The 144,179-nt window shown below is 39.5% G+C and overlaps 1 pseudogene across 1 annotated transcript; it reads left to right on the forward strand.

Annotated features, from left to right (window-relative positions):
* Positions 1 to 49,860: 49,860 nt before the first annotated feature.
* On the forward strand, positions 49,861 to 120,323 carry LOC149153926 (diaminopimelate decarboxylase 1, chloroplastic pseudogene; annotated as a pseudogene). Its single transcript, XR_016263343.1, has 3 exons — positions 49,861 to 50,587; positions 119,856 to 120,030; positions 120,135 to 120,323. The product of XR_016263343.1 is annotated as a diaminopimelate decarboxylase 1, chloroplastic pseudogene (transcript).
* The last annotated feature ends 23,856 nt before the right edge of the window (positions 120,324 to 144,179 follow it).

The raw sequence follows: 144,179 nt of genomic DNA on the forward strand, positions 1-144,179 counted from the left end.
TTCTTTTGACTACTCATAAGCCAAATCCTGACTCCTAACCACAAAGACATGCCCCTAAGAAGTTCTTCAGTTGTTCTTCAGAAGCATTGCTCTTTGTTCTTCAGTTGTTACAAAGTTGTAAAACTCAATTAAACTCCCAAATTAACTTAATTTTTTAACATTGTCCCCACTTCATCCTTATTGGGCATTAACTCATGACTTCTCGAACCTGGCCAACATGCACTGGCCGGTTCCATGCCCATCACATGGGCCTTTCCCTTCTCAATTTCCACGTGTCACACTTGTAACTACAACCCTGCGGGGTTCATTATACACTCCCGGTGTTAAAACACACACACACAAATAGAATAGATATATATATATATATTCCCGTAGTTACCAAACTATATGTAAACAAGCATATATACAAAAACAAATATATATAATACAAAAACATTATATAAATACCCTTGTGTCCACCATATGCTCTGGACACCCACAATCACATAAGAAATGTATACATTTTTTTATATATACCATATATCCCCATTAATCAATGGTCCAAAATTAGTGATTTAAACAACATTGAGGATTCAATAGCACCCCCCACCTCTGTGACATCAATGAGGGGGAGGGGAGGTATGTTATTCTAGTTCCATCACTAGGTTTTGACACACCCATCTAATGGCCCTCACTCTTCATGCTAATTGAACGACTCACATAAATAGGGGGGGTTCCGCTATTGAGGTTCCACCTATCCTGAAACTCTGTCACCTCTACTCCACATTTTAACTGTTGAAAGTGTTCCACCTCTTTTTGTCAACGCTCCACCACCTCATGGCCATCCATCATGGTTCATCCCTTCGATGTTGGTCATCCTAGCATCGTGGCCACCATTATGTACCCCAACACCATTTTTCCCGACTTTGTGGCCCAACTCCTTGTCGCAATGGTTCTCACCTCCTTCGGGGCCTATAACGTCCACTATGCACTGTATTATCATAACAAGTGGTTCCATGTCAAGTTCTACCCAAAATTCATGTGAAATCCTTCCAACGTGAACCAACCATCGAATCATAAACGAGTTCGACCCAAAACGAATTTATGAAAATGTACCATGCACTCAGAGAGGCAGGTAAGGGTTTCGCCATAGAAGCTTGCCCCCAACTCAATTCATATATATATATATATATGAATTGAGTTGGGGGCAACTATATATATATATATATATATATATATATATATATATATATATATATATATATATATATATATCGGGTGTCTTGCGCACAAATTTTAGCCGTCAGAGGATAAAACTTAGACAATCCTCCTCAATTTTTCTTCATTTGCATGAATTTAGTCCTTACTAAACCCCTCCTGATTCTCGTGCCCTTTTCCGGGGTAAATTTTAATCAATTTCCACCATTGTACTTTCGTCAAGCAGTTGGTGGGCAACCCAAAATTTTCTTATTTTGTCCCGAATGAAGCCCAATTAGGCCTAGTGTTGAAAACTGAGCTATGATACCACCTTGTAACATCCCCAGCCCCCTGTTAGGAATGCTACCACAACCAAGCCACTTAGAAATACATGATTTATCCATGGAAGCGAAAAATCCTAACCCTACCATGGTTGGTTCTACGCCTGGAAGTACTCAGTTTACATGAATGCAATTACATAATGCCCATAATGCCAACTTAACACATATAAACCATAAATACAACATTGAACAATGAAAATAGAAATTAGTTAACCACAATTATTCACATAAAATAGAAAAGGAAGCCATTTAACATCACATTAACTAGAAACTACAAATATATGTCCAGCAAACAAACACGCCCAACAAAATACAGGAGAATTATAAACATTAAAAACAAAACCGTGAAACTAGGGTTTCAACCATAAATTCATAAAGGATTATAACATTAAATATGAACAATTATCTACCTCAAAATAAGCAATTGGTTGCGAGCTCTCCATGTTCCACCCAACAATAGACCTCATGGTTCATATATCTCAACCACGGGTCACCACCGAGTTGGGGCAGCAACTCCATAGGCAACGGTAATAACCCAAAAATATCTACATATCTACAAAAAGGAACCAACTCAACAGTCACGACTCCAACCACAATGCTTTGCTTCCCCGAACTTGCACATAAGTGGCATAGCCTTCTCCGGGCCCAGCTAATCCCTCGGTGGTGCCCACCTTCCAAGGGACTTTACGACCAGCCATGAACTTCTTAGCATAGGGCTTCCAAAATCTTGTCCTACTTTCAAGGCTTCCAGGCATCCTTCCATGCCATAATCGACTCGGCCCCTAGTTAGTTCCAGGACCCAAGTACATGGCTCACCAACTGGTCACCAGAATCGAAACAACTCCCATCCAATTCAAGAACCCAAGCAGACGATTCACAAGTTGGTTGCTAAAAAACAAACTCTCTAGAACTATAATCAGACCAAGCACAAGATTCATTGACTAAATTCTTCAATCAGTTCCAAAACCCCACATAGGGTTCACCAACTGGTTCATAATCAAAAGTCACTATTCCACTTTCTACCATGTAATGAATGAGGAACATTTATGGTGGTGATGGAATGAGTGATGATGATGATTGGTTGCATGAGTGATGAATAATTTCCTTGAATTCCTTTTTAAAATTCATGGCCGCTCTTCACCATGTGGCATGCATGGCCTTTCTCTGCCATCTGGCACCTATTTTAAGCCACGTGCCCCACTAGTTGTACTTATATCCCAGCACCACACACAACAACCCTTTACCTTTCACCATGGAGTTGCACTACCCCCCATACTATTTTTCCATGGAGTGGGCTCCGTAGCCATTTGTTATTTTATTGATATAAAAATATGTATAATATTTCTAACATGTTTACAATCTTGGCCCTTTAGCTACTTATCCAAAATCGAAATACATACCTGGGCAAGCTAGCCCTAAAATTTATATACTCATATACATAGGCACGCAGACCTGCAAAGTAACTCCAACTCACCAATCTAATATCATTGTACAGTTGTTTACATCATCATAAATGGGTAAGAGCATTACAATTATGCAACAAATACAGTGAAATAGAATCGAACTCACACTCCTTCTAAGTATTTAACATAGCTTGATAGGTGTTTAGGGGTAAGGTTTTAACTTCCTTAATCCTCAAATAGAGTTATGATTTTGGACCCTATAAAATCTTCTTAAAATTCCACACGTGGCTAGCCCCATATATGTGAGTAACAATGTATGATGTGGCATCCTCTCTACTATGGTTGTTAACATGGTAGATCAACTTGCAAAAGGCGTGATTTTTGCACATGAGCTTCGATTGATGCAATTTTTTCACTATTGGAGAGGTTCCTGAGTGTAGATCAACATTAAGGGGTTTTATCTAAATATAATAGAGTTTGACCCCCAAAAATGTCATTTGATGCCTCAAATGGTTCTATAAGGTTTCAAATCCCAAATTCCAAACTAGGACCTACCATTAAAGTGACCTTGCAAATTGATTCCTCCAAGTGTTTCCACTCTGAAAGCATCAAGGTATATGACAAATAATATAATGATCCAATCCAAATCAGTGAGGTTGATTTTCATCTCTAAAATGAGTTTCTTTGTAACGTAGACAAGCTATGCATTCCTATAGGTGAAAAATGAAGCTTATAAGGGAGGTTTACACCTCCAAGATTGCATGACATTTTAGTGTTGGGAAGATAGCTACCAACTTACAAAGGTGTGTGTATTGACCCATAATTCAAGAAGATGTAGCTCAATTTATGAGAAAATTCATACTTTGATGTACCAACAAGCATAGTAACATACATCAAAGTTTATACCATCCCTTACTTATAGCCACTAAACCTTGTGATAACATCTTCATGGATTTTGTGGATTTTTTCCCAACAAATATGAAGGGACATGACTATCTGTTTGTGCTAGTTGACAAGTTTATCAATATCTATTTTTTTGTGCCTTGTAAAAAGATCATAAAAGAAGAAGAAGTGACAAATGTTTCATTTGAAAAGTTCTACATGCACTTTGGGATACCATGGAGCATCATCTCAGTTAAGGATACTATGTTTTTCAATGCCTTTTAGACGACACTCTAGGAGAAGATGGATACCAAGTTGAAGAGATATATGACTTCTCATCTGTATACAGATCAACAAACAAAAGTAATAAATAGGCCATCTATTCATCTTTTGAGGCGTTACAATTAAAAGCATCCAAAGACCTAGGGTGAAAAATTTAATGATAATCAACACTCATATAACATAGTAGTCCACACTTTTATCAGTGATTCCCTTGTTGAAACTTCCTTTAGGTATTTGTCACCATTATCGTTGGATGTTGTATATGGATAGTAAGGAGGAGTGATGGAAGCCATAATAGGAGATGCAATAAAAGAAAAAAAATATGCTGAAAATATTAGGCAAATCCATTTGAAAGTACAGGAGACATTGAATAAGTCACAAGACAAGTACAAAGTCTAACATGATCAACATAAAATTGAGAAATTAACATTCAAGATGGGAGATAGATATTGATTGCATCTTAACAAAAAAGAGCTATAAGATCTTTGTAAGGAGATCAAGACTTTGTTGAATGGTCCTTTTAAAGTATTAGAGAAGGTGGGTAATAATGCATACAATATACTCCCATATATGTGCATTTACTCAATAATGAACGTGAAAAATATGAAACTCTATGGGCCTTCCATGTTAAAGTAGGAAAATAAAGAGTGAGTCCTACCTACCATAGAGGAATTAGTACCAGTGATTTGTAAACTATCGTGAATATTCCGCTGGACAATTTGTCATAATAGATCCGATAAAAATTTACTAAAACTCAAAACCTATATTATGAAGGTTAATTTTCCTTGGATTTATTTATTAAGTTTGTGTTTTATTCTTATGCATGCAATATATAAAATGTGGAAAACAAAGAATAGATAAAACAATCACTCACAAACCATAGTAACAGCAAGATATGAACTAGGAAACCCTTTCAAGAAACAACCTAACTAGAAGGTGAGGTTGCTCTACCCTCTCCTTCTCTGATCTAACATCCTCTTGAATTGTGGAGATCAAACATGATATGTCAACGTCTAGGGGGCATAAATTATGCATCTAAACTCTATTTGACATGATTATTGCATCATTGGAAAGCTCTTTGAGTGTATAATAACATTAGGGGGTGTTTCAGTTAATCAACAAGGTTTTACTCCTGAAAAAAGTCATTTAAGGCCTCAAAAGGACCCCATAAGGTTTGTAACCTCCTTTCTAACTAGGTCTTGTCGCTAAAACTGTTCCTCTAAGCTGATTTCTCTGATTTTTCCATCGAGATGGATGACAAACATTATAATGACTCAATTTAGATCATACCTCCCCATTTTGGGAGGCTTTTGATCCCCAAAATCTTTTATTGAATGAGGTGGGTAAATTTTTCCTCTACCTTCTCCATGGAGTACCATTTAGCCTTTCTCAGAAATTGTCCTTTCAACCCAATCTGCCAAAGGTCATGCTACCCTTGTCTTGTAGTTCTCGACCTCCTCTAAAAAATTGTATCCTTTGTCAACTCTACTTGGGCATTTGGTGCTAAATCTTGTATAAAATGTAGGACTTGCTCTTCATCTTAATCCAACATGGAAGACTCATAGAGTTTGAGATTTGCCACATTCACCACTAAGTAAATGCACATTTATGGTGGTGTAGTAAGTCTATAAGCATTATCTCTCACCTTTTATAGTATCCTAAAAGGACCATATTGCATAGCCTTGATTTTATTACTAGGAACTTGTAGCTTCTCCTTGTTCAATTGCAACTATAATCTAACTCCTACCTTGAATATCTTCTTTATTTTGTGCTAATATTGCATGGCCTTGTACTTTTCTTGTGACTTTTTCGGTGTCTCCTATACATGTAGGTGGATCTTCCTAATTTTCTCAACAAATTCTCTGCCCTTAAAGCATCCCTTGTGAGATCCTCCCTCACTCCTCCTTATTGTTCATATATAATATCCAAAGTTGAAGATGGAAACAATTCAAAACAAGTTTCAAATGGGAGCTTACTAGTAGAAGTTTGGATTGCTTTGTTATAAGAGTGTTGTATATATACTAGATTTTCATCCCAAGTCTTTGAATATTTTTTATTTTAGTCCCTCAAAAGTTGCACCTAAAGTCATGATGACTACTCCTGTTTTCCTATCTATCCACAGGTGGAATGTTGTAGGCCTCTTCAACTTTGTGTCCATATTCTCCCACAATGTAGTCCAAAATGCATTGAGAAATGATGTGTCCTTGTCTAAAACAATTCTCCTTCGTATCTTGAAGTTCACCAAGATCTATCCAAATAACAATTTTGCTACTTATTATCCGTTGATGGTCATTTTATAGGGCATGAGAATGCACATATTACTAAACCTATCAACTACCATGAACAAGTGGTCATGTCCCTTCCTAGTCATTGCTAAACCTCGCACAAAGTCCATGGAAATGCTTTACCAAGGACGAGTGGGTATAGGTAAGGGATACGATAGACCCTATTTCTTGTGACTAGGTTTTCTAGTGCAACAAATCACACATCCTCTTATAAACCTAGTTAAATCTTCACATATCTTGAGCCAATACACATACCTCTGTAACTTGGCCATTATCTTCCCCACATCAAAATTCCCTCCAACCTTAGAGGTGCGAGCCCCTTTGATTAACTACAATCACTCACCTTTAGGAGCACATAACTTGTCCATCCTATAGATTAACCCATTATGGAGATGATAGTCAATTATGTTATCTCCATTTTTTACATGAATTTGGTTCCATAACTGCTAAAACACCTCCTTGAAGTCCTTATTGTCTGTATATGCTTCTATATATGCCTCATGGGTGAAAAGCTCCATGTGTATCAGAGTTCTTAGAGTTATGATCTTTAATGCGGGTGGCCTTGAAACCATGTCAGCCAAAATGTTTATGTTTCCATTTTTGTACTTGATCACTGTTTCCGGGAAAACTAGTGTCTTTTCGATCTGCTAGTCCCACTAAGATTGGCAGCTATCCTAGAAACAAACAATCAAAGCAATTTGTGATTTCCTTTATGTATGACAGATAAGAGAGGAGCAAAGGGACCAACCTGGATCTTCCACTTGACTCTTTGCTTGATTTCTCTCTCCCTTGATAGAGCTTGCAACTCTTCTCCTACTTATCTCGTTCAATGAATACCTGGAGAGACAAAGTAACAAAACACCATCAAAGCATCTCGATCTATTATATCATAAACAATGCAGAATCAGAAATACATTGATCATACAATGGCATTCACAAATAACAACATTCACAAATACACGATTGTATGGAGGAAAACTCAAAGAACTTTATTAATAATAGAAGGGAGAATTACAACCCAGCTGTCTGATCCAGCATCATCCTCCCAGCATCAAAGCCCTCTTCACCTCATGAAAAGCAAGATCACCCAACAATACAATGCTCTTTCTCAAAGACAAACTATCAACACTTCCTTACAAATTACAAAATTCCAACCCCCTAGATCTCTCAAATGAGGGATCCATTTATAGATGTCTGCAAGGGTGTGAGTCATCTATGGGTTTTTTATTAGTGTCATTCCACTTGTTGTTCTTGGTTCCACTTGGATATTTTTTGGATCTTTTACTCATCCCTAGGCGAATTCAGAGAGGCAAGTGTCATAGGAGAAGTTTCTAGAAGATTCCATGAGCATCCACTTAGAAAATTGTCTCAGACATTCGTCCATCCTCGCTCATCGCACCCTACCGAAGGCCTCTTTACTATGCATCACACCTGGCTAGTGTAGAAGTCAGTATGCATCGCACCCTGACTGTGGAGCAGTCAGTATGGTCCAGTTTTGGCCAGTTCTAAGTGGTTTTTCAGGTGGAACTTTTAGGGAATGATGTAATCAGTTGACCATGATATTTGAGGGTATGAAACAACACTTTTAGGGGTTAAAGAGCCCTTGGTTTATCGACATATAATATTGGGGTTGTAGTGCCCAAATATGTCTATAATAGTTGCCCCCTAAAGCATGAAGTCGTAAATCTTTTGATGTCGGGTGAAATGCTTTATCATAAGGATCCGAGTTATTTGAACTGGAAGGTGACCTGTATAAGATTCAATACAATACATCATCATCATATTATTTTCATGATCTAGCTAAGGCAGGCATTCCCATGCTTAGATTTATAAATTCATTTTCATGTACATAGGACAGATCATCGTCTGCAGTTGCAGACTGGTGATTCTTCATATGAAGAGTCATCTTCCCTAGCTTAGATGACTATCTGTGTAGCTTCTATGTACATTTGATGTCTCTATATTCCTGAATACATCACAGCCCGAATGGATGAAACTAGATCCGGGGTCTTCAAACTCGTTCAATCTTCACCCAATGTACAAGTCGATCCATGTGAAAAGATGTCCTGAAGTCGAACATGGAAAGACATCACCTGATTACCAGCCAATAATGTAAGCTATTAACAGGCACGAGAGGAATCACCGATAATGATAATGACCCTCAAGGTACTACAGTACAATTCATGTGGTGTGAATATATGATCTGATGTCGAACACCATGCAAAATCTTTCATTCGAAGGCCATTAATGTAAACTTGTCGCCAGAAGTGAGAAACTTGCCATTGAGGCATGCAAGCTTCAAAGTACTGAAAAGGTTGTTTCTAAGTCAACTTCTTGGATAACGAGCTGATGTCGACAAGAAGTGACCCGTCGTAGGAGGGCCTTAATGTATCCCACATCTACGACTTGAAATGGAGCAAATGATTTTCTGGAGGTGAAAACGAACTGATGATAAAAGGTTCAGGAATGGCGGTCATCAAAAATGGAGGGTGAAAGTATTACAGTGGATGAGGCATTAACTGGATGGTGAATTCTTTGAATGACTTCTCTTGAACATATCGGTGACACTGAGATGGATTGGTAGCGTTAACCCCAAAAGATGGATGGTATGGAGGACCAATGGCGATATGACCGGTGCACGGAATGACCCAACCCGACTCGATCATGGCGATGGAGTGAAAGTGTTGTGTTCAAGATCGAGCTACTACCATAAAATTCTTCAAGTTTTCTTCCCTTTTTCCCCAGTCATTGCTGACCAGTACCTCTTTATTTTTGTCAAGCTTGAGGAGGATAACATATGCTTGTTCTATAATTTGCCCTTTGGTCAAACCTGTCGCTATGTTTTAGCAAGTCTAGCGACAATGAAACTCATTCTTGTCTAGGTGGACAAGTTTGTCGCTATTATTTTAACGAGTTTAACGATAAAGACAACTCATTCCTTTTCATGTTTAGAGAGTTTGAAAAGGGACGAAAAGAGAACTCCAGTAGTTCTTTTTCGTAGCATAATCCCTTAAGTCCGAAAAAGATTAAAATAATACAAAAGGGATGACTTTTCCGATCACTTTAGTGAGCTGAAAAAGACAAGCGCTTGAACTTTTTCATGAGATAATCCCTCAGGTCTGAAAAGTTTAAAATACACAAGAGGGGTGGCGCTTCCAAACAGTTTAGCGAGCTAGAGAGGCCAATTGCTCGACAACCTTTACATATTTAGCGAGTCTAAAAAGGGTTTAAAGTGGACTCATTTTTTGAGGAACGAGTGGTATTTGGGGTAGCAACTACTTCCCGGTAATCTTGGAACTTCTCAAAACATGGTGATGTGAAGAGGGTGGCTAACAAGACCACTCATCATAACTATTCCTCAAAATGGTAAACAATCAAGTGGAAGCGTATGATCGGCCAAAAGAATGGAGGTGATGGCAAGAACACAACCAAGGTTAAAAAGCTGATATAATTGCGATCACAAGGGTTATTTATCGAAGGTGGGTTCATTTTTTAACGAGCTTGAACTCTGGGGGAACATATGCTCATTGGTAGGTTTATTTTTTAATGAGCTTGAACCATGCGGAAACATTGCTCATCTGGCAGGTTTATTTTTTAACGAGCTTGAACCTTACGATAACATTGCTCATTTGAGTGTGGGTTCATTTTTTAGCGACGAGCTTGAACCTTGCGGAAAGTATGCTCGGTAGCCTTTTTATGTAGGCTAGCAATGACCAAACTACAAAGCTAAAAAGAAACTATTAAAGCTAAAGAACTGTTGAGGTTAGGTAGGATGGTTTCATCAACTTGTTTAGACAAAACCCTTCCTTTGCTTCACCCACAGAATAGACGAAGGTGAATGGTGTTTCAAACCAATCACCTGACCTCAGAAGTTAAAACTAAAAGCTAAAAAATGAAATTGGTCGTTTTTCGCCTGCATAAAAAGGTTTGCATGCCCCTAGGCATCGAGAAAAGGAGAGTCTCTAGTGACCATATGGGAATCATTGTAGTTAAGCAGGAAAAAACATTTCCTTGGCTTTGTCCGCCAATTAGACAAAGGTGAGTGGTGTGTCAGACCAATCACTTAACTTATAGGGAAATTCATATGGTAGGATGGTTTCATCCACAGAATAGACAAAACACTTCCTTGGCTTCGTCTGCAAAATAGACAAAAGTGAATGGTATTTCGGACCAATCACATAACCTACAGGGAAACCTTATCTTTTCAGTTGGGTTCGTCCATCTGATGGACAAGGGTGCATGCCCCCTAAGCTTCATTACATTTACTGGACTACTCGCGGTAATTAGGTGGATGGAATGAAGGTTGAAGAGACACTTTTGACTCAAAAAGACCATTTAGGGATGATGATTGACTTGGCACTGTGTTTGAATCGGAAAATGAAAGCTAGTCAATACGCTGAACAATTTGGCCTTCATGCGGGAAACACATCACTCGAAAGAGTGTGGAAACAATAGCTTCCATGTTATAAACATAGTCACGTCCAAGGAGTAGATTGTAATCTAACGGCCCTTGGACTACCATCACGTTCAAGTGAACGGTTTTCCTTCTCAAAGTTATCGGCAACTTAGGAAGGATCCCTAACGGTTGACTGGTTCCTTTGTTAAAGCCTGATAAATTTTGTGTACCAGGCGTAAGCGATTGCAAACCAAGCGATTTCCAAGCAGTTGAGGAAAGGATACTCACTGAAGCCCCTTCATCTATGATATTGCCAGACACGATCATTTTGTAAACTTGTACTATGATCCGGAATGGTACATTATAAGGAAGGCGAGATCTTGCTAGTTAGTTCCAATCAAAGGAAACGATTAGACTGCTTGGAGGGGGTACCGAATAAATGGGTGAAATAACCCCTTGAGTAGTTGGAACTGAAGGATTCTCTTCCTGTTGTGAAGGAACGGGCGGATTGCCCCCAAGTTCACCGAACTCTAAAGTGACAAAAAGAATTTGAACGGTATCGTTCTCACTCTCTTTGGGAGTGGTATCATCTGAAGGTGGACCTTCTGAAGGCAAAACTAGGTCGACTACCATTTCGACCTGTTGAATTTGGTCTGATATGGACTCAGAAGATTCACTTTCAACGATAGGTGTTTCGACCAACAATTGAGTTATGTCAGTCGGATTTTCAACTAGTAAAGGACTAGGGGAAAGTTTCTTGTATCCAGGTGGAAGTTGCCGCGGTGAAGTAGGACAGTTATGCAAGACTCTTTTGGCCTCATCCAAAAAAGGACAACGAGGAAGACGATGGTCCCCTTCACATAATCCACATGGAGTTCTAACCTTTCCTTTCTATCCTGGAATTTCATTTTCACTAGTTGATGGTGTGTTGTCAACATGATCGCCAGAGGTTGATTACACCAGATGGTGCGAACGAGGAGACCATTCTCTCAAGATCCGCAGAATGCAAGGACAATCTCGATGAAAATTGTTTCCTTCACAAATTAGACAAGGATATTTTGGAGATTTAGTGTGTGGATTTTCACCAGATGATTCATGGTTGCCCCCTTGCTTAACTGACTTCTTCTTTTTCTTCTCCTTTCCTTTCTTCTTCTTCTCAGGCACTTGGTTACTAGCATCACTATTTTCACCAAGCGAAGATGAAGAAGGGGAGGGAGAAACAAACGAAGAGGAAGGTGAAGGGTCAACTTCAGTATCAACTGGATGTTGATTTGATTGCTGAGGAATCACGTTATTTTGAACCACAGAGGTTGAGAACAGCCACACTAGCAGGCCAATAGTCAGACCTGGCAGAGACAATGTGGCCATATGAGGTGCACCAATATTTCCCCAAGATGTAAAAGGGCTAGGAATCCCCTCAAGAGGGATTCCATGATTGGTAGACTCCATTTACTCAACCTAAGATCAACAAAGGAACAGGTTTGTTAGTTCGAATTTAAATAAATTTTAATGACGCTTTGACACAACTCTGCTTTTTCAATTTTTAAGAGTCAAGAAAAAGATAAATATGACTCTAGTCCCCTTCGATTTCTAATGAGCCTGAAGTGACAAGTGCTCAGATGGACCTTTTCTTTTAAGGAGTTGAAAAGGAACGAAAGTGACTACTCTGGAAATCTAGATAGAGGTATTACCAAACCAATCGCAAAACTGCAAAATACACCTTGGTGATAAATTAAAGAGAAAATACCAAGGACTTATGTACGGAAATCAATCTTCTAAAATGTTGTGTTCAATGCATTGCGATTGATGGAGTGGCAGACACGGCTTCCTATGGATAAAGGATACAAGCCTATTGTGGTCTCCCAATATATACTCGACGGTACGGGGAGCACAAATCCTCTCTAGCACTTGTTGTATCAAAGAGGAGGAATCACCCAACCTTCGATGAAAACGATAGTTACTAGATTTTACGACGCTGGAACACGTCTCTAGCCTAGACCTCTAGATGTGTTGCGTTAGGTTCCAAAGCGTTGTTAAGTTCATTGAAATTTATTTTAGAGTTGATCTTGCTTAGAATTTTGCCTTTCAAGGTTCACCGTGTGATGTATATGTAAAATTCCTAAATATGCAATCTAAAATGATAAAAAATCGTTGTTTATTTTTAGCAATGAAAATCCTAGCTACTAAGGAAAGAAGATTATGATTCTTTCAAACAGAGAGCAAAGAACACACACTAAATGCACTTTTCCTAAATCATTTTTCGCACACAGTCTAAATGCAAATGCAAATGCATGTATTTTTTTTCATTTCCTTAATGTGAGAAACGCCAAAAAGGAAAACCGAGTATAGATCTAAAACATTTTCTTTAAAGCGACATTTCGACAATTTCTTTTCAAAATGAAAGGAAGACTTAAACGACACTTTTCGATTTCGAATGCAAAATGCTTTCGACACTTCAAAATATCAACAAATCAAATCAATATACATGACAAAAAGTTCAATTGACTATCCAAGGAAGGAAGACTCAACGACACTTCACTTTTTGATACAAAATGACAGTTACGACACTCTTTTGCATCAAAACAACAGTTCGATTTTATCAACTTTTCGACAACAGATTGCAAATGATGGACAAATATATAAAAACACTTTTTAATCCTAATCAATGGAGGCTGAACTATGTAAAGCAAGGAGGTTTCAACAATGAGATATTGTTCATAAGCAGCAAAACAACTAAAGAGAGCTGAAAACAAGGATAAAAACCCAAATTTCAAGGAAAAAAATAGGATTACTCAGTCATCGCACCTATGCTTCACAGAAACAGGGATGCATCTCACCTGCTACACTTGGGAAGTGCGATGCATACTGGTTTCCAATGGTAGACAGTGCAATGGGCCAGGGAGCGCAACTGAGGTGGATTTTGGCTCAAATTTGTAGTTGAATTCAATGATTTAAGCTGAGCTATTATGGACAGTAAAGAACAAAGTATAAGGGTATGATCTTGGGAGGTTATTGAGCTACCAACAGGGCATCTAGAATGTTTGTAAGTCAGATGTTCAAATCATAAACTAAACCGAAGATAGACTGAAGCAGCATTCATCTACTTTGCAATTGTAGAGCAAGAGCAGTTCGAAGGCTATCTGGCTAACTTCAGGCTCCGTCTATAGTTTATAAAACAAAAAATCAACAGCAAACAAACAAACTATTTGATCCCCAGCGGAGTCGCCATTTTGTTTCCGGGAAAACTAGTGTCTTTTCGATCTGCTAGTCCCACTAGGATTGGCAGCTATCCTAGAAACAAACAATCAAAGTAATTTGTGATTTCCTTTATGTATGACAGATAAGAGAGGAGCAAAGGGACCAGCCTGGATCTTCCGCTTGACCCTTTGCTTGATTTCTCTCTCCCTTGATAGAGCTTGCACCTCTTCTCCTACTTATCCCGCTCAATGAATACCTGTAGAGACAAAGTAACAAAACACCATCAAAGCATCTTGATCTATTATATCATAAACAATGCAGAATCAGAAATACATTGATCATACAATGGCATTCACAAATAAAAACATTCACAAATACACGATTGTATGGAGGAAAACTCAAAGAACTTTATTAATAATAGAAGGGAGAATTACAACCCAGCTGTCTGATCCAACATCATCCTCCCAACATCAAAGCCCTCTTCACCTCATGAAAAGCAAGATCACCCAACAATACAATGCTCTTTCTCAAAGACAAACTATCAACACTTCCTTACAAATTACAAAATTCCAGCCCCCTAGATCTCTCAGATGAGGGATCCATTTATAGATGTCTGCAAGGGTGTGAGTCATCTTTGGGTTTTTGATTAGTGTCATTCCACTTGTTGTTCTTGGTTCCACTTGGATATTTTTTGGATCTCTTACTCATCCCTGGGCGAATTCAGAGAGGCAAGTGTCATAGGAGAAGTTTCTGGAAGATTCCATGAGCATCCACTTAGAAAACTGTCTCAGACATTTGTCCATCCTCACTCATCACACCCTACAGAAGGCCTCTTCAGTATGCATCGCACCTGGCTAGTGTAGAAGTCAGTATGCATCGCACCCTGACTGTGGAGCAGTCAGTATGGTCCAGTTTTGGCCAGTTCTAAGTGGTTTTTTAGGTGGAACTTTTGGGGAATGATGTAATCAGTTGACCATGATCCTTGAGGGTATGCAACAACACTTTTAGGGGTTAAAGAGCCCTTAGTTTATCGACATATAAGATTGGGGTTGCAGCGCCCAAATATGTCTATAACAATCATTAAACAAAATTTTTGTAAAAACCCCATCCACTTGTAATGTATGGTTTGTTGTTACTTATTATGGGCCTGCAGGTACTACAGAGAATGGTTATCTATGTGGATGAAAATATCCTTTCGCATCAGATAATGTCTCCACTTTTTGGTAGCTTGTACAAGGGAATACAACTCCTTGTCGTAGGTAGGGTATTTGAGAAATTCCGCATGAAATACTTCATAATGGTAGCATACAAGACTTCCTCCCTGCATCAACATCATTCCCATTGCATACCCATTCACATCTTTATCCACTTCAAATGGCTATGCAAATTTGGTAATGCAAGAGTCGATTCTTGACTGATTTTCTTCTTTAACTCCTCAAAGGCTTTCTGTTGACCTTTCCCCCCATCAAAACTCTTTCCACTCATTATGGCATGGAATGGTACTAATACCGCTGAAAATGGAGCTATGAATTTTCTTAGGTATTTTGTTTCCCCAATGAAACTCCTAATCTCAGAAACATTGTAAGCAATGACCACTTCATGATGGCCTCCATCTTGATAGGATCTCTCTTAAGCTCTCCTCCACCAATCACATACCCTAAATACACCAAATTCTATTGTGCAAGCTCACAGTTATTGATATTTTCGAGCCTTAAATGCTTCTTCAATGTCTCTAGCATCTACATCAAATGTGAGATGTACTCCTCCCAGGTAGTACTATAAACCAATATATCATCCAAATAAATAATAACAAATGAATGTAGAAAAAGGCACATTATGTCATTCATTAACCTCATGAATGTAATTGGTGCATTGCATAGACCAAATGGCATGACTAACCACTCATACAAACCTTATCTGGTTTTGAAGGAACATTTCTAGGTTTCTTCTTCTTTGACTCGAACCTGGTGATTCCATGATTTTAAATCCACTTTGGTGAAGCATTTTTCTTGTTGCAACTAGTACAATAGATCATTTATCATGGGCAGGGGTACCTATTTTTTAGCGTAATTTTTTGAACGCCCTGTAATCAATGCACATTCACCAAGTACCATCCTCCTTTCGCATAATTATGATGGGTGATCCACATGGTGAGGTGCTTGGTCGAATAAGACCCTGCTCCAATAAATATTGTAATTTCTTCTTCACCTCATTTGCTTCTATAATGAACTACTTATACAATCCGATGTTTGGCAATATACAGTCCGATAATAGTTAGATTTTGTGCTCCACTTCCCCCTTAGTTGGTAGCCCTTTAGGCTCCTAGAACACTCCTTGATATGTGTGTAACAACACCTCCAGTTGTTGTCTTTGTTCCTTAGTGAAACCCTCCAAAGATTCTTTTTCTATCATTAACTCTTCTATAGACAAATTTTCTCTTAAAAATAGTAAAACAACTTCTTGTTACAACTGATAAGTTTCTTGGCTTGGTTGGAACTTACCACCGAACTTTTAGACTTGCACTTGTGCATGTTGATGGTGAAAGGTTTTTTGTCCTTGATGAGGTGGTACTGGTTGGATATCCACATGAAAATGACATTCCACATGTACATATAGGCACTTCCAAACAACACTCCACATACATCAAGTGGAACTGTGTCCAATTCTACTTCATCAATAAAATAAACAACAATACCAAATTTTCTTTTATGTTGTTTTGTTACCTTGATTTATGCATCCTTATTTACCCACCCCAATGTATATGGGGTAGGATGTTCTCAAACCTACAATCTCAATTTGTTGATCAACTTTGTTGCAATGAAATTTTCTTTTGATCCTAAGTCGAACAAAGCATTAATGTTTGTCTTCTTGACATGTGTCTTCTACTTCTCTTCCGATTGTTGAAGGGTACTCAAATTCACCCCCTTTTGCACTAAAATATATAAAATCTTCCCATTCTCTTATGAGATGTTTTCCACTTGATTTCTCGAATATGTGGCCATGAGATTTTTCTTGTTTCCATCCTCATTCTGGTTGTTTGGGTTGGGTTCTATGTGTAATACAATGCTTCTCCTATGTGTGGCCATCAATGTTACAATTCTTATAATGATTGTTGGGATCTTTGCACTAATGTATTGTGGCTACTCTCTCCTTGTCATCCCCCCCTTTCCATTTCTTTTTCACTTCCGTGGAAGTTTCCTAGTGTTCCTTCTATTTTGAATCACTCAACCACCCTTTCTTCTTCCCTTTTTTTCTAAGTACTATGCCTATACACAAGCCTCATCCAACTTGAGAGGTTTTAGCAGTATCACTTTTTCCACAGATGGTTGTGTAGACCCCTTAGATACTTTATAAGTACACCTACCTTCTTGCCATAGATACCTAGCATTATTGCCATCTTCCTAAATTTCTATTGTACACTCTTGTATACTCAGTCATTGTCTTTGCATGAAGTAATGTCATTAGATCCATAAGTCCTCTACATCCCTGATAGGGTAGAATTAAGACTTTGTGATAGTTTAAAATCATCCCACTTTGTCATTGGAGGATCCCACTCTGATATTAGGGTTTCCATGTGGCTTTCCCACAAGGTTAGGGCATGGTTGTCTAATTTCAAACAAGCAAACAAATTTTTTTATTCCTGCTGTATGTGGTGGACAATAAATAAACCTCTAATTACTGTAACTTGTGATTTAATTTCAAAGTGTCAATCTCACCTTGATACAGCCTAATGTTTACCTTCACTTCTATTTTGAATAAGGACTATGAATGGTTCATAAGGGTTGTTTTTTTATGTTATTTCTTAGACTCGTTCTTTGGTTCTTCATGATCCAACGATTTCCATCTGATCTAACCTTTGAGTTAGAACAACTGTATTTTTTATTCCAAACTTATTCGCTAGAGCCACCATAATGAGGTTCATATTATGGTTGATATCTACAAGCTTCTCTTCTGGGCTTGCAAATATCACCTCCATTAGATATTGAGGATTATTAAAAATAGATTCATCAACCATAGCCGGGGTTTATGATTTTTTGCTTAAACCAATCTCGATCCCCTACAACTTTCCACAAAATACCTAGAAACACTTGCTCTGATACTAATATGATCTGTAAACTACCATGGATATTCCACCAGACAATTTGTCATGAATACTGAAATCCAAAATCTTTATTATGAGTGTTATTTTTCCATATATTTATAGAATTATTAATTTTATGTTTTTTTCTTATGCATGAAATAAAAAATAAAAAAAGTGGAAAATAGAATCACACACAAACCACAATAGCACTAAGATATGATTTGGGAAAATCTTTCGGGAGAGAACCCAGCTGGAAGGTGAGGTTGTTTTTCTCTATCTTTCTCTGAATGGAAATGGTGAAAATACGAAGGGGTGATACATGTGGCCTATGGGCTGCTACAGAACACAAACCCTCTCTGCTTTGTTATCTCTCTCTTTCTCTCTCCACTCTTAGCTAATATGTTCTACTATGGAATAAAATGCACTAAAATATAATAAAACCCCTTTTCCTCATAGTGGCATGGTTATATCACAACCCAATAGCCAATTAGGTGTTAAATTTGACCCATTCAACCCTCAATATGGGTTACAACTCGACCCTTCTAGAGTCTTGTTCATAGCACCCACGTGGCTAGGGAATTTTCCATGAACAATAAGGGTTGATGTGGCATCCTCTTGAATTATGGTGGTCAAACACAATAGGTCAAATTCCAAGAGGCGCAATTGTTGCATTCAAACTCTAATTAATGTGATTCTTGCACCATTTGAAAGGTCTTCAATTGTAGAATAACATTGAGGGGAACTGCACCAACATGAAAAAGTTTTACCCCCAAAAGATCTCATTTAAGGCCTCAAACTAGCTCTGGAGGGTTTTTGACCCCAATTCTCCATACTACATCACACTACTAAAACTGCTCTTGTAAGTTGATTTCTTTGATTTTCCACTGTGAAAGCATAAATATGGATGAAAAACAATATAATGATCCAATCTAGATCCACCAAAAGTTTAGGAAAGGTTGGTATAATATATAGTTTTGAAAAAGAAGTCTAGAACTACAAAATAAGGATAACATCAACTCTGGAGGTTACGATTGAAAGGGAAACTTCCAAGCCAGGCCAAATGGTACTTTAGGGAGAAGGAAGAGGAAAATTTTATCACATCATTTAGTAACATATTTTGAGACCAAAAGCCACCCTAAGGGGAGGTATGATCCAAAATGTATCATTATATGATTTATCATCTATCTTGGTCCTTTCTAGGAAAATAAATTGGATCCCATTTTAAGGACAGGGTGCAACTTAGCAATCTGAAGTCTAAAAACTTCCAAAGCTAGTTTGAGGTATCAAATGAAACTTTTTTGGGCTAAAACTTAGTGATATTAGCTCCCACCCCTTCAATGTTATTCTACACATTATAATCTTTCCAACAATGCAAAAATCACCTCAATCGAAGTTCATGTGTGAAAGTTATGCCTCCTACAAGTTGACCTACCTTGCAGACTACCATGGTACCAAGTGGATGTCATCTTAGCTCTAAATACTCACGCATGTGGGGGATAGCCATGGATGGGCTTTTAAGAAGATTCTATAGGATCTAGAACCCTAACACTAATTGAGGGTTGAAACATGTGAAAACCCTAACCCAAGATGACTATCAGGCTATGTTATATATTGGTTGCTAGGGAGAGAAAGGGTTCCATTTTTTTGGTAATGTTGGTGTACCATAGTTGAGTAGAGCATCTAGGAGTGGTATATTAAAGCATAACAAAGGAGGTAGAAGATTTTGTAGCATCCATTCATGCCACAATGTCGATGGAAACTCCACAGTGAGTGCCCCTTTCTTTGTACTTGCATTTCATAACTAAGAAAAATAGAGTAAATCATAGGCCTAATCTTCTAGCTAGGTTTCTCTTGCATTAGGTTTCTTGGGTAAAATCTTGTGCTCATTTGATTGTTTCTTTCATTTCAATGTTAGTTATCTCTATAATTTTGAACACTACAATAGTAATAATAAATTTGAGATCTAAGGGAACAAATTCCATAATAAAATATTTTGGGAAATTGTAAAATCGATTGTGACAAACTGCTGCAATGAAATATCCATCACAGTTTAGAAGTAAATGCATGTCTTGTCCCACAATGAAACCCTCCTTAATTCCAACTTCCTAAAAACGACTCTAAATTTTTTCCTTATACATAAAAAAAAAGGGACCATAGAAGGGACCATAGACATAAAAAAATAATGTAACTTGAAACTAGATCCAAGGAAAAAACTCTAGAAAATTGTCATTTTTAAAAAAGATTACACTCCAAAAGAAGAGAGTCTTATACCATCCCACCATAAAACACTAAAATTTCCTCTTTACATTAAGAGATTCAAAGCTCTAGTGAGGAAGGGTAGACATTTATAGGTATTTTACCTTATAGGCCTTCATGATTGTTTTATGAATCAACATCACCTTTGAATTATCTGTTTCAACTATTCTTTTCATGGAGTTTCTTTTCTAACTACTCCTTGGCCCTGTTATTTTATAAGAGAGAACAATCATTTTGAACCCTTGGACTAGGCTTTGTCCACTTTATGGGGCCCCTTGAAGAGTAATTTATTTACTACCTAAAACTTCTTTGTCAATGTGTTTCTTTGCTTAGAAGAGATAAGATTCCCTTCCAATACCGACATTGTGTTCATTCTAATGCATGCCTATAAGCCCTTCTACTCCCTCATCCTCCATCACGATGCCATTTTTCTTAATTTCTCTCATATAGTATTTTTTACTTCAATGTGAATAAAGTCTTCATTTGATGAGTACATGGAACTAATAATATATGTGTATTAAACTTCCTTATTCTTTGGAATGATCTTTTTCCCCTTTAGAAAAGATCCTCCAACTATTTGAGATGGAAAACATTCATGAGTTTTTGGACTCTTTACCCCCTTTCTAGAGACCAAACCTTGAAGAGGGGTATCTTTCTTTGAAAGAAAGTAATCCACCTCTTTTGACTCCTCCTCATTGTAACAACGCTAGTGAAAATTCCGTGTAATAAAAGTTAATAAAGGCAAAATAATAACCATGGTTGATGGGACACTTATTCCAAGTTGAATTTTGGCAATATATCCTAGTGTGGGTGTTCATTTAGTTATTATTGGCAAAGGCAATGGCTAAGGAAATTGGCAAAGGCAATGGCTAAGGCTTTGGAAAGGAAAATTTGCATTTTTGGCACATTTCTTTATGAAAATAATGGAAATTAGGAGAAAAGAGAGGTGAAAGGTCACAGGTTGCATGTGAGCAGGAAAATGAAGGAAAATAATGGAAAATGAAGGAAATAAAGGTCTCATTCATAAAAAGGATTCTGAGGATCAGTTGGTAACCTTTGGTTAGTTCAGTTTTGGATCTCTCTCATTATTCTCTCTCTCTCTCTCACTTAGAGTTTTCTTGGAGCACTCTTGAAGGGTGTGGCATACTTGGAGTTTTGGAGCAAGAAGGCAAAGGAAGAGCAGGAAAGCGCAAGAGGACATCAGGATCAACAACTACATCAGATTTTTCTTACAGGCACCAAGTTTCATTTATGTTTTCCTCACTAGTTTTGGCATGCATGGAATATGCATGTGGATTATTGGTCATGATCTATCACTGGCATGGAGGATTGCCTGGATTGACAATGGATTGCCTAGCCTTGCCATTTCCTAGATAACCATGGTGTTTTGGATTTATTTCCTTGTTTGTTTTGCTTGGTTATCATGCTTCCTTAGCTTGGGTTGAGTTATTAGTGTTATAGCACCATTTACCACCCTTGGTATTTGTGATGCTTGGTTTATGGCCTAGGGAAACCCCTCCTTCCAGACTTGGTCCAAATATTTTAAAAATAGTGTTTTATTCCCTGTACGCTACTTAAAAAGCATGTACACATGAGTTAGTCAATACCCAACTCGCGTATATGTGTTAAAACACTTTAAAAAAAATAAATTTCCTTAATTATGGGTAGAGTTCACGAGTTTTACCTGTTTATTACCTCCTAGTGCCCGTGGCCCAACTGTTTCCCAACTAAAAAACTAATTGGGAGAAGTATAAATAGACTTCTATTGGAAGGCCTTAAGGAGGAGAGGGATAGAGTTATTATATTGAGATTATCCCTGACTAAGTCTAAATATCCATGTGCTTCATGCACTTCCCCAAGTTTCAGGAAACCCTTGTTTCCTTGATTATAGATATTCTCCCTCTTTCTTGAGGTATCATGGTATTGGTTATGGAAGGAGGCTATTGAAGACTGGGACTGGACGGATCCGAAGGACGGTTCCACTTGGAGCCGGAAGAAGAAGAATCAAGTGAATTCTCTTCGTGTTAGTTATAGCTTTCTACAATAAAAAGAAGCATTGTCTTGTTTCCGATATTAACTGTGTTTATGCATCATATAGTGTTGTAATTCATATATGAATGTTATTTTGATGTATAACTAATCATCTGCTTATATGATACAAAGTTAGTTTCATTAAAATGATTTATCTCTATATTGCTATGTATGTTCGAATTGAGTGATTTTCAGGTCTGGAGAACATCAGGAGTTGCAGAGGGTCTGAACCCTGCAGGATCTACCCAAACGAAGGACATCCGGGTATGGTCGCTCTCACATAGTTTGTTTATATAAGCATTTTGCCTGAGTTGTATGAGTGTTTCTTATTGTAGTTTGCTCTTGCTTTGTTGGGGTTCCAACCCAAAGCCCTAGGGTACTTATTCCCGTAACAGAATTGGCGACTCCACTGGGGATAACAATCTTGTTATTCCTAGTTTGGGTTGTTCAGTGTCAATCAGGGCTCAATCTTTGGTTTGCTTGCTGTTACAGTCTTATTTGGTCTAGTAGAGTCTCAGACCTTAAGTTTGATCTTTTTGATCTGGCTTTGTTTTTTATTTTTCTTGCAAAGCTTTGTATACACACTTTACTCTGTTTACAGTAGCGTACACACGCTTGTTTCTGTGAAGTGAACCCGCGTATACGCAAGTTTCCTTTATTAGAAGCGCATGTACATGCCTCTGTGCTTGAACACAGTCGCGTATACCATTTTTTGCATTGTTTTTTCAAATCTCTCTACCCAGAAAGATTTGTTGCTTGGTCTGTTTAGTCTCTGAGTGGTCAATTTCTGTCTGAAGAATTTCATTATTCTGCGAGCTTACTGTTTTGAAGTCTCTTCTGCATTGAAAAGATTTGGCCTAGGTTTGCTTTTGAGTGAGTTTGTGATTTGTGTTTTGGCACACAAGACTTCGTACAGAGGTTCTTGATTGTTTTGGCCCTCTAGAACAGGAGATTGTTTTCAATCTCAGTGTCAAGCTCGGTTTTTGGTCTACTTGCTTTGCTTTCTGTCATTTTGTGGCCTTATAGCTTTTCTTTCTTTTTGGAAGTCTTTTTGACAAATTTGAAAGTATTTCTTTCCTGACTTCTTGGTCAGTTTGTCAAGCTCTTTGCTGTTGTTTGGGTCGTTTAGTACAAGTTGAAGCCTTTTTGTTCAAGTTTTCATTCGTTGTCGAATTTGTAACTTGCAAAGACTCCTTGTGCTCTTTTTTTGGTCTTTGAGTTTTAGTAGCATTTAGAGTGCTTTCAAAAGGTTGTTTTGATTGTTTCTTGAAAAAGAAAAGATCTCAAAAAACATTGTTTTTGTTTTCTTTTGCCAAGTTTGATTTTGGTTTCTTTTGATTTTTGAAAGTGAATTGTGATCTTTAGGGATTTGTCCTTCTTGTTTGGAGAGAATTTCGTATTCAAAATTTGTATTCTTTTCAATACTTAAGTTGGCTTATTAATAGTTATAAACAATTGCTTTCGTTCTTTTTTAGAGTAATTTAGGATCTTGCATCTTCATTACACCTTGCATTAGGATAGTTTGCATTATTAAAGCATCAATAGTCTTTTTAGTTTTTGTATGTTGGAAGTGTGTTTCAAGAAAAGAAAAGAATTTTTTTTTTGCATTATAGAAGTTTCGTAGAACCCACGTAGAGATCTCTTTTCATCGAAGAACAAACGATTGCATTCATGCAGTTAGTTTTTCATTGGTTTCTTTTGTGTCATACAAACACCATTGGTTTCACTTCCATCTATACCCTTGACTTAAAAGAACAACCATTAAAATCAAGCGCTTAATTAAAATAAACTAGAACTTTTGTATTGTCATCATAATACACCAACAAGTTTAGGTTTATTAGGGCCTTGGATTAGGCGAGAGGAGAGTTAACTCTCCAAGGCCACTCTAAATTACAAAACGTAGAAGTTTGATTAAAGAGCGAAATCCAATAGCATTAGGGAGACTGGGAAAGCTCCATGACTGGGAGTAAAGCACGAGGGTTAGTGAAGATAAGGACGAGAGATACCCCCTCTCTTACTTGTCGGATCCTACCTCACAACTATTCTACCCGGCTTCTGATACGAGTTGGTGACCATAGTTTCCTATCCTAGGAATCACACAGGTGGCTGCAGAGGGGAATCCTGTGGCACCTGAGGTTGACGTTGCATCATGTTCAGCAGTACTTCTGGAGGGCACCCTTGCGAAGCTTGGGGGCTTGCACCGACAAAGGTTGTTGTCTGGAGGTCAGCGTAACTACCTCTGACACCTTCGCTAGTAGGCCTAGGGTGTAATTACCCCAGTCTATTTTTGGGAGGCCCTTATTATTAACTTTCTTGTATTTTGGTGTCCGGTCCTAATCACCCGGAGCAGAAATACTAGAGAGTTGTTTGATTGTTGATATATTTAGGGACATTTTAGTGAGTGTTTTGTGCTCCTAGTCAGCCTAACTTTATAATTTTCTTGAGTCTTTAAGTAGATCTTTTAAATAATTCAAAGTGGCTGATCGACCATCTCGATGGTCTCGGAGACTTCGTGGGCTTTCACCTACGAGTCCGGAGCCTTCTCCTAGAAGGCATAGGAGCGATTATGCCAGTGGTTTCCAACCAGTGGCAGCAGGCGCATCGGAGATTGATCCTCCGCTTGGGGGCATTAGTTCACAAGATAGACCTGGTACCAGTACAGAGTTAGAGAGGAACACACCAGTTCTTTCTCGAGTACTCTTCCAGTCGGAAGATAGTATTGAAGTAGAAGAGCTTTCAGAGTCAGTTGCAGCTCCGAATTATCCTCTCCCTCCTAATCATCCAGACGTTTTGTTATACGTTGGAACTCCGACTCACAGGCCTTCGAGCCCAGGTTTACATACATCTATCCCTTCGATGACCACTGCTGGAAGCATGGCATCCACGACAAGTGTTGCGAGCATGCAGACTCCCATATCTGTACAAGGGGGAGGAACTATTTCCATCCCTTCTAACACTCCCAGCACGACTATATTTGGGTCTACTTCCATTCCGTCGACGAGTGGAAGTTCTCAAGCTACTGCATCCAGTTTTGGATTCTTCCCTTTTGGAATGTCGTCTCAAAGTATTCCTTCGGTTCCTTTGAGCATACCGTCAACCGCCTATACATCCATGATGAGTGGATCAACGTATTTTTAGGGTTTCCCCTTCCAATCTGACGGTAGGTTCAATGCCTTTTCCTTTTACAAGTCAAGGTAGTAACCCCTTCCAAAGTTGGACAAACCCTGCGGTTAGTGAGATAGGAGCTGGGAGTCAATTTTTTGGTCAACAAGGGAATATGCCGTATTCATCGGTTAATTCATTTCAAAGTTTTCCACCCTTTGCTAACGCATGGAACCCTTATCAAGGGCTGTCAGCTCCTTTCAATACTTCGTTGGGGGGTAACTTCACTGGTTACGGAGGATTTTCGACAGGAGTTGGTCAAACTCTGAATTTTGCTGGACCACAAGGATCACCATTTGGTTCAATAGGCTCTACGAGTTAGTTCGGGCAACCTCGTGCCTTTCAAAATCCAGGTCATTCTTTTCAGACCTTTGGGAACCCCGCCTGTTTTGGATGGAATTCCCAAGGTCCTCCATGACTTCCTTTTCTGACCATGCTTAATTTTCCAGACTTAACTAAATTGACGAATGATCCAATTAGGTACAATCTGGCTTGGCCTCTGGTCCCAACTAAACTTTCTTCAGATATTCCAAACTTTGAAGGGAAGAGTGGTGAAGACTCGAGGGACCATGTGACCACCTTTCACTTATGGTGCTCATACATCTCCCTGATAGATGATTCGATTAGGTTGAGATTATTTCAGCGCACCCTAACCGGAAATGCGGCCAAATGGTATATAGAGTTTCCAAGGAGCACCTATACTTCTTTCGTTGATTTAGCTAATATTTTCTTAAATCATTTTCAGTTGCTTGTCCGCTATGAAGCCGGAACTGAACTTCTGGCCAACTTTCAGCAAGACACGGCAACTCACATTTCGGATCATATCCAGGAATGGAGAAGGAGAAAAAGGCTTATCAAAGCCGAAATTCCACCAGAGTTCCTTCTCGAATGGTTTCTCAAATCATTACAACCTGAGATCTCAAAGGATGTTTCTCTTCCTGTGTTTATTCGGAAGAGCAGGCCATTTTTCGAGCCCAACAATTAGAACTGATATATTCTCAGTCTGGGACTCTTCAGAAAATCCTACCTGATGCTCCTAGATCTAAGGTTGATTTAGCCAAACCGAAGCCAAGCCCTCACGCCAATGGTATAGTTGGATCAATTGACGCAAATACGGTGAACCTTTTGAACCAATTACAGTAGTTGTCTCTACAAACTGCTTCTTCTAACCAGGCAACACCATCTACACCTTCGCCTTCCCAACCTACCTCTATAAATGTCGTCCAGGCCTCTAACCCCAAAGGAAATCAACAATCCAATGGGAAGAGGAAGGGACGAGGTAAGAAGAAGAACCAGGAAGGGAAGGGCAATGCGAACAAGCCCGGCAACGGTGCCAGTGAGGGTAGAAAAGAGTCCAAGAAAAAGGTTAAATTTCCATGCAAGTTATGCAATGGAGATCATTTGACTCACCTCTGCCCTAAGATTCAAGATGCTCAGTGCTTGTTAGTGTAGCAAGGGTCCTCTAGCTCCCAATTTGTCTTGACTAACCCTTTTCCCCAAGGGCAGCAATTACTTGCTGGCGCGAACTCGAACGCTGGTACCTTTGTAGGGGCAACCAAGAAGGGGAAAATTCCTCAAATGTTTATATGATGAACTCTCATGTCGACGTTGCTACACGAGCACGCGATTATGGTGAAACGGAAACATCTAAGGCTAAATTTGTTCTCAAAACCATAGACCCACTCCATATTGAGCGACCTCTACTAAGTCTATGCCTCGGATACCGAAAGGTTCCACAAAGCGCTTGACTATTAACCCTAATGCTAGGGCAACCCAGAACTACTCGATTGTAGAATATATGGCTCAAAGTCCTTGTGCTATGTCTGCATTAGAGGTACTCCAGTCGTGTCCTGCTCAGAGAAGTGCTTTGCTTTTGGCAATCGGTGTAGTGGATCCAAAGAATTCTTTAGTGCTCACTGTTGAATGTCAAAAAGAGGCTTCCTCACCATATGGCTTTCCAGATAAAGTCCACTTACCGAAAAACCAATATTTTTCGAACAGTTATAGATGAGGGAGCTTCCACATGCATAATGTCTATGTCATGTTGGAAGGCCATTGGATCACCTTCAGTTGTTCCTTCACTGACTCTCTTGACAGCATTTGATGGACATTCTCATAGGCCACATGGAATTATCTCGGCCTTTCCTATATGTGTTGGAGGAAAGGTCGTTAATATTGAGGTGGAAATCGTTGATGCCAACCTGGATTACAACCTCCTCTTAGGAAGGAATTGGATTTACGAGATGGACGCCATAGTTTCATCTTTATTTTGCATCTTTTGTTTTGCTCATGAGGGGAGAATCGTTAAAATTGATCAGTTAGATTATTCTCCAGGTGACTCCCATGCAACTTCGAATTCTACCATTCCATTGGTGGATAACCCTCGTCAACCTATTGAGAATTTAGGAGTTGGGATGTACTCTTCGTTAATGGGTATATTTGACCTTCCCCCTCCTACAACTAGAATCAATGCAATTTCATCCTCCAAGGGGCCTTCACGGAAAGAGTTCTTTCGAACTCATTATTTTTCAGACCCTTGGACCTTACCTTCATCTACGACCACATTAGATGGAGGGCAGGTTGGTGGAATGGCATTTCCCATGTCTGTAGCAAAACTTAGCTATCAATCTATCGTTAACTCTACAAACAACCATCCCACTCCTTTTTTAGAGGAGGAGTTAGATGGTGATGTGGCTCCAGCTTGGACCCTTGACTCTACTTCTACTCTAGATTGCTTAGATACAGTTTTACCATCTGAAGAAGCAATTTTAGAAGCAATGATGGGTGTAGATCAACCGTGGGAAGATTTACATCATCGTTCATATTTTCTTCCTCCATTGCATGAAGTCGAATCCAGGTTCTCCAATCTGCTTACTAGCGATGTTTGTACAGTTTCAAACCCTTTGGCTCCAGCACAATTATTTGTTGAAGGTAATATGTTAATTATCTCAAAAACTGTACCTATAAACATCTCTAGGAATCCTAATGTTATAGAAAATGTCTTCATCAGAGCCGATTGTTCCCCTAAAGAGATTCAAATTTACACTGACCTCTTTAAAGAGTTTCGAGATGTGTTTGCTTGGTCTTATGAGGAAATGCCTGGAATTGATCCATCTATAGTCCAGCATGAGATCAAGACGTATGAAAATGCCAAACCTATTCGTCAGAATCTTTGAACGGTCAATCCTCAGAAAGTAGCAGCTATTAAAACTGAAGTTGAAAAGCTGCTTAAGGTGGGTTTCATATACCCTATTCCTCTAACAGAGTGGGTTTCCAATGCAGTCCCGTAGATAAAAAGAAAGGAACAATCCGAGTCTACATCGACTTTAGGGATTTGAATAAAGCTTGTCCAAAAGACAATTACCCCACGCCTTTTATTGATCAAATTGTTGATGAATGTGCGGGTAATGAATTTTTTTCGTTCATGGACGGATTCTCTGGTTACAATCAAATTACTCTCCATCCGGAGGACCAGCATAAGACAACTTTTATTTGTCCCTAGGGCATGTTTGCATACAAGAAGATGCCTTTTTGTCTTAAAAGTGTTGGAGCTACGTTTCAACGGACCATGTCTTATGCTTTTCACGACATCAAACATGTTATCGAAGCATACTTGGATGACTTAGCTGCTCATTCTCAAAAGAGAATCGATCATCCCAGCCACCTTTGGTTATTTTTTGAGAGATGTCGTTTTTATAAAATCTGGTTGAATCAGAATAAGTGTTTTTGCGGTCACATCTGGTCGGTTGTTAGGATTCATCGTATCGATTGAAGTGATTCGAGTAGATCCTTTCAATGTTGAGGCAATAATTCAGTTGCCTCCCCTGTCTTCCATTCGTCAACTTCAAAGTCTCTAAGGTAAGGCAAATTTGTTGAGAAGATTCATAGAAAATTAGGTCAAGATTACCAAAGGATTTATGTGTTTGCTTAAGAAAGGAGTTCCATTTTTATGGGACGACTTAGCGCAACGATCTTTTGATACCTTGAAGCAGGCATTAATATCTGCTCCATTGTTGAGTCCACCATATTATGTCAGAGATTTCCTTTTGTATCTCGCTGCGGCAGAATCAACCATAGGTATGGTTCTGGTTCAGGAGGATGATGCTCTCACTGAGCATGTAATCTACTACTTGAGTCAAGGCTTAGTAGGTCCTGAACTATGCTATTCTCCTATCGAGAAATTGGCCTTGGCAGCTGTCCATGTTGTCCAGCAGCTTCATCATTATATTCTGCTACGCAAAACATTCGTCTTAGTGGCTGTAAATCCTTTTTAGTTTGTCCTCAGTAGGTAAGTGATTGGGGGAAAATACAATCGATGGATTGTTATTTTGCAAGAATTCGATCTCGAGTTCTTATCAGCCAAGTCTAAGAAGTCATTGGTTTTTGCGACATTAATTTCCGACCTGCCTTGTGAGGTAGACATTGTTTATGAGGAAAATTTCCATGACGAACATTTATTCCTCATTTCTTCACAAGATCCTTGGTATGGAGATATCATCATATATCTCCAGACTTCGAAGTTCCCGCCTACTTCCTCCAAGGATGAGCGTTGAAAGTTACGTCACCTTGCCAAAAACTATGTTATCATTGGTGATACATTATATCACAAAGGGGTTGATTCAATCCTTAGGCGTTGCTTAACTTTGGAGGAAGCAGAGTCTGTACTTAATGATTGCCACAATGGAGCTTGTGGCGGTCATCTATCAGGGCTTGCAACAGCCCAAAAAATTTTGCGTGCCGACTACTTTTGGCCTTCAATTTTCAAAGATTGTATTGAAGTGGTCAAATGTTGCCACCCTTGTCAAATCTATACTCGAAAAATGTGCACGTGTCCAGCTCCACTTTTTCCTATTATCACTGTCGGTCCATTTACGAAGTGGGGCATTGACTTCACTACTTGTAATCTGCCTTCAGCAGCAAGTCACAAGTACATCATTATGGCCGTAGACTACTTTACGAAGTGGGCTGAGGCCATGCCTACTTACAAAAACGATAGTGAAACAACAACCTTGTTCCTATTCAACCAGGTTATTTCATGATTTGGTATCCTGATCCAGGTCCGGGTGTGAAGAAGGACCCTTCCAAGACCTTTTACTTTCATGATGTGTTAAATTGCATTTTAAAAGAACATTAATGAATACATCTACATGCGGAAAAGGAGAGGAACATAACAATCATCAGCACATGAAAACATAAGCCGTTGATAACGGAGTTTGTCCAGGAGGGACTACATCTCTGGGCCCTGGTGTCAAGATGGTGTAGGCCGTTGCATTATGTGTTGTCAATAAAGATGATGTACAAAGAGATGATGTATCGATCATACAAGGAAGAAAGCCCTCACACAAGAGTGGCTCTAAGAGATGTTCCACAACTAGAACTCTCAATCAAAAGACTCTTATCAGTATGACACAAAAACAAGCATGGTGCGCATCCTGCCAACATGGAACAAAAGGGATGTCAAAGCAAAACACATGCATGACGACAACAAGAGTATCCCAACAACATACAACAAGGGACCTCAAAGCATAACATAAAGTGTTATGACATAAAGTACATCACATCGAAATATTTCGCATCAAATCAAGCAAGGAATCATGACAACATGTAATAAACAAGATCTTGCATTAATCATCAATCATGGATTTGTACAACATAATGCAGAAAGAATAAGTACATGAACACATCATATACCTCACAACCAAGGGCCATCTGAAGCAAAGGCTATCAAAGTGCTGAAGCTTGCTGAAACATCGATCTCACAGCATCGATCGCAAGAAGAACACTGTTCGCACATGAAGATGGACATCTGCACTGGCACTTAGAAAAGTGACTGAAAGAAGAAATGAGAGAAAGACAAATCTGAATACACCATCAGATTTTTGGCGTCGAGTAGTGCTGAATCGACTGTCCAAAATCCAAATTCTAAGAATTTGAAAATTCGGAGCTCAAGGAATCTTTTAGATTCCCTCGGGATTCCTCAAAGATTTTGTTTTAGGGATGGACTGAAAATCTGTTGCTCAGATGTCAAATCTGATTTCACCATTAGGATCCCTACGGAAAACCATGAAAAACAAGTATAAACTTGACCATATTCTGACAAAGTGAAATTTTACCTCCGTGGGAAAATTTCATGGCTCATGGTTCTGCGCCCTGTTTTTGTTGAAATCATGGTTCCGCGTGCATTTTGGAATTGAATGGAAGATGCAGAACTCAGATTGAAAAACGGATAGCGCCATCGTGTTTGTGGCGACGAGAGGTGTAAAATCCATATAAAATTTGTCAATTTCTGAGAAGTTGAAAATTTTGCCCTCCTACAAAATTCATGGTTCCTGCATTAAAAAATTATTAAACTGCCTCGAAATCCGTGCCCGCTCCTGTCTCGAAATTTGTGCAGTCCTTCTCCTCCTCCAGCGCTAGCAAAAACTAATTTCTTAAATAAAATTACGAGCAAAGTTACCAAGAAATTTGTTGTGGTTCATTGGTAAATTTTAAAAATAGTGTGGAGGAGGTCAGGTGGTCAAATCTTGCCCCTCCACAAATATCATTTTATGGTTTTATAAACTGCATAAAAATCCTTTTTATACACAAAATTGATTTTTAAAACAAATTTCGGGTGGCTGGGCCCGCCTTGGGCGGCCCGTCCACGTACCCTCCTCTGCAGGTTTAACGTTTGGTTGCATTTAACGTTGGCGCATAAAGTTTTGGTTTTGTTTGTTATGGTATGGGGCCGCTCGCTCAGGGGCCAGCCCACGTGGGCTGGGCAGGTTCGACCCCTGTTGGCGCTTAATTTAGTTACGTATAGTGTTTGCGGGGGGGGGGGGGCGTTGGTGGCCCCCACCCCCTTTTAATTATATATATATATATATATATATATATATATATATATATATATATATATATATATATATATATATATATATATATATATATATATATATATATATATTAAAACAAACAATGCACATTTTTAAAACTCCGAATTTTAAGCCGTGGGAGTCAAATTAATGACCCCACAATTTCACTCGGAATCCAGTGGCCGGGTTCGGTCGAAATTGTGGCCTCCTTAAGCTGCCCAGTCATCAAAAAGTCAACCCAACTTTGACTGCTTCTAACTTTCACATACAGACTCGGATTGATGAACCGTTCGCACCACCGCGATCAGGAAGACGAGATCTACGCTCTGGTTTTGGTTCGAGCATAATCCAAGCAATTTGATTTTCGAGCATTCATAAGCCCTCTTTGTCCTGTGTGTCTCTCTGGAGCCACCTGGATCATATCCCGAGAGAGATTGTCACTGACCATGGTAGTCACTTCCAGAATCAACTGATGACTGAATTGGCTCTCAAGTTGGGCTTTCGGCAGGAGCATTCGTCTCCGTATTATCCTTAGGCCAATGGGCAAGTCGAAGCCGTGAATAAGTCCCTTAAGACTATCCTGCAAAGGACAATTGACAAAAATCGCTCCAATTGGCACATCATGTTGTACCCGGCTCTCTGGGCATACCGAACCTTGGTAAAGACTGCCACCGGTTTTACTCCTTTTCAATTAGTTTACGAGTTGGAATCTATTTTTCCTATCGAATGTGAAATTCTGTCCCTTAAGCTAGCTATAGAACTTCTTCCAAAGACGTCTAGTCTCGAAGAATGCCTTGTTCATTTGGAACATCTCGATGAGCAGTGTCGAGACGCCGCCATAATAAACGAGGCCCATAAGAAAAGGGTTAAAACTCAATATGATAAAGTTGTCCGTCCTCGGGTCTTTTCTGAAGGCGACCTTGTCTTAGTCTATGACCAAGATAAAGACGCCCTGGGGGTAAGCAAATTCAAGTCTATGTGGTATGGTCACTTTATAGTAAAGCGAGTTTTAGGAAAAAGGGCTTATGAATTAGTTGATTTTGAAGGGAACAAGCTGGCGGAGCCCCGAAATGGGCTCTAACTTAAGAAGTATTTTGCTTAGGTTCCGAACAAGTAATTGCTTGTTTGTATATATTATATTTTTGTACATATTTGTCGGGCGTTTTGTGATATCGACATTTTTTGATCTTCTTTTCCAGGTGATGATGGATGATATGATATATTTCAGATTCGCCGATGGTGCTAGTCAGCACAATCAAAATCTTTCTTCCGCAGCTTGGGTGATTTATTATCCATCTGGCCAGTTGATGGTGTCGAGGGGAGTATGTATTGGTCTTGCTTCGAATAACATTGCCGAATATACTGCCATTATTAATTTACTATCTGAAGCAATTTCTTATGGAATTGATTCGTTGGTAGTTTATCTTGACTCACATCTAGTAGTGTCATAATTAAATAACATTTATCGGGTTCGTGATCCTTATTTATATTGCCAATTTTTTAGAGTGAGAGTGTTGCAACGATCATTTGTTTATATTACATATGTTCACATTCCACGATCTGAGAATTCATTAGCAGACTCTATTGCTAATCAAGCATTAGATTGGCATATTAATCATTCATCAAATTAAGCAAACATCAAAAATTTGAATCTGTATATATATCATAAAATCGCCTGTATATAGATAAAGTGTTCAAAATATACAAAATTGGGACAAAATGCCCTCAAAATTTGGGTTCATGCCCATAATCATGTCCAGTCTATCTATCGACCCGGCTCAGGATGAGCGGCTAAAAAGTTAACTACTGCATTGGCTACACGCCGAAGTATGCGAACCCAGTCTCGTGGTACCCCTACCACGTGGCGCTGCATCTCCTCAGGTAGATCCTCTATGGCTATCATAGGTACCTGGTGAGTAAGCCTCACCAAGTTTCTCTGAAATACATATAGGACTCTCTCTGTTTCAGTTGTTGCCTCTTCGGCACCTCTTCCGCGACGCCTGTGCCTCGAAAATCCATCTGGTCTCACTGGACCCACATCTAGAACATGGTCATTTTTTTCAGTATGTTGTCTCATCAAAAATATTTCTAAGTTCATTTCATATTTAACAAAAGAAGAAAAAAAAATCTTAAAAATTTACAAAAACTTAAAAAAATGTTACCTATGTCTCCCCATGTTGTGTTTGGTGGCAACACCAAGTTTGGATCTCCTCGGAAATCCATACCAGCATACGGGTAGTCGTCGACTGCGATGATCTGTTGGTCCCACCAAGTGAAAAACTCATCATCGAAAGTTGTCCTAGGCACGTCCCCGCCTCCAAGGCATTTCATCAAGTCAACCCATCTACCCATCTGAGGATCTCGAGGGCTGCTGATGGAGACAAATACTTTGGGACGTAGCCCAAGTACCTTCTCGAAGAAGAATGAGCATAAGATAGTCCCATATCCAAAGTTCTTTGTCTGACCCTTCTGAATAGAGGTCAATTGGCTCTTCATGTTGGTCAGAAGAGGCGTGCACCAGTCGAAAACCGTGGTAAGGCATTCCACTGCCAGGCTCATGGACACTCGTGAAGCTTGATGCAGTGAAGCTGATCCATTTACCCTCGCAATGGTAAATAGTAGAATCCTCAGAGTTAAACTTTCCACGTGTTTGATTGGAATCTGACTTCCAATCTTTTCCGGGTGTCCAAGACAGTATATATGTACATAGTCTTCTACTGAAAGACTACCTCTTGTCCTGCCAGTTGAATGCATGACCTCCCCTCTTCGGGAGAGACCTGTAATAAAGTAGATGTCTTCAACCTCAATCCATAAAGGCATCTGATCTATCATGAAGGCATCATCCTCTGCACTCCAGTAGTGGATCAACAGTTTGAGCAGGCGTGTGTTGGCTTTCATGTTTGGCATTTTGAAAAATTTCAATAAGCCACACCCTCTCAATGCGTCTAGTGCATGTTGGTCATTCATTACCTCATTGTCAATTGTGGTATGCTCTCTCTCTCTCTCCATGTGATGGTCATCCTGAAAAAATTTGAGTTTCAACCGTTAGTTTTTGTGTTTAAAATTTTAACTCGCGTATACGCGGGTTCCCTTTACACACAGTCGCATGTAGGGCCGTCATATACGCGGGTTGATCACATCCAACCCACGTGTACGCAGAGTTGGATTTTTTAGCATAAATTCCCACGGTCAAAACTTGATGAAAACTTCAAAAAACTATCACAAACTATTACAAGCATGATTTGAGGGTTACCTGATAACTTTGGTGCGATTTGAGCGGTCCAATTGTTCAGAGGTAAGTTTGCTCCTTTTTGATCCACAACACTTTGCTCCAAATGGAAATAAAAAAATTGTGAGTCCAAAGGTCATTATATAACTTTGAAATTGCAAAATATTTTTAAAAAAATTGATTTTTGTCTCATGAATTTTTTGACTTGTGGGCTTGGATTGTTGAGAATGGGTTATTTTTCAGGATATTTTGGAGACTTCTTCAAGATGTTATTTTGGTCCCATGACCGCTGACCTGTCATGGCAGGTATCGTTCACTCACTGGCATATAGGTTAGGGAAAACCATTTTTTCCATTGCATCTTGCATACTAGCCTTCGTTCAGCGATACATTAGCCATAGGGTCAACCCCATCATGTCTTGGTTAGCAAACCATGTTCACTCGCTGATTTTTAAATCATGATGCGATGGTAGAGCCATCCTTTACATGGGCATCTTAGTTAGAACCTCGCTAACATTGGTTGCCCATGCTGCTATACTGAGTAGGCTCGGGAGTCCTCTTTAGTCCCGCCATGACTTGTGCGTTGAAGACACATTCTCCTTTCTTCTACGCTTATTTCTAGCCTTATACCCTAGAGGCTCCTTTTTGTTGAGTTGTATTGTTGCATTGCATTTTGACTATTTGCACCTTTTGGCCTTGAGTTGGCTTCACTTGGACTCGTGTTTAAGCCACCTATTTGACCATGTCTTCTGCAAAATCAACCATGAAATCACTTAGCTTCTGCAACTTGACACGTCCTTTGACCCATGGAAGGAACATCCCTTTGAGTGTCCTTGACCAGTTTTGCCTCCCTACATTGAGCATAGGATTGTTCCCATCCCAGGAACTAGATCATCTGTTTCTATGACACTCGTTCTTTCCACTATATTATAACATTCTTTTATTCTTTTTCCAGCTTAAAGAAAAAGACAAAAAAATATATATATTCCAAAAAGAGCGGGAACGGGACAACATTTCCATATTTTGTTGGTAATTAGAGTCAGTCGTGTCACCCTTGAACAAAGCACTCAAAAGAAAGTCTCTCCTCCATTTTGGACAGGATTTAGTTTGACTTAGGTATGCCTTAACCTTGTTATTGAGTCAGTTCTCCTCCGATTGGTTACCTCTTCCAATCATATGGAGAGTTTGCTCGTGCCTCTTGCATGATGAACTTATACAAAGTTATCATATGCTGCCATATAGTCATCATTGAGTCGTGCTTTTATTCAAGGGAAGTAAGCCTGAGTCGGCCTCTCTGCGGTGTCTCTTGACCTATTTTTCAGTCAGCCATCCCTGGTTGTCAGTGTCATGTTTTTCATCACATCAGTTATATTGGTCCTTTGCTCATGCCGGTTTGAGAAGGTCTCCATTGACTTCTTGTTGGTGGGTCTTGTCCTTATCGACGACGACATATTGCTCTGAGGGCAGGCCTAGAGCCGCACCCTGGCCCTATTTTCATTATTGATAGGTCACCTTGTGCTCAACATCGATCAGTATTATGGGTCTTTGATTGAGTGGTTTCCCTTATGTTCGACATCAAATTTCATTATCACACACTAGGATTCGTGCAGTGCCTAGGTTTCCATTTGACCCTATTGGTGGATTCCTCGCCTCTATGTCAGCTTTCATTATTGGTTGGTTCAAAGGGTTTCTATTGTGCGCTAGCTACATCTTGTGTACGCCGGAAACGTGCTTCGGTTGGGTTACTACATCTTTTTCATCTGATTCCTTCCACATTATTGGCCTGCAGGTTACACTCGCGCTAGATTGATGAAGGATGCCTTAATGCCTTCCTTCTAGCGGATCTTTTCCTATCGACTACGGCTCATTTGCTTTAGGACAAAGATCTAGAGTCCATTTGGCAGTACCTTGGGGTTTGCAGTCATCAGTGGCAGATTCCTTCGCTATCGACAGTGGGAAACCATCATTGTCCCCTGATTGATAGATTCTTCCAAGTGTTCGACTTCAACTCATTTATTTGCACTTGTTAGATTGTACTGGGTACCTTGACTCTCATTTTCATTATCGGTGAGTAGTCTCGCGTTTGTTAACGGTATACATCAATGACTGGTAATCAAATGATTTCTCACGTGGTTGACCTCAGATCATTTATTCCCATTGTGTAGAAATGTACCATGGCGGTCGGTGAAGACCTCAGGTTGTTTCAGCATGTCTTGGTTCACTTGTCAGTTGCTCCTATTGCTGCTAGTTGACACCATCCACCGTATATGTTGCAGTTCTTCACAGCGACATCTTATATGCTGGCATCCGAGTTGCGATGTAGTATCATTTTATTCCATCATGTTCATTTGGTACTATTGGGATTAGTTTTTGACATCAGTGATCAACTTCATCCTTCAGCTTCATTGATCGTCTTCTTATATGTGATATTCAGACATGTACTTTTTCAATCACAATCAAATGATCCATTATGTACTTTCAGTTCTTTGTACTTGTATACATATTGGATCCGCTTGTACTTGATATGCGGACATGCTTTACTTTCTCTGAGCATGGGTATGCCCACCTTAGACAACAGTTTCTTTTTGATCTCTTTTGATGGCTTGGCAAGTTGAATTCTGGTGAAGTCCTTCTCAGTCTCGGCAGGGTTCTTTCCATATACTTAATACATTTCGGCCATCATGTACCCCTTCTGACCTCATATATTAGGGGGCATCTATTATAGCACCATTTACCACCCTTGGTATTTGTGATGCTTGGTTTATGGCCTAGGGCAACCCCTCCTTCCAGACTTGGTCCAAATATTTTAAAAATAGTGTTTTATTCCCTGTACGCTACTTTGCCCTGAGATAAAAGTGTGTACACGTGGGTTAGTCAATACCCAACCCGCGTATATGTGTTAAAACACTTAAAAAAATTAAATTTCCTTAATTATGGGTGGAGTTCACGGGTTTTACCTGTTGATTACCTCCTAGTGCCTGTGGCCCAACTGTTTCCCAACTAAAAAACTAATTGGGAGAAGTATAAATAGACTTCTATGGGAAGGCCTTAAGGAGGAGAAGAGATAGAGTTATTATACTGAGATTATCCCTGACTGAGTCTGAAGTATCCCTGTGCTTCATGCACTTCCCCAAGTTTCAGGAAACCCTTGTTTCCTTGATTATAGATATTCTCCCTCTTGCTTGAGATATCATGGTATTGGTTATGGAAGGAGGTTGTTGAAGATTGGGATTGGACGGATCCGAAGGACAGTTCTGCTTGGAGTCGGAAGAAGAAGACTCAGGTGAATTCTCTCTGTGTTAGTTATAGCTTTCTACAATAAAAGAAGCATTGTCTTATTTCTGAGATTAATTGTGTTTATGCATAAGATAGTGTTGTAATTCATATATGAGTGTTATTTTGATGTATAACTAATCATCTGCTTATATGATACAAAGTTAGTTTCATTAAAATTCTTTATCTCTATACTACTATGTATGTTTGAATTGAGTAATTTTTAGGTCTAGAGAACATCAGGAGTTGCAGAGGGTTTGAACCCTGCAAGATCTACCCAAACGAAGGACATCCGGGTATGTTCGCTCTCACATAGCTTGTTTATATAAGCATTTTGCCTGATTTGTATGAGTGTTTCTTACTGTAGTTTGCTATTGCTCTATTGGGGTTCCAAACCAAAGCCCTAGGGTACTTATTCCCATAAAAATTAGTTCCTAGAAGCCCTGGTTAGACAAACACTATAGAAGCCCCGTAACAGCTTGGGTTGAGTTACTAGTCCTAGAAGCCTTGGTTGGACAACACTCTGGAAATGATTGGTGGGTTGAGTTACTAGTCCTAGAAGCCCTGGTTGGACAAATGCTCTAGAATCCGATGACAGTTGTGGGTTGAGTTACTAGTTCTAGAAGCCTTGGTTGGAAAAAACGCTCTGGAAGCCTTGGAAGGCTTGGACATAGACCAATTTGGTGATGGTTTGGTGATGTACAACCGTGAGGTGGAATCACTATTTGATGGGCTGAGGTGGATGGCCTTTGGAAGCCCTGGATGGTTTTGGATTGATGTGTTCTATGAGATCCCACATTCATGCTTGGAATATGGCACAAGGGTGAATGGCCGAAGAGAGATTTGGCTAAGCCATTCTATGGTTGGGTGGAATGTGGAAGTCCCATGATGGGTTTGGATTTTACGTCATCAATATGAGTTTATTTCTCCTTATATTTCTATGAGTGTTATAATGGTTTATATGTGGGTCATATGGTTGTGATTTCATTGGTATTTCTGTTGCTATTATGTTGGTTATATATATGTTTTATGACAATAGCTATGTATGGATCTCATCATGTTTTTACTTGTAAATGAATGAACAATGTATATATGACCTAATGGATGAAATGACAATCAATGTGTTGAGGCATCAATGTCTCTTAGTGATTCTCAGCTAAGTATGAGACCCCTATGTTCAGATATGTTATTTACACATGTAGATTACATATTCATGATATGTTTGACGAAATGCCTGTCATGGCTAGTAGGGGTCCAGTCAAGGTCTTATTCAAGTGATTGAATTTATACTATCATTTCCTTGTTATCTTAATGTTCTAAAGATGTCATTCTATTATGGGCAGTGACCTGGGCTCTGGGCCTGAAAAAGTGGCTCAAATCCCAGGGACGCTGGCACAACACTGTGCAAAAAAGTCCTTGGACGCTAGCTTGTAGGCCTGTGGGAGCGTCTACTGGTCCCTGGACGCTGGCATGCCCATAGCATGAGAGTGTCCAGAGGTCAAGTGATCCAAAAGCTTAGTGGGACCCAGGGGCTGGTTGGTAGAAAGGTTGGATTGGTTCCTGAGGGTTCTAATGCTGATGTTGAATGTCTGTATGGTGTGTTTCCATCGGCTCTACTTCCTTAACATGACTTAGGAGGTTGAATCATATCATAGTGGACTCTCGTCGCATGTTTACCTCGACTGGCCGATTGCTTGGGTATATGTGGGAGGAGGGTGTTATAGAGTGGTATCAGAGTCAGGTTCACCCCTCAGATTGGATGGGTTGTGTGTTGGGAATGTAGAATCTTGGTTAGTGCAGTTGGCTACAGGTACCAAGAAGCGAGTTCACCATTGGGTAAGAGCTTGTGCATTTGATTTGAATGGTATGCCTATTGCATCACATTTGAAAGTATTACCATTGGGATCATAAAATATGTTGTTGGGCATGGATTGATTGTATCTTCATAGAACCATGGTGGATTGTTATGAAAAATCCATTGAGTGTGTTGATGACAATGGAGAACTAAGAGTCTTACAGGGAAAGAAGAAAGCCACATCAGTTAGGATGGTGATAGCTATGCAAGCAAAGCGTAGCCGCAGGAAAGGGTGTATGTTATTTGCAATGCACATTTATAGTGACAAAGGTAAGGAAGTTGAGGATGTATATGTGTTGAGCAGGTACCCAATTTTATAGTAATTCAAGGATGTATTTCTTGAGGACGTTACAGAGTTGCCACCTCACATGGAGGTAGAATTTTCTATTGAGTTGGTGCTAGGGGCAGCTCCGACATCAAAAGCATCTTACAAGATGAGCATGCCTGAGTTGGTAAAATTGAAGCTACAGTTGAAGGAAATGTTGGACAAGAGATACATTAGGCCAAGTGTATCACCTTGGGGTGCACTGTATTGATTGTGAAAAAAAAGATGGTACTCTCAGATTGTGCATTGACTACATGCAGTTGAAAAAAGTGACCATAAAGAACAGGTATCCATTATTGAGGATTGATGACTTGTTTGATCATTTGAAGGGAGCATCAATGTTCTCTAAGATCGACTTGAGATCGGGATACCACGAGGTACGCATCAAAGAGGAGGAAATTTACAAGACAACTTTTCGGACCATGTATGGGCATTATGAGTTTGTTGTAGTTCCATTTGGTTTGACTAATTCTCCAACTACATTTATGTGCTTGATGAATAGTGTGTTGTGTCTGTATTTGGATAAGTTTGTTATTGTATTCATTGATGACATATTGGTATATTCTAAAAATGAGGAAGAGAATGTTGAGCATTTAGTAGTAGTGTTGAGGTTGTTGAGAGAGCATTAGTTGCATGCTAAGCTCAACAAGTGCAGTTTCTTTCAAACTAAGGTACATTACTTGGGACATGTTGTCTCCAAGGAGGGCATTGCAGTAGATCCATAAAATATAATGGCCATCATATAGTGGGTAGCTCCCAGGAATGTAGACGAGGTGATATCTTTCATGGGTTTGGCAGGCTATTATAGGAGGTTCATCAGGAACTTATCACAGATTTCTTATCCTATTACATCATTGTAGAGGAAAGGTAAGAAGTTTAAATGGACAGAGGAGTGTGAGGCCATTTTGAGAAGCTTAAGCAGTTGTTGACACATGCACCAGTTTTAAATATTGTAGATCTGGACAAAGAGTTTGTGGTATGCACAAATGCTTGCAAGAAAGGACTTGGTGGAGTCCTTATGCAGGATGGACAGGTGGTATGTTATGAGTCGCGAAAAATGAATAAGCACAAGAAGAACTACCCCACACATGATCTTGAGTTGGCAATGATTATACATGTGTTGAAGATGTGGAGACACTATCTTCTGGGCAGGAGGTTTACATTGATGAGTGATCATAGTGGTTTGCGGTATCTATTTGACCAACCGAACCTGAATGGCGGGTAGGCTCGGTGGTTAGCCACGATTAGTGAGTTCGATTTTGAGACTAGGTACATCAAAGTTAAAGAGAATATAGTGGCAGATGCTCTTAGCAGGCGGATACAGGTAATTCACTTAGCAACGATGAGCTCCTATGGGACAAACTTACAAGATAAGATCTTGTAGGAAGGTCAGTAGGACGTCATATATATGGAAATTATGCACAAGTTGCAGTAGAGTAATGGTATAGGTACATGTGTTAATACAGGTACAGGTACATGTGATAGTATAGGTACAGGTGCAAGTGCACAGGATGTGGACTATTGCCTTACATCAGATGGATTGGTTAGATTCAGAGACAGGATATATGTGCTAGACAATAATGAGCTCAAGAAGGTGACCTTGAGGGATTTTCATGCGAACCATATTTGGGTCACCCAAGGTATCAGAAGACATTGACATCAATGAAGATATTTTATTATTGGTCGAACCTGAAGAGGGATGTAGCAGAGTTTGTGGCTAGGTGTTATGATTGTCAGCGTGTGAAGGCAAAGTGTAAACATTGAGGTGGATTGCTACAACCGATCGCAATTCCAGAATGGAAATGGGAAGTCATTTCCATGGACTTCATCACAGGTTTTCCGACGACAGTGAGACAACATGATTCCATCATGGTTATTATGGACAGGTTGATAAAGGTTTCACATTTCATTCGTGTGAAGTCTACATTCTTAACTAGCGATGTGGCACATGTATTCATCAGAGATGTGGTCAGATTGCATGGTGTTCCAAAGAAGATTGTGTCAAACAATGATGCAATGTTCACTTCCATGTTTTGGAAGGAGTTATTTGCAAGTTTGGGCACAAAGTTGGCCTTTAGTACAACTTATCATCTGTAGATAGATGGACAGACAGAGAGGCTCAATAGGATATTGGAAGACATGTTGAGGATGTATGTGATGCATCAACAACGAAAGTGGGAAGAGTATCTTCCACTGGTAGAGTTCGCTTACAACAACGAGTATTAGGAATCTTTGAAGATGAGTTTGTTTGAGGCATTGTATGGAGGGGGGTTGCAATACTCCTATAAGTTGGAGTGATCCAGTTAATAGGGTGTTGATAGGACCATACATGTTGGTAGACATGGAACAAGAAATGCAGGTGATCAAGAAGAATCTAAAGGAAACACAGGATAGGAAGAAGAGCTATGCAAATCAGAACAGGTTATTTAAGGAGTTCAAAGTTGGAGAATAGGTGTACTTGCGTATCAAACCGAAGAAGAGCTCCTTATGGATTGGATCATGTGCCACGCTGGCTGATCCGGATTTAAACATGAACGCAACAAATTACAGAGATAACCATATACACAAAGATGCAGCGGAAATAATACTTCATTTCATTAATGGAAAATACTGAAATATGCTTACAAACAGAAATGGAAATAAACTAGCTAGGGCGATGGTAGCTTATCTCTGAGAAGAGATGTGATGGCTACATGCCTCTGAACTGTGTTACAATGAGGCTCGAAGGCCTATTTATTGTTGAGAAACAATGGAAAAAACCCTTATCATTCCAAAACCTAACCCTAGGAGATGAAACGCCAAACTGTGGGCCCCATTTGGGGGTAAGTTGGTACATCAACTTCCCGGGGTCATAACTTTGGCATATGATCTCCGTTTGATGCATACAATAGCTCATTAGAAAGATCTATCCGAGCACTATCATTGTTGGAACGGGCAACACGAGTCCATGGAATGGACTCGTGTTGCCCCCGGATTCCCCAAAAAACGTCGTTTAGGGCCTCAAAACGGCTCCGGAAGTTCAGGACCCGAAAAACTGCTAAAAATAGTAAGTTGTGCTACAATTAAGGAAACTGAAAATGCTGAGAAAGACAATGGTGGGGGTCCAGGTGGACTTGGCAGGTGGCCACCAATATCCACCTGGATCACTGGCACCACGGTTTTGTGGACCCTTTAGTATCATTGAGAGGATTGGGTTAGTGTCATATCGACTTGCACTACCTCTGACAATGAAAGTCCATGATGTTTTCCATGTGTCATTTCTTAAGAAGTATGTTAAAGATGTTGATCATGTGATTGACTAGTCTGTATTACAGGTGGAACTAGATGGATAATTCCAGCCGGAGCCTCAGTTTATATTGCAGAAAAGGGTGCTCATGCTCAGGAACCGAATAATCGAGCAAGTTAAGGTGCAATGGAAGCACTTTGGGCCCGATGAAGCTACATGGAAGATGGAAGATCAAATGCGGGCTATGTATCCTTCCTTGTTTGCCAGTTGAGGCAAAGAAATTTTGGTATATGTCTTGGTATATGTTTTGGTGATGCTTGGTATATATACATATGTATATGGATGTAAATACCTTCATGAGATATGTTATAAAGCTCCAATAAGCGATATGGGTGTCATGTGATTAAGATGTTATGTTGTTATGTTTTCATGTTGGTTTTCTTCTCAGAAAGCCGATCATTGTAAATACTGTAACGAGCTAAGTTATAAAGCTCCACTGACAATATATTTTGCTTACACCAGTTTTGTGGTTATAGGTGTTGTTGAACACTGAGGATAGTGTTCCCCCAAGGGGGGGGGGTTCTATAACAACTATGGTGAAAATTCCATGTTATAAAAGTTAATAAAGGAAAAATAATAACCATAGTTGATGGGACACTTATTCCAAGTTGAATGTTGGGCAAAACATCCTAGTGTGGGTGTTCATTTGGTTATTAATGGCTAAGGAAATTGGCAAAGGCAATGGATAAGGCTTTGGAAAGGCAAAATGGCATTTTTGGCACATTTATTTATGAAAATAATGGAAATTAGGAGAAAAGGGAGGTGGAAGGTCACAGGTTGCATGTGAGGAGGAAATGAAGGAAAATAATGGAAAATGAAGAAAATAGAGGCATCATTCATAAAAAGGCTTATGAGGATCAATTGGTAACCTTTGGTCAGTTCCATTTTGGAGCTCTCTCATTATTCTCTCTCTCTCTCACTTAGAGTTTTCTTGGAGCACTCTTGGAGGGTGTGGCATACTTGGAGTTTTGGAGCAAGAAGGAAAATGAAGAGCAGGAAAGCGCAAGAGGACATCAGGATCAACAACTACAATGGATTTTTCTTGTAGGTATTGAGTTGCATGTATGTTTTCCTCTCTAGTTTTGGCATGCATGTCACATGCATGTGGATTATTGGTCATGATCTGTCACTAGCATGGAGGATTGTCTGGAGTGACAGTGGATTGCCTAGCCTTGCCATTTCCTGGATAACCATGGTGTTGTGGGTTTGTTTTGGTTGGTTCTCATGTTTCCTTAGCTTGGGTTGAGTTATTAGTTCCTGGAAGCCCTGGTTGGACAAACTCTCTGAAAGCCCAGTAACAGCTTGGGTTGAGTTACTAGTCCTGGAAACCTTGGTTGGACAAACAATTTGGAAGCCCTTGGTGGGTTGAGTTACTAGTATTGTAAGCCCTGGTTGGACAGACACTCTAGAAGCCTGTCAACAACTGTGGGTTGAGTTATTAGTCCTGGAAGCCTTGGTTGGAACAAACGCTTTAGAAGCCCTGGAAGGTTTGGATAGAGACCAATCTGGTGATGGTTTGGCGATGTTTGATCATGAGGTGGAATCACTGTTTGATGGGTTGAGGCGGATGGCCTCTAGAAGCCCTGAAAGCCTTGGTTGGACACTCATCATCGACAATGTTCAAAATTGTTAGTGGAGGGGTCTATTAGAGTTCTTTTTATGCTTCTTATTGAATTCTTTCATGTTGATCACATCCAAGACGGTTAAAGGATTTTTGGGGAAGAGGGAGGTGGAAAATGGGAAAAACCTCCAACTCTATAATTTTACTATGAATGAAACAGATCACACACGCGCCCCCCCCCCCCCCCCCCCCCCAAACAATCCCACTCTTTTTTAAGTAGTGGTGGCTAGAACTTTGGCTATAGCTATGCCTTGTAATATTTGTTCAATAATGACTAAAGTAGGTTCCTTGGAGATTGAATTACCTTTCACAAAATAGGGATTATATCCTCTCTTATTGTCCTCCTCTGGTTGGATGTGTACATGTTTCACGTCCTTCATTTTTTCTTCTGTCTCTAACCTCATTAGGTAGATTTTATTAAAGCAAGTTTTCTTTAGGTGATCACACACATGATAGTTCTAGCACCTAAAGGAGACCTTCACATAATCTATTTCTTTTCTATAGGAAGGATTCCCCACTTGTAAATCAATAACTTCAACAAACCATCTCCAAGGTTCATTTCCACACAAATCTTAGCCAAAGAGTTCTATTTATGGAACACATGTTTTCATCCATGTTTGTTGTCCTACTTAGTGTATTTCCTATAAAAGTTAAGGGCCTATCTAACCATATCTTTAGATGAAGAGAGCACACATCACCTATAACAATTGCATGTCTCGTTGGATCAAATAATAGTCCAAGTTTTTCATGACAAAATGGAACTATCTCAATACCATTTCCGTTCCATGATGTTTTTTTTTTTTTTTTTAACTAACTGAAAGAAAAAATTTTACCTTAGCTAGTAAATGGAAAATAGGAGAATATATAGGATCTTGCTTCCATACCTTGTTACCTAGATGCTCAATGATTTTTCTAAGGTGATTTTGCCAAAAAACATGCCCATTTCCTACCGATGCATCTCTCAATAAAGCGACCATTGCTCCATCTTTACCCACTATCAACTTCATTCATTTTACTCTTCACTTGATATACTTGGGCTTCCTTCCCCTTTTCTTTATCACCCCTACATTCATGCTTTATGAGTTGTTGACCTTCTCTCTCACCTTAAAGACAATTTTAGGGATGCACTGATTTGATAAAATCCAATGCTTACCACCTTTCTTAGATGATTCCAATATGCTTGAGTCCATTATCCTCGACGCTATATTGTCAACTTCGACGATGTTCAGGGGCTACAATGGAGGTGAGGTCCTCCTTTCTATCTCACCATTGTATACCAACTCCACGTCAACCTGAAGGAACTTTTGACAAGAGCTGTGCTCAATCTCCAAGATGTGATGATCTGTAAATTGTTGTGGATATTCCACTAGACAATTCATTACAATAGATTTGATAAAAAAATATTGAAATCTGAAATCTATAGTATGAGGGTTAATTTTTCCTTAGATTTCCAAATTATTAAGTTAATATGTTTTGCTTATGCATGCAAAATACAAAAATGTGGAAGATAGAGAACAAATAAAAACAATCACTCACAAACCATAAGACACTGAGATATGATCCCGGAAACCCTTTAGGGAGAAAACCTAGTTGGGAGGTGAGGCTGCTTCACTTTCTCTTTCTCTAAATGGATATGGATGTAAGTAGAAAGGAGTTGTGGCTTGTGGGTTGCTACATAACACAAACCATCTCTCTCTCTCTCTCTCTACGATCTCAGCTACTTTGCTCATCTATTGAACAAAATGCACTCCAATAGAATGTAACCACTTTTCCTCCTAGTGGTATGAATATAACACAACCTAATATCCAACTGGTGGTTAAGTTCAACTCCTTCAACTTTGAACTAAAGTTACAATATAAACTCTTCTAGAGTCTTCTTCATCATGATAATGTGGCTATCCCCTTTTCCATGAATAATGGGGGCTGACTTGACATCCTCTCGAATCACGGTGGTCAAAACAAGAAGGCCAACTTCTAGGTGGAATAAATTTTGCATACAAACTCCGATTGAGGTTTCTTGTGCTGTTGGAAAGGTATTTGAGTGTAGAATAGTGTTAATGTGTGCCGCACTTAACCATAAAAGTTTTACCCCCCCAAAAACATCACTTAATGCCTTGAACTACTTTCAAAAGGTTTCAACCCCCAAATTTTCCACTTTCAAAGCATCAAGATGGATGAAAAATAATATAATGATCCAATCTAGATCATGAGACAGGATCCATCAGAAACTTTGATACCTCATCATTATGCAAGTTCATATATGAGAACCCATAAACCTTCCATCTCCAAACTTTTCTCCCTTTGAGCATTTGTGTAATTGGATTATGTAAATTGATTTGACAAATCCTATCTTCATCTACAATTTGCCAGGACATCACCATGATTCTCCACTATGCAAAAGCATCTCCAATATAAGATGTTGACAGGAACCCTAAGAAGGAACTTTTTTGCCACAAACCATTATTGTTACCTTCTTCTAATTGCAAACAATATCGTAAACATTGCTATGATAATATTAATGCCCATATCATGGTTTGGATAAACTATCATCTCCATTAAAGAACCAATACAAAAACATTAGCCTCTATCACTTTGAAACCCTCCTCTAGATTCTTGTTTGTATGCTAAATATATATTTTCTCAAACTAATAACATTTACAAGCTTATGTGACAAATAGTGAGATTAAAAGATCCAATGACACAATGTAAGCACAAAAAGCTAATTATACTTTATAATATAAAATGTAAGATAAAACTACAACAATATAATAAGTTTGCAACTATTGACCATAACATTTGCTAGATTCAAATAAAATAGTGTTCTAAGAAATAAAAGAATAATAAAACCATAATTACTTCCTCAAATACACCTAATTCCAATAGATTAAAAAATAAGCAAAGCCATAAATATACATCTATGTTACATGTTCATCTAATTATCTTGATCGTCAAAGCAAAGTATAAATTTGATAGGCACTTCTACTCATCAAGTAATTTTTTTTTTATGGGTTCTCTTTTAAAATTGTCTTTTTACATGACATTTGATTTTTATTTTTACTCATTATTTAAATGTAACGTATTATGTGTTATTGTTAATTTTTTTTAGTTGTGAATATAAAAACAATTTTTTTGCTAATATAAGTTTTTGTGTTTTGTCTTCTTAATAAAAAAATTCAAATATGACTTGACCAAAAAATACCCTTCAACTAAATAGTATCATAAATATACATATTTTATATTATTTTGAAAAGATCAAAGGTTTTCGATCGTGTTCATTCCTGAGTAATATCATAAATATACATATTTTATATTATTTTGAAAAGATCAAATTTCAATGTTGTTCATTTTTATTGCTAAATTAGCCAATAGTTTTGTGCATTAAGTATAATTATTACTTATGTAATTTTAATGATTTTATGGATTATGTTAAACCATTTTTAAATTTTTTTCCAGGTTAGTTGGTTAGAGTCATGAAATATAATGTTTTTTGAATAGGAACCATTTGTCTCAACTTTCCCTATGATGAATGGAATTAAAAAGAACTTAAAAATAATAAAACAAATTTAAAACCAAAAGTATTCTAACATTTTAAAACAGTAACAATATACAAAACTATATCTTACTGTAAAAACAATATACAAAACCATACAAAACCTGCATTGTGAATAAATTAATAATCTTTTGACAATTGGATGTTTGAACATGTTAGAAAAAGCCTTTGTCCTGCGGCGAACAGAAATAGAAGCAGCGACTGCTTGATAGGAAATACTAATCATCTTATGTTTGTAATTGAGTTTAAATCTACCTACAGTGAAGTTTACAAAATTACAAAATTTTAAACTGAAATAGACGCACTAGAAAATGTTCAAACAAAAACATGAGCATAAGGAGCGTATGGATAAGCATTATCAATACTAAAACCTATACACAGCACGTCAGTTCCTCGGATGACAACCATTTTCGCTAAGCCAAGCAAAACTCACAACCATTTTTGATAAGCCAAGCAAAGCTCACACCCATTTTTGCGAGCTTGTACGCCTTCGATTTGCAGGTTTGTGAGTAACAGCGTTGACAACTCGAATTATTTTTACAATGGCGGCATCGTGCTCGGCCGCGCCGTCTTCAAATCTTGCCAATCGACATCAACTTCCGCGGGCTTCCTACAATTTTCACTCCAGAACCCTTCCTAAAACCTCCTGGAAACCGTCGCTCCAGAACCCAAATTTGCTGAAGAGATTCCATGCCGTGACCCAAAAACAGGAAGGCAAAAGGGCTTCAAAAACAAACATAATTCCTCGTGCAGTGATTTCCGAAAAAATGTCCAAAAATAATACTAATACTAGTAGCAGTACTAAACATTGTTTCAGCAGAGGAGAAGATGGTTACCTGTACTGTGAAGGTGTGAAGGTACAGGATGTAATGGATTCCGTGGAGCGGACTCCCTTCTATTTGTACAGTAAAGCCCAACTAACCAGAAATTTCGAAGCCTATTTGACAGCAGTGGAAGGGCTCGATGCTACCATCGGGTATGCCTTCAAGGCTAACAATAATTTGAAGATTGTGGAGCATTTTAGAAGCCTGGGATGTGTCGCTGTTGTTGTTAGCGGGAACGAATTGAAATTGGCAGAGCGGGCTGGCTTCGACATGACAAGGTCAGTCAGTCTGTCAATTATTTCATTATCTTTGGTTTTTAAGTTGTGGGTTGACCTCTGCTATCTTTTTCATAGCTATGAATCTCATAGTGTTAAGTTTTAGGTATGTTCTATGCTGAAAGCAAATTTACTTCAATTTTCCATATTTATTATTAGCTCAATATCAATTCCAGATTAACAATCACATTTAGCATGATAGTAAAATGTAGATAGAACATAAACATAAATCGCAGAAAACAAGCCAAGACAAGAGCACACAAGATGTGGTGCCAGCCTGGACAAACCCCAATGTGGGGAAACCCTTGATCAATTCTTTTTACGTGTTCTTCAATAGTTCAGCAGAGAGATAGTACATATATATCAGAAGTCAACATTTTGACTTATCAAAAATAAGAGCAGATATCTTCCCTAAGAAGATGTCACATGAGGTAGTTGATATGGACTCAGGTGATTCCATCACCTTGCTGTACCTATCACTGTGCTGCACCATGCTGCGCCATCACCATGTCCATCATCACTGTGCTGCACCATGCTGCACCATCACTGAGCTGTACCTAACATGCTGCTCTTCATCATCATGCTGCACTATTCATCATACTGCACTATGCATCACTATGCTGCACCACTGTCACTGCACTATGCTGCACCATTCATCATGCTGCTTCATGCACCCTACTGCACCATGCTGCTCCAAGCACCTTACTGCACCATCACTGCACTGCAATACTGTATCTTACTAGCCTTAGCTGCTTGCTATGGCTTGCAGCCTAGCAAAGCAGCTAGGCTATAGTTACACTCTTCATGATACTTAAGGACAGCGAATAATGGCTGTATATATAAGTGTCCCTTCTTGCTGCCTTAAGTGCTGCGGCTAGGAGACTGAGATTACTTCCTTACTGCGGGTAGGATAGATCTTCCATGACAACGTTTAGCATTAGGATGACAGCGTTTAGCATCTATCCTTCATGACTGCGTTTCAATTAGAACAGCAACATAAAACACTTGTTAGCACTAGGACTTGCTATCCCCTTGCTCTGCGTTGAAGTTCCTTTATGCAGCGTATGGAAAACCTTCTCTTGACAGCGTTTAAGGCTTGCTAGAACACCATCTCATGACAGCGTATAAACCTAAGTTGCACGAAATGGGGAAACGGGTACGAGTTTCCGAAATGGGCACGGGTACGAAATGTGACCCCCCCAGAGTTTGGAAATGGGGAAACGCGATATATATATATATATATATATATATATATTAGGACATTTAAGAAATATGTGCAATCATAAAGCATATATGATACATTCTAATTTATTACATTATGATTAAATTGTCAATTGTCAATGCATAAACTATAAGTCTCTAAATTTACATCACATTTACTTATGAATGATCACATAATGAAAATAGCAATGTCCAAAATCAGCCACGAGAAATTTCTAATCTCTTGTCTCGTGCTTGATTGGGAGTTTCCTCCTACATAGTCGAACGACCTTAGTGCTCTTGATTAAATACAAGTTCCATACCCTAGTACATGACAAAATCCAATGAAAACTTTGCAATCCCCCCAATCCTGAAATCCTGAAAAACAGATAGATTTTGAGTGAGATCTAAAATTCTACTTTCTCCATATGAAATCCAATGAGGGAGAAACCACTCTCAAACATCCTCAGTGATTTCATGGCAATGTTAAAAATTCAAGTAAAAGGATGAAAATGAAAAATAAAAGAGAATGTCACTTTTACTTTAAGAATTTAACATTACCATGAACTACATATCAATACTAGGGCCATAGGCTTGAACATTAGGCTGCCCCACTCAAAAAATCCTCTTTTTTATAACTTGAGAGGCATCTAGAAGCATCCAGAAGATATTTTAGTCGCCCAATAAAAAATTAGAAGCAAAAAAATAAAAAAAAAATACTAGAAAAAGTCAAGTTAGAAGAGGAAACTCCACCATACAACCTAGAAACGCGTTTCCGGCTGCCTGGAAACGAGTTTCCAGGCCATATGGTATGAGTTTCCTCGTTTTCGGCCGGAAACGGACCCGTCTCCAATGTTTCCTGCAACTTAGGTATAAACCCTTATTGAATGCGGCTTGGAGAATGTGTTTAGGACAACATATAGACTTCTTTTGGACAACGTTTAAGGCTTGCTAGAACACCATCTCATGACAGCGTATAAACCCTTATTGACTGCGGCTTGGAGACTGTGTTTAGGACAACGTATAGACTTCTTTTGGACAACGTTTAAGGCTTGCTAGAAACTCCCTCCTTGCTGCTAGGAGACCCTCATTTTGACTGCATATAAGACAACGTAGATGCCTTCTCCTTTTGACTGTAAGTAGGGCTAGGGTAACTCCTCTTAGGGCAGCGTATAGACTTTCTTTAGATAGAGTCTAGAGTTAGGGCAAACTCTCTAGGGCAGCGTATCCTCTTAGTGACTCCTCCTTCCACCAAAACCCAAAGACAAGTGGAGAGGAAGAGATCATAAGAAGAGTGTGTCCAAATGACTAGCAAGCCACCTCTTTTTATACTAAAACGTTGAGCACAAGTGGGGGCAATTTGGTTGCTGGCCGACCATGACGAATTGTCCCATAACACAAATAAATTCATATCTCCATGAATACATGTCGGAATTTGATGATCTTTAGATCAATCCTACACCTCCCGACGAGAGGAATCTAAGAAAAATATCAGTTGCCATGAATAAGTAGACCCACATGGAGTTTGGCCCTAGTTGCCAATTTTAACACATAGCTAATAGTTTACTCAACTCAGCCTTTGAAAAATTAAAAGAAAGTCATAGTAGTTACAACCTCAGGTTTCAGTGGCAAAAAATCCGGAGAACTCAATTGCAAAGGGGTGACTTAATAAGCGGCCAACCTCAACTGTTTTTTGAGTTCATTTATTTTGTTAAGTTTCATCTTGATTTTCTCGTTGTTTTCATTTTATTATTATTATTATTATTTTTCCCGAAATTCCTATAGTTTTTCTAAAACCCTTTGAAGGCAAAGTTTCATGTTCAAAGTTCTCATCAATCAAGCAGAATTAGAACTTCTAGTGAAAATACCAAATTTGGGGAAGAAATTAAAAAAAATAAAGTTTGACTTTGTCTACTTATCAACTTACTTCAATTCCAAAGGCAGTCAACATTGTTTTAGCTATGGCTTGTGAGGTCAAGAGGGAACAAAAAACATGACGGAAAGATGAAATCTATGCTTTGAAGTTAGCATTCTTAAAAGCTTATTCTCTGACATTATGTCAGTTTGTATGTCTTTATTTTGTATTTGTTCAACAGAATGGAGCTAGTTATGTGTTTAGGTGTTGTAAGGATAGAGTGATAGTTTTTTATTCTATGGACTCTAGTTTGCTTCAATTTTATTTTGGTTTCAAGCTGGCAAAGGCCAAGGCTTAAATGCAACTCTGTGCTTATTAGGCATCCACGTTTTCATAATAACTCAGTCCAGCTGCTTAAACTATCCTTCTCCTTTAGGGTAAAGCAAAAACCCAAACTACTAACATTGAAGAGGGAAGCTATGTGTTGGACACTGTAATTGTGAGTCTATGATGTTGCACATAGAGGGGTTATGCATTGTGTGGTAACACGCAGAAAGATGGCATGACTTCTTGCCAAAGGATTGGGTAAGTCAATGTAGTATGCTTCTTGGGGCCAGTGGTCCATATATTTCCATATGGAGAAATCTTATCGGGCATGTCTTCATTTCAGTCAGCTGCATGTAAGAAACATTCCTGCATCTCTTTTGAAATAATTGTAGTTAATTCATGTCATGGGTCTTAGTGTAGTTTAGGTGTTTGAATCAATGTTACATTTATTGTTATTGACAATTTATTGCTGGGGTCCAAAATTTAAATTATCAGCAATATCAGGGAAATTATCGGGAAACGTAAAAAATACAAAAATAATAATTTTTTTCTTCTATTTTTTAAACTTCTAAAGCAACATCAACATCAAACAAATACATTGTCACATAAATGTGAAGGCAAAACTTCTGTATAAAATGTATAAGATGTCAAGTGGTACATCAGACATCGATACTGAAATATGATATCTATCCTGAGTCACAAGTCCTGATAAGATAAAAGAAAATCACATCAAAACAAAAAGGTGTATCTTATGAGATGATTATCATCAGGCATCTAGATACCACAAGGCTAATCATGATGCACTATGATATCAACGATTTCTTTTACCCTTTTTGCGAGCAAAGGTCACCGGTGTCATTCCTCCTCTAGAAGCAGTTGGTGGATGTGCGAAGCTTGAGCCTGAGGTGGAAGGTGAAACCCTTAGGGAAAAGGTGCAAGATGAAGTGGGATGTCTTCTGCCTCTTCCCCTAGTTGGTAGTCTCTGTGGAGGTGGTGGCATTGGCTGCCGCACACTTTTAATATACTCCCCCTACTCCAAATCTGTCTCTCCTACAAGTGGAGCATCCTCCTCCTCCTCCTCCAATGCAACCTCTTGCTCCAACCACTAAGGTGCCTCCTCCATGATAGGCCTCTTGGTTTCCACTCTCCATGGACTTGTGGTGTCAAGTGCATCCAATGAAATGACATTTCTATCTGCTACTTTGTTTATCTGCTTGAATCATAACCTGAGATTGTAGTAGACATAGACCATGTCATTGAAGCGGTGTCATTGAAGCGGTGGACATCTAACCTACATGTGGGGCGTTTTGTGATTAGAAGATGATGTTCCATAGGCATATGCCATAAATTAAATAAATGAACTTATAAAAATAAATAGATTTTAATTTGGAAATTTCTAACCTGTTGCACTTCTTGGAGTGTATCTCTTCAAAATTGCATTCACAATCTGAAGAGCTGCAAGTTTGACTTAGCACCCAAATGGCAAGTTTTTGCAACTGTGGGACTCTTCTACCATAGTTTTCCCACTAAACATCCGCAACAAATAAATGGAAATGACTCAAATTTCCAAGGAAAGATAGTTATATTTCAATTTTCCATTAAGTAACAAATAGATAGAAAGGAAATACATTGAAATTTGAAAGTTTGAAAATTGAAACAAATTTTACTTGTAGCTTACATGGCATCCTAGTAGTTCTATCTTGGGTAGCCATACATACCCAAATGTCCCATAACTTAACTTATATACCTCAAGTTGTTTGGAAAGCTCGTTGCGTTCAACGGAAGTCAACAACATCCTCTGAATACATTGGTAAAATCCGTCCATAACCTTTGCATCAAACCTAAATCCACATGCATAAGAGAATGCAGGGTCGAGGTAGAACCCTGCCACATGAATTGGACAAGAGAGTGTTGTTCCATCGCTGATCAATCACACCCCATATCTCGTCTCGTTTCATGATTCCGTCTTCCCCCTTGTCCTCATAGTACTAATGGATAGCTCCCTTGGCCCTATCCATGGCCTGATACAAGTAGCGCATTGTGGGCTTATCACCATCAACCAAGCAAAGAATCTTTACCAAAGGTTCATTAATAACACATAACTCCTCCACTCCCATCCAAAAACTCTGATTGTGTTTCACAAATTGGGCTATGGCTTGGCCATCCACTTTCGTGCTTAGACCCAAGCGTTCCACTCATCTGAGAGAAACATCCTCTACAACTCCAACATAGAATTGTGGAGGGATTGAAGAGAAATGTAGCTAGTTGCGTAATGCATGATAGCAAGACAAGCTAACTCCTTACCCCCTGTGAACTGTCTCATGGGTGTTAGAACAAATGTATGATTGTAAATATATTTTGTAACACTCCTTGCCAACTCAACAATTTCTTGGATCCAAGGAAATTTTCCCATGTCCTCTAGCATTAAATCAATGCAATGGGCAGCACAAGGAGTCCAATATAAGCTCTGATACCTCTCCATGAGCAACTTGCTAGCAACAACATAGTTAGCAACATTGTCCGTAATGACTTGGACAACATATTACGGACCTATTTGCTAGATGAAGCTATCCAATAACTCACATAATAACTATGCATCTCTAACATATGCAAATGCATCAATAGATTTGATAAACATTGTCCCTGTGGGACAATTAACCAAAAAATTCATAATGGACTTGCTCCTTCCCATCTGTCGAACCATTTGACATAATGGCACATCCTGTGATCTCTCATGATTCTTTCAACTCAACCAATCTCGTTGTGCAATCAACCTTTTCCCCTTGAAGGAGATGCCCGCTCAAGCCATTATAAGAAGGGCCTTTGTAGCCTAGACCAACAATGGCGGCAACTTCAAACATGGAATGGTAGAATGGGTTGTTCTTGGCAATGTTGAATGGTATGCCACTTCATAGAAAACATTTCACCATAATTTTTTCAACCTCTTCCGTCTCCTTCTATTTCACCATTTGATTGAATAGAAGGTTGCCTCCTAGGCATGGATCTTGGCACAAAGAAAGGTGAGGATGCTGAGGGGCCAGACATTGCAGAATGTGAGCCCAGAGATTGGCTTTCCCCCACTCCTGAGAAGCTTGTAGATTTGTTTGCGAGCTCAAGCTTCGGTTCTTCCTTTTGATCTCTCTTCTTATGTATTTGAAAAATAGATTGGTTTGCAATGTGGATAATTTCTTGGGTGGATGCTAGGCAAAGAGCCACTTCATTCCCTGGTATTTGGGCAAGGTAGTATTTCAAATGGCTAATTCTGCCAAACATTTCCACACCACATAATTTGTAATTTAATGTCATTTTGTTATGACCCTCATAGGGTAGACCATACTCCCACATTAGATCCAATGGCTTTGGCATTTTGATTCTTGAAATGTGTAGACTTTAGAGCACTGATTAAATTCGTAAACCAATGGGACAAAAAAAGAGGGGAACTTAGAATACAAATCCACAAAAAACATAAAAAATGCTCCAATTAAAATACCCTAACTACATAAGTGTTAAATCCTCCATTCAAAGAGGGCAAAAAACAAGAAAAGGAACATTGCATACATTATACTAGATCTTGAAAAACAAGAAAAGGAAGGCAATTTTTTTTACATGCCATAAAAATATGGATATGTTATATTGGAGTAGATCTCCACTCCACAAATGCTCAGCTGATGGCAAATAAAACTATGGATTTCCCTTGTTTTCTGGTTGAAAAATGGTCACAAGGCTCACACTATCCTTAGAGTTTGCAAAAGACAAACCCAAAATGACCCCCAAAAAACCAATTCGAATCTTTTATTTTGGCGAATAGAGCAGCGGGGTGGTAATTCACTGTTGTCTTGCGATAATTAGGGAAATTATCATGATAAATATCAGTGATAATATCGGTGAGAATGGATTCAGCAATAATATCACGACAATTCTTATACTTTTGCGATATGTGCAACATTTTGAATAGACCATAGTTAATTCATGTTGCGGGTCACAATAATTTAGGGAGTCATTTATTGAACACTGTGACTTGCAAGTGTATGGTAAGGGGTTGTAAATTATGTAAAAACATGCCAACAAATAGCATGACTTCTTGCCAAATGATTGAACAAGTCATTGTAGAATGTTTTTCAAGGGTAATGATCAAAATCTTTCCATTTGGACAAATCTTATAGGATATGTAATGCCCTAGATTTTGATCCTCAATTTAATAATGTATGTTTGTACATGATGAAAGGCTAGAGAGCCTATCTGTATAATGGTTTTGAATATTATTAATAAAACACATCACTCACTACAAACGGACAAGGACAAGAGTATTAGGGGCTGTGATACCACGAGAGGAGGGTAGCTAGAGAGGCTAAAACTTTTTATTTATACTTTATTATACCCATATCTGAAATAATTGAGAAAAAGATGGGTATATGAGCTTCTTGGGGAACCCATGTGTCACTAGAGAGAGTGCATATTTAACCTTACCTTTTGGGGGATTTGGGGGTCCTCATTCATTATTCTCATATGCCTTGTGGTTTTTGATGCTTGGAGAGAAGAATAATTCTATTACTGGGAACCGTTGTTTATGGCTATAAGAGTTAGTGCTTGTTATTCTAGCATGAGAAGATGCCTGAGTGCATGTATGCATTGGCATTGCTGGTGAGTCTGTCCATGGTTGAGAGTCGATAGCTTCTAGCATTGAGATTTCTTGACTAGTAGCACTAGAATCCCTGGAGGGAAATGGAATAGCCTGAGGGACTGCATTGCAGAGAAAGAGATCCTTACCTTGGGTTGCATAGGTTGACTGGGAAAGAGAGTTGGAAGTTGAGATTGTCATGGGACTAGTTATGTGAATAGAGAAAGCTTGTAAGCTAACTGTCTGTGAGCGTTAGAGTTGGCTTAGGCACCCATCTTTGTGAAGTCATAGCCTCAGCTCAGGGGTGGCCTGTTGTAGAGAGTGAATGTGCAACAGAGACTACAGTTGGCTGGAATGTCCATCATCTGCAGTTTTATAAAGATAAGTGCTTTTTGTGTTCTGTGTATATATATTTTTCGTTGTGTTAATTAATGGTTATCAATCTTTCATATGTTGTTTATGCCAACAGGTATTTGCATTGCATATATTTAGTATTTTTGGCAAATGCATGAGTTCTGGAATGTCATGCATCTTTTCTTTATTTTCCTGATTTAAACAAATGGTGTCAAAATTTCAAATTTTCCTCAAGTGTGCCCAGGCGTGTGACGCTTGGGCTGTAGGGGCCGAAGAATAGGTTGAATTTCATGTTGAGACCGAATCGGGAGTGCCTTGGTAGCTAGAATGATTTCTTGCAATTATTGAAAATTTTGAAATTTTCCATTTGGTGACATCGGTAGTGACATGGATGCTGCGTGTCTGATGACGTGGAGTTGACACTGTGGCAGGTCGGTGGTGGATTCTGTGGTGCACAGTGGCAAGGCCATGTGGCAGAGGCAAAGGTTGAGCATTTTCTCTTCGCATGGGCATTAAATAATGTTGGAAAATAGACTAAGTCCCAAGACTTGGGGAGATGTGGAATGCAGAATATGAAATGTTGAGATGCAGGGTGTGGAATGCTCTTCATCCACATGTGCATCAAATGATGTTGGAAAATAGACTAAGTTGCAAAACATGCGGAGATGTGGGTGTGGAATGTGGAGATGCATAATGCTATTCCTCCACATGAGCCTCAAAAGAATGCTGGAAAGTTGACTAAGTTCAAAACTTTTAATGTGGAATGTTGGATACAAAATGGCCTAACATTGGTATGGATGCAAGGCTTACACATCTGCATAGCTAAGGTCCCCAATAAAGGAAAAGAAAAGAAAAAGAAAGGAGAGAGAAGGGAAAGAATGAAGAAAAGAGAAGGATGAGGAAAGAAGGGAAGAAGGTGAAGGAAGAAGGTGGCTAGGAATGACGAAGTAAGGCCGGGCGGTGAAGATGGTGACATGACACCACCCCTGGGTGCCACATGGAATTAGATGCCACATCAGTAGGCTACATCAAAAATTCTAGTATGAAATTGTTATATCTTTCTTATGATTTTTAGGTCATAAACTTCAAGGGCATTTTTGAAACCCTAAACAATATTTTTGGATGCTAAAACCTGACAAGAACTGTGTGTACAAGTGATACACAGTCTCTGCAACTTAAATGAAAGAGCTCGGAAAGAACTTTCCAATGAGATATTGTAAGTGCGAATTGGAGTTAGTCATGAGAAAGTTACACCTGGAACAAGTTGTAGGAGAAATAAGGTACCCCTTCACTTCCAGGAGCCATAATTCCTTTTTCAGAGCTCAAAATGGAGCATGGGAGCAGTCAACAGAAAGCTTTTGGATAGTAGTATCCACTCATGGAGACATAATTGAAATATGGGCAGCCAATTCTTCAAGAAACTAGCAAAAATATGCCTTTAGCATTAGAGGGGAAAATTGGTAAAAATGGGCCAAATTTTAAACAACGATGACCTTCAGCTCAAAACTTAGAATGGAGCATATGAGTGGTCAATGGAAGGTTAGTGAGGAGTAGAATCCAGTGGTCCACCCAAAATTTTGGTTTGGGTTGTAGAAATTCTTAGAAATCAAAATAAGGCTACTAATGTCTTTAAAGAGCAGAAAAATCATGCCTATGATTTTCAAAAATTATAATTGTTTGTTTTTGTCTAACATAATTTATGCTATGCACATTTTTGCAAAAATAAGGGTATCAGCAGTAGATTAACTCAGGATTGCAAATCTGAGATATGAAAGAAGAGCAAAGAGTTTACAGTCATGAGGTGAAAGCTAGGGGGCTAAACATTAGTTTGTGGAATTTAGATACTGAATCTTTATGGACATAGAAGTAGAGTGAAACCTGATGAATTGGTAGAAACAATTAGGAGTTTGAGAGCAGAGGTTTAGAGCTACAAGGCTGACAACGAAAAAATAATAAGGGCACAAGAGGAATAGAAATAGATTGGCACTCAACTATTGTAGAGCCTAAATCATTTGCAAATGCCAAACACAAATAAATAATGGGTTAGGATGAAGACTTGAGGAAGATGGCAAGCCTCGTGCAAGGAGGAATGAATACAAAAAAATGAGAAACTCAAGAAGTGCGTAGAGCCACAAAGATATCATCGCACACCCATTCATTCATCCGGGAGGTTATATACATTTGATGATTCCATAAGCAACCCTGAAGTGTCTCCTATTAGACATCAAAGGAGAAGACATGAGTTGGACAATTTGCAAGCTAAGTTTAGGAAGCTTAAGTCACCTACCTTTTGTGGTGAAAATAAAAGGGGAGTGAGATGTTGAAACTTTGTTGCTTGGAATTAAAAAGTGCCTTAAGTTGCATAATTATTCATCTAATTTGGAAGCTAGAGTAGCCATATATCATTTGCAACGAAAAACCTCTATGTGGTGGGATTAGTTGAAGCAAGTGAAGCACATTGATGAGAAGAGAATTCTTGGAAGCAGTTCAAGAAATATTTCTAGCAGTAGTATCTTTCAGAGCACTATTATGATAAGAAAGATGCAAGAGTTCTTTGAACTCAAATTGGGAAGCATGATCATGGAGGAAATGAAAGAAAATTCTTGGAACTATTGAGATATGTAGGCTTCATCAAGGAAGAGAAGGTGAAAATTCAGAGGTTCTTAAGTGGATATTTTTATAAAGACAAGATTTGATTTGATGAGTCTAGGACTTTGGCTGAAACTGTTAGAAAAGGCAAGTACTGGGATGAGTAGAACAAAGGCAAAGAGACTTTTCAAAGATCTTGGAGGGATAAGAAAGATAAAAAGTCAGACAACAGAAAAAAGGGTTTTAAGTCACCTTTCAAGAGAAATAGTCTTGAAAGATATCAGCAAAATCAACATTACCCAAGATGAAATCAAAATGGAAGATCCATTAGGAAAAAGAGGAAGACCCTCACTGAAATTTTGGGGATGTAAAGGGAATCATTTGTATAGAGATTGCCCTCACAAAGATGACAAAATGAGGACTTTGCATAACATCCAAGAGGCTACAACAGAGTAAGACATGGGCAGAAATATTCCATGAATATATGTAGTCTTGGAGGATTGAAAAACATAACATCAGTCCCATATGATTGAAGTGGAAGGTAAGATTATAAATCAACATGTTGTTATTTTAATTGATTCAAGAGCAAGCTATAGTTACATTGATTCTAGATTAGTAGATAGATTTCATTTGATGAAAAGTGAGCTTGGAAGATCATGTTTGGTTTAGCTAGCCACTGGAACCAAGAGAAGGAACAATGAAATTGTCAAGAGTTGTCTTATAAATTTGAATGAAATGGATACATTTGTAGACTTGAATATCATACCATTAGGATCTTATGATGTCCTTATTGGAATGGACTGGTTGGACAAGCATCATGTTGGGCTAGATTGTCTTTATGAGGAAGGAAAGCAGAGATTTGTGTAAGGAATTATGAGAGCTATTTCTATAAGGGAGATTTCGGCATGGAAATGTAGCAACTGGAAATAATTCTTCTAACTGATAAATTAATTATGCAGTTTATTTTGTTTATGGCAAAATAACGAATTATTCACACTGCAATTTCTTCACCAAATAAAATATTGCAGAAACAAAAATAGGAATTGAGAAATGCTAGCACACAAAATGACCCAATTATTTTTGGACATTTGTCCCTGGAAAAATCCAATGCGGGAAAACCAGTGCAACAGTTGAGGGTTTTATTAATATGCAACAATGAGATTCTGAGTACAATAAAATGATGCCAAACTGGCGTTTCTATTTGAGAGAAATACTGGCAAAGTTTACTGAGGGAAATTACCCTCCTCTCCAAGCAATCCTAGCAATTGACTCCCTTTGAAAGGCTAGTTGTCCAACGTTGCGCAGACCCTTCTGCAGTCCTCCTGCGCTGACCTCCACACGTGTGGCTGACAAAACCTCTCACAATAAGCCGTCCTGCTTGTTGTTGCTCTAGAATCGATCCTCCTAGCCTTCTGGAAGACTTTCCGGCCTTTGGATGCTGAATCGAACTTCTCCATAGCTAAATTGAACTGCTGCCCTCGAGGCATTGCGCAGCCCTTGCACAACCTCCTGGAGAATAAACTCGTCCTCCTCTCTTGACTCTACGAAATTGGAATCTTCCTCCGGAATCACTGTCTCTGCACCTCTGCGTCCCTTTAGGCTTGAACTCTCTTCCTTTGCTTGACCTCTAAAGCTGGATAGCTCGACTTGCCAAGGAACTCGCACTACTATCTCTCTCTATGAAAATTCCAAACTGGAATCCTATTATAGCAACTGATATTATTTCTCCTAATTGTTAATTAATTAACAATTTATCTGCTACGACAAATATCGAAATAAATACACTGCAACCTTCACAAATAAAATACTGCGGAAAAAATAATGCGCTGGAAACTGAGAAATGCTAGCACACACACATAAGAAATAACACAATTGTTTTTGGACAAAAGCCCCTGGAAGAACCCAACTTGGGAAAACCAATGCATCAACTGAGGGTTTTATTATTATGCAACAGTGAGAAATTTTGAGTACAACTGGATGCCGAAATTTGGCAATCCTATAGAGAAAAACACTGGAAAAAATCTAGTGAGGAATTTTCCTCACCCCATTGGTAATCTCCCCGACACAACTTGCCTTCAGAAACTCGACCCTTTGACCCTTTGCGTTGCTCTACGCAACCTGCTGGACATCAAGTCTCTGACTGGTCTCTGATGAAGTCGTTCTGCCTTTTGTTGGCTCGAAAGAAGCTTCTTCGGCATTTTGGGACTCCTTCCCGCCCCTCTGGAATTGAAGACGTCTCTCCCTCTCAGCAAATTGATCTTACCTCTAGTCGCTGCTGCGCTGCCCCTGTGTCAGCTTCTCTGTGGCTCTTCTGCATCTTTGCAAATGCACTCACTGGATCTGGAATACTTCCTCCAATCTCACTGTCTTTGACCCTCTCACATTGCTTTGATCTCTAGCTCTCTCCGACAACTGACTGCTGCTACTCAGGAAATCGATCTGCACGAGTGTATTCTCCATCACCACATCGACCTCCTCTGATAATCCTCTGTTGGAGCACCAACAATCGAGATTAAAACATAATCGATGGCTAGGATCATCTTTGGATCGATCCATGTGAGTTTCTAGATGATTCTCGCCTCGACTTAATTAATACTGTTTAATTAACCATATTCCCTAAGTTTAGACTCAGGAAATATTAAAAAACTGGTTAATAATCTAATTAAGTCATTTTTAGACGGAATGTCCAGAAATGATTTATGGGTTTTGGAGATCTCATGTATTCTAGCCTCTCCACAAAATTTCAAGGCTAGAACACATCTGATGCTACAAAAACTAACACTCTCTATTATGTGTCTCCATCTACCCATCTACCTCTTCTTATAATCCCCAGTTGGGGCTCCAGTGGGCAAGATTGAAACTTAATCGATGGCTGAGATCATATCTAAGTCGATCTGTGTGAGCTTCTAGAGAATTCTCACTTTTTTAATTAATTACTATTAATTAACCATTTTTTCTAAGTTAGACATAGGAAAAATTTAAATGATGGTCAATTAATTTAATTAAGCTATCTCTAGGTAGAATTTCCAGAAACGATGTCTAGGTTTTGGAGAACTTCTGTGTTTTAGCTTCTCCGCAAAGTCTCGAGACTAGAACACCATTTGATGCTACAAAAACTAACACTCCCTCTTAGCGAGGAAGGTGTTCTCTCTAGCGCTGCATTGCTACAACACCCTGTCTTTGCAGAATCCTCCATACACGCTGCTGATGTCTGACAATTATAGTTGCCTGCCACTGCCCATCAGCCACTGCGCTAACTCTGATTCATCTACCACTGGCTGTTGCTGAACCATGCTCCATCTGTGCCGCTGCTGAAATTGCACTATATATCTTGTACTACTACCAACTCTGCATTTGCATTGCAACCCAACTAATACTCCCTCTCAACTGTTGCTGTTGCTATTGCAGCTGAGAAGCATCCAAAATACTTTGTCCTTGCTACTAAAACCAGTTCTCCACTATACCCATATGTTCTCTGAAATAGACGAACTTAGCTCTCCCTAGATATTTCGTGAGTATATTTGCAACTTGCTCTTTTGTGGGAACATACTGTAGCTGGACCGCTCCACGCTGCACACAATCTTTGATGAAATGACACCGAATATCTCCGTGTTTCGACTTGTCATGAAACACTGGGTTTTCAAAGAGCTTGATGCAACTTTGATTATCACAGTAGACATTGGTCGCCTCCATCCTCTGCCTAAACAAGCTCACCAACAACTTCCGAAGTCATATAGCTTTGCACGTAGCTGTGCTAGTTGCCATATACTTTGCTTCTGTAGAGCTAAGTGCTACTGACTTCTGCTTTCGACTGCACCAAGAAACCATCTCTGATGCAATGCTGAAGCACTACCCAGAGGTACTTTTTCTGTCCACTGAACTTCCTGCCCAATCTGCGTCTATGAATTGACATAGTCTGACGTCATCCCCACAGGTATATTTCAACCCATACTCTATTGTGCCGAGTAAATACCTCAAAATGTGCCTTGCTGCTGTCCAATGCACTCTCTTCGGCTCCACCATAAAGTGTTTGATAATGTTGACCGCGAAGCAGATATCTGGCCTAGTGTTGACCAATATATGAGAGAACTCGTGAGTTTTCTGTAGAAAGTGGGGTCAACGTCCTTATCATCTGATGCATCTATGATTCTATCTTCTTCTAGTTAGCGATCATGGGCATAGACATGGGTCTAGACTCTACAATCATGCATTTTGAATCTCTTCAGAATATCTGTAGCATATCTCCCTTGACCAAGGAAGATCCCCCGTCCTTTTGCCACACTTCCAATCCTAGGAAATAGTGCATCAACCCCAAGTTCTTCATGTCAAACTTTGCTGCCAGATTCCTCTTGCAGTCTTCTATGAGCCCTAATGGCCCTGTCAAGAAGAGGTCATCCACATACAAAACTAGGATGAGTGGTGTTGACCACATTTTGTCAACAATCCAAGGAAGCAAAATGCGAAGACAAGAAGAATTTTTTCAGAATTTAAAGTCATCAATCACACATTTTTATCATTGTAAACCCAATTTTTGCAAGTTGTAATTTAAATGATGCTAGTATGACCGTTTAATTATGTAACAACACCTAGGTAAGCCTCTTATTTTGGCAATGGATTTCATCCTAGAAAGTTTTTTAACCTTATCGAATTATGTGTGTTTCTAAACACAGATAATCGACAAAGTTTTTCTTCCAGCTTAAACCCCAAAGCTAGGGTGAAATCTCTTGACAAGGTCTTAGGTGAGTCCTAGTGTTATATTGAGTCTTTGTAAAAGTTTGTTTGGGAATAATTTAAGCACATTTGGCTAAATTATTTTATTACAAACCACTTGGTCTATACTAGATCATATTGTGTCGCAGAATTGGGTAATGTCATAAGGGTCTATGTGTAAATGTGTATTCCCCCTTTGAGGGTTGAATTAATTGTAATATTTGATGTAAAAAATATTTTAGTGCATGGTCCCTCATACTTAGACACCATGGCTAAAATATTTGAGGGTGGAAAAATATTAATCCCCTCTAGTGTCAATTAATTAATTTTTCTGGTTAAATTAAATAAAAATCCTAATCTAGAAAATTAATTAATTTTGAGTAAAAAAATAATCATAAAGAAATTAATTTCTCTTCAAGTGGAAAATTCATGGGTCAAAGAGAAGTCAATTTTTGGAGGTCCCCCATCAAGGGAAAAATGGATATTTTAAGAAAATTTGAGCCCTTGGACCTTGGTGGTTAAGTCAAAAGCCAAAATTAGAGGAAATTAATCCAAAATATTAATTTTAGGGTTAATTAAAAATGGGTTTTAAGAAAAACTCGAATTTTTCCTCAAAATAAAAAATTCGACGGTGGAGATTAAAAACTCATCAAGCTATTTTCAACGATCCAGAGTATTTTGACGAGAATCAAACCAACTAGCCATTATTTTCCACTTGGAGGGATTTCTCTATAAATAGAAGTCATTTTGCTTTTATGTGATATCTTTGGATGATGTAAAATTTTGTAACGCTAGTATTGAGCTGCTGCTCTGCTGGGAACATTTTGTATCATAATAGAAAGACTTTGGGGTTCAGTTCATGGTGTTTTTCTTTCGCTGATCTGTGGTATGTGTTAGCTATGTGTGATCCTATTTTGAGCTAAATATTGATTAATAATTGTTATTTCATTTGTCGGTGATAAGAACATTCTATTGATATATTTTATCTTAGGTGATCTGATTCACTATATGATCTAACAATTTTCTTGAGAATATAATAGAGATTTATAGGTATGCTAGCCCTTGGGCTCCAAGTTCACAGACTGTGGGGAAAGACTGACTATGTTTGGGCTTTGAGATTTCTTTATGGTATTTGATTTTGTAGGAGGGTTTCAACCAATATTTATTTTTCGAAAATATACTCATCCATTGTTATTTATCCAAAATTATTTTCTCAAAAAATTTTAAATTTTGTAAATATTGTATATTTGTAAATTATTTCTAACCCATTTGTTTTGCAGCACTTGGGGTTTTATTATTTTTGGGGTTTTGTATTTTACATTTTTTTCCTCTGGAAAAATCCGTAAAGTTTTCATTAATATGAAAAAGTTACATATGTAGATGCTTGTTCGCATATGCCATGATCGCTGTGGATCTGTACAATTTACAAAAAATTTGCATTGATCATTTGCCTGATATAAAAGACTTGAGCAAGCTTGTTTTGTCTATAGAAAAAGTTGTTGCCTTTCCGCAACCTTCAGTTTTGTCAAAAATGTCTATACAAAAACTGTAATCTGTAGAGCTGCTGCCATTTCTGCTATGTTATGTATGGGGTAGACCCGCTGTAGGATATCGCGGGTCTATATAGGGCCGATGGTAGAATTTTCGTTCCTGTTGATCCAAAATTTCAGTGATCTCCCATAAGCCACGATCCATCAGCGCGGCCTCCTTTGACAATTTGTCAGCCTCCATATTGTGTTCCCTGTAAATGTGTGCAACAGTGATATGAGTAAAAGCCTCTTTGAGCTGCCGAACTTCATCCATTATAACTCTGAGTGTGTGCATGTGACATGTAGAAATCTCATTGAACCAATTTGTAATAATCTGAGAGTCCCCATATATGTTAATGCTAGTGCAGTGATGACTAAGAGCAAAATGCAAGAGGTGACGCAATGAGATAAGTTCAGCATAATTGTTTGTTCCTGCCCCCAAGCCAGCTTTGATATGGTAGGAGTGATTTGAGTTTTTGTGCAGGATGAAACCACCCCCACAGCTATGAGAATTAGCAGCTCCATCGAAATATGCCCATGGGGTGCCTGGTTCGATGATGGGAGGAGGGTTTGGTCGACGAGCTTTTGGGGGAGGCGGGTCAGGTAACTCATTGAAGGCTGTGATGATGCTGGCTTCAATGAGAGGCCATCGAGGAACCTTATCATCAAAGATCAGGCTGTTCCTAACTTTCCAAACAATCCAATTTACAATAATAGGAAGGTTTGCTGCCTTCGATCCTTTGTGCCTTTTGTCCCAATCAATCCAAGCACTGATTGGATCGGGACCACCCCAATCTCCGTTGTAAGGAATGAAAGGCTTTATGTTGAGCCATATTTGCTGTACAGAATTGCAATGCAGAAATAGGTGCGCAGTGGATTCAGAGTCCGCTTTACAGAGGGCGCATCTCGTCGGACCATACAGAGCTCGTCGCATAAGGAAGTCTCCCGTGGGTACCCTGTTTCGCAGGACGCACCAAGTAAAAAGCTTTGACCGGGGTGAGGCTGTGAGTTTCCAGATTTTCTGCCACCAACTGTCAAGAACCTCAGGCTTTTTCTGAATGATAAGATGGGTGTATCCTTCCTTTGGAGTGTACAATCCATTATCAGCCTGATACCAAATCAATTCGTCCGGACCCTCAGTTATTTGGATATGGGATTCCATCAGAGCAGCACAATAATCTTTCCAGGTCGCATGCCATCTCTCTGGAAGGTTGAGATGGATGGCAGTCTTCCAAGCCTGGTGAAAAATGTCTGAGTGATCCGGCTCCGCAATCTGTGCAATCACCTTGATGCCATGTGCAGAAAGGAAGTCGACCAGGGCTTGCGGCAGCAAGTGTCTCCCGCCACTGCCATTCCAAGGGTCGAGACCAACGCGTGCTCTGTCCCCACTTTTTATTCTCCAAACAATATTGTTCCTGATGAGCGGCAGAGCATGAAGCACGGCCTTCCAGATGGATGATATTCCAACTTTGTTCCAAGATGGCAGTCTGAGCCAGTCCAACACATTTAGGGGCCAAATGTATTTGTGGTAGACAATGGAGGTCCATAAGCTGTGTGTTGTCATCAGGGCCCAGCCCATCTTGGCTGCCAGAGCACAGGCGAAAGTGGGAAGATCCTTTAAACCCCAACCACCCCATTTCTTGGGGAGGGCAATCGAATTCCATCTAACCCAAGCAAAGGTGCGCTTTTCTTTGTTGCCAGCCCATAGATATCTGTTACAAAGTCTCTGAAGCTTGGATAAAATGTTCCGGGGTATCCAAGCGAGCGCCATCCAAAATACCGGAGTTGCTTCCAGCACAGATTTGATCAAGGTTAGTCTGCCGGCCCTGGATAGATATCTAAAGCTCCAGCAAGAGATCCTTTTCTCCACTTTTGCTACCAGCCACACCCAGTCCGCGATCTTTTGAGAGGTAGGTTTAAGCCAGTATCCCAGGTATTTTAGCCCCCTGTCCAGAGGATGGGTGGAGAAAGGAAAAGCTTGGCTTGCAGCATATGATTCATTTACTGAAGTGCCAACCAGAGTGATAGAAGATTTTGTCCGATTTACCTCCATCCCTGTAGCTTGAGCGAAGAGCTTTAGGATTCTGTTGAAGGTGGAGGTATCCTGTATGCTGCCATCTAGCATGATAAGCACATCATCGACGAACAGAAGATGAGTAAGAAAACACTCATCTGAGATTTTTAGGCCCCTGATGGATCCATCCCTTTTTGCTGAGATAATTAATCGACTCAGGGCTTCCATCACCAGGAGGAAAAGTAGGGGTGACAGAGGACAGCCCTGGCGAAGACCTCTTTCGGAGTGGAAGAAATGGGAAGCAGCGCCGTTGATAAGGATGCTAAAAGTAGGGGATGTGATGCAAGCCATAATCCAGTTGATGAAGTGGAGGGGAAATCCCAAATGAATGAGGATCATTTTGATAAAGAGCCAGCTTACTCGATCAAAAGCCTTTGAGAGGTCAATCTTGAGGAGAATGCATTTAAGTCGCTTGGTCCAGATGGAGTGGATTGCTTCCTGGGCAGATCCAATGGCTTCATGGATCTGTCTGTCTTCCAGGAAAGCAAACTGTTGGGGGGCAATATGCTTGGACAGAATGGGCCGGATCCGGTTGGCGATGATTTTTGAGATGATTTTGTAGAGGACATTGCACAGAGAAATGGGCCGGAAGTCATCGAAGGATGAAGGGGAGTCAGATTTGGGGATGAGGGCAATGAAGGTGGAGTTTATAGCATGATAGATTTGCCCCGATATTCTACTCTCCTCAACCACCCTCAGGATATCTTCGCCAAGTAATTCAAAGAAAGCTGAGTAAAACTCAATAGTCCATCCATCTGGTCCAGGACTCTTTTCCTTCTGAAACCACTTGATGGTGCTCTCCAGCTCTTCCATTGTGACCGGGTCAGTGAGCGGATCCATGTCCTCCTCGTTCACAAATCTGGGAAAATGCGAGGCCACCCTGATGATTTCAGCCAGATTTGTGCCAGCAGGGCTTTTATAAATACCTCTGAAATGAGAAGTTCCTAGCTGAGAGAGCTTGTTGAAAGTGTCCGCCACTCCTCCATCAGGCATGGGGATATTCCATATGGTGTTTGCCAATCTCCTCCCTTTTGCAAAATTGTGGAAAAATCTCGAATTCTCATCCCCTGCTTTGAGCCAGACAGCCCTGCTCCGAAGTCTAAGAGATTCCTCCCTGAGCTTTAGAATGCTCTGCTTTTGGTTTTCTAATTCAATCAAGCGAGTCTTGTCCTCCATAGATCCAAAAGCCAGATTTCTGTCATCCTGGAGGGCTTTGAGCTCTTCTTCCACTCTGATGAGATGTTCGTCCTCCTTAATCTTCTTTGCTTTTGCCCATTCTATCACCATGTGCTTGAGTTCTGTCAAATTTTTGACAAAACCCCTTGCCATCGAAGACTCCCGGTCAATAGGGTGGGATTTCCAGAAATCTGATACAAGATTTGTGAAGCTTTGATCCTTGAGCCAGTGATGATTGAATTTGAATGGAGCTTTTGGCTTTGGGAGGGGGCCCATGATCTCCATTAAGATTGGGGAGTGATCTGATATGCCTCCGGATCCTACCCATTGTTTGTACCGGTGGAGATTGTGGATCAAAGGTCCTTTTAGCAGGAATCGATCAAGTCTGCGAGCGAGAGCCGCTCGACCTACCCTTCTATTTCTCCATGTAGGAAGGGGCTTTTGCATAGGGATGTCAATATAGTCATATTGCTCCAGGAGGCTTCTCATGAAGTCAGAAATGGAATCTCTCTGCGCCATGGATCCCCATGATTCTCGAAAACCTAAAGAAAAATTTAGGTCACCTCCCAAGATGATGCGGTCCAGGGACATCAGTCTGCTGCTGAGGAGCTGTCTCCAAAATATTTCCCTCTGATGGCATGGCCCATAAGTATTAACAATGCGCAGATTTATCCCAAGTTCTGCTGAGAAGATATCAATCCCCAAAAATCCAGGACCCCCCCAGGAAGAGTCCAGTCTAATGGATTTTGGGTTGTAGCCAATAGCCAATCCCCCTGATCTGCCAATAGCATCCAGGGCAATGTAGTTCCATCGAGCCGAGATGTGGCTGAGAGTAAGGGTGATGGACTCAGCAGGTCCTAGGGTTTCTTGAAGAAGGATAATATCAGGGGTTTCGACCTCAAAAAGTCGCTTGATGGCTAGTTTTTTGGGGGGACTAGCCAAACCCCTGCAGTTAAAAGAGAGACACTTCATGAGGGACCCCTCTTTGGGGGTTTGGATGCTCTAAGGACCCCGTCAATGGTGGACTGACGCCCTGATGCGACTTCGACACCAGCGCGCTTGATAGCTTTGTTAAGATCAGATTTCCTACCCCTAGTGGAGATTGTTCCCATCCCTGGGGAAACAATACCTAGCCCGATCAGAGGGTCAGAATGTTCTGCATGAGAAGTCCGAGGGCGAAGGGAATATGAATGGGGAGGAGGTTTTTTGGGGGATGATTCTGATGGGGGAGATGGAGAGCGAGTCAAAGTGGGGGGGGCAGTGGAGGATACGATGGGAGGTGGAGGGATAATGCAGTGCGCCATGGAGCATGATACTGAATTTAAAAATTCAATTGAATTCTCATTTGAGATAGGGGAAGAGAGATGATAAGTACCCGATGCCTGTGCGGCTGCAGCAGCTGCCCGTGCCCGAGTCATGGGAGGGGAGGGCACATCCTTCTTGTTCTGCTCAGTGTTTCCGGTGTCGCCCTTTTGTTCAGCTTGCTTCTGGACCGCTTGTGGAATGAGAGGAGAGTTCCTTCTGGATGCAATGGGCGAGATCTTTGGAGAGCTGACAGGACTATTGACCAGTGGGCAGTCCCTGTAGAGGTGACCCACTTGATGGCACCGATTGCAGCGGAAGGGGACTCCTTCATAGTCCAAAATCTGTGAGCGCCTGTGCTTTCCCGATTTCAGGGTAATTTTCTCTTCCAATCCTTCTCTGGTGTCCAGGTGCACCAGAATTCGAGCCACCGTTTGCTTCCCCGAGTCAATGTAGGATCGGTCATGGTCCAAATATGTGCCTAAGGCATTACCGATTCTGATAAATGCTTCGTCTCTCCAGAATTGCATGGGTAATCCTGGCAGTCGGACCCATAGAGGCCCTGCAGCAATCTGTTCCCGCTCGGGATCGAAGAGCGGATTCCATCGCTTCAAAAGGACAGGTGCTGTTTCTATGTGCCAAAATTTTTCGAGTACGGTGTCCGTGTGATCCTCGTGAGCAAATCGAAGGGAGAACCATCCTCGTGGGAGCACCCGGACTGCTGGCATCTGTGTAAACATGCCTCCCCAAATTTCCTTAACCCATCGCTTCAGCCTTTCCGTCGTGTAAGAGCGCCCCCGCACATGACCAACCAGCATTGTACGTGCTAGTACCATGGTTTCTTCAAAGTCCGCTGGGTTGCCGAACTCCACAGTGATGTCCTTTGAGGTTGCTTTAACACACTTTGTTTTCCGCTTCTTCGATCTAGGAGCCGATGGATGTTCAGCTAGCGGATCTGAAACCCTGGACTGTGATGAGGGTTTCGGAGGGTTTACATTTACCGTGGGGGTGCCGAAGAAACCAGAAGATTTTACCCCTGTATTCGAGCTAGGGTTTGGCACGAACCCCGCTTGATTCGCTTGTACCACTGGAGTACCCGGGAGCGGGGAGGATAAATGGTCGAAATTCAGAGCATCGGGCGAGAGCGAGGTGAGAAGAAGAGCGGTACCTGGGGAGAGGGGCGGTGCCTCCAAGCCGATGGCTATGTTAGATGGTTCCGGCAGAGATACCACCGTGAAAGCATCCTGTGCGCGTGACCTCTCAGAATACGGTGGAACGAAACCCGGCGAAACTAGGTTAGGGTTTTGGAAAACAGTCTGTCCCTCGAACGGATCCTCGGTGTAATCCACGAGGTCCGTAACCTGTTGACCCTCCATGACGGTTAGTAACTTCTTCCTTTTTGCAAGCCGCAGTCGATCTGTCACCTACTCGCTTGTCCAGCTCCCGATCCGTCGCCTAAACTGTGGTCCTGTGCTGCTAGCTGCGGCTTAACCCAGACCTTTTCGAAACGTCGTCAGAGCCTCCTTGTATTTTACATATATATTTGGGGTTTGGATATTTTTTGATTCGTTTATGAAGTTGATTTTCAAATTTGATCAAAGGATTGTTGCTGGGGTTTTGAGGTAGATCTAGGCCTAGGAAGGCAAGATCTGGCCTCCAAGCTAGCCATCTAGCCTTTTGTGGCGAATTTATGGATAATTTTTCATTTGTAGGGGTTTCAAAATTTTTTTAGGCCTTCTAGGCCTAGCCGTCTGCCTTTTTGCCCTAGATGTCACCCTTGTGCCCTCCTAGGGCCCTCGACCCTCCTTTTTGGCCTAGCCGCAGCCCATTAAGGGCTTGCCGTCACCCTTTAGGACCTTTGGCCCTCTTCCTTGGCTAGTCGTAGCCTTAGAGAGGCCTCAGCCTCCCTTTAAGGGAGCCGACCAGCCCCTTGGAGGCCTCGACCCCCTCTTTTTTCCCCTGCTGCAGCCCTTTGTGGGCTCTTCCCTCTAGTAGCATCCCTTTAGGGCTAGGTCGCAACCCCTAAGGGGCTTTCCCTCCTAGCCGTAGGCCTATTTGGGCTAGCGTCTACCCTTTTAGGGCTTTTCTTCCCTAACTGTAGGCCTTAGTGACCCTTTTGCCCTAGCCGCAGGCCTTGTTGGGCCTTTCCCTTCCATCGTTGGGGTTTTTGGGCTTTGGTTGTGGGGTTTTGGCATCAAATCTCGACATCTTCTTGTGGTTGCAAGCTTATGGTAAGGGTTTACATTGTTTTTCATCTTTAAAACTTTGTGTTTGCAGCGATTTTCTTGCTAACTTAGTGGTTGCAGGGAGTAGAAGCAAAACTCAAGCCCTCTAGCCTTCGATTAGGCCTCTTGGCCTCTTGATTTGCCTCTTTCCCTCTTTTTTTCTCTCTGTTTTGCTACAACCACTTTATGCAGTAATATAATTCAAATAAATCCATTAATAATAACCAAAAGATCATTTAATAATCACTCAACCTAATTAGCTAATCATTAGAGCTATTGTGACATTAATAATTTGGCTCCTTGTGGGTTTATTAAGGACTAAATCAATGATTTTCTGAGTTGTTTCAAGTCTGATATACATAATTTTGAGGTCTGATCTAAGCATCAAAAGTCTGATCTATAGTTTTCAGGCAGTCTTATAATCAATTGGATATCATTGGAAGTTGAATGCTTTGATTTTATAGCTTATCTATAGCATCTAGCATCATTTCTTAATTGCTGATATAAAATTGCAAACCTCTGGAAACATGGTTGCAGCAATAATAGATCACATATAAGTCTCTATAGGCTCTTGTAATTTATAATCATTTGTGGTTGAAGTGATTTTGGACTTGAAATTTGGTTATTGGCACCAATTTGCACTCTTGCATCCTCACACACAAGTGCTCTAATCAAGTTGATAAAATGTTTAATAAGTTTGGCTAATTGCTCTAAGTGACATTGTGATCTCATTGCTATTATCATTGTTGGATAAGTAGATACATTTCTCATTGGTGAATTGGATATCTCTTGTGGATCTCATAATCAAGTTTAATCAAAAGTGTGATAAGATAATCTAATTGTGTATCTAGGCATATTAGTTATTCATTGATTATAATCCTGAAGTAGCATTGATCTTGTCCTTTAAGCAATTGTCTATTGATATTACTTGTCACATTTTTTGGCACCATTAAGTTTGAGAACTTTTCCTCTTGTGGTTGAGGTTGTTTGTTGTTTAAGTATTTCGTTGTTGAAGATCATTGCAATTGGGTACTTAAGTAACCAAATAATCTCACCTTAAGAACACTCATCTCTTGCACTTGCATTCTAGGATTAGCTTCTTGCATTAATTAATTAACTTCCAAGCATAAGCTTGGTCGATAGAATATAGGCCCACCTTTCTCATCTAGCTTGAGGAGTTTAGCACCTCTTTAGTGGTTAACAAAGTGACCTTGCAGTCGTCAGAGCCATAGTTTCTGCAGCGCCGGACGCATCGGGTGGTTAGAACCCCAGGGGAGGTATCGTTAACCAAACCTCAGATTTCTTCCCCTCGGTTTCTCTCTCACAACCTACTCTAGAGACTGATTTCCAAACAGTTAAGAGAACGAACATACTTAGAATAGGCATATAAGCTTAAATTGACCAATCTTGCATTTCACCTAGATTGTAGGATTTGCATTGCATATAGGATAGTGGAGCATCTTCAAGAAACAATTGTTCATCCGGTGACTTGGTAATTAATTTGTCTTAAGCAAATAATTGACTCCATTTAAGGTACTGGTTGTTCACGATAATCTAATCCAATCATTTAACTTGCTAATTCAACCAAGTTACTAGGCCATTTAGTTGTGTTTGCCGGATTTGTTGGTTGCCAACAAGTCTCTCATCTTCACATTTCATAGGGACTACCCCCCATAGCTTGTTGTAGGGAGACAACTAGAACAGAGAGGGCGGGGATCAAAGTGACAACCCCTGTCCTGAGCGTTGTCGCATCTTCCCTGTACAGTTTGGGCGACAACAAGTGGCTCATCCTTTACCATCAAGCTATTGATCCGACCATACCATGCCCTGGGAGCTTGCTTGAAGCCGTATAGAGCTTTCTTCAACCTACACACATGTGTGCGTCTCTCATGAGTGTCGAAACCCTCTGGTTGTTGTATGTACACCTCCTCCTCTATCACCCCGTTCAAGAATGTTGTCTTGACGCCCATCTGGTGTTTTGACCACCCCACCTGTGTTGCTAGGGATATAACTGACCGGATAGAAGTGTATTTGGCAACTGGGGCTAAGGTCTCCTCGTAATCTATCCCTTCTTTCTGTACATATCCCTTTGCCACGTGTTGGCCCTGCCGCCTACACCTACCTACAGGTCAGTGAGAAAAGCCGTCAACCCCACAAGGTGTGGTTGGTGGCAGGGAACTCAGAGAAGGGGCTGTCACACTAATCCCAACTCTCTTCGTTTGAGCTATCTCCTAGGTTAGCTAAGGGGGGTGGTCCCTAATGGAAAGTTAAGTTAAAAACAAAGATGTGAGTTTCTAGGAGAATTGTTAGAGCTAAATAGATTATTTATTTAAGATTTATAAGCAAACCTGATATGAGCAATAACCATAAACACATAAGATAAGCATGAGATACATAAACAACCAGTGCCTTCAAAGTATTGCTCTTTAAGAAATGAATTTTTTATTTTATTTTTGCTTAGAATGAAGTCAAACGCTTTCAAATGAAAGCCCAAATAACCTTGGACTTGGGTTTCCCAACGGAAAAGGGTTACTTAGCTTATGCTTTAGCTTTCTTCTTCAAACTTGAATTGCCTCCAGGAACACCTGTAGGAAAGCAAGCAAAAGAGTTAGCATGCCAAAAAAAATACGGCCTCAAATGCTAGATAAAACCAATATACACACAAATGAAAGAAGAAAATATGGGATAATTTTTCAAGATAGAAAATAAGCAAAGGGCTCAGGAAACCCCCTCTTAAATAAATCTTTTGATGTCTTATGAGATTGTTGGCTTGAACAACTTGTGGGACCTTTGATATCCTTGGAGGTGACTATTCCAACCGAAGAAGTCCTCACACTCCAATAGAGTTGGCAACCTATCCTTTGAACACAAAAATGCCTGCAAACCAATTGTTAGCGCAAAAGAGACTTGGCATATAGAGACCAAGTTGAGCTTGTCATTCAACCGAAAATGACAAGCTACAACAAGAGCACAAAATATACCAAGCCCAAAGGAGATTTGAGATAGCTGCAAATCTCTCCTCCCTAGACAATAATGCCTTCAGGCAAATGCACAAAAAAAAACAACTAGATAGCAATGTATAATCAAATGAATAATAACATCAAATGACACAGGTATACCTCATCAACCAAAGAATGCACCACAAGAGAAGCTAGTAACCCCAAAGACTTTTATTTATTTATATGAAAGATGAGTACAAAATCCAGCAGAGTCTCCGCAAGCCCAACAGCTCATTCTATCCATCACAAATGAGAGCTCAAGACTCATATAAATAAGAAAATGGGAGATGATCCCAAGGAAAAATTCCAATGACAAGTGGAGATGGATTGACAATCCCAATGTAGAAAATCAAATCACAAGTGGCAAGATGACTGGCTGTAGGTGGAAAACTTGACTCCTTGACTGTCCATCGAATATCCTCAAATTTGCTGTGTGTTTGGATACCTCTAAACTGCTGCTGACGCCTCAAACAGTCAAGCCAACCAACTGCTGTGTAAGCTGTTATGAAGATTGTATTGACTGCTGTTAACTGTGCGTATAGGCTGCCTCTAAACTGTTGTTCGCTGCCAAATCTGATCTGCGTAGGAGCTGAAGTAGCTAGCTTTATACACGTGGATGGATGGGTGTAGAATAGTGGTGACACACTCCATAACTTATGCGTTGACTGAACCTTCCAATCTGCGTCACAAATATGCGTATATAACTTTGATAGCTGCATTAAAAATTTGACTGGGACAGCGTGTAATCTGATTTGGCATATGAGTATTTGCTGTAGGTAACTGGCAATGTTGAGCTGTTTGGTACATGTGTACAGTTCGGTGGAGATATGTCCTTGATTTCATGCATTTAAATGATCTTTCCAAATCTGCGTTGAGATACCTTGCTATAGCGTTGATCTTTGACCGCCAACATGCACCTAATTTGCCCATATGTGGACCTGTCTCCTTGATTGCCAGCGTAAATATCCTCTTAAAAATCTGTTGTGTAATATCATGAACCTAAAACTGCCTATAATTGCTGCATACAAGCTGAACTGAACTGCTATTGGCTGATTTGCGTGGAGCTGGAGTGGCTGCGTTGACACTTTGACTGGCGTGAATATTCCTTTGCTGTAGCTGTACGTGGAGATATCTTTTATCATGTGCCTTTTATCAAACTAATGCGTAGGCTATAGTTATGTGGGGTCCCTCCAAGTTCTTTTAACTTTTTCACCTTAGACTTTAATTAACATTTGATTTAAATTAAATCAAAGTCACTTCATACATTTTCTTGTACGTACTTCTCATGAGCTCATTGTGGGGCCCTTTGACTTTTACTTGAAACTTTTGACTTGACCCTGTTGTACCTTATGAGGTGGGTCCCTTGTGCTTGCCACATCACCCTTGACTCTCCACATAATTTCCATGTCAAAATTTGACTTATTTTGACTTTGGAAAAATTTATAAATTTTTCCAATTATTCATTTTTTTTTGAATTTTTTCCTCATTTTTGTTACTGTCACTTGAAAAATCGGCTTTTGAGGGACTTTAAGTCATTTTTTGACCTCCAAAGTGGGTCCTGGGATAATGTTGGGCCTTTGAGGATGAATTTCGAGTAGTCACATGCCCTAGACATTTCCTAAGGCCATTTATTTACATCATCATATAGAAAATAATTAAAAAATCCCGTTTTGCAGGAAATTTTTAATTATTAAAAAATCCTACTTAGACCTAGCCAAATTGCACGAAATTTTTTGTGTGATCTAGTATGGTAATATATATCGACTCTAGACACTAAGATGTGTTTGGGGCTCAACCTTCAAACGATCACCCCGGCTTTGGGGTAAAAAATGAGTGAAAAAATCCAGAAAATTATCTGCCTTTGAAAAAGAAGGGATAATTAACCGGATAAAAAAAACACTCCAAGGTGTACTTGTTTGCTGATCGAGTCCCAACATCCTAGGCCTGTTACAAATTCAAAACTCATCATTACTAGTATCACTTATTACAATTCCCTGTAGGGTGTGGAATTTGGGTACAAGAAAGATGATGAGAAGATAGAAGTAGAGTTAAAAAACTCTGTTGACTAATGATATCTGATGGTACAAGTGTCCTCTGGATCATCCTTGGGCATGGAGTCTTCACATAATCATCAGGTGCCACTCCTGTGGTCAACATTTGGCTCCATATGGGGATGCATGCTAGATGTGAAGTGATAGTGTGCAAGAACCTGGAAGCTGCATCCACCGACAAAAGACATATATATCAGCAATATCCATTCAAAATATCATCAAATGAAATAAAGTACAGAAACGAAGAAATGAAAATTTATTCTAAGAGCATAAATGGCAATTTATTCATGAAATAAAACTACTGAAACAAAAATGACACAAGATAAGGTTAGAAATATGATACAAAAAGATGTTCCATGGCATCAGATAATTTCTTTGTAGAACAATTTGAGCAGTTGGCCGTTCACAGGTAACTCGAGTGGTTCTCCATCCAAAGTGCTCAAATGGTAGGAATTTTGTCCAGCTGCTTCCCTGATAATGTATGGTCCAAGCCACAAACTGTCAAACTTACCATGATTTCTTGGCTTTTCATTCCTGCGATCCCATAGCAAAACCATATCATTGTTAGAAAACATTCTATTCCTAGATGATTTGTCAAAATTTCTTTTTACTTTAGATTGATTTTTACAACAATGCTCAAATGCTCTTCTTCTGGTTTCATCCAATTCTACAATTTGGTCAATCCTGCATTGCACAACATCTTTATCAGATGTAAAACTTTGTAGCAATTGGTAAGCTGGTAACCTCAAATGCACAGGAAGGGTAACATCCAAGCCATAAACTAACTCAAAGGGACTCTTCCCAGTAGAACTCTTCTTTGTAATCCTATCAGCCCACAAAGCATATTTAATTTTACTATCCCATGCCCATTTGTTATCCCCTACTATCTTCTTGATTATGGTTATCAAATTCTTATTACTAGACTCTGCTAAGCCATTACCTTGAGGATAGTAGTTTGATGAATGGGATAAAACAATGCCATACTTAAAGCAAAATGATGAGAATTTAGCAGAGCTAAAAGCCTTGGCATTGTCGGTGGTTATTTTGGCAGGGACACCAAAACGAGTGATAATCTTATCTTCAAGAAAATCTATCACTACTTTTTTGGTGGCGTGTTTTGTAGGGATGGCCTCTACCCATTTAGTAAAATAATCAATAGCAGTTATAATCCATGAGTAGCCATTACTCGAATTTTCATTAAATTTCCCTATAAAATCAAGCCCCCAATGTTGAAAGGGAGCCTCCACGACCACAGGCTGAAGAGGAAAAGAGGCTAACTTCTGCTTCCCAGTGAATAGTTGACAAGCTTGGCAACCTCTAACATACTTGTGCACATCAGCAAAAATAGAAGGCCAAAAATAACCAGCCCTCAAGATTTTGTGGGTAGTAGTCTTAGCAGCATAATGCCCTCCACAAAATCCTGAATGAAACTCGGATAAAAGCTTTTTGGCTTCAACTTCATCAACACACCTAAGTATTACCCCCTCCGGATTTCTCCAACCCATACCATCCTTCATAATGCAATATTTAGTTGCTCTAAGCCTTAATGCTATTTTCTTATGGCTAACTAAATGGTTAGGACATGATAAATTTTGCAAATAATAAATAATGTCTTTATACCATTCAAGTTGACCCAATTTTTGAAGTTTTGATGAAGTTAATTCCAAATCATTTTGACAAATCATTCCTATCGCTTTCTCATTTCCTTCAGTCAAGATTTTGGCCAATCCCTGGCCTTTCACAAGCTTGGTAGGTCTAATATCCAAATCGTACTCCTGAATATTCGAGACCCACCTAGCTCGAGTTCCTAAGCAATCAACTTGGACTAAAATATCCTTTACAGCAGAGTGGGGAACAAATGCAATTATCCTAGAATACACTACATAAACTCTGAACTGTTTAAGAGACTTGACTAAAGCATAAGCTTGTTTCTCCATGGTGCTATACTTCAACTCAGACCCTTGGAGGGACCCACTCATAAAAGCAATAGGCTGCTCATGCCCTTCATTATTCTTTTGAAGCAACACCCTAGCAATAGTATCTTCGGATGCAAAAGAGAAAATCAAAAACTCCTTTGAATAATCAGGGCTTATTAGAACAGGTGCTTTGACAATAGAATCTTTTATTTCCCGAAAACCTTTTCTACCCTCATTTCCCCAAACATCTTTCTTTAAGAGGGTTTGGATGGGTTTGACAATCTCAGCATAATTTGGAATGAACCTTCTAAGAAAATTAATCTTGCCTAAGAAGGATTGAAGAGTTTTAATATTATCAGGCAAAGGAATCTTTTGAATAGCCTCAACTCTTTCAGGGTCAATCTTGATCCCATCCTTTGAAATAATGTGACCAAGCAACTTCCCTTCAGTCACTCCAAAGATAGATTTAGCAGGATTTAAGGATATTCCATACTCTCTACACCTATCAAAAATTTGCCTTAGGTGGCTTATATGGGAAATTCCATTTTTAGAAAAAACAGTTAAATCAACTTGATAGATCCCAAGAAATTTCCCAATTAAACCCTTAAAGGCATAGTCCATAGCCCTTTGAAAAGTTGCTCCAGCATTCGTTAATCCAAAAGGCATCCTTAAATATTCAAAAGTACCCCATGGTGTGGTGAATGTTGTCTTATGCCTATTCTCCTTCTTCACCAAGACTTGGTTGTATCCTGAAAATCCATCTAACAAAGACATCATTCCAGATCCTGTTACCCTTTGCAATAATGTTTCCATATTAGGTAAAGGGTAATTATCTTTTTTACATGCTAAATTAAGATTTCGAAAGTCTACACATAGCCTGATTGATCCATTTTTCTTCCTCACAATAACCAAGTTTGAACACCATGTGGAATGCCTAGTGTGAGCAATAATACCAGCCTGAAGCATCTTTTGCAACTCCTTTTGTACCAAGGGGGCTAACTTAGGATTGATTTGCCTAAGTTTCTGCCTAAAGGGTTTGGCATTTTCATCCTTAAGAGGGATAATATGTTCCATAACATCTTCCCTATAACCTTTCAACCCGTCATATGAAAAAGCTAAAACATCTCTATATTCATGAAGTAAATTTATCAAATTCTTCCTTTCTTGCTCATTGGTACCCTTGCCTATTTTAATAACCTTTGGGTCATGAGGGGTACCAATATTCACTTCAATGAATTCCCCTGGGCCAATTTTCTTATCATCTTTTCTCTTTGATGCATTATGTCTGTCAAACACTTGCTCCAAGGCTACATGTTCCCTAGGGGTAGGATTTGTCACCACATTACTCTCCTCATAATCACATCCTTCCTCTTTGTAGCCAGCCTTAAATTCAGAAAATTCCTCCATGTTATTTAAAAAACGAACCACCTGGCTTTCATCATTAAAGATTTGCCAATGCTCTAGATTGTCAGGAACTGATGGCCTAAAGATAATTTACATCTTAATTTTTTCATCCACCAAGTTCTCTCCAAGCTGTAATGTAGATGCAGCAATAGCCAGCTCATCAGCTTGTTTATTTCCTTCCCTGGGAATTGCTTGAAGGTCTAATGCATCAAAATATTCCATATTATCCCAAACAGCGTTTCGATACTTCTTTAATCTATCATTCTTGCATGCAAATTGATTCTTAGTTTGAAGAATGACTAGATCAGAATCCCCCTTGATACTAAGCAACTTTATCCTCAAGTTTTTTGCCAACTCAAGACCCAACAATAGAGCCTCATACTCTGCTACATTGTTGGTTGCATCGAATTCCAATCTATAGGAAAACTTGAATATGTGACCAAGAGGGGAGGTAAGGACAATTCCAACACCCTTACCATACCTAGAATGGGCACCATCAAAATTCATGTGCCAAACTCCATCTTTTTTACAATCAACCTCCTCCTCCAAAGGAGGAAAAGAATTAGCCAGAATAGCATAGTTTCCCAAGTTATCAGATTCATACACAATTTCATTATGAGGTTCCCTGGGATTTTCTATATGAAACTCTCTCTCCAATTCCCTATCCAATCTAACCATGATGCCCTCACTATCAGGGATGGTAGCATAACTTAAATCCATTTGCAAACTACCCCCAATATCAGCTCCCCACTTTCTAGACAATAACATCCCCCAAGCATCAGACACATCAATCACCACAATATCCATGGTGATCATAATGTCAGGATGTACAGCTAAGTGGACTTGAAGATCTTTTATCAAACCACACACTTTACTGATCTTTGAATCCATTGCACAAATGTTGTGGTAGGGTCTAGAAATCCTCAAATTTAACTGATTCATGACTTTCTTAGTCATGACACAAGATGATGCCCCAGAGTCAAACATACAATTGTGTAAAATCATTCCATTGACCAACATAGTTATGAAAAAATGTTGGTGGTCTCTGTTATCTCTACACATATCACTACTTTGCAGAGTGATAGGGGCAACCTCATATCTATCCTTAGGAAAATTAGACATTTCTTTTCCATTGGGAGCATCAATGGCTTTCAACAATTTATATCTTTGGGAGGGAATCTTCATGATTTCAGTGACAGGAACTAAAATCTTAGCATTATTAATCCATCCTCCTAAGTCAATAGTCAACTTCGATGTGGGTGGAGTGAAAGTTTTACTATGATTTCTTTCTTTATTCTTGGCTATCTCTAAAATTTGAGTTGATGAAGGCTTCTCTCCATATAATTCAGTGATCCTATCCAAATCTTCAAAATTATTTATACTATAGGAGGATGGAGTCTTTTTATTTACCTTCTGACTACTCTCCATAACTCCCATCCAATTTTCCAAGGAAAATGATGCTCTTTTCCAACTACATTGATTTGTTCACTTGTTCCCATCATATCTCCTTCTAGGATCCTTCTTGCATAAGGACAAGTGAGTTCATCATGTATGTCATCGCAAGGTCTACAATAAGGCATGGAATCATCAACTAAGTTTGTAGACTCGAGTGGATTAGGTGGCCTATGGCCATTGGGAGGTCCTCTCTTTTGCCATCTATCATTTACTCTATTTGGGAATCTCCCACCTTGATTTCTTTTCATGGCCAATAATCGATTTTGGATAGCATTCATTTGACTGGTGTGATTTGCCTCCATACTCTTGATGAGTTGGGTTAACTCCTTAATAGGATCATGCGTAGTCTCTTCTTTGGCCTTGCCTTTGGAATCGTTCGGTTTCGATGGCCCTCTATTGAAACCAAGAATTTCAGATTTTCTTGATTGCTTTCTAGCCCTTTCTATCTTTAAGGCTTCAGATTGAGCTACACTCAGATTCGTAGGCTCCTTCCTCCTCAACTCATAGGCAGTGTCAACCCCAAAAGCATCTAGATATGAGCATAAAAGAAATTCATCAGGAGGTTTAACAGTAGCAGGCATGCTTTTTACTAATTCATTGAATCTCTTGTTAAACTCCTCCATGGTCTCATTCTCATTTTTCTTCATGTTGCTAATGGCATTGATCAAATGCCTATTTTCTTTCTTCTCTCCAAACTTATTTAAAAATGCAGTCAGAATGGCTTGTAAAGAGTTATATGAGTTAGCAGGTTGCTCAGTAAGCCAATCAAGAGCATCCTCTTCTAAAGATAAAACAAAAAGCCTCATCTTCACATCCTCATAATTAGCAGTGTTACACCATTTAAAGATACAAACATTAAAGTTTTTCACATGTGATGTAGCACTAATGGCATTGTTACCTTGAAAGGAAGGCAACTTTTCAATAGCCTTGTCAGGGATATTGTGAGGATAGCTATTTATGTTAGTAAAGTCACAAGGAGCAAAAAGATCATTCATGATGCTAGGCTCTACTTGTTCTTGAAAAAACAAATGAATATCAGAAATAGCTTCTTGCCCAAGACTAGCAAGAGCTCTACTACGAGAAAGTCTATTCAACCTCTCTCTAAAAACCCTTTTAGGATCAGGAGAGGGGCTAACTAGACCACTTGAATTTCTCCTAGTAGAGACTCTTGCAAAATTTGGATTGAGTGGAGTCGCCACTTGAGCAAGAATCTAAATCTAAAGTTCAAAATGTTGAAACCAAAAGGTTAGTCGATTTCCCAGGTACAAGAAAGCTTGTCCCCGGCAATGGCGCCAAAGAATGTTGACCCTGCCGCCTACACCTACCTACAAGTCAGTGAGAAAAGCCTTCAACCCCACAAGGTGTGGTTGGTGGCAGGGAACTCAGAGAAGGGGCTGTCACACTAATCCCAACTCTCTCCGTTTGAGCTATCTCCTAGGTTAGCTAAGGGGGGTGGTCCCTAATGGAAAGTTAAGTTAAAAAACAAAGATGTGAGTTTCTAGGAGAATTGTTAGAGCCAAATAGATTATTTATTTAAGATTTATAAGCAAACCTGATATGAGCAATAACCATAAACACATAAGATAAGCATGAGATACATAAACAACCAGTGCCTTCAAAGTATTGCTCTTTAAGAAACGAATTTTTTATTTGATTTTTTCTTAGAGTGAAGTCAAACGCTTTCAAATGAAAGCCCAAATAACCTTGTACTTGGGTTTCCCAACGGAAAAGGGTTACTTAGCTTATGCTTTAGCTTTCATCTTCAAATTTGAATTGCCTCCAGGAACACCTGTAGGAAAGAAAGCAAAAGAGTTAGCATGCAAAAAAAATACGGCCTCAAATGCTAGATAAAACCAATATACACACAAATGAAAGAAGAAAATATGGGATAATTTTTCAAGATAGAAAATAAGCAAAGGGCTCAGGGAACCCCCTCTTAAATAAATCTTTTGATGTCTTATGAGATTGTTGGCTTGAACAACTTGTGAGACCTTTGATATCCTTGGAGGTGACTATCCCAACCGAAGAAGTCCTCACACTCCAATAGAATTGGAAACCTATCCTTTGAACACAAAAATGCCTGCAAACCAATTGTTAGCGCAAAAGAGACTTGGCATATAGAGACCAAGTTGAGCTCGTCATTCAACCGAAAATGACAAGCTACAACAAGAGCACAAAATATACCAAGCCCAAAGGAGATTTGAGATCGTTGCAAATCTCTCCTCCCTAGACAATAATGCCTTCAGGCAAATACACAAAAAAAAACAACTAGATAGCAATGTATAATCAAATGAATAATAACATCAAATGACACAGGTCAACCAAAGAATGCACCACAAGAGAAGCTAGTAACCCCAAAGACTTTTATTTATTTATATGAAAGATGAGTACAAAATCCAACAGAGTCTCCGCAAGCCCAATAGCTCATTCTATCCATCACAAATGAGAGCTCAAGACTCATATAAATAAGAAAATGGGAGATGATCCCAAGGAAAATTCCAATGACAAGTGGAGATGGATTGACAATCCCAATGTAGAAAATCAAATCACAAGTGGCAAGATGACTGGCTGTAGGTGGAAAACTTGACTCCTTGACTGTCCATCGAATATCCTCAAATCTGCTGTGTGTTTGGCTGCCTCTAAACTGCTGTTGACACCTCAAACAGTCAAGCCAACCAACTGCTGTGTAAGCTGTTATGAAGATTGTATTGACTGCTGTTAACTGTGCGTATAGGCTGCCTCTAAACTGTTGTTCGCTGCCAAATCTGATCTGCGTAGGAGCTGAAGGAGCTAGCTTTATACACGTGGATGGATGGGCGTAGAATAGTGGTGACACACTCCATAACTTATGCGTTGACTGAACCTTCCAATCTGCTTCACAAATCTACGTATATAACTTTGACAGCTGCATTCAAAATTTAACTGGGACAACGTGTAATTTGATTTGGCATATGAGTATTTGCTGTAGGTCACTGGCAATGTTGAGCTGTTTGGTACATGTGTACAGTTCGGTGGAGATATGTCCTTGATTTCATGCATTTAAATGATCTTTCCAAATTTGCATTGAGATGCCTTGCTGTAGCGTTGATCTTTGACCGCCAACATGCGCATAATTTGCCCATACGTGGACCTGTCTCCTTGATTGTCAGCGTAAATATCCTCTTAAAATTCTGTTGTGTAATATCATGAACCTAAAACTACTTATAATTGCTACGTTGAAGCTGAACTGAACTGCTATTGGCTGATTTGCGTGGAGCTGGAGTGGCTGCGTTGACACTTTGACTGGCGTGAATATTCCTTTGCTGTAGCTGTACGTGGAGATATCTTTTATCATGTGCCTTTTATCAAACTAATGCGTAGGCTATAGTTATGTGGGGTCCCTCCAAGTTCTTTTAACTTTTTCACCTTAGACTTTAATTAACATTTGATTTAAATTAAATCAAAGTCACTTCATACATTTGCTTGTATGTACTTCTCATGAGCTCATTGTGGGCCCCTTTGACTTTGACTTGAGCCTGTTGTACCTTATGAGGTGGGTCCTTTTTGCTTGCCACATCACCCTTGACTCTCCACATAATTTCCATGTCAAAATTTGACTTATTTTGACTTTGGAAAAATTTATAAATTTTTTCAATTATTCATTTTTTTTGAATTTTTCCTCATTTTTGCTACTGTCACTTGAAAAATCAGCTTTTGAGGGACTTTAAGTCATTTTTTGACCCCCAAAGTGGGTCCTAGGATAATGCTGGGCCTCTGAGGATGAATTTCGAGTAGTCACATGCCCCAGACATTTCCTAAGGCCACTTATTTACATCATTACATAGAAAATAATTAAAAAATCCCGTTTTGTGGGAAATTTTTAATTATTAAAAAATCCTACTTAGACCTAGCCAAATTCCACGAAATTTTTTGTGTGATCTAGTATGGTAATATACATCGACTCTAGACACTAAGATGTGTTAGGGGCTCAACCTTCAAACCGTCACCCTGGCTTTGGGGTAAAAAATGAGTGAAAAAATCCAGAAAATTATCCGCCTCTGAAAAAGAAGGGATAATTAACCGGATAAAAAAAACACTCCAAGGTGTATTCGTTTGCTGATTGAGTCCCAACATCCTAGGCCTGTTACAAATTCAAAACTCATCATTACTAGTATCACTTATTACAATTCCTCGTAGGGTGTGGAATCTGGGTACAAGAAAGATGATGAGAAGATAGAAGTAGAGTTAAAAAACTCTGTTGACTGATGATATCTGATGGTACAAGTGTCCTCTGGATCATCCTTGGGCATGGAGTCCATAGTTTTACGAAACGGCCGAACCGAAACGGAAACGGCCGTTTCATTCCGTTTCAAAAGCCTCCGCATTGACCCGGCCCTTGACCCGGCTCGGTTGACCGGGTCAGCTATGACTCGGCCGGGTCATCCAATGACCCGGCCGAGTCATAGCTGACCCGGTCAACTTGGCCGGGTCCCGTCATGACTCGGCCGTACCGATACAAACCGGCTGTGGCAGCGTATTAACCCAAAAAAAATGACTTTTTTGCTGTTTTTTAATAAAGTGCTGTAGGGTTTGTGGAGCTGAAAGGGTTATTGTGATTTGTTTAATGCTTTTGGGGTCCATTTCCCCTCCCAAACTCTATTTAAGACAGCCAAATGCTCTCATTTCACTCACAGCAGTCTTATGCATTTGAGTGAGAGTCTTCTTTGAGAGTTAGTGAGCAGTTCTTGAGCTTGTTTTGGAGCAGCAGTGAGGAGTCTTGGAGGAGCATTGTAGCTGGAGTGAGGAGCTTCTTGGGCAGCCATTTGGAGCAGCATTGAGGAGCTGATTTTTGGAGCAAGCTTGAGGAGGCAGTTTGTGCCTGGAGGTATTTTTTTCCACCTCTATAAATCTGTTTTTACTTAGTAAATTTTAGGTGCATATCAAGATAGCTTAGAGAGTGTTTTTAGTCAAATAAATGAACATTGAATCAATTTTTATTTTTATTTTTCATTTTCAGATTGTTTTCCTAGTCAAAAAATGGCACCTAGAGCAAAAGATGCTGCTTGGGCATATGTTGAAATGGACGGTGATGAGATGTGTTGCAAGTTTTGCCATAGGAAAATTAAGTCAGGTCCTGGGGGGATTAATAGGCTGAAACAACACTTGGCAGGGATTAAAGGCAATATTACTGCATGTAAATCTGAGGAAATTGGGGAGATTAGAAAGAATTTGTTGGAAAGCTTTGAAAAATTTAATGCAGAAAAGACTAGGCAAAAAGAGATACAGGCTGAAATTGGGAGGAAGAGGGAGATACAAAGAATGATGGCTGCCAAGGCCAACCCCCACTATGAGTTTGAGGGTTCTTCCTCTATCCCTCAAACTGATGCATCAAACCCTTTCCGTTATGTTCCTCCCTCTTTTGCTTCTGTTCAAGATAAGGGAAAGGGTAGAATGAAGGGTGATGGGACTATCAAAAGTTTTTTCACTCACTCAGGCTCCTCTCCATCAGATGCACATGGTCCTGAAGTTAGTAAAGGTCTTGCTCAGCCCACTTTAGATGACCATTGGAAGAAAGAATTGAGGGAGACTGCTTGTGACTACATAGCTAGATGGTGGTATGATGCTGATATCCCCTTTAATGCTGCTCGTTCACCATATTATGAGCCTATGTTTGAGGCCATACATGCTGCTGGAAAAGGCTTCAAAGGCCCTACTATGCAAGAGCTAAGGGGGTTTCGTTTGCAGAAAGAAATTACATCAATTAATGAGTATTTGCAAGATTTCAAGGAATCATGGGCAAGAACAGGGTGTACCATCATGTCAGATGGATGGACTGATCAAAGAAACCGTACCATCATAAACTTTCTTGTCTTCTGCCCACAGGGAACCATGTTTTTAAAATCAGTTGATGCATCTGATAAGGTAAAAGATGGCCACTTGTTGTTTCAGCTATTGGATGAGGTTATTCAGGATGTGGGGGTGGCTAATGTTGTTCAAATCATCACAGACAATGCCTCTAACTATGTTCTTGCTGGTAGACTGTTAGAGGAAAAACACAAGACCATCTTTTGGACCCCATGCGCTGCACATTGCATAGACCTCATGCTTGAGGATATTGGAAAATTAGATTGGGTCAGAAACACTGTAGATAATGCCAAAAGCATAACAAAATTTATCTACAATCATACACTGGTTTTGAGTCTCATGAGGAAACACACTGGAGGCAAGGATATTATTAGGCCTGCCATCACTAGATTTGCTACACATTTTTTGACATTGCAATCTATGCTTTCCCAACATAGAAACTTGCAAAAGATGTTTTCCAGTGATGATTGGAATCAAAGCAGTTGGTCTAACAAACCAGAAGGCAGAGAATTGAAAAGGAAAGTCCATGATGAAACTTTTTGGAGAAAGGCAACAGAGATTGTGAAGGTTGCTGAGCCACTAGTTAAGGTGTTGCGGTTGGTGGATGGGGAAAGGTTGGCTATGGGCTTCATTTATGAGGCTATGGATCAAGCAAAGGAGCAAATAAAGACAACATACAAGGATAGAGTGGCAAAGTATGGGCCCATTTGGGCAATCATTGATGAAAGATGGAACAATCAACTCCATCGCCCTATACATGCAGCTGGGTATTTTTTGAACCCACGGTATCATTATAAAGCTAAGGAGTCAGGAGCTTTGAGGGGGGAGGTCAGAGATGGACTGGTTGATTGCATTGAGCGCATGGTCCCATCGGAGTCTGATCAGCTACTGATACATCAGCAGGTCACATCCTTCAGCAATGCAACAGGTACCTTTGGGAAGAACCTAGCAAAGATTGCAAGAGAAGCAGATGAGCCAGGTAAACAAAAATTTCAATTTTCAATTTCTTAATGGTTTTACTATTTTTATTAAAGTTTGTTAAATCATTTATAATTTGAAAGTTAGATATAATTTGTAATTTTGTTGAGCTTCAGCCTTCATCTAACTCATAATTCATTACACTCCTATGTTTTTTGCAGCACAATGGTGGGAGGCCTTTGGTGGCCAGTGCCCTGAATTGCAAAGGTTTGCAATTCGTATTTTGAGTCAAATTTGCAGTGCATCTGGGTGTGAGCGCAATTGGTCTGTCTTTGAGAGGATTCACACAAAGAAGAGAAACCGTTTGGAGCAAAAACGGTTGAATGATCTAGTTTTTGTCCAATACAACCTTCGGCTCAGACGGAACCAATTGCTGAACAAAAGACCTGATTCAGATCCCATTGTGTTGGAAGACATTGATCCAACATCAGATTGGGTAGTGGAGAGTCGTCTACCAGAGTTTGATCCTGATGAGGATCTTGATGAAATTGATGTTGGAGATCCACTGCAGCGTGTTCAGTTGAATGCAGATCCCAATCCACCAGCCTCAGTGTCACAGCCAGCTAGTAGGACTCCAGTTGTAGGTGCTTCGCCTTCCTCTGCTCAGCCACGACAGAAGCGCAGCCGCATTTGTACTCTATCTCAGCTTGCATCTGCTGCACAGCCTAGTGGTACTGGTACTGGCACCACTTCTACAGTTGCAGTTGGAGACGATGATGATGAGGAGGAGCCATGGGGCCCCTTGTCTGACTCTGATGATGATGATCCAGAGATTGGTCGAGATGATCTTGGCTCCTCTGGCAGTAGCCAGTAGCTACTAGCCTCCTTGGTTATTTGTATTTTGTTTTGACTCTTGAGTCTTTGATCATGTATGACAGACTACAGTTGACTATGTATTTACTATTGCCATTGGGTACACCGTACCATTTTGATATAATGGATTGGTTCATGAGCCTACTTTGATCATATGTTGTCTTCCATGTATATTATAATGTTGTGTGTTTGGAAACTTGAATGAAAATCTTTAAAATTATGTTTAAAATATTTAAAATTATGTTTTTTTATAAAAAAAATAAATATTTAATGTATTTTTTACAACGACCGAGTCATTGAAATCGAGCCGGCCGAGTCATTGCCGTTTCCGAGTCCGAGTCCGAGTCGATCCTCGGCCGAGTCCGTTTTGTAAAACACTGATGGAGTCTTCACATAATCATCAGGTGCCACTCCAGTGGTCAACACCACGAACTTAGCCTTGTACTTCTCCATGCTGGCATCTATAGCATACTTGATCTTGTAGATCCATTGATAACCTTTGACTTGTCCTCAGGACTTGGCACCACCTCCCAAACATAATTTGTCATGATAGAACTGTACTCCTCTATCATGGCATCTATCCACCCCTGATGCTATGCGACCTATTGATAGCTGGAAGGTTTTGCAACCTGTGCCACCAATGCTTGGTACCTGTCAGGTTGTCTGTGCTCTTTCTTGCTTGTCCTCGGAGCTCTAATGAACTCCTTTGCATCTCTCAGTGTTTGACGAGCTTCCTTGCTAGTTCGACCACTAGTGGTGGGAGGTTCAACCAACTGGCGCATGGCAGTAAGCTATGCTGTCGAAGATCTTGAAGTGACTTACCTCGGGCTTCTTTCCTGAGAAGACTTCTTCTGGTGTTATCTTCCCCAATGCCTTATAAGGAACCCTGTTCTGAATATACACTGTTGTGTTAGATGCCTCTGCCCATAGAAATCTAGGCAAATCCTGGTCATATAACATCGCTTTTGTTGCCCCAACTATAAATCTATTCTTTCACTCCGCTACCCCATTCTGCGATGGATTGTATGGAGCTGTTCACTCTATTCTGATGCCTTCCTTCACACAAAAGTTTGTGAAGTTTTTACCGTGTACTCTCCACCATTATTTGAGCGAAGCACCTTGATCTTTTTCCCTGTTGCATTCTCCACCAGAGCCTTGAACTCCTTGAAGCGATCGAAGACCTCATCCTCGGTCTTTAAGAAGTAGATCCAGGTTTTCTTGGAATGGTCATCAATAAAGGTGACGAAATACTCAACCCCACTATGAGCTCTAGTCGACATAGGGCCACAAATGTCTGAATGTATTAGCCTCAACACACCATTTGCTTTGTTGTCACTTCTTGGGAATGCTGCCTTAGCGTATTCCCAAGCACACACACTCTGCACACATCATCGTGTTCCATTCCAAGTTTTGGAACACCTGCCACTGTCTACTTGAGCATTCTAAGTGCTCCATGGTGTAAATGTCCCATTATCCTGTTGGAAAATGTAACTAGGTTAGGTCTTCATTAAATGTATTTGAGTCATCTTGTAATGTACTTGTCAAAAGAATAAAGAATTTTCTTTTTATTGTTATTATTGTGACTTATTAAAGTATGAGTTTCATGCTTGGGTCACCATGTTTTAGGTCAAAGTCCCCATTGAGGACTTCTAGGATTTATTCTGAGTTAATAGAATCATTGTACCTTTAAAGAGACCCTTTTTGGGCTTTTGAATCATGTAAAAAGGTTAAGTATTGAGTCAAATATGATTTATGTATCCTCCACACCAAGTCGGTCTAGAAGAGATAAATTTGGCTTAAGGACCCTAATTCGACCTCACATGGAGCCTATAAAGACAAGCACATCAAATTCATTTGGAACACACTCTCACAAGAAGTTCGATATCTCTTGTAGTTGGGAAAAGTGTGAAGTCTATTGTCGGGAAGCCAAAGGAAGTGCGAGTTGGGTGGAGTCTAAGGAGAAGAAGAAAATCGAAATTTTGGTGCCTCTCTCTCTCTCTGTTTTGTGCCCTAGATTGGGAGATCGAAGTCTTCCAAGTTTCACTGTTGTCGGAAGCTGCTGCTTAGTCGAAGTTGTTGGAAAGGGGTCGAAATTCTAGGACGTTGACTTGGTGTGGAGGGAAGGTCTGGTCTTGGTCTAGGGTGAAGAGTCTCAAAGAATTCTATTGAAAGGAAGAATTTCTTAACTAGGTTTTACCCTCGAGGGGGGTTTTTCCCTGGCATAGTGCCTACATCTGGTGTCTATTGTTTTATGTGTTGCTGCTTTTGTAATTGCTTGATGAACTAAAAGAAAGAAGATATAAAGAATTGTAATAACAAGAAACAACACAAGTAATTATCAGGAATAAGAAAATCTTTCTGCCCTTTTGATTTTCTAACATGGTATCGGAGGTTTGGTGAAGAAGGAAGACAAAGGCAGTCTCAAGCACTAGATCAAGGAACCATTCAAAATGATTATCTCAAGGAAGGAATCTACTATATTCAAGGAATATGTTTGACACAATCAAGGGAGAGAATACACTTGAAGGAGCCTCTAACTACAGGCCCTGGAAGAAGAGGATTGACCTCATCCTTGAAAAGAACAAGATACTAGACTTGGTCAAAGGAAAAGTAAAGAAGCCTGCAAAAGATTCCAATGATGACGGCAAAGTGAAATTCAGGGAACTAGAATTGGTGGCCATGACTATGATGGTAGAAGGAATAAAGGACAACCTTGTCCCATTCATAGCTAACATTGATCATGCTCAGGAAATGTATGAAGCCTTGTCAAAGTTATTTACTATGAAGAACATTGGTCAAGTAGCAAGTTTGAAGAATGAGCTAAGGACCACAAAGATGACTCAAGAAGACACAATGGCATCCTTCTTTGTGAAGATAGCGAGAATCAGGAATGATCTTTTGGCCATCGTTGAAATTGTTCCAGACAAAGAACTCGTGATCACTGCCCTATTAGGATTGCCACCTACTTGGGATGCATGTGATGCAGGAATTAACAGTTGGAAGGTAGCTCCAACCTTTGAAGAACTATGGACTGCTTGCAATCAGGAAGAATTAAGGATCTCATTAGTTGCCAATCCTAAAGGAGTATCAAATGCCTACATTGCGCAACATAAAGGAAAGAAACCAAAAGGACCAAGGAAGAAAGTTGACATGTTTAAGGTCGAATGTTATCAATGTCATAAGAAAGGTCACTATGGGAGTGACTGTCCCGACAGTCCAAGAAACAAGAAAAAAATAGATCAAGCCAACTTTGCTGAAGAAGGAGACTCAAAGAAAGTCAAGCCCGAAGAATTTGACATTAGGGACTTACACTACTAAGTCCTTTGCTTGTAGCTTTAGATATCTTGTTTTATACGTTTTAGAATTTATAGGTTTTTAAGATATTTTGAAAAAGACATTTTTATTGTTTTTATAAGTTTGTAGGTATCCCTCAAGTTTTGGAGGGAGCCCCCAACAACTCCCAAAGATAAGTATCTAATTTCCTTTCAGTTGTTGGTTTCATGTACTCATTTAGTTTTGATTATATTAAGTAATCATCATTCTCCCTCTATTGTCTTGATTAGGAGAACCTCTGATATATTCTCAAGGAGTATGAAAGAGGACCTCTCAAGACAAGGTTTGTCGAGGAACAAAGGTATGCTTTAAAACATTGATTTCTTTATAATAAATGTTTATTTGAAAATGTATTACTGACATTGTTGTGTCTAGCTATAATGAATCACATTGATTCTTATTTTGGGTGATTCATCACTTGATAAATCTACCCCACTCCTATTCTTAACTGATTTTATAGAACCCTAGACAAGTTCTCTGGAAAGCCCTAACCTAAGGGTATGCTAATTTGAATGTCTAAAACCCTAAACTGCTTAGGGATATTGTGAAATGCTATTTGAAGTTTCATTAATGATGTCATGATTGGGATTTTGGTATGATCAGGAAAACCTAACTTAGGGTTGAATGATAAGGTCTAAAATCCCAAACCTTTGAAGTATTGGTAATTTTTGGGTTTGCTATGTTCCTATATTGAAACTCTAACTCATTACGGTTTGGTGGAATGTGTAAGACCCTTGTAATGTTTTAGAAATGATTTCCTTGGTATGTGTGTGTTTGTCTGATCAAACCCTAGTTTGTTGTATGTCTAACTCTTATTGATATTTTTGAAGTTGGGTTTGACCATCACATGATATGAACTGCCTTTGCATGATGATGAAACCCTAGGTATATAGATATTTCCATTTGGTCGAAACCCTAGCTTGGTCTAGGTTAATGTATGTCTAATGTGCTAATGTTGTCAGACATGATATGCTTATGTATGATTATGAATTCCTAGATATGTCTTGATCTAGTTATTAATGGTCCTTGTCTAAGATTCTAGGATGATGATATTTGGAAATCTAGGGTTTTGCAACTAAACCCTAGTAGGAATTAAATTCTCTAGTATGTGTGATATAACAATCTGCAATCTATTTATATAATGATTGTTGAGATTGTGAAAATGAAATTCCAGGTTTATGGAGTTAAACCTTAGTAGAAGTAAAATCTCTAATGACAATATGATGATTTGAGATTTGTGTAAAGATTGATGGTTGATTGAAAAATCTAGGGTTTGCAACTAACCCTAGTGAACGCTGGTCATGTTAATGACTAAGCTGTGATTAACTTTGATTGATTCTTTTGTATGAAATCTAGGATTTGTATGAAACCCTAGTGGAAAGTCTAACATATGAGTTCTGAAAGTTGTTTGATGCCTTGTAGATCTATATTTTGAATTGTTTCTAGGGTTTGCTATATGTTGTAGTAGGGTAAGTTACACCTTTGAAAGAAACATTGAAACCCTAGATGAAATGAAAGTTGTTATGACAAAGTCCCTAGCAAGATGTTGAAAAGTATTTGTCTCTTGTTTTGGTATTTGATATATGTAAAGTTGAAATGCTTTCGTGATTTTGATATGGCTAACTTCATGCTTCTATAGATTTGGTTGTACTTGCTCTAAGTTGTGCAGGTACACAATCTTCAATATGGTGAAGATGTTCGTTGATGTGATAAGCATGATGAGGATGATGATAACTCTGATGAAATGATTGGAAGCCACAGAAGATTCTCCGATGACAAAAAGAAGTTGATCTCCCTAGATTAAGAGGGAGTATGGATAAAGAGATGCTCCCTGGTTGAGAGGGAGGGCATAGCTTGGTTTTGATTGAAGAATTAATTTCGGATGATATGTTGCTGCATGAAGTAGGAAAGGAAAGTGTATGATTGAGGAATCTTCTGTCAGAGATTCGGTTGATAGTCCTACTATGGAAAGATGAGGAAAGACCCCAAAGGTTTGTATTTGTTTATATACATGTGAAAGTATATTATTGATTAGGGTTGCGTTTATACAGGTGAATCTCTCGAAGGATTTGATAGCATGCTGGTTTGATTAGGGGAGATTGGTCATCCTTGATCTACTGGATCAAGGGTGTTGAGGCTTTATGAGTGAAGCATTGCCTGGGAGGACATATGTCTGACACTTTGTGTTGATGTCTAGGTCCTGAAGTTGGAAAGGTGGTGTTGATTAAAGAGATTTGTTTTGGATACACACCTGGGTCTTTAGGTTGGTGGTTAGCAAGTAACCCTGATGGTACCTAGAGGGGCTGAAAGCTTGAGTCCACCTTATTACCACTTGGATAGATTGCCCTGGTCAGGAATCTACTCTATGGCATCGCGTGCCTAAATTGTTGAGAGACTAATGGATAGATTGCCCTGGTCAGGAATCTAGTCCATGGCATTGCGGTGCCTAAAGTTCTTCATTGTTCATATAGTTTGAGATCTTCCATTGTACTTGTATATGATGAATACCTCCCTAGTTAAGAGGGAGTGTTGGAAAATGTAACTAGGTTCGGTCTTCATTTAATGTATTTGAGTCATCTTGTAATGTACTTGTCAAAAGAATAAAGAAAATAATAATTATTATTATTATTATTGTGACTTATTAAAGCATGGGTTTCATGCTTGGGTCACCATGTTTTAGGTCAAAGTCCCCATTGAGGACTTCTAGGATTTATTTTGAGTCAATAGAATCATTGTACTTTTAAAGAGACCCTTCTTGGGCTTTTGAATCATGTAAAAAGGTTAAGTATTGAGTCAAATATAATTTATGTATCCTCCACACCAAGTCGGCCTAGAAGAGATCAAGTCGGCCTAAGGACCCTAATTCGACCTCACATGGAGCCTATAAATACAAGCACATCGAATTCATTTGAAACACACTCTCTCACAAGAAGTTCGATATCTCTTGTAGCTGGGAAAAGTGTGAAGTCTGTTGCCAGGAAGCCAAAGGAAGTGCGAGTTGGGTGGAGTCTAAGGAGAAGAAGAAAATCGAAATTTTGGTGCCTCTCTCTCTCTTTCTATTTTGTGCCCTAGATTGGGAGATCAAAGTCTTCCAAGTTTCACTGTTGTCGGAAGTTGCTGCCTAGTTACCGGAAGTTGCTGGAAAGGGGTCGAAATTCTGGGAGGCTGACTTGGTGTGGAGGGAAGGTCTGGTCTTGGTCTAGGGTGAAGAGTCTTAAAGAATACTATTGAAAGGAAGAATTTCTTGATTGGGTTTTCCCCTCGAGGGGGGTTTTGCCTTGGCATAGTGCCTACATCTGGTGTCAATTGTTTTATGTCTTGTTGCTTTGTTAATTGCTCGATGAACTAAAAGAAAGAATATATAAAGAATTGTAATAACAAGAAACATCACAAGTAATTATCAAGAATAAGAAAATCTTTCTGCCTTTCTAATTTTCTAACATCTCCTATGCCATAGCTCATTCAAGTCTTTCCCCCTGTTACTTTCGCTACCTATCAGTGCCATTGGAGAATCGAGCTACAACCTGTACAACATGTTGCTTCAAACTCCAATCTGTTTCACCCTCTTCCAGCTCGGGTGTTTAACAAACACCTTCTTCCCTACGAAGTGGACATCATATCCCTTATCCTGTAGTTGGGATACTGAAATCAGGTTCATACCTAATCCCGACACATGTAGTACATCTGTAGCACTAGTACTTGCTCTTGACTCCCTCTGAAAATCGATGGTACCTCTCCCCACTGGAGTGCACTTGGTCCTGTTTCCCATCGTAATTTGGAAGTCCATCTGCTCTTCATTGTAGCTAGAGAAATATTCTCTAACCCCTGTCATGTGAGTTGACGCTCCACTGTCGATGTACCAGACACCCTGTGAAGCTGAGTTATTTAAGCAAGAAAATTTGTCCTCCAATTTGGAAGACAATTCTGAAGCCCCCTGAATATCAAATCTGTCCATGGCCATATTGGAGAATTCTGGAGAATTTACTGAAGACATCTTGAGTATAAATCTGTGTGCTATTTCTCTTCCACCCGACACTGAATCTGCTCTAGCAAACTACTGCAAACCCTCTGTGCCCAGACAAGAAAGCTTCTCTGCGAAAATACTGAGCTGTTGCTGCTCCCTCTGCCTGCTGGAATCATTATTGAATTTTTCTACCACTTTGCAACTGAAAATCAAACCCTTGCCCAACAATTCGCACAACCTGGCTAGGCAATGTGCAACCTCTGAAGATTTCATCCTGCTGTTCCCTTTGAATAACGAAATTTTCTCTTCTTCGAATCTGAGCTTCTTGTTCGTCAAATAAGCTCTAATACCATGTGAAAATTCCTTGAAATGTAGCAATTGGAAATAATTCTTCTAAATGATAAATTAATTATGTAGTTTATTTTGTTTATGACAAAATAATGAATTATTCACGCTGTAATTTCTTCACCAATTAACATACCGTGGAAGCAAAAATAGGAACAAAGAAATGCTAGCACACACAAATAAAAATGACAATTATTTTTGGACAATTGTCCCCGGAAAAACCCAATGCGGGAAAGTCAGTGCAACAACTGAGGGTTTTATTATTATGCAACAGTGAAATTTTGAGTACAATAAAATGCCGCCAAACTGGCATTTCTATTTGAGAGAAATACTGGCAAAATTTACTGAGGGAAATTACCCTCCTCTCTAAGCAATCTTGACAACTGACTCCCTTTGAAAGGCTAGTCGTCCAGCCCCTGCGTAGACCCTTCTACGCTGCTCCTGCGCTGGCCTCCACACGTGGCTGACAAACCCTCTCACAACAAGCCACCTTTCTTGCTTCTGCCTTGGAATCGATCCTCTGGGCCTTCTAGAAGACTTTCCAGACTCTGGACGCTGAATCAAACTTCCCCACAACTAAATTGAAGTTTCTAGCTGCTGCTTTTAAGGCACTGCACAACCCTTGTGCAACCTCATGGAGAATAAACTCGTCCTCCTCTGCTGACTCTTTGGAACTGGAATCTTCCTTCAAAATCACTGTCTCTGCCCCTCTGCATCCCTTCTAGCTCGAACTCTCTTCCTCTGCTTGACCTTTGAAGTTGTATAGCTCGACTTGCCAAGGTTTGAAGATGTATTTGGAGAAATACCAAGATTTCCACCAAAGAGGGATATATATCTCTATTGATTTAATGCTCGAAACTCCTCTAATATCAAAGACTCCTTACAAAATGAGTACACTAGAATTAAAAGAGTTACAAATGCAAGTAGAAGAATTGTTGAAGAAAGGGTACATACACTCAAGTGTTTCGTCTTGGGGAGTACCAATAATTTTTGTCAAAAAAAATGATGCAATATGAGGTTATGTATTGACTTTAGACAATGGAGCAACGTTATAATGAAGAATAAATACCTTCTTCCTAGAATTGATGACGTCTTTGATCGACCAAGAGGAGCAAAGATATTTTCAAAGATAGATGTGAAGAAAAGATAACCTCTACCTAGAATCTACCTAGAATTGATGATCTCTTTGATTAGCTAAGAGGAGCAAAGATATTTTTAAAAATAGAGTTGAGATCAGCGTATCACCATGTGAGGGTCAAGGAAGAAGGCATAAGTAAGACAAGTTTTAGAACATGGTATGGGCATTTGAATTTGAAGTGGTGCCTTTTGGGTTGATACATGCACCAATTGTCTCTATGTGCTTAACAAATGCTATATTTAGAAATTATTTGGACAAGTTTGTTATTATATTTTTGGATGACATACTAATTTATTACAGGTTGGAGGAAGAGCATGAGCATCATCTAAGATTGGTACTACAAGTATTGAGGGAGCATAAGCTCTATGCCAAGTTAAGCAAGCATTCTTATTACCTAGAGCATTCTCATTATTTGGTGCACATCGTTTAAATAAAGACATAGTAGTGGATCCAAAGAAGATTGAAACCATTAAGGGATGTCCAACACCAAAGAATGTTTCAAAAGTCAGATATTTTATGGAATTAGCTGGATACTATAGGAAGTTTATAGCAGGATTTTTAAGGATTACTCATCCCATCACTTCTTTACAAAAGAAGGGAACTAAATTTGTATGGACATTTGAATGTGGAGAGAGTTTTTAGGCATTGAAGGATTTACTTACAAGTGTACCAATCTTGAAGATTGTAGATCCAAATGAAGATATTTTGGTGTGTATAGACACATGCAAAGGACTTGGGGGAGCACTTGCTCAGGGTGGACATGTTATTAGTTATGAATCAAGGAAATTGAAAGAGCATGAGATTAGTTATGCCACACATGATTTGGAACATAGTTTTAAAACTCTGAACGGTCTTCAAATTAGTCACTTAACAAACCGGGTTTTCAAATCAAATTGAATTAGATTTAATGAACCCTTACCCACCAAAATGGGTAAACCCATTTGAGGAAAATTTTCTCCTACATTTGACACCTAGCTAGACAACTAGACAATTAACGACCCTTGCAAGCCACCATTAGACGATGATCTGCCATGTGCCTCTCACCATTCGACATTTACATTTGGGTGAAGGTGGGCTGCTATTCATAAGATACTTTGATAATTTTGCAATGGGGTGCTTAATACTTGTTTGTTTTGGGCATTCAGTATGAATAACAAGGTGATCTAGAAGTTTGACAAACCTTGACCATAATTTTGTTCTCTCACCTTACCAAGGTGGTTAATCTTTGACCCTAGTCCAGTGGGACCTCCCTTAAGACCCTTTGGGTTATAGGAGGGGAGCCATGATTGAGATAATGTGTTCCATTTTCTCTATACCATACTTAACACTTTCCATGCCACATTATAAGCCCTATATCTCACCTCCATTCTTTTAGTACAACTTGTCATTAGTTCTTTGGGATTTGGCACTCATATGTTCACATACCTTGAGTAGGTCCATAAACTTTTCCCTAGGAGGTTGATGCAGCTAAAATAAAAGAAAAAACATATCATGGCTCTCAATGAAACAAAAGAAAGAATCAAAATGTAAAAGATGGATGGGACATAAAAATTAGCATGTGGGCAAAAGCCTTAGCATGTGCTCTACCTCCTTCATACGACCATCGCTCGGTTCCTGAGCACAAGATGCTCCATTACATCAAAAGAAGGAACCCTTGCATGTCCCAACCCCGATGAGCGATGAACTGACTAATCTTAAGGGGTAATAAAATTGCTGCATCATAAAGAGCAAGCTCTAACCCTTGACCTAGAAGTGGTAGTACTAGGAATAATCAAGAAGAGGTAAAGGGCGCACAAGAAGGGTGGAAAAATTAAGCTAAGATGGTAACTCATGCATCCATGAATGCTCCCTCCTTACATCCATACACTTAGGGTGTGGACACCCCCATCAACTAATCCCTTTGACCATGGCACTTGACCATGATGTCTTCTCCCTTTCATTACCACATTATTATACAGTGACACCTATCAATTGGAGGGTGGACTAAGGAAATGTCACCTCCCCTTAAGGGCTGGATGCACCTAATAGGGTTGACCATTAGCCACCCCTACCAAGGGAAAAAAACACCTTTGTGAGGACTTCGTCCTGATTTCTGAAGATGATCTTTGTTTGAAGTATTAGTATGCCCTTAACATTCAAGTTTTGCATCACTTAGATGCATTGTTGCTCTTAGTCCTTGATGGATGGTTGCTTTCGCTAGAATCCATGTTGTTTTTGCTAGGTGGATCACTGCAGCCTAGGCCTCGAGGGCACCCACTCAGGCATCCAGGCCTTTCAGAAAAGTGCATGGTCTAAGCAGGTGCAATGTTGAGAGACTGGAGCCTTCTAACAACAGTAGTAGATGATACATGTTCCAGAGTACCCCCAACACCCATGAAGTTGGTCAACTTTGACGTGGTTTTGAGGACTCTTCATGATGACACCACTAGACCCAGTTTGCCCCCAGACTGGCCTTGATGCAACCTGATGGGCAGGAGCTGATTCAGAGCCCAGATGAGGATGATCTCCCATTGAGAGACTAGGGAGGTCTTGTTGCACCAGAGGAATCCTTAATTCTAGAGAGAAGGAGGCCTTATTTGATAGTTGGAGACCCATGGAGACCACTTGATGGCACCCCAGCTGCACTTGGGACCCTAGAGGAGATATTGAGGTGGATTTGAGGGCCATTCCTCAAATTTCGGATCATTCAAGCATCTACACACATTTTGACACCTCAACACACTTTGGCATGACATTTTGAGCTCTAATTGGGCATGACGTCAGCATTTTGAGAGGCCACAACTCACACGTGTGGGCTAATCTGGTCATTAGCTAATGGGTTGGCTTGTAACACAAGATCATTTAATGGAAAACTTGTTTTTAGGGGTTTCATTAGGCTAAAATAGGTGAGATAAATCTCATATAAATAGAGGTTGCTCACATTTCATTTTCATCATCACTTGGGATCAATTTCAGTCTTCTTAGAGATTTCAACATAGCTGAAATTCACCTTGTATCTTGTGAAGATGTAATCTATTGAGGATTTTTGCTTATGGAGCTATACTTTGGTATTGGAGATGTCATTTTGGAGCATTAAAAGATTGATTCATGCATTCTATGTTGTAAGTTTTCCTTGGATTTGATATATCTTTATATTTTGTGGCTATTGTATGGAATGGTTAATTGTCTAGGGTTTCTATGTGCTCATTATTATTGAAAATTATTCTATGGAATCTTAGCAATAGTATTGTATGCATTAGCCACTATAGAATTTGTGTGACAATCGCATGAGTGAATCTTTCAACTAGTTCTCCTCATTGACTTTGCTCCTTCAAAAAATTGAGCCAGGGTTTGAAACCCAAGGTTTCATATTTTGTTGAAAATGTAGTGTGGAAGGTCTTCTAGCTTGTGCCTTAATGAATGAAGACCTTGAGTTAGTCTTTTTCCAGCATGGATGTGAGTTCATGAGATAGACTTTAGTTATGATGAGTTGATTTCCAGTTTACTGGAATGGTCATCAAGGTTGCATGCTTAATGTTGGAGCTTCAGTTAAGTGGAGTCTTCTTCAGTTTGATTACAGGACGAGGTGACAGTTACAAGTTCAGTTAGTGTTGGAAATACTAAGAGGGGTGAATCAATGTTTCTCTTCAATTAGTATTTTTTAACTTCACAGAGCATTAATTATCATTAACATTAGATCAAACATAAATCAACATCACATGAGCATTAAACAACATCATTCAACAATGCATGATAATGAAGACAATAGACACAAGATTTTTAGGTGGAAACCTTTCCGGGAGAAAAACCACCGAACACTTCTTAATATTTGTCTTCAATAAATTTACATCAATTAGAAAGCTCCAACTTCCAAGATTTTCAGCTCCAATTAAAGGAGGCTCCAACCCCCTGGTTTACAGGTTCCAACCTGAAGGACGCTCCAATGCTCTGGTTTACCAACTCCAACTAGAAGGACACTCCAACGCCTTGGCTTACAGGTTCCAACTTGAAGGATGCTTCAACCCTGTTGTGAAATTTTTATCTATTGCAACAACTGGAAATTATTTTTCTAATTGAAAATTTAATTATGCAGTTTATTTGCTACGACAAACAATGAATAAAATCACAATTGCATTTTTCACCACAAAAGTACTGCGGAAAATAAAATATTGAAAACTGAGAAATTCTAGCACACACACAAGAATTTTGACACAATAATTTTTGGACAATTGTCCTTGAAAAAACCCAATGTAGGAAAACCGGTGCAACAGATGAGGGTTTTATTATTATTCTTCAGCAACAATTTTGAGTACAATAATTTAGATGCCCAATTGGCACAACTATTTTCTGCCTCCGAAATTGCCTCCCTAGCCTCTGTGCTGAGCTTCCTTCATCACCCTCTGTGCAGATCTTACACTGACCCTTTGAGAATTTCGGTCTTCCTTCCTTTGCCTCTTCTAGGGACTAGAAACCTTCCTCCCGGAATGATGTTGCCCTCCTCTTCCACCTGCTACTCACCCTCTGGCTCTATCTTCTCTGCTCAACTGTTGCTATTGAGAAAATTAAATTGCTTGGGTAACTAAGAATCGACACTAGTGTCTTCCCCATCACCACATCGACCTCCTCTTATAATCCACTGTTGGAGCACCAACGACCAAGATTAGAACTTAATCAATGGCTAGGATCATCTCTGGATCGATCCGTGTGAGTTTCTAGATGATTCTCACCTTATCTCAATTAACACTGATTAATTAACCATATTCCCTAAGTTTAGACTTAGGAAATATTTAAAAAACGGTTAATAATCTAATTGAGACACTTCTAGGTGGAATTTCCAGAAATGATTTCTGGGTTTTGGAGATCTCATGTATTCTAGCCTCTCCACCAAATTTCGTGGCTAGAACACATCCGATGCTACAAAAACTAACACTCCCTCTTTGCGAGGAATGTGTTCTAGTGCTACTGCACAACCTGTAGTAGCACCTTGTCTCTGTATCATCTTCTATCACGCTGCTGATGTCTGGCCATACTGCCCACCAACCATTGCGCAACTCTGATATTTGCTGCATCTGTGCTGCTGTTGACCCTGCTTAACTGCTGCGAACACTACATCTGCACTGCAACTCCCTCTCATCTGTTTCTGTTGACTGCAACTGAAAATCATCCAAAGTAGCCTACCCCTGCCACTGAAACGAGTTCTCCACCATGCCCATCTGTTCTCTAAAATAGACGAACTTAACTCTCCCTAGAGCTTTCATGAGTATATTTGCAAACTGCTCTTTTGTGGGAACATATTGTCGCTGGACTGTTCCACGTTGTACACAATCTCTGATGAAATGACACCTAATATCGAGGTGCTTCGACCTGTCATGAATCAATGGATTCTCCGAGAGCTTTATGCACCTGTGATTATCACAGTAGACATTGGTCGACTCCATCCTCTGCCTGAACAAGCTTACTAGCAACTTCCAAAGCCATATAGCTTCACGTGTAGCTCTGCTGGCTGGCATATACTTTGCTTTTGTAGAGCTCAATGCTACTGACTTCTACTTCCTAGTACACCAAGAAACCATCCCTGATCCAACACTTAAGTAGTACTCGGAGGTGCTTTTCTTGTCCACTGAACTACCTGCCCAATTTGCATCTGTGTACCCACAAAGTTTGACGTCATCCCCTCGAGTATATCTCAACCCATACTTGACTGTGTCATGAACATACCTCAGAATATGCCTCGTTGCTGCCTAATGTACCCTCTTTGGCTCTACCATGAACTGACTTAGGGTATTGACTACGAAGCAGATATCTGGCCTAATGTTGACCAAATACATGAGAGACCCAATAAGCTATCTATACAAGGTGGGGTCGACATCTTTGTCATTTGATGCATCTATCTTCTTCCAGTTGGTGATCATGGGCGTAGACATGGGTCTACAATCCTGCATTCTGAACCTCTTCAGAATATCTGTAGCGTATCTTCCTTGCCCAAGGAATATCTCCCCATCCTTCTGCCACACTTCCAACCTTAGGAAATAGTGCATCAACCCCAAATCCTTCATGTCAAATTCTACTGCCAGGTTCCTCATGTAGTCCTCTATGAGCCTTGATGGTCCTGTCAAAAAGAGATCATCCACATACAAAACTAGAATGAGTGGCTCACCCTCTACCATCAAATAGTAAAGGTTGGGATCTGCATCACTCTTGACGAATCCCATCTGCTGCAAGTAGTTGTCAATCCTACCATACCATGCCCTGGGAGCCTGCTTGAGTCTGTATAGAGCTTTCTTCAATTTGCACACATGAGTGTGCCTCTCATGAGTCTCAAAGCCCTCTGGCTGTTCTATGTACACTTCTTCCTCTATCACCCTATTCAAGAAGGTTGTCTTGACGTCCATCTGGTGAATCTGCCATCCCATCTGAGCTGTTAGGGATATAACTAACCAGATAGAAGTGTATCTGACAATTGGGGCGAAGGTCTCCTCATAATCTATCCCTTTTTTATGCATACCCCTTTGCCACGAACCTAGCCTTGTACTTTTCCACATTGTCGTCTGCCGCATATTTGATCTTATAGATCCATCTAGAACCTACAACTGATCTGTCTTTCGACCTTGGCACTACCTCCCAAACATCATTTGTCATGATAGAGCTATACTCTTTTACCAGGGCATCTACCCACACTTGATGCCGTGCAGCCTCCTGAAAGCTGGAAGGTTATGCAACCTGTGCCACCAACACTTGGTACCTATCAGGCTGTCTGCGCTGTCTTTTGTTCGTCCTAGAAGTTCCAATAAACTCCTCTACATATCTTAATATTTGACAAACCTCTCTGCTGGCTCGACCACTAGTCGTGGGAGGTTCAACCAGCTCCTCCTCATCCTGCCTTTGCTGCTCCATCTGCTGAGAACTCCTCGGATTTCCTGCACCTGAGGAAATGCTGGTATTGGTCACAATACTCGATCCTTGTGACTATCCTCCTGCTTGTCCCACTGGGTACCCTTGTTGCTAGACCAAAGGAGATTATGCTAACTTATTCTGATCACCTGCAGGCATCTCACGAGATCTCTTGAAAGCTCGGTCCTCCATGAAATTCACGTCTCGCCTTACTACAATCTTCCTATTGCTAGGAATGTAGATTCTATATGCCTTTGAGGTTTTGCTGTACCCAACGAAGAACCCCTTCTCTGCAGTCTGATCCAGTTTGGTACGTTTATCATCTGGCACGTGGCAATAAGCAACGCTGCCAAAAATTCTGAAGTGGCTAACTTCTGGCTTCTTCCCTGTGAAGACACCTTTTGGCGTTTTCTTCCCCAATGTTCTATGAGGAGTCCTGTTCTGAATATATACTGCCATGTTACATGCTTCTGCCCATAGAAATCTGGGTAGATCCTAGTCATATAACATAGCCTTTGCAGCTCCAACAATGGTTCTGTTTTTCCGCTTCGCTACACCATTCTGTTGTGGATTATATGGAGTTGTCCATTCTCTCTTGATGCCTTCCTTCGCACAGAAATATGTGAATTCCTTATCAATATATTCTCCACCATTATCTGAGTGAAGCACCTTGATCTTCTTCCTTGTCGCATTCTCCACAAGAGCTTTAAACTCTCTAAAACGATCGAAGACCTCATCTTTGGTCTTCAAGAAGTAGATCCAAGTTTTCCTGGAATGGTCATCAATAAAGGTGACGAAATATTCGACACTGCTGAGAGATCTAGTGGACATCAGGCCGCAAATATCTGAATGTATGAGTCCTAACACGCCATCAGCTCTGCTGTCACTTCTTGGAAATGTTGCCTTAGCATACTTCCCAAGTACACATCCTCTGCACACATCATCGTGTTTTGTGCCAAGTTCTGGAACCCCTGTTACTGTTTCTCTAAGCATCTTGAGTGCTCCATGGTGTAGATGTCCCATTCTCCTATGCCATAACTCATTCAACTCCTTCCCACTGCTACTGTCACTGCCTATTAGTGCCATTGGAGAATCAATTTGTAACCGGTACAATCTGTTACTTCAAACTCCAATCTGTCTTACCTTTTTCCAGCTTGGGTGTTTGACATACACTTTCTTCCCTACGAAGTGAATATCATACCCCTTATCCTGTAACTGGGATACTGAAATCAGGTTCATACCCAATCTTGGCACATGCAATACATCTATAGCGCTGGTGCTTGCTCCTGACTCCCTCTGAAAATCTATGGTACCTCTCCCTATTGGAGTACATTTCGTTCTGTTTCCCATAGTAATCTGGAAGTCCATCTGCTCCTCTTTGTAGCTAGAGAAATATTCTCTAACCCCTGTCATGTGAGCTGATGCTCCACTGTCTATATACCAGACTCCTTGTGAAGCTGATCTTGCTAAGCAAGCAAATTCGTCCTCCAATCTGGAAGACAAATCTGAAGTCTCCTGAATGTTACTTCTGTCCATGGTTATGCTGAAAAACTTATAGTGTGTTGCAAAACCCTTTGCGTCCAGCTAGAGATCTGCCCAACGAAGGTACTGAGCTGCTCCCTCTGCCTCTGGAATCACTTGATTTGGAAGGATCGAATTTTTCTACCCTTCTCTCAGAAAAATCGGTCTTTCCTCAAGCAACTCGGCCCCTTGGCAAAATACTACGCTGCCTTTGGGAATTTCGACCTGCTGCCCTTGTTGAGCAACAAAATTCCTTTCCTTCGTTTTCCTGAGCTCTCTGGCTGATCAACTGTGCTCTGATACCATGTGAAATTTTTATCTATTGCAACAACTGGAAATTATTCTTCTAACTGAAAATTTAATTATGCAGTTTATTTGCTACGATAAACAACGAATAAAATCACAACTGCAATTTTCATCATAAAAATACCGTGGAAAATAAATATTGAAAACTGAGAAATTCTAGCACACACAAGAATTTTGACACAGTTATTTTTTGACAATTGTCCCTAAAAGAACCCAATGTGGGAAAACCGTTGCAGTAGATGATGGTTTTATTATTATTCTTCTGTAGCAATTCTGAGTACAATGATTTAGATGCCCAACTGACAATCTAATTTGAGGAAAATGCTGACAAAATTATCGTGAAAATTTTCTCACCCCACAGTGATTTTCTGCCTTCGAAATTGCCTCCCTAGCCTTTGCGCTGAGCTCTCTGCGTGATCGCCTGCGCAGAGCTTACGTTGACCCTTTGAGAATTTTGCTCTTACTTCCTTTGCATCTTCCAGGGATTGGAAACCTTCCTCCAGGAACGTTGCTGCCCTCCTCTTCCACCTGTTACTCACCCTCTCGCTCTATCTTCTCTACTGTGCTGCTACTATTGAGAAAATCGAATTGCCTGTGCAATTGGGTATCTACACTGGTGTCTTCTCCATCACCACATCGACCTCCTCTTATAATCCACTATTGGAGCACCAACGACCACTATTGAGAAAATCGAATTGCCTGTGCAACTGAGTATCTGCACTGGTGTCTTCTCCATCACCACATCGACCTCCACTTATAATCCACTGTTGGAGCACCAACAACCAAGATTAGAACTTAATCAATGGCTAGGATCATCTCTAGATCGATCCGTGTGAGTTTCTAGATGATTCTCACCTTATCTCAATTAATACTGATTAATTAACCATATTCCCTAAGTTTAGACTTACGAAATATTTAAAAAATGGTTAATAATTTAATTGAGACACTTCTAGGTGGAATTTCCAGAAACGATTTCTGGGTTTTGGAGATCTCATGTATTCTAACCTCTCCATCAAATTTCCTGGTTAGAACACATCCAATGCTACAAAAGCTAACCCCTGTTTACCAGCTTCGACTGGAAGGACGCTCCAACGCCTTGTGCAGGCTCCACCCTGCCCTAGCATCACCCTGCCACCCTAATCAGCCGGTGGACCACATTTCACATTTTTCAGACTTGATCCACCTGTGCTCAATATCAATGCAAAATGAATTGCGACACAACTTCTGCTCAACGATCAAATCTGCTCATTAGTTCATTCAACTAAATCACCCTAACTCATCATACTGCACAAATAGTTCTGCAACACAAGCTTATGCTCAAATCAAATACCGAAAACCTAGCTGATCAAATCTCTGCTCAACAGTCAATCTGATATTCTACAATACTGTGAAACACTAGTACTGAAGTCAACTTAGCAACATAGTTAGAATCATCATGAATTCTACAAGTATTTTGACCATTATCAATACATGGAAGATACACAAGTCTTCATATTGCCATGACAACTCTGCCAGCCCTTCACTTAAGCAAACTGAACAAGACATTGTTTCATGCCTTATTTTAGTCACTGATTGACAAAAAACTGCCCTGAATCTACGGTCACTGATATGCTTGCAATCTAAAAATGCATTGACTTTCCATTGCTGATGAAAATACCCTAAAGATGTCAACGTTGTTCTGCCTCAACAAGCTGATACCTCTGCTCTTCAACTTCACTCCTGGAGATGTTTGTAATCAAGGAACTAATATTCAGAAGTTTAAGTAATAATGAATGTACAAAGCAATCTTTAGCAAACTTTAGGAGGGATTTAATTTTTTCCAGTGTTGATAATATCGATATCGACAAAATATTAGCGAGGGTCCAGAAAACATCTTATCAGCGATATCGGCAAAATATTAGCAAATATCGACAAGCATAAAAAATGCATAATATATTCATTTTTTCATATTTTTAAACATATAAAGCAATAACAACATGAATTAAGCACATTGGCACATAAATATGAAGAAAGCACTGATATATATGATGTCAAATAGAAATGATACATGAAAGGCGATACCAAATCCTGTTGATCCCTGATAATTGTCCAATCAAGGACTCAAATGTGAAGAACCAATACAAAATAACATCACATATATAAAAGTATCTCATCATCATGAGTTATATGTAGCAAAACAAATAAAACTAGCAGCTATCTATCTGAAATCACTGCCCTCTCCCCCTTTTACGAGAAAACATGATGGGTTGTTTGCCAAGTCTGCCCCTAGTAGTAGAAGGCCCTGGCCCTGGCCCTGCCTCTGCACCTAATGTCAAATAATGAGTGGTAGGTATGGAGCTGTGCTCTCCTATATCTATAGCAAATGGTGTTGATGCTGATGCTCCCACAGTGTCCTCCTCCTCCTCCTCATGTTGCTCCTCTTCCGAGTCCTCCTCCTCTTGCTGCCCCTGTTCTAATGGATCATCTGGCTCTAACCATGAAGGTGACTCCTCCAAGATGGGCTCCTTAGACTCCACCCTCCACTGAGACAATACATCAATATTGTCCAAGGAAATGGCATCTGGACCCATTGATGCTTCTATTTGCTTCACTCAAAGTTGGATATTGTAATGCACATACACTAAATCATTGAGGCGTGTGAACTCCAACCTGTAAGAGTGTCAAAAAAACTAATGAGTTTTGAGTCTTGAATCTTGACAGTTGAAGGTCATAAATTAAAAATTAAAAATTATAATAAGTGTAATTGCTCAACTGAAGGCTGGAGCTCAAAGTTATACTTGTTGCGCTTTTTTGTGTGTATTTTCTCAAATACACTCCAATTGTGCTCACACCTTGAAGAGCTACATGTTTGACTCAAGATTCTTATGGCCAATTTTTGCAAATTTGGTGCCTTTGCACCATAGCTTCGCCACCAAATATCTACAACAAAATAAAGAATTAAAAAATTCAAAAACTTAAATCATAATTAAACTTTCAAATAAAAGTTACATAATTGAATTTTAAAAAACTAAAATTATAAGTAAGGAAATTCTAAATTGAAAATTCTAATTTCAAATGAGTGATGACTTGTCACTTATGTGGCATGAAGAGGGTGCTTTCCCTAATAGCATCATCAAAGCCAAATAAGGCAACACAATCCCAATAAAACTGTATCTTGCGATTGATTTTGCTACGAAGCTCAGGATCAGGGACCATTCTATGAATACAGGAATGGAGCCCTTCCATCACCTCGCTATCAAAATCAAAGCCGCATTTATATGAAAATGCAGGGTTGAGGAAGAGTGCTGCTGCATGAATGGGTCGATGAAGCATCCTTGTCCACCGACTATCAATCACATCCCATAACATCATATGCCTATCAAGGCCAACAGAACCCTTGTTTGCATAATAAGAACGAATGGCCTCCTTGGCCCTATCCATGGCCTCATACAAATAAGCCATTGCAGGCTTCTCCCTATCTACCAATCTCAGAACCTTTACTATAGGTTCACTAACTGGGCATGCTTCTTCTACTCCCTGCCAAAATGTGTCAGAGTACACCATTTTTGCAATGTCTCTCCCCTATATTTACAATTACTCCAGTCATCAGAAACAAACATTTGCTTCAACTCGAACTGACATCGAAGCAAAGACTGAAGAATAATAAAGTTTGTGGCAAAATGTGTGATTGCAGGACGCCACAACTCCTTGTTTCTAGTGAACCTTCTCATGAGGCTAAGAACAAAAGCATGGTTATCAATAAAATTGGGGACGCTCCTAGCCATATCAACCACCTCCTTGATGAAGGAGAGTTTCCCCATATCCTCAAGCAACAAATCGATACAATGTGTTGCACACGGAGTCCAAAGCAATGTGCGATGCCTCTCCATAAGCATCTTGCCAGCGGACACATAATTAGCTGCATTGTCTGTTATGACTTGCACCACATTCTGCACACTAATTTCTCGAATGAACCCATCAACCTTCCTTCTTGCCTTCTTAGAACTTTGTTCTTTAATGGCTTCCAACGCAACTACCATTTCAGCAGTGACTTCTTGAGGGCAATGTTCACAACATTCCACACCATTCCCAGGAATTCTAGCTAGGTGGTATTTTAGCCTGTTTATGCCCACATACATTGTGGCATTGCAATAATTGCACTTGACATGGTGGTCATTACTGGGAATGAGTCGGATACAATGTGCCCATGCCGGATCACGATACTTTTTACTACCCTTCGGTGGCATGGAATCTGGAAGAAAAACAAATATAAAATTATAATTATTGAGAATTATTTGAAATTTGAGGATTTTAATTTTAATTTATAATTTTTGAGAATTGGAGATTTTTCTTTTAATTTAATTTTAATTATTGAGGCTCTGTGTGCGGTTGAGAAACTCAGCCACAGGGCCTATATGTTAAAATTGGCAACTAGGGCCAAACTCCATGTGGGTCATCTTATTTATGGCAACTGATCTTTTTCTTGGATCCCTCACATCGAGAGGTGTAGGATTGATCTAAAGATCATCCGATTTCGATAAGTATTCATGGAGATATGAATTTATTTGTGTTATGGGACAATTCGTCAAGGTTGGCCAACGACCAAAATAACCCCCTCATGTGCTCAACATTTTAGTATAAAAGGAGGTGACTTGATAGTCATTTCTACACACACTTCACTTCTGATTTCTCTCCACTTGTTCTGGGTTTTAGTCGCAAGAGAAATCTAGATGATGAAGCCCTAGATGTAGGAGGATGCTCTAGCCGCAGTCCTAAGGAGGATGATCTAGCCGCAATTCAAGGGAGGAGACCCCTACTTCTATACGCTGCCCAACCTGCCCTCTACGCTGCCTAAAGGAGAGATATAGCAGGCCTATTCATGCTGCCCAAATACGCAGGTGCCCTAGCCGTAGTTAGGAAGACAGGCCAGCGAGTTTGAAGGGACGTTTTCAGGTAACAGAGTGCTGGAAGGAGGGCCGAAGTACCATGCTGGAGGGCCGAAATAGTAAGGGACTGATCTGGGCTAGTAGACACAGGGATTCCTCCTGAAACAGGCCGAGTAAGGGACTGTTCTGTTGTGATTAGGACGCAGGCCTGTAGGTGCTGTTTTGAGGGTCAAACATAGAGCTGTAGGTGCCTCCTCAAGCAGCGAGGTCACATAACTTGAAGAGGAAAGGAGGCCGCATAAGTTAATGTTTTGGGCATGACTATTGGGTTGTTGTAGGTTACAGTGGGAGCCCTAACCAGTGACCAAAACACTGCCCATAAACAGAAGTGCAGAAGTATGGTAACTTGTGCTTTGACTTGTTTGATTGGAAAGGTCTCTTCATTGATGAGGAGATTCTATATATTGCCACATAGGAGCAGCAATGACTAACAGTGGGACAACAGTGCTAGTAGTGTGACAACATGGTGCAACAATGTCACAAGGCATAGCAATGCCACATGACAGCAGCAATGGCAAGGTATAGTGGGACAACATGACAAACATGGTGCTGCAAGCACAACGGGACAACATGGCAAGCATGGTGCAGCAAGCACATGGGACAACAATGGCAAGCATGGTGTTGCAAGCAGATGGGACATGCAGTATGGCAACATAGTTCAACATGCCACATGGGACAACAGTGTGGCAACATGGTGCAACAATGGCACATGGGACAACGATGGTACATGATGCAGTACATCGATGGGCACAGTCATGATTAGTGAAGCATGATGAGATGCAACATAGTGATGATGGGTGCAACATGGTGCAGCATAGTGAGGTGCAGCATGATGATGAGGAGCAACACAATGATAGGTGCAACATGGTGATGGAGTCACCTGGGAGAATCAGTTGAAACAACATGTCTTCAACTACCTCATGTATCATCTACTTAGAGATGATCTATGCTCTTATTTACATAAGTCAAAGTGTTGACTTCTGTTGTGTATGTACTATCTCTCTCTCTCTCTCTCTGCTGAACTATTGAAGAACATATAAGAAGAATTGATCAAGCGTTTCCCCACATTGAGGTTTGTCCCTGGCTAGCGCCACATCCTGTGTCCTCTTGTCTTGGCTTGTCTTCTGCGATCTATGTTTATGTTCTATTTGCAATTTACTTTAATGCTGATGTGATTGCTAATCTGGAAAAGATATTGAGCTAACTGTGAAAATTGAAATAAATTGCTCTAAGCATAGAACATACCTAAAATTAACATGGTATCAGAGCTGAGGTGAAGACAAAGCCCAAGCAAGAGTGAAACAACAATCACTGAAGACAGTCGGGAAAGGACAAAAGGATCAATGGGTCCCTCATCCCTCTTCAAATTCACCAAGGGTGAAGTCGAAGCAGAGAACATTATCAGAATGGCGCAATGGAAGCTTTTGATGGCCTACCTAAAGATCACTTCAATGGGAAGTACAGATCTAAGGGTGGAAGGAAAGGCAGATGCCTTGTTTGTAATAAGTTCGGCCATTATGCGAAGGAGTGTCCGAATGGCAGGGACACATCACTTGATGAAGAAAACAATCATTCTAGGGACATCTTCAATGATCGAAGGAATGACAGGTAATGCAGGTCATCAAGGAAATAGCCGACTCTTCGAAGAAAGCAAGGAACCCCAGGTATGAAGAATCAAATGTTGTTTCTGATAAGATAAAGAAGCATTATCTTATATTGGCCCTCTCCTCTAGACTCTTTGGGAATCTAGCTTATTGATTGTAGTGCTTCAAGGCACTTCATCGTTAGAAGGGTGCTCTCTCTAATTTGGTAGAGATGGAAACACTCGTGGGATTATACTTGGAGTCAATGCCACCTATCTCGGAAAGGGTGTAGGGAATGTTACCTCTCAATTGAATGAGGGTAACTCGATTCATTTAAAAGAAGCTCTTTATGTACCTGATCGCAAGAAGAACCTGGTGTCCATTTCGGCAATGGAAGTCAAAGGTTTCAGGGTGGCATTCATCGATGGAAAGGTATGTGTTTGAAAATTGAATTTTCAAAGATGCTTTTACTCATGGGTCCAGGGTTGGCAATTTGTATCGAGTTGCAGGATGATCCATTGGGGACCATGTGAGTTGTCACATCTCATCTATAACACTGGAGGTCTACTTATTATGGGGCCCTACCTGATGTGAGTCAGATGGTGACAGGGATGCCTGAATTCAAAAAGAGCATGAAGGTACATGTTTGAGATGTACCAAAGGAAAATCTTACAAGGGGACCATTCCCCTCATGTAGCAGGTCCACTGGTTTGGAACAACCCGAGGGGTTTGAGATTCATGATCGGGAATCTCATGTATGCAGGTGGAAGAAAGCCCTCTATGGCTTGAGGCAAAACACCCCGGGCTTAGTATGAGAGGATTGATAACTGTCTGATGAAGCTGAGATTCACTATGAGTGAAGCCGATCCAAACCATTGCTTGAAGGTTGTGGATGATAGACCTCTCATACTAGCACCTTATGAGGACGACCTCTTTCTGACAGGTGCAAACCCTATCATTTGAAAAAGTAAGAGGGAGTTGGATTCCGGATTTGGAATGGTAAACTGCAAGCCTGTGACTACCTCGATGGAGCTTAACTTTAAGAAGTTATGTGATAGTGATGCCGGACCAGATTTGGTAAACTGCCTCTGAGTTTCATAAACTCATTTGCATTGATGTTCTTGGTGAACGTCTGTCTGGATATATTTTTTGCAGTTAGTATGTTGGGCTCATATTTGGTTGAGCCTCACTGGATTGGTGCCAAGAATCTTTTGAGATATCTTCGAGGCACAATCTCTCATGGATTGAGATACATTGCCGGAAATGTGAAGTTGCATGATTATTCGAAAGTTGACTGGGCAGGCAGTGTGGAGGATCGTAAGAGCACTTCTGAGCGCTGATTCTCTTTGGGTTCTGCTTCGATATCCTAGATGAGCAGGAAGCAGAAGTCGGTTGCTATAAGCACTGGCGAGACCGAATACATAGCTACGAGTATGACCACGTGTAAAGCTGCCTGGTTGCAGAAGCTCTTCAGTGAGTTGTTTGACACATGATGGATACCACCGTGATCTTTTGTGTCAACCGGAGGGGGATTCGATTATTAAGGAATCCCGTATTCTATGATTGCTCCAGCATTATAGACATCAGATACTACCTTATCTGGGATACGGTACATCAATGAGCGAGAAAGCTTCATCGCATTGTATTGATGTGCAAGTCGCAGACATTTTGTCAAAGCCCCGAGGAAAGGTCAAATTTGTGACTTTCTGAGAACGACTTGGAGTCGTTGAGAGACCCTCTTATGAGGGTCTTGCATCATGCATGATGCATGCATTGAGCTCTGGGAGCTCCGGGGGGCTTGGGGTAAGAGTATCAGAGTGGGTTGTATTTGATGTGAAAGGCTCAAAGTACTTCATACAAGCATCATCTTTAAATGTCTTTCTAGCTTATGATTTGTGAAGTTACTATGCTTAGATATGAGAAGGTTATCACAAGGCCCCATTAGGTGCTTCCAACCCCAAGGGGAGGAACAATTCCTAGGCTGACCCATTAACCAGCAGGCACAAGTGGTGACTGACATGGTAAGGGTTTACTTCATGGAGGATGCCACAATCTTTGTACTAGTTATGAGATCCTTGAGCGTTATGATGTGAACAGGGAGTAATTGTGGGGCCTAAGTTAACCCTTTTCTTGACCTATTTTTACCACCTTTCTTGTGCCCATTTTTCTTTATTAATTTTTCTTTTTCTTTGTAGATATAGCTTGGGTTACAAGCTTTTACTGATTCATTATTTATCTGACCCCTTAAAGATGAAGCACTTCATTGCTCATCGGGGTGGGGATAATCAAAGTTCCTTTTATTTAGATAGCTTATGCATTAGCCAAGAACTGAGTGAGGGTAAATTAGTGGGGTAGAACTTAGTCTAGGCTTTCATTCACGCACTTTCATTTATCCCTACCAATCTTTTGCATTTTAATATTGTGGCACATGTTTTGTTTTTCTTTCTGTTGCATTAACCTCTTATGACAGTTTCTAGGTCCCTACTCAAGAATGAGGAAAACAGGGAGCCAGTACTAGTGACAGATGGCACTCAACCTGAAGATGGGACGTGAATACTAAGGAGAGATGGAAAATGTTAAGTATGGATTACTGTGGACACACAACATCAATTGGAGCCTCCTATTTGTGCCCCTCCTAGACAGTGAAAGAAAGGCCTCAAGGAAGGTCACACTGGACTAGGGGCAAATGATAACCACCAAGGTGAAGCACGGGAACAAGAATACAACCAAAAGCAGTCTATCATCCAATTCAAGCTGTGATTCATGCTAGAATTCCCTTAAAAATTAAATGAAAGCACTGGAATACAAAAATGGTTAAAGTACCTCTTATTTGATGACCCACCTTCATCTGATGAGCAGGCTAGATGAAATAAAGCACTGATCGGAACACAGATGGGGGCCATCTGAGGCTAGCTATATGTGTGTCATCATAGAGCTGCTGGCTGGCAAGCCGAATCAATAGGAGAAAAATCTTCTCTGAGGGGTTACCTACTTGGGTGGGTAACAGTGAGTCAGTGACATAACAACTATTGCTTTCACACCTGCCATCAGTTGTAGATTTCTCGTGGTTATCATGTGAAATGGGTGAGGGGACTTGACAATTGATTGTCAAAACCCCACTATCCAGTATGTTCTTTGGCATAGAACTGGGTTGAATGTATAATTTTGTGGGCAAAATTTTAGTGGTAAGAGGAGTTGGTAATTTAATAAATTGCAGATTTGTCTTGATCATTGACTTTGGTTGTATCTGTTATAAGCCTTCAGTGAACGTGTCAGTGCAAGTCACCAATGTTATGAGAAATATGCTGTATTGTTTTTTTCAATTTTCAGTTTTTTTTTTCTTTTTTTCTTTCTGGATTTATACCATTGTTCTAACATCAGTTGCACAATCAAGAAAATTTTAATCCACAGCAAATGTGTTCGGACTTCCAAGTTACTAGAAGCAACAAACTTGTGGCAATTGACGTAATACATCTAAGCTCAAAAATAGTTTATTATCTTGGAGTGAATCTCTATATATATGGTGAGAGACTTTGGATACCAATAGTACGATAGAATACACTTTGTTCATTGTTTGACATAGGCCACATTCTTGAAAAATATAGGTGGTCAAGTTTGCTTTGCTATTAAAAAAGTTTTTAATTGTTTTTTTCAAATGGTGTTGAAGCTTATTTGAAAATGAAATTTATTTGAACAACTTTGTTGGTTGTATAACTACTTGCAATTATGGCATGAAAGAATAAAATAATGTTCAGGCGATGCTACTGACATTTGCAATTGAGCATTGCTGTGCTCACCTATGGATGTTTTTCTGAAGAGTTCTTAGTTTCCTGAAATGTGGTGTTCATTTGTTATTTGAACAACTAGGTGTGTATTCAACGGAAATGGGAAAGTTTTAAGTGAGCTGGTTGTGGCAGCACAGAAAGGAGCATTGGTGAATATAGAAAGTGAGTTTGATATAGAACTTCTTGTGATGTCTGCAAGAATTGCAGGAGACAAGATTCGTGTACTACTTCGCATCAATCCAGATGTGGATCCTCAGGCAAGCTAAAGCTGAAATATTAAGCAAAAAAGAACAATATTCAATTCAATACTTTTGTTAGTTTATATATATGTAGACATACTTATTTTCTCATTTCTTTACAGGTGCACCCTTATGTTGCAAGTGGAAAAAAAAACTCAAAATTTGGCATCAGAAGTGAGAAATTGAAATGGTTTTTAGATGAAATAAGGAAATATAAATATGAACTGACTCTTGTGGGGGTGCATTACCATCTTGGATCAACCATCACAAATGTAATCCTTTGGCCTCTCCTTTCTCATTTATATTTCTAGCAAAACATGCATGATGCTACTTCTTAGATTGGAAATATAAATTTATTTTGTTCATTCAAAATTTGTTCTAACCTTTTTTTGAAACAGCTACAAGCCATTTTAGTGTGTTAATTAAATTTTCTTTCACTGGCTGGCTTGTTAAGTGTCACCTCTGAGATGATGGAAAGACTCGGTTATAAACGGTTCTAATATTATCAACTTGGATCAAATTTGAGTTTTTTCAGGTGTCTGTAAATGGCAGTCTAATTAAATTCATAATGAAGGATTACCCGTGTTGCACATGGTTTTTGAAGTAGTTGATTCAGATTCTGACATGTTAAGAAAAACTACTAGCATATGCTCGTCTCATAACTGGCTGGAGCATATAGTCATATCATGCAGCTACTGGGATCGTGTGCACTTTGGGAGGAGGGCCTTTATCCTTGGCGGTCAGCCCCAACCTGGCTGCTGTGGGCTCAGGATCAGCCAGAGGACTCGTGTCTGCTGATATTAGGAATGAAAGAACATCTTCTGGAGGTGGAGCACTTGCACCACGTGCAAAAGACTGTCAGGCTGAAGAGGCTTAGAGTAGACACCGGTCGAATGTCTCCTCCCTGTTGAAGAACTGAAGCTACTGTAGTTTTTGAAGCACTTTTGAATGAGATATTGCTTCCATTCTTTTGGGTTGAGGTGAAATATGAACTGGAGGAACTACACAAATAATGTTGAATTCAGAAGGCTTTAGTTCAGTCTGCTTCATAGGTGCTGCTTGTGCAGGCAAGGATGAGTGAATTATTGTTTGAATCAGGATGGGATAGATGAAGATTAGAGATGTTGCTAGGTGCTTGAGAGTGCCTCTCCTTGTTGAAATGTGAACCCTGCAAAGCCATCTGTTTCATATGTGTTTGTCTTTATAGGCTATTGCAGGTTGGGAGGAGTAAGCACCAGTGAAGAATAAAGATCCTTGAATTTATGCGGTTGACTTTCTTGGTAGCTGTCCTTCCAAATGACAAGGAATTAAGGGAGGCAGAGCTAAGTTAGTATACTTTATCATTCTTTTGATAGGCCTTGTGGAAGCCATTGTAGATTGTGTTCTGATTTTACCTGCAAGGAATATCAAGAATGATGTTGCAACGATCAATAGGTGCATGGAATCATAGTCGATTGTGTATATAAAAGGATCTATGGCAAAAGATATTGAGTACTTATGATTGACAAATGTTGGTTTCCTTGCTTCCTTGATCCATCCAAGGTGGTACGGGTTGGGATGTGGTGTGGTAGGATGTTGTTACCTGCAAACTAGATGCTAAGAAACTAGGTCCTCTTGACCTCCATTTTCAGTGATCAACTGATTAAACTTGTGTTGATTTGACAACCATCACTAGAGAACTTCTTGATTGCTTGCAGAACAGTCCGTAGATATGAGAATTATTTAAGAATTTGAAGGTATGGGATTTGGTATATTTATCTCATTGCTATCAGCCTTGATGCAATTCATAAAATACAGCTTTGGCCTTCTTTGCTTACAACACAAGACATTTATGATTTGAGATAGGTTTCTTACAATAGGTGCAATAATTCCTATATCTCTTGTTTGGCTCGTTATTATGTTGCTCACTAGTAGTAGGAACAAAAGATGAAGAGAGAGGTATGAAGATCTTTAGTGATTGTTGCTAATGAGTTGACATGAAGGCTTTTTTGTTTGTTTTTGAAATAATTTTTGGGCATGGGCTTTTCATTTTAGAGCAATATGAAAAGCTTGCTTAAGAAATGATGTTGAGAAGATCTGGCTTGTAGTGGAGACGAGGAAAGAGATTGGCAACGAACACTAATTTGAAGTGCATGTCTTCTCTATACACGAGATTGTTGCTTGACTGCACATTCGATACACTCTTCTATTATGTATAAGTATATATGGAATTCAAAGAACCAAACGTGGCATCTACACGGTTAGTGTAAGTGACATGCAAATCTTGCATAATTGGATTTTCTAAATAATTTGGGAGTTTTATCACGAATATTCTTTTGTGATTGTTACCGCCCAAACTAGTAGGGGTCCTAGGAGGGGATCCTAAAGGGAAACTACTAGGTCAAGGGAAACAATGGAGCAATAGCCCACTGTCACCTCAGCTAATGATCCGTGCTCTTTACGAACTTTCACTGATGGAGGAGACCTGATATAAAGGCGAATCATTAGATGAATAGGTCAATAAAAGGATAAGGAGTGATTCCCAAGGCCTATTCACAAGAGAGACTCAATTTTATGGCTTACTTGCTCGAGAAGCAAGGTGATAGGCTCTCTAGGAAGGGCTAAAAGGATTCTTGAGGCTAGGGTTTGGGAATATATCTTGTAAAGATGATTCCTAGGCCTAGAAATCCTTATGGAGAATTGGTCTTTGTATGATCTTTGTGGAATTGGAGTTGTTAGGTTGCAGGACCACACGAGACCAAGTGGACCCAGAATTAGGTCGAGGAAGTGGAATTGATCACTCAAGGAGGGACTTGACCTAATTGTGGAAGAGAAGAGGATCAATGGACAAATATTCTTGGAATAAAGTGCAATGATCCAAATGAGGTCACTAGCCAAGGGAAACCTAGGGCAAGAGACGATCCTTGGGCTAGGGCTTGCAATATCTCAATATCCCACTGTCGGAATTTCGTGAAATTTGGAGGGCCTCTAGAGGAAACCCTAGCGCAATAATGGGAAAGATATCAAAGTCTTTTGATGGCTAGAACATGAGATAATTGATGCCCTAGGTGACCTATGAAGGCTAGGCCTAGAAAGAGAAGGAGAGGTGAGAAAAATATGCGTTTAAAGTGATCACCTATGGAAGGACTAGTGCCTTATCCTTTGGGGAAGATGGAGTCAGGAGAATTTATGGTTTGGAAGAGGTTCACCCAATCAAGGAGGTCTTCAAGCAACTTCACATGGCATTAGGGCATGGGAGCAGCTACTTGAGATCTTTACACTTCAATATGCAATAAATGATAACTTATCAAGGTATATTTTGATAAAATAACCTCTAGGAATATTCACCCATTCATACATGGCCCATGTAATGATGCAATGCTATGAAAGAACAAAATTTCCACAATTTCGTTCAAGAAAGCAATACATTTCAGACTTGTATAGCAAAAATTCCAGCAACATTCATGTGACAAAGTAAATGACAAGAATAAGCGTGAAAAATATTACTTACATGTACAAAAGAGTATATCCAATCATCATATTATGCCAATAATGAAGCTCCAAAAAAAGAGAAGTAGATCCAAACATCAAAATTCATCCATAACATCCAAATTCGTCCTCCAAAAGGGAATGCGAAGTTCACAAGAGCTACTAAATCCCAATCCAAGTGATGATGATTAGAATGAATCACCTCACTTCTATTTATACAATCACTAATGAGTTCGATTTTCCTAATTAGGCCTATTTGAGCCCCAAATAATAAAATAATATGCAATAATAACATTCCTTGGTGACAAGCCCACCAAGATAGCTAAATAATAAGCCTCTCAAGAGGGTCGAATGATCAATAAAGTGAGTCGTTGGGCATTTGAGGAGGCCTAATGAAGTCCAGAATGTGCCATGATATGAGAATGGGCCTCAAACATAGTGGACAAGAGGTTGGCCCCTTGTTTCCAAGAAAATCCCTATGGTGCCCCCAAGTGGCTGTGAGGGGCACAAGGACATCCTCATGGGTCTCCAAGTGGATTGAAAATGCTTGTAAACCATCTATAAGGGCTAGGATGATGTCATAAGCCCTCTATGGTGCTCATCTGGACCCCGGATCATTTGCCAAGTGTATGATGGAAGTGTGGAGCCGACTGGGCATGGTGAACTAGGTGCATCATCCTCATCCAAAAGGTGGAACACGAGCAATCAATGAGTGGTGTTGGGGATCCATGAAGTACTCTCTGCTATGGTGAAGGCCCATGGCTCTCAATGCTCACCCTACAAGTGCCAATGTGGCCCTCTGGAGGGCTAGGACCCTGTATAGGGAGACCAAGCCCCAAATGAAGACCCCCCTGTAATCATGCATAAGATCCAATGTGTCCCCTTGCCGTCCAATACAACAAATCATTAGAATAATCAAGTAAAGTGCTTACAAGTAATGGAATCAATAGGGCACTTCATGGTGGCATGCCCTTCCATAGTGGAGTTTGGCATGTACAAGTGTCTCCAAGCTCAATAGGGGGGTTAATCGAGGACCCTATTAGGTGGTTTCAACCTTTAAAGGGGGTGACATGTCCATGGTACATTCCTCAAGTGGTAGGTGGCAAATGATATAGTAATGGAACAAAGTGGGGATTAGGGGAATCATCCATACCACATGTCATGGTACAAGGGTAGCTATAACAAGGGAAGCCCACACTTGGGTATATGAGTGTAGGAGGGAGAAAATCGTGGTACATGAGTTACCCAGACCTTTGTTATTCCACCCTTCTTCATATGCCTTTTGCCTTTGGTTGATTTTTCTTCATAATGGCTCGAGGCTCCAGGGGATGAGAGCGTGATGTGTAATATATAACAGTGGATACCCCCTTAAGGTGTGGTAGTTCATCGCCCGCCAGGGGTTGGGACAGTCATGGGCTCCTTAATGATGGAGGGGGCTCGTCTAGGGCCTATTACCGCTCAAACTAGCAGGGAGTCCTAGAGGGGCACTTTCCAGGTTAAGAGAAACAATGGAGCTCAAGCCCACTGTCACCACCTCTATAACTTCCTACTCTTTACGAACTTTCACTGATGGGAGGAGATCAAATATATAGAAAATCACTTATGAAGGATAGGTCAACTAAGATGGATGTGAAGTGATTTCGAGGACCCTTTCCTAGGGAAGACTCAAGAATGGGACTTGCTTGCTTCTTAAGCAAGGTATAAGGTTTTCTAGGAAAGGGGATGAGGATTTAAGGGGTAGGTTTAAGGAATGTGAATTGTAAAGGAGCTTCCCAATCCTTGAAATCTTTATGGAACTTGGTTTCCCAAGTGGTTTTTGAAGAATTGACTTTGATAAGGTATGGGACCACACGGGACCAAGTGGACCTAGGTTAGGTCAAGAGGAGGGATTTTAGCAACCAATGATGAACTTGACCTGAACAAGGAGGAGAAGGGGACTGAAGAAATGATTTTCACTTAAAGGTGCAAAATGATCCCTATGAGGAACTAGCCTAAGGAAATTTAGGGCAAAAACCAATCTTAAGGCTAGGGCTTGGGATTTCTCACAACCCCATCATCAGAATTCCCTCAAATTTGGAGCTGGGATACACACCAGCGTAGTAGAGGCCAAGAGATTGAAGTTTTTCTATGGGCGGTTTGTCGGGAAAATGATGCCCTAGGAGCCCTAATGTGTCTAGACCTAGAATAAAGGAGAGGGGTAGAAAAATGATTCTTTAAGTGATCGCCTTATAGTATACTAGTGCCTAATCCTTTGGGGAGATTGGAGTCAAGAAGAATATGAGAATGGATTTCGTTTCTAGGTCATGGAGGCTTCAAGGACAACTTTGCTTGTCATTAGGGCAAAGGAGAGTGACCTTAAAAGCTTTTACACTTTGTTTTGCAAGACAGGATGGCTTGTCAAGATAAATTCAACCATACAATTATCCCTAGGAGAACTCGTTCAACATACGTGGCCCATACATAGAGAGATGCTATATAGAAACAAAATTCCACTATTTCGCAGTAAATGCTTGCAACAATTAGCCCTAGTATAATGAAAATATCATCATCAATGCATGCGACAAAGTAAAAGAAGAAATAGCATTAAATTTGTAGTTACATGTAAGAGAATATATCCAACCATCAATAAACTTGCCAATCAAGAAGCTCCAACATAAGAAAGGATAATCCACGCATCAAAATTGATCCATGCTCCAAAATTTCGTCCATCAAGAAGGAATAACGAAAATCTCTAGAGAGATACAAGTCCAAACCAAGTGACAATGAGAAATGAACGCTCATCATTTGTATTTATACACTCCTAAATTAAAACCACTCTCAAACATCTCGAGTCATTCATGGTAATGTTAAAAATTTAAGTAAAAGGATGAAAATGAAAGATAAAGAAAATGTCACATTTACTTTAAGAATTTAACATTACCATTGATTGCCAACATTGTTAGGGTTGATATGTGTGAGTAAATGAGAGGGGAGGCATGCTTTTAAAGGCTTGGAGGGGTTGTTTTCGGAGGGAAACAACCTCTAGTTTCCCTCAAAATTGCTTCAAAAGCACAAAATTGTCGTCCTGGAAATAAACTGATCGGTTTATGACGGAACTGGCCGATTTATGGGAAAACCAGCTGCTTCCATCATAAACTAGCGGGTTTTTCGCCGGTTAGGTCCATAAACCCTAGCCTGTAAGGTTCAAAACTAGTTTTTCCACCGGTTTGATGGCTTAGCATAATGAACTGACCAGTTTTGAATACTATGCTACATATGCCATAGTTAAAATTGCTAAATCTATCTAGAAATTTTTCTTCTATATGGTATGCAAAATTGTTTTCGTTGAATGCTTTAAGAGAACTTCGAGTTGTGCATCTCTTAAATTTAAAATCACTCTAAAATGAAGCTACTAGGGTTTGTAAGTTGATGCCCTTTCCATCTTACCCTCTTTAACAAGGTCGTCCTCTTTGAGTTTTCCTTAGATGACTCCATTGCCCATTTAGATCAAGGAACTATTCTAGGGGATGGTGATCAAACCATCTAATTTTACTAAATCCTCTCTCCTCCTTTAAATTCTAGGGTTAAGGTTTCTATGAATATTGCTAAAAAGTAATTTTGTTTGATGTGTCATTGCTCTCTTGGCAGGAATTGCATTAAATAGTTGTCTAAACACAAAATCTAGCATTTAATGCAAACTAAAACCCTATTTCTAAGGTTGATGCCATCATTTTATTACTATGCATATTATAACCATAAAAACTCCATTGCAAATCCCAAATTCCGCATATCTAATTGATAATATTGATCCTTTGTTGATTTATCATTGTGAGACTATTTCTTGTGGTTGTTATATGACATTGCATGCCCTATTATTGAAAATTTGTAAAACCCTAAATTATAATAACCTTCTAATTTGCTTAATTGGTCTAAGGATAGAGTCCCTGAAATTTGGTGAAGATTATCTTAGCCTGCCCTCCAGGCTCCACAGGTACCCTATACCAATCATTAGACTTCATCAATCACCTTGAACCCTCCTTATTGAATATCCTTTAGGTGGTTTTTATAGGGAAGCCTTTCTTGTGGTTTAAATACCACTAAATAGTTGGAGAAAAGTTGTTGAGGTGATAGTAGTAGCCAATCTCTTGTTGCCTTGAGTTTTGGAGCTGCTTAGTGGGGCTTTGCACTAGGTTTGCTAGATTTTATGGTAGCAATCCTTATACAATCACAATGTCCGAGGGTACAATTGCCATGAGTTGTAAACCTTATCTTTGATGAGGTGTTGTCATGATCTGCTAATGAGTTTTTAATGAGATCTAAATCTAGAATGGTCAAATTTATGTACTATAAATCAATGTTGAATAAAATCGGCGAGGGTTCGAAAAACAAAAAATCCATAAAGATCAGAAAAGATCAAGAAAAAACATTGGCAAAATTAAAAAAAATACAAAATTATTCATTTTTTGTCATTTTTTTAGCATATGATGTATTCACAACATCTAATAAATGCATTGCTAGGTACATATGAAAAGAAAACTAATACATAAGATGTATAATATGCCTTGTGCTACATCACACATCAACAATGAATCATATCTTGAATCTTGAGTCCTGACTCGGCCATAAAGTATCAACAAAAAATATAATAAATGTGTCTCATCATCATGAGTCATCTACAATGAAATTTCAAATTAGATATATAAACTACTAACTATTGATTTCATGTGCCCCTTTTGCGGGAAAAGGTAAAGGCTTTTCCTCTAGAGGAATAAGGCCTTGGGGTTGGCATTAAACTATGATACCCTCTAGAAGAAGAAATAAAAGGTAGATTGTCCACCTCCTTTCTCTCCCTTGTCGCTGTTGCCTCCTCTAACTAGTCAAGTGTGGATTTCATGACAACCTCTCAGCTTCAACCCTCCATGCAGCAGTGGTGTTGATCCCATCCAATGAGATGGCCTCCATGTCAGGTGTTTTTTGAAGTTGCCTCACCTTCATTCGAGTATTGTAGTAGATGTAAACCATGTCAATAAGCTGTTGGAACTCCAACTTGTATGAGGGTCATAAATTATAAATTAATAATTATAAAAGTGATAAATTATCACTTATAATGAACTCAAATTTAATTTAAATTTTTTAATCTGTTGTGTTTCTTGGTATGTATTTATTCAAATACACTCCAATTGTGCTCGCATTTGGAGGAGCTACATGTTTGGTTGAGCACTCAAATGACAAGCTTTTGGAGATTGACTACTCTAGTCCACCAAGCATCTATAACAAATAAGAGAAACATAAGAAAAAACACTGAAATTTGAAATTTAAAGCAAAGTATGAAGAGACAATGAAATTTGAAACAAACTAAAACTTATTTGGCATTTTGTTCTTCCTATTGTGGATAACAGTGTCAAAGCTAAATGTGCCACTTGCCATCCTATATATCTCCATTTCTTAAGAAATCTCTGCACATTCTTCCGGGGATGGCACCATCTTATGAACACAACTAAAGATTCCATCCATCACCTAAAGATCAAATTTGAAACCAGAGGAGTAAGAAAATATGGTGTTGAGGTAGATCATTGCAGCATGGATGAGACGATGGAGTGTCTTGTTCCATCGTACATCAATTACTCTTCATATCAATTGTTATTTCTCAAGCCCTTCATCAACCTTATCCTCATAATAGGCACAGATAACTTCTTTGGCCCTATCCATGGCCTTATACAAGTAGTCCATTACGGGCTTGTCTCAATCTGTTGACACCTAATCATCAGGATTGGGTGAATATAATGTAAATAAATAAATAAGTAATATGAACAGTCATTGGGAGATGAAGTGAACAGTCTCTCCCTCATGTATATAATAAGGACCAACATGAAGGAATAAAATATAGAATCAATTTTGCTTTGAGGAGTTACTGCTTGGCCTGACATGGTATCAGAGCCAGCTCCCAAATTAGTTGTAACTCCCTTCTGTCTACTGTGCTCTCTGTCTACTGCGCAGTCTGTGCACTGCCTCTTTGCATGCCTACTGCGCAGTCTATCCACTGTTTTCTTGCTGCCTAAATTCAGAAACCATTACTGCGCGGCGGGACGGTTGGCTGCATGGTTTTCCGCTGTTGATCTTGACCGCCTGTCTTCCTCACTTGGACAACAAACTCAAATGCTCGCCTGCTCTGTTGAAGCCATTTCATAATCCATTCATAATCCTATCTGCGTGAAGCCATCTCCGTTGAAACTAGAACTATCGCAACATATATTTGATTGATCGCTACCCCAATCTGCCGAACGGTCTCTTGTTGCGTGGCCCCAAGAGCCATCTGCGTGATAGTTCGTTCCTGCGTGGAAGGGCACCAGTCCTGCGCACAAATTTAAGTCGGACCACATCCAGTAGCAATTTACACGCCGTTGCTGTGAATTATTTCCTCTACCATTACAGACAGACACGCGAACCTGTATCACTAACCTCTCTGCATGGTTTTCTCTGTGACGGACATGGAGACCAGAGAGAGATAGCACTCGAGATCGATTCCCGCGGTGGAGATGAAGAATGGCAGCTAAATGTCAATTCGGGCGTCAGGGGATCTTGCATCTTGAAAGCTGCTCCGGTTATTGAGTTGGCATATCCGTTGAAGAAAATTAGTGCTGCGTGAAGGACCACTATAAGCTCGGTGTTGGAACGCTGTTGGTATCACACTGCTGGAACGTTGTTGGAACACTGTTGGTATATACCTCTGCTGTTTTGGCATTTTATTAACGCTGTTTTGGTATGCCATACGTTGAATGCTGTTTTGGCATTGTATTAACGCTGTTTTGGTACGCTATTCATGGCATGCAAAATGTGATTAATGCTATACGTTGAACGCTGTTTTGGGACATTGGTAAGCCATGTAAAATATGTTAAATGCGTATGTGAGTTGAGCCATGCGTTGAATGTACATGGTATATTGAACTGTTTTGGTACGCTGCCTATGAAGCGCTGTCCTATGATGTGAGTCATATTAGAACTATATTTTTTTCCCATTAAGAGTAAAAGTTTTGCAGCAGAAGTTTTTTTGTTACAGTATGCATTCAATCATATCCATCGTGGGAATAGTTCTCACTGGCAAAGAGAACTATCCTGAGTGGTCCTGGATGATAAAACACACGCTCATTTTCAATGAGTTGTGGAAAGGAGTGTGTGTTGGAGACAGAGACAAAGAGCCAGAACAACCTACATCAGACAAAGAGCTCGTCATTTGGGAAAACAAGAACAACAAAGCTTATGCATTAATCGCAGCATCTGTAAATGAAGAGGTGAGTCGCCATATTTCGCCATTTTCAACTGCTTTTGAAGCCTTACAAAAGTTGAAAGAACTCTATGACTCACATTCTGCACTTGAATTTGTTCAACTCATGATTAAACTCTTCACTCTTGAACTGAAAAATAATGATCCTCTTGCTCTTGCATCTGAAGTAAAGTCTATAATGCATGATATCAAATCCACTAAGGTTGAATTGGATATTCCTCTTATCGCTTTTCTCAAGGCACTTTATCCTACTTACTCCAATTATCTTGAGTCATTGCAAGCAAATGGAAATCTCAAAGATATCACCTTTGACTCTCTTGTGAAAAAGTTTGCTAAAAGAGAGAAAGCTTTTGGAAAGAAGACAGCCCCTGAATCTTTTGAAGAGGCTGTGTGCCTTGCTCATAAAGAAAAGCATCCTGCTCAAGAATCTTCAAGAGGAAGATGTGGTCGAAGAGGAAGAGGAAGATATTTCAGAGGCAGGGGGGGCAGACACTCTCAAGGAGAAAAGATAGATTTGCACTGCATACGCTGCAAAAGAAATGGATCACATGATGCCTTTACATGCAAGTTACCATGGGACAAAATTGAGCAGCAAAGAAACCAACAGAAAGGTAAAACTGATGATACAGATAAAGGTAAAGCACCTGAATCCGCTCCCTATGTTGTGGCACAATGTAATATTGGAGTAAATGAAGATTTATTTAATGCTTCACTTGCTTCTTGGAAAAATGATTGGTTGCTTGATTCAGGAGCAACCTGCCACATGACTCATAGAAAAGATTTTTTTGAAGAATTCACTGACAATGATGATGGAGCAGTATACTTTGCAGACCAATCAAAAATCAAGCCATTAGGGCTTGGCACAATCAAGCTTAAACTCCCTGGTCTTCCAGACTTTCTTCTGCATCATGTTCTATATCTCCCACAGCTCAAGAGAAACTTGTTGTCCTTGGTTCACATCCGCTAGCAAGGTCACTCCATTCATATGTTTGATGGCAAGCTTGAGGGAAGAAAAGCATCTGACCACTCACTTGTCATGAGGGGAATCGAAGAAGAAAGGCTGCTCAAGCTACAAGGTACTTCTGTTCGTGCACAACATTTCTCATACAATTCTCATTATGAAGAAGGTACACTTCCATCAAGTTTATTATGGCATGCTAGATTTGGACATTTGAACTATGACAGCCTTCGCTTGTTGAAGAAAAATGGTGTTGCTGGTTTGCCTACAATTCCTAGGAAATTTAAGCAATGTGATGCTTGCATTCTAGGAAAGCATAGCAAACAGTCTTTTCATGATTCACATTCAAGAGCACATAGAAAACTTGAACTCATTCATTCAGATTTATGTGGTCCAATGCCTGTTCCTTCTGCAAATGGAAATAAATATATGATGACATTTATTGATGACTACACCAGAATGTGTTGGGTTTATTTATTGAAGAACAAATCTGATGCTTTTCAAACATTCAAGAACTTTCATAAATGGATTGAAAATGATGCACAATCTCATATTGGGTCTATTCGCACTGATAATGGAAAAGAATACACATCAAATGAATTTGAAAACTATCTTCGCCAACATGGGATCAAACATCAAACAACTGTGCCTTATAATCCCCAACAGAATGGTGTAGCTGAAAGAATGAATAGGACAATATTAAATATGGTACGATCCATGCCCTTCTTCAAAAATGTAAAGATAATGTTTTGGGCTGATGCTATTCTATGTGCTGCATATATAATGAATAGATGTCCATCTAATGCTATTAGAAACAAGACTCCATATGAAATGTGGTATGGACATGTTCCTTCGGTAAAGCATCTCAGGGTCTTTGGTGCCACCCGCTATGCCTTGATACCAAAGGTACATAGAAACAAACTTGGTGCAAGAAGTCGTAAGTGTATCTTCCTAGGGTTTTCAAACACCTCCAAAGCATACCGTCTCTATGATGAAGTAAATAAAAAGTTTGTTGTATCTAGAGATGTAATTTTTCTTGAATCATCCAAAACTGACAATGTTGTTGAGCGGCAACTTGATCGCTTGGATAGATTCGCAAAAGCAAAATCATTTCAAGAATTTGATAATCAGATTCCACATTTTGAAGGGGGGATTCCTATACTAGATCAACATGTGGAATCTTCTTCTAAAGAACACTCTCCCTTGCATGAAACTCCAACAACAAATGATGCTTTAAGTGATGTGATTGATAGAATTGGGAGACTCAATCTTGATTCAGTCCCAACTCAATCAATGGAGCAGCTTGGACCATCTGAGAAAGGTCCCCCAAAGTGGCTGACAAAGACACTTGAAAGTGTTCATCCTGATGAGGTTGGAAAGATAGGAACTAGAAATTCAAACCGGCAAAATGGAGGTGATGTAGATGACTCTAATTCACCTGTTGATATGGATGTTTCTTATGATTGTGAATTGAACTTGTCTACAGATTTTGAACCAACTTCCTTCAAAGAAGCTGCTTCTCATGATGAATGGAAAGAAGCGATGCAAAAGGAGTATGATGCCCTCATAAAGAATGGCACTTGGACGCTGGTTGATCCTCCATTAGGAACCAAACCAATTGGTTGCAAGTGGGTCCACAAGAACAAATATAACGTTGATGGCTCACTTGACAAGCACAAAGCTAGGCTTGTGGCAAAAGGTTTTGCACAGAAGGAAGGGGTCGATTATGAGGAGAATTTTTCCACCACAGCAAAATGGGCTACCATCCGGACACTCTTTGCCCTAGCAGCTCAGAATGGTTGGAAAGTCCATTAAATGGATGTAAAAACTGCTTTCTTGAATGGAGATCTAAAAGAGAATGTTTTTATGTCCCAGCCTGAAGGATTTGCTGTGAAAGGACATGAACATAAAGTATGCAAACTTATGAAGTCCTTGTATGGCCTCAAACAAGCACCACGAGCCTGGTATGAAAAACTAACTGAGCATCTTTTGAAACTCAATTTCAAACATTATGATCTTGATGATGCAACTCTATTTGTCAAGAAAGTTGGAAAAACAGTTGTATATTTTGTGGTATATTTAGATGATCTTTTAATGACAAAGAACAATGAAAGCTACATTGCATCCATAAAGAAGGAATTGGGGAAAAGTTTTGAAATGATTTGGGCTATGTTCATTACTGTCTTGGTATTGAAGTAACCCAACATCCGAAGTCCATATTTCTTTCTCAAAAGAAATACATTGGAGATCTGTTGAACAGGTTTGGCATGACAGAATGCAATCCTCTTACTACTCCAATGGAACAAAACTTAAAGCTCACATCTATTGAAGGAATAGACAGCTTGTAGGAAGTCTCAACTACCTAACTACTACCAGACTAGACATTTCGTTCACTGTTGTAATCCTCTCCAGGTTTATGCAAAAGCCTTGTGCGGGACATTGGTCTGCTGCAAAAAGAGTTCTAAGGTACTTGAAGGGAACTCAAGACTTTGGAATCAAGTATACACAGGTGGACGACTTCAGCTTGATTGGATACTCTGATTCAGACTTTGATGGAGACAAAGAAGCTGGGGTATCTACTTTAGGATATGCTATGAGTCTTGGATCAGGAGCTATCTCCTGGAGATCACGCAAACAATCAGTTCCAACAGATTCCACAACAGAAGCAGAATATGTGGCAGCAACTGAAGCAACAAAAGAAATTGTGTGGCCTAGGAAAATTCTTGAAGATTTGCAGGTAAAACAAGTACCATCAACGCCACTCATGATTGACAATACCTCTGCAATAAAGTTGGCCAAGAACCCAAAGTTCCATGATCGAACGAAGCACATCAATATTAAATATCATCTGATTCGACATAGACTAAATTTGACTTTTATGACTATATGACTCAATCCTAAAGGCTCACAATGGGAGCCATTACTAAAATAAAATTCCTTGCTCATGAAACCCATGAGACAAGCATTACAATACTTTTCTTTTTCTTTCTTTTCATCAATTACATAAAATCACAATTACACATGTCATTATGAAGACCGAACCTAGTTACTTTTCAACTCTTCCTCTTAAGTAGGGAGGTATTAATAATGGTACTTGGTCGTTCTCAATCTGGAGAATTTCTCATAAGAAGAATCAGATTGGTAACCCATCTGTATAGTATCATTTCAACCAACATTGTCACATAGCAAGGCCTTGACTAACAACTCTATCTCTCCACAAGATCTGAGCTCAATGCTGGCGAGACCAATGATTTATAGACACCCTAATCATTGTTTGTCTTGGAACATACCCCACCCGGGTTCTTAGCGTGTGTTCCACCAGGACTATTCTTATCTTGGATTCCCAGTCCTCAAAGAATATTGGTCCTCTATGACTATTCTTATCTTGGATGCCTTAATACATCCTCAAAGAGTGTCGGATTCCAAATGCTTATCCAATACTCCATTCTGTCTTCCCAAGTGAAGACAAGAATGATGTTTCTATCTCTCCCTCTTAATTAGGGAGGACATATCTATTCCAATAAAGAATGTACTCATTCCTATAGAAGGAATGTACCTAAGTTCCCTCTTGGCTTAGGAATTTCCAAGTTTCTTAAGTAAGAAACCTGATTCTAGGCTCCCTCTTAATTAGGGACCTACAACGTCTCCTTAGGTGGAGATGATGCAACCAGTTGCTTGAAGAACTCCTCACGATGTCATGAACTTCTTATCGTTATTTAGGAGTCTTCATGTTTGGGACTTCTACATAGGGAACCGACCATTCATCACTTTCATCCATGAGTCAGCCATGTCATCATCAAAAAATGATCCATTAGTCCATATCTGGCCTTCCTTTATGCCATGCTGCTTTCTTCATGCCATGTTTACTTAAGGATCTTTCATCCTACTACATGTGCATTGATGGTGGAAGACATCCAGAGATCTTCCCTTGGCAACATTGCATAAACCCATCCAGATATTCAAAAAATAAGGAATGAACATTAAAATCAACATTACCTTTGTGATGGTCTTTCATCATGACATCTACAAGTTCGCATCAGCATCTTGCATACATATCGACACATCTCCCATAGATATATATTGTCAAAGGTCTCTTTCTTTTTCAAACTTCATCACAGTCTTCATATATTCCATGGCGATATCCTAGTCAAATCTTCTTGGTCTTTCGGATGTTGATAGCCTTTACCATGGTTGCATATTCCATTATCTCTTCCTTCCTTTCGTCACACATCTCATTCCCAGGACCTTCCAATCAGAGTTCTTCAATTGTTGTTAAGAACCTCATACTTCATATGAGGACATATTATGTTGATTTCATCTAGTGAATGTATAACTCATGCATTCCTGCATTTCTTCGAGGGAGGATATCCTTCCTTTTGATCATGCTTTCAAGATACAGCATTGATCCATGTTACCTGCAACCATATGACATGACTTCTACAATATCAAATGTAAGCATACATACCTCATTTTTTTTTCGGTCATCCAGACTTCTTGCAGCAACTTCCTTGATTGAAAGAGCTTCAATCCCTTGATTTGCTTCACTTTTATGTCATCATACCATCATCCCATGAATTCCACAAGTTTGGAATTCTTAATGAAACACTTGCTTCCTTTCTTGATCGGTGAACCTTTCGATGAAGATTCCATCAGAGAATCTTGAGGATCTAAAGTATCCCCATCAGCAAATGTTTCCTTTTGTCAGATGTATGATGAACCTTGTACTAGATGACCTTGCCACTTATGTTTCCAATGAGATTCCCAAGAGCTATATCTTTGACTTCCATAGATTGTGACCATCTTTTTTGCTTCTCTATGATGATGTCCCAAGCTCTTTCTTTCAATGCTTCTATGATGCCTTGATTCATCCCATTTAGTGAATTATGATAGCCATATCTTACATCAGAAGACTTAGGAATTTGAAAAGAATTTAGGTGAGGAAGATTATCTCAGTCATAGTAGAGATCTCTTACTTCCTCTATCTTGGACTTCTTCTTTTTAGCTTCCTCCACTTCTTCGGTGATATGTGCTTCTCCCCTTCTTCTTTCGTTATTGTCCTTCTTGATCTTAGGACAATCTCCTTTGTAGTGTCCATATTCTTGACACCCATAGCATTGGATTTTAGCCATGTTCTTTTTCTTTTTTTGAGGACCAAACTTTCCAAATTGTCCCTTTCTTCTCATCATTAAGCATAAGCTTGATTTTGCTCACCTACTCCCACATCAGATTTGGCCTTTAGTCAAAATCTTCAATCTTGCATAGTGACCATAGATGCTGGAATGGAGTAGCTTATTTCTTCCCATAGATACTTGAAGTAAAGTTACCCCACTCCTCCTGTAGTGCATTTAATACAACTGTAGTCATTTCACTATCAGATATAACTTCTCCCAGATCTTGTAGTTGATCTCGGATCTCAAATATCCTCATAAAGTATGAGGCTATTCCATCTTCCCTAGACATCTTCAACTTTTAGAGTTCTTGTCTTAATGAAATTACTTCTCCAACAATGCTTATGGAATACAACTCTACTAGTTTGTCATAGATTTCTTTGGAAGTTTTGAGTTTAGATACATATGGGATGAGGGGATCATTGATGGATTCTATGAGAATCCTTTGAGCCCTAACTTCCCCTTTCATATACTTTGCAAGTTCTTGAGCATCTTCTTCTCCTGGTTTGGTGATAGATCCTTTGACATGATCCATGACCTCATTTTCAATGAGATTTAGATCTGCCCTTTTCTTCCATGCAAGTTAGTTTGAAGCCCCAACCAATTTGTTGCTTTCCTTGCAAGAAGACATTTTTACATATTTAGATAAGGTCATATACTTACTTGATAGGATGCTCCTTTCTTCTTACCGCTTCCTTGATGTTGATGATGTTAGAGAATAATTTTTTTTTCTTTGTTGAGGATAGTTTTCTTCAATAATGATCCTTGATCTCGCAGAGAGGGAGATCCCTTTTGATGGTGAAGTCTTGTTGGTGAGGATCAGTGATGACTCCTTCGTGATGTCTTCAATTGTAAGCAGCTTGCTTCAACGAGAGAGAGTCTTGATGACACCGCCTTTTGATATAACTTTCTTTGTTTTGAATAGTCTTCAAAACACTTAATCTTGAGTAAATGTAGGGTTTTGGCCTTATTTTCTTGATGATGATCTTAATACTTCTTAGTAGACTTCTTGACTTCAAGATGATCTTCGCTTTGATGCCTTCCTCGAGATTCTATCCTTGAGTGTCCCTTGATAAGATGCCCTTCCTTGACTTAGTTACCTTAGCTTTGATACTATTGTCACACAGAATGTCTAGGCACCACGACAACAACTCAGATCGGGGGTTGTCACCCTGATTCCCAATCTCTCTGTTTAAGCTGTCTCCCTACAACAGGCTAAGCGGGGTAGACCCTATAGAAGTGGAATGAAGGAGAACTAGTTGGGAACCAACCAATTCGGGAGACACAGTGAAGCGACCAAGTACTTGTTTTATATTTAACAAGACTTATAGGATTCGATTAGATTTAAACGATTGATACCAGTGCCTTATGGAGTCAACAATCTTACTAGGAAATTTAAGACCAAGTAATTGATTAGCAATTGCTGCTTGGATGAATAACTATCTTATATGAAATGCAGATCCTAAAACTAATGTGAGATGCAGGAAACTTGGTTAATTTTAGTTAAATGCTTATCTAAGTTTTAATCCTTCGATCCTTTCTATATTGAGCCTGATTTCGTAGTAATTGGCAGAGAGAAGATGAGGTGAACTTATGCTTGGAAGTAAATTTTAATTATGCAGAACTAACTTAATATGCAAATGCACGAGATGATTAGAAGATGAGATGAAGTTAGATTCAAGGATTAAAAGCGCTTATGCCACGATCTGTTTCAGAGGCCTTAATCACCCAAATGAAATGTTCACTTCACTAGACAAAGATTGAAAGATAAACTTCTCAGCAATATCACAATTAAACCACAAGCTTACTTCAAATCTTTTTAATACAATTATAGCTCAAAGAGAACAAAAGCTTCTTCACAATTTAATATCAATGCCAATAGATGCTCAAAAATACTCAGTTTAAGAAATGAAAGATATGCAATTTACCACAATTCCATGAAAGAGTACTTAAAAATTACTTGAAGAATTCTCAAAAGTTTAATAGGCAATAAATATTCAATAAATCCAGTAATTAAACCGCACTTGGAATCACTTTAACGATGAGCAATCTTAACAGATATGTTCAAAATCCTTAGCATGCAAAAGTACTGAAGCAATTAAATTTCAAAAATTAATTACCATGAAGAACCATCAAATTCAAATGCTAGACCCCTCAAACAATCCCGAAATTAAAATGATTTTTCTTAAGTGACCTCAATCCAAAAAAATTTATTGTTTTCCTATAGTCAAACTTTAGTGACAATTTAAAAAATATACAAATATGTTTTGACTATACAGAAATTTAGAAACAATTTTACCCTCAAAAGATTTTGCTTTTAAGATTTAGAAAATCCCAAACCCTTGACACAAAAACCCCAAAAAGGAACTTTAGATTAAAAAAAAAATTAATTATTCCTTTGACAAATTTAATGTGCTAAGTTTTATGAATGATGATTAAAATTTTAATGTGGCCAATAAAAAGAAATAAAAAAGATTTATTAAATTTTTCATGGACCAAAGGCCACATAAAAATTAAATTCGAAATTTTGAAACCTTCAAAAATCAAAGCCACAATTAAAATCGAAATTCTAAAACAAAAAAAAAAAATGAAACGAAAGCTCATAAAAGAAGATTGAAAATTTTAAATTTTTGGTTTTGTTTAAGAAAAAACAAAATAAAAATCAAAACGAAAAGGAAAAGCGAGCAAATTTAAAAAAAATCGATTTCACTTAACCCTAACAAAAATCAAAACAAAGAATAAAATGAAAAGCAAAGGGGAGTTGAGGGAGATGGTTTGCAGGTCGATGGCGACGAAGGAGGGAGCTCGAGGAAGAGGAGAGGGAAGATGCGTTGATGGTCGAAGAGCGAAGGGATTTGCAAAGATAACGGAAGGAGAGTGAGTTGGCCGGCAAGGGAAGGAGATACGAAGCAGGTAGCAAGGGATGGAGGTCGTGGAGGAGATGGAATGCAGAGCAGGAAGGGAAAAGGTAAGGAGCTTACGCGAAGGGCAGTAGGTTAGGAGAAAGACGCACAGAGATGAGGGCGGACAGAGAAGAAAGGAAGTGAATGGAGAGGACACAACAAGCTGAGAGGGAGGGTGCAACAAGAGTTTAAAAAAAACAATAGGGAAGAAGGAAGCTATGAAAATGGAAGAGCGAGTTCGCTTGCAAGGATGCTTTAGGGCTACAACAAGGAGGAAGATAGAATAAAAATGTAGCAAACAGAGGAGGGAAAAAAATCAACGTTTTCCAGAGAGAGGAAAAGAACGCAGCAGAAAATGGTAGCCCAAGAATCCCAGAAATTTATTAAAAAAAATTATATTTTTTTACCCAGAATTTTAAATCTTAAGTCAACATATTTTTTCTTTAAAGATTGCTCTCAGAAAAACTTCATATCTAAATTTGAAACCCTTGAATTGAAAATGATTTTGAATAATGTCCCTGCAAAAATGGTATTGAGGCCAGATCTTGCCCTCCAAGGTCTAGATCTGGCTTCAAAATAAACTTCTATTTCAGATCTGCACCTACAAAACGAAACAAAAATACCCAGAACCTAGATATAAAACAAAAATGAATAAAAACCCTAAAACCCAATTTAGAAAATTTCCAGATCTATATAATTTTTTTTTACAGATCTATGAACAAAGGTTGTAGATCTATCAGATCTTAGGAGTATGAATCCAACTCCGCTCCCAGATCTAATAATCTAAGGCTCTTACTAGTTAGATTTATCAATTTCTCCACGAAATATTTAAAATATTTTGAAATTTTTAAAGAGGTACTAGCCCAAAAACACCCTGCAAAAAAAAATTAATTTTAAGATAAGTCTTGGAGCTTATATGAGGTAGGCTCTTTAGAAAATATATGTTGAGAGTTGGCTGGTCCAACCGAGGACTACCCCCAAACGCTCAACAAAAAACCTGAGAGGTCTCCTGCAAACACTAGATCAACCAACAAATCAAGTAGGGAAATAGAGCAACAATGAAATTCTAAAGCAATAGAGATACTTGTTACTTCAATCAAAATTAAAAATGTTACCCTAGATCCAACAAATTGAATAAGATGCCTGTATTCAGATTATTCTAAGAGAGCTATGGATTGATGGTTTTCACATAATATTAAGTAGGAATTAAAACAATATTACCATAAATTCATGAAGAGGAACACCACCGCACGTTGAAACCTCAAAGACTTTTGCATTAATTCAAAAAAGTATACAAGAGAGCTTGAGAGCTTAGTACACGATTCAAAGATCAGATGAAAAGACGGACTAACACCGACCTCTAATTTATAGGTAAAATCTCCAACAACTAGTTGGCTTGATCCCTGTCAAGTTAATCTCGACTGTTCATAAAGATTTAATTAATCTTTAATAATTGTCGTCGAAATTATTTATATTTTTGAGGAAAAATCGAATTTTTCATTTAATTGATTTTTAATTAACTCAAAATTAATTATTTTAAGTTAATTTCCTCAAAACATTGACTTTGACTTAACCACCAAGCCTAAGGGTCCAAAATTTCTTGCGTTCTTCAATGTTCCCTTCGCCAGGGACCCCCAAAAATTAACTTTTCTAAAACCCACAAATTTGAGCATTGGAGAATTTAATTTTCCCTAGGACAACATTAATTAAATTTCTAGCTTAGAATTTAATTTAATTTTGCCAGAAAATTTAATTAATTGACTTATGAGGGGATTAATAAATTTTCCAACCCTCTAATATTTAGCGATGGTGTCTACTTATGAGGGACCATTCACTAAATATTTTTTACATGAAGATTTTACAATTTAATACATGAAGGGGGAGCATCCATTCGTTATAGACCCTCAACTTTTACCCATTTCTGCGACACAAAATATGATCTAGTAGATCAAGTAATCTGTAATAAAATAATCTAGCCAATTCGCCAGGATTATTCCCAAATTACTTTGACAAAGATTCGATAAAAAACACTAGGACTAACTTAATATCTTGATGACAAAATCCACCCTAGCGTTGGGGTGAGGTTGGAGGGAAAAACTCTGTTGATCATTTGTGGCTAGAGACACAGATGAATTAGTGAGACAAAAAACCTCTTAAGCTAGAAATCGTCATAAAAATACTATGCTTACCTAGGTTGTTACATATATGATGGTCTTACTAAGATCATTTACATTATAACCATGCATAATGGGTTTACATCTTTAACAAACTATCCACTGATGATGAAATCTGAATGATGCGAACATTCGAACATGATAGATCCCTTTTGCGAAAAAAGGGGTGTACTGCTATGGGGTCGTTGACATAGAGTGGTCAACAGATATCATGTTGAAAAATCTAGGGCATCGATATTAAGTGGTTTCTCTTCTATTAGTAACTACTTGTGAGTACTTTTTACTTCTTTAGATTAGAGTCTTCTTTCACTTAAGCTATTAGTGTTCTTCTTCATCAAACAACTACCAATGCATAGACCATAAAGAGACTAGAGACACAGAATATGGGCTATCATCCAGGGCCAAAACCTCTCACTCTTTGAGAGGAAAACCCGAACAAATTCTTCTTACAAAGATTCCAATTGATGAATACCAAGACCAAGGCCGTTGACCTAGTTGCCACTCCAAGACCATGACACAAGTTCTCTTGATGAGATCCTTTGATAACGACAATCGACCTTCTGCTCTTTTTCCTTTTCTTAGCTCCTTTTGTTCTTCGACCTTCTTCAGCTTCAAACCTTCGGCCTTCCTTCTAGACTTGGCCTTCTTCTTATCTCAAAATTCCTTCTAAACTGTACCTTCTTGTTCTGGCCTTCCCTCTGTTGCAAATAAACTTAGCTGTGCTCTTCTCCTTTTGCTGCATGTAAACTCAGTGGAGGTGAATATAAACTCAAACAAATCAGAGAGGAGCTCATATTATACTCCTCTTTCCTCTTTTGTACTTCGCTGCACCTTTTGCTTCAAACCTGCTGTACCTCACGCTTCTTTAACCGCAGACCTTGTTGTACCTCACACTTCTCTAACCGCAGACCCCTACCGAAATTCTGCTCTGAAATTTCTGCGTTCTGAGATTAGGCTGAGCTGCCTATTTATAGTGGTTGGAGTCTCATAATTAACCGACATGACTTCCACTGAACCGAAGTGTCCTTTTTATGAAAAAATTATTTCTTTGAAGCCGACCTGTAGGAGGATGCTAGTGCTTGTCTTGGAGGGCTCTTTGACACTTCTATTGACTCATACAAAATATAATATGCCCAAGAAGGGTCCTTCATACATGACATAGACTCAATTTGACTTTTATGACTAGATGACTCAATCCTAAAGGCTCACAATGGGAGCCATTACGAAAATAAAATTCCTTGCTCATGAAACCCATGAGACAAGCATTACAATAATTTTATTTTTCTTTCTTTTCATCAATTATATAAAATTACATATGTCATTATGAAGACCGAACCTAGTTACTTTTCAACAATTGTTTGCAAAATAACCGAAATTTGACTTCAATCCAGTCCTGGGCACGGTGTGGCAATTTTTTTGATCTTGTCGCGATAAAATCACTAGCATAAAAAAATCGCGATACAACGATATTTTCACAATTTTATCACGTTGTTTGCAACAATGCTATAATACATATCATGAGATCAATACAATTAGTTAAGAATGGCTAAATTCTTTCCCACCAGTTCTCTTGTTTGGTGTCTCTTGTGCTTATTTCCTAACATGATATCAAAGAGATGTTTAGGCTCATGGGCCTGATAATCTCATGGTAGTAGTCCATGAGAAAGATGCTAATGAGCAAATCTAATAAATTATTTCTCTTGTGGATTTGATATATTGCAATGTCATGGTTTCTAAATATTCTTTATAGCTGTGAGCTATTGAGAGCTATGGATATGTAGATCCTTGAACGCAAATTGATAAGGCGTTCAAATTGAATCGGGTTTCCAAATTCACCTTCAAATCTAATTATGGCATGTTACATGTAATCTTGTTGTTGTCCGTGCACTTTGTGTGCCCAATTTTAATTAATCACTTGCACTTTATGTTTCACTTATATCACACTCAAAGCTGGAGCTTTTGTGACATAATTGATGGTATTAAAGAGGGTTGGAGGAGCACTCGGCCATATCTAAGGTTTGCACATTGTGAGCGAATAGGATTGCACTTCAACCTAAAATCGACAGAATGTGCTTGTCTCAGTTTGTTTCTGTAGATTTCGTGGAGTTCTAGATCGAGGTTGCAGCACATCAGAACTTATTCCAGTGACATTCTAATTTAGTCTGGCTGTGCTTCTGTCTAGGACAACATTGATGAATAGAGTGAAAGTAGTATAGGGACACTGATCCTCGGTTG

Source organism: Pinus tabuliformis, chromosome 9 (assembly GCF_031772625.1).
Source record: "Pinus tabuliformis cultivar Carrire ecotype Pingquan chromosome 9, CPIR1, whole genome shotgun sequence".
Lineage (NCBI taxonomy): Eukaryota > Viridiplantae > Streptophyta > Pinopsida > Pinales > Pinaceae > Pinus > Pinus tabuliformis.